The 123,938-nt window shown below is 42.8% G+C and overlaps 1 protein-coding gene across 2 annotated transcripts; it reads left to right on the forward strand.

Moving 5' to 3' along the window:
• The first annotated feature begins 3,885 nt into the window (after positions 1 to 3,885).
• LOC135518061 (erbin-like) lies at positions 3,886 to 119,802 on the forward strand. Of its 2 annotated transcripts, XM_064942908.1 has the most exons (27): positions 3,886 to 4,476; positions 23,770 to 23,845; positions 58,698 to 58,895; positions 64,617 to 64,734; positions 72,279 to 72,357; positions 73,542 to 73,631; positions 75,498 to 75,554; positions 79,840 to 79,903; positions 80,501 to 80,575; positions 82,047 to 82,191; positions 88,351 to 88,423; positions 92,327 to 92,456; positions 92,670 to 92,785; positions 96,163 to 96,232; positions 98,081 to 98,180; positions 99,383 to 99,504; positions 100,447 to 100,620; positions 101,018 to 101,191; positions 101,299 to 101,413; positions 101,596 to 101,779; positions 102,110 to 103,634; positions 105,312 to 105,464; positions 107,369 to 107,425; positions 113,340 to 113,525; positions 115,468 to 115,560; positions 115,851 to 115,925; positions 116,338 to 119,802. In XM_064942908.1, exons 3-27 carry the CDS (start codon positions 58,707 to 58,709, stop codon positions 116,443 to 116,445), a joined length of 4,272 nt encoding a protein of 1,423 aa, XP_064798980.1. In that variant the 5' UTR covers positions 3,886 to 4,476; positions 23,770 to 23,845; positions 58,698 to 58,706; the 3' UTR covers positions 116,446 to 119,802. The 2 variants fall into 2 exon arrangements, with proteins under 2 accessions (XP_064798980.1, XP_064798981.1); XM_064942909.1 differs by lacking the exon at positions 105,312 to 105,464.
• Positions 119,803 to 123,938: the final 4,136 nt, after the last annotated feature.

The raw sequence follows: 123,938 nt of genomic DNA on the forward strand, positions 1-123,938 counted from the left end.
AAAACTCCTTGGTTATCATCACAGCCGTGTATATCCCCCCGCAAGCGGATACCAAGGCGGCCGTCAAGGAACTACAGACAGACAGAAACTTAAACAGAAAGTGCACATGCTTAGGTCTATCCAACGCTGGTCTGACCAATCGGATTCCACACTTCAAGATTGTTTCGATCACGTGGGCTGGATATGTTCCGGGTAGGCTCAGATAATAACATTTATGGTAACACTTACTCGGTGAGTGAGTTTATAAGGAAGTGTATAGGAGATGTTGTACCCACTGTGACTATTAAAACCTTCCCTAATCAGAATCCATGGATTGATGGCAGCATTCACGCAAAGCTGAAAGCACATTCCACCGCATTCAATCATGGCAAGGCGACTGGAAATATGACCGAATACAAACAGAGTAGTTATTCCCTCATAAGGCAATCAAACAAGCAAAGTGTCAGTATAGAGACGAAGTAGAGTCGCAGTTCACCGGCTCAAACACAAGACGTATGTGACAGGGTCGACAGACAATCACAGATTACAAAAAGGAAAACCAGCCCCGTCGTGGACATCGACGTCTTGCTTCCAGACAAATTAAACAACTTCTTAGCACGTTTTGAGGATAAAACAGTGCCATCGACGCGGCCCGCTACCAAAGACTGTGGGCTCTCCTTCTCCGTGGCCAACGTGAGTAAAATATTTAAACGTGTTAACCCTCGCAAGGCTGCCGGCCCAGACGGCATCCCTAGCTGCGTCCTCAGAGCATGCGCTGACCAGCTGGCTGGTGTGTTTACAGATATATTCAATCAATCCCTTTCCCAGTCTGCTGTCCCCACATGCTTCAAGAAGGCCACCATTGTTACTGTTCCCAAGAAAGCTAACTAAATGACTATCGCTCTGTAGCACTCACTTCTGTCATCATGAAGTGCTTTGAGAGACTAGTCAAGGATCATATGACCACCTCCCTAACTGTCACCCTAGACCCACTTCAATTTGCTTACCGCTCCAATAGGTCCACACACTGCACACTGCCTTATCCCATCTGGACAAGAGGAATACCTATGTAAGAATGCTGGTCATTTACAACAGCTCAGCATTCAACACCATAGTACCCTCCAAACTCATCATTACGCTTGAGACCCTGGGTCTCGACCCTGCCCTGTGCAACTTCCTGACGGGCCGCCCCCAGGTGGTGACGGTAGGACACATCTCCACTTCGCTGATCCTCAACACTGGGGCCGCACTAGGGTGCTTTCTCAGCCCCCTCCTGTACTCCTTGTTCAGCCACGACTGCATGGCTATGCACGTCGTCAACTCAATCATCAAGTTTGCAGGTGACACAACAGTGGTAGGCTTGATTACCAACAACTACGAGACAGCCTACAGGGAGGAGGTGAGGGCCCTCAGTGTGGGGTCACGAAAATAACCTCTCACTCAATGTCAGCATAACAAAAGAGATGATTGTGGACTTCAGGAAACAGCAAAGGGAGCACTCCCCTATCCACATCGACAGGACAGCAGTGGAGAAGGTGGAAAGTTTTAAGTTCCTCGGTGTTCATATCACCGACAAACTGAAATGGTCCACGCACACAGACAGTGTGGTGAAGAAGGCGCAACATTGCCTCTTCAACCTCAGAAGGCTGAAAAAATTTGGCTTGTCACTGACAACCCTCACTAACTTTTACAGGTGCACAATTGAGAGCATCCTGTCGGGCTGTATCATCGCCTGGTAAGGCAACTGCACCGCCCACAACCGAAAGGCTCTCCAGAGGGTGGTGTGGTCTGCACAATGCATCAACGGGGGCAAACTACCTGCCCTCCAGGACACCTACAATACCCAATGTCACATGAAGGCAAAAAAGATCATCAAGGACAATAACCACCCGAGCCACTACCTGTTCACCCCGCTTCCATCCAGAAGGTGAAGTCAGTACAGGTGCTTTAGAGCTGGGACAGAGAGATTGAAAAACAGCTTCTATCTCAAGGCCATCAGATTGTTAAACAGCCACCACTAGCACAGAGAGGCGGCTACCTACCTACAGACTTGATATCATTGGCCATTTTAATAAATGGAACACCAGTCACTTTAATAATGCCACTTTAAGAAGGTCTACATATCTCGCATTACACATCTCATACGTATATAGTGTATACTGTATCCTTCACTATTTATTTTTTACTACCTATTGCATCTTAGCCACTCTGTCACTGCTCATCCATATATTTTATAGTTATATATTCTTATCCCATTCCTATACTAGATTGTGTGTATTAGGTTTTGTTGTTGAATGTGTTAGGTATTAGGCTTTGTTGTGGAATTGTTAGATATTACCTGTTAGATACTGCTGCACATTTCGCTACACTCGCAATAACATTTGATTTGATTTTGTAGTAAGGTGGGAGGAGTGTTCCCTCACATGAGAGGGCTTGTTTTTGTGTGAGAAATTCTGTCCTACCTTAATATTTGATGACTATATAGTCTCATATATTGGCAAAGCTGGGAACAGAAAAGGCAACTGCAAAAGTATGATCATTTTTAATTAGTCAATGTGAAAAGGTACAGTATCTCAAAAAGATGACAATACTTGGACATACCTCAATTGTGATTTGTGTGTCCACAAGAGGGAGACAAAACATCATACATCATCACATTACACTGACTGTATATTTGGGCCAGTTTCCAGGGTCCAGACCCAGATGAAGCCTATTCCTCAACTAAAAAGCACTTCAATTGAGATTCTCAATTGGGCATGCTTTTCAGTCCAGAGGTAAATGTAATCTCGGTCTTGGAAATTGGTTTCTACTAGGTTTCCAATAGGCTAGGGTAGGCTAGACTGGAACATCGTGACAGAATCCTCTCTCGTAATGTAATTTGCCCAGGAGGTGATGTAGAAATCATACTATTTCAAATGCTGTTAATATTCTTTAAAATTCAGTATATGCTATTGCACTTGTAGCTACATTGATGGTCTTCAGTCGCTCTGTTGTATTTGGGAGTAATTTATTTAACCAAATGTTTTGGATGATCCCAGTCCTTCTAGGCACTAGGTCTAGTAGACAACATTTGGTGTATAGACGTGTCAGCCTTCATCTTCACAGGCGGGACACCTTTACAAGAGGAGATTATAATTTATTCACAAGGCCCTGTTCCAATATGGCTGTGTTCAGACAGGCAGCCCGATTCTGATGTTTTTTTCACTAATTGGTCTATTAATGAAATTGGTCAAAATGCCAATTAGTGGGAAAAAAATATCAGAAAGCAGCCCAAGATCTTTTTCCATTTCCTTACATCATTCCCTCCTTCCTCTCTTGAAGCTATCACTGATGTGACCCTATAAACGATTGATGAAAGCTAGGCAGTGTATCATTACTTCAATCTATTGAAATGGTATCAGTGATTACGTCAAGGAAGGGAGGAAAATCAAGATCATGCGTCAAATTATTCTTGTGACATTCCATCATCACCATAACTTTATTCTGGGATAATCTCATTTGAAATCTTATCGTGTCCTCTCAGCTCCTCCTTCTCATAACCCATTGGATGAGAAAGACAGAGGTCCCGCCCCTCTAATCTTCTCCTCCAATGGGTTTTGAGAAGGAGGCTTGGCGAGAGGATGCCCAATAGAGATTATTCCACTGTGAGTGAATGTATCCTATTTCACGTCACTGGAGCTAAAACAAGTCTTGTTCACACAATACCAAATGTACATTATTTTCTGTTGTTAAAATAACCTTCCAAATAATTGTGAGTATCAATATAGCAGAAAATAATCAACTAAAATATGTCCTACCTCTCCACAAACCGTATTGGTGAACATAATTTACACACGGCAAACACAATTTTCATTGGTTATATTAACATGCCTATCAGGTAAGTGCACTCAGATGCAAGGTTGTCGCCGTACTGGGCCAACGATACAGCCGCATACACTGGTGTTGGCTCCGTAGACTGTGGCCAACTCTGTGTTCTTGCTACAGAGGAGATGTATGAATACATTTTTGAATGACAAAAATAACAAGAGATTAGGACTGAAAACATTTGGGTGCGGCGTTCTTCTGAAGAAAGGATTCTGCTTTGGCGGATGTTTTTTTTTTGCCTTCTGTATTTCCTTGGCTGTTGTCGACATTTTGGATTCCTTTTTAGTTTTAATGTTCGTTTTTAAAAATTCACCCAAATACAATTATTATTTTTGATAACTATTTCCCCCGTTTTATTTTAGTAATCGCATTTTGTGTATGTATTGTCTGACTGGACACTTTTTCAGCGAGACGCAAACTCTGAACAGTAAACAACTTTTGAGGGGATTGGTCTCGCGAAAGAATGCGTCTGACTGATTAGCTAGCCAGCTAGCTAGCTAGGTGTAATCTAAGTGGATGCTTGGAAGAAACAAACCTTGTCGGCCAGCGAATTTATACAGTTTAAAACGTTGGTGGATTTAACAATTTTCGGACTATATATCAAATGAGAAACTAAATCGACACCATTGTATGGTAAGTGAAGTCTAACGACACTCGTTATCACTGTAGCTATAAAGGTAGCAGTTGGCTAGTGTGTGTGTGGTCACGAACAAACGCGTTAGCTAGTTACCCAGTCGCGTCGCTAGCCGGGGGGGGCATGCACTCTTTACAGGTGGATTTCCTTACGAATGGGGTTGGCTAACTAATAATTACTAATCCAGTTTCGTTGGTTATTGTGGTGAAGAAAACTAGATAGTTTGGCAATATCACACTTGTAAAACCAATCTGGCAATTTACGTGACTCGTTTATCTGTTTTGTTTTCTCACACTGGAATGTCATTAACGTTCATGTAGCTACTGTTTACTTTCCGTTAACGTTAAGCTATCTGCCATTGGGTACTTTAATAGCTAGCCAGAAGGCTACCAACCTACAGCCCAATTAATTATCTGACATTGTTTCGAGGCACGAGTCCTGTTGATTGACAATCAGTATAATGCGGAAATATGTTGTTGTTCATCGCTTCCTGTGTCGCACACCTTCAGTTCGTATTCGAGGACCGATGTCCTACTGTACTCGGCATTTTCATTTAATTAACTTTTATCTTTGTTACTAAGATTAGCTATCTCGTATCCAAACTAGCTAACTTCAATCAGTTGGCTTTGATCCTGTGTTATTGACCCGAGACAATGAGGCTAATCTCGCGACGGATGTATCTGAAGGTGATAAGAACGTATCTAATGACATTCTCACTATAGCTACCGAGCTAGAAGGATTATAACCCTGCAATGACTGGGATCTTAGTGGGAGGTGAAAATTATATCATTATTTGTTAACCTTTTGTATTTACCCTGGAAAAATAGACTATCACTAGCTTTACCTGTGAGCAATCCGATGCTTAGGTCTATGGAGTAAAGGCTGTATTTTTTTATTTCTTAAAATAAATACAAAATTACTGGTTTGTTACTTTTGTGGCTGGTGAGCCTAGAGAATTAGCAGGTGAGGAATCTAACAGGATAGGTTCGAGGCACTTGGTAGGCTCATCTTCACTGTGGATTATCAATTTCACAACTGCACCTCCAGGTTATTAGAACTATCCAAAGGGGAACCTGTTGACATGACAACCTGAGCTGTTCATTATTGTGTGACAACTGGGGAAAATGCCATCCCATAAAGATCTTGCCTGTGAGGTTGCCATCCTCTTACAGGTAGTCTCTTTACCACACCTGCTGTCTCGACCTCTGAATGCTCCGCTACAAAGAGCCAACTGACATTTACTCCTGAGGTGCTGACCTATTGCACCCTCTATAACCACTGTAATTATTATTTCACCTTGCTGGTCATCTTTGAACATCTTGAAGAACAATCTGGCCTTAATTGCTATGTACTCTTATCTCCACCAGGCACAGCCAGAATAGGACTGGCCACCCCTCAGAGCCTGATTCCACTCTAGGTTTCTTCCTGCCTTTCTCGGGAGTTTTACCTAGGCACCGTGCGTCTACATCTGCATTGCTTGCTCTTTGGGGTTTTAGGCTGGGTATCTGTGTAAGCACTTTGTGACATCTGCTGATGTAAAAAGGCTTTATAAATACATTTGATTGACATACAGCAGCAGATGAGCGATCCTTCCGAGTGCTTTTTGATTGATCTTGTTGGTTGGATTGATTCCTTTTAACCATGCCTTGCTATAAAGGAAGTAGGCTGTTTGCAGTTTGGTTAGTATAATATGATAGCCAAAGACACATGAAACCAAAACAACAATCTGGGACGATTCTGTGATTTTTTCTTTTCTTTTTTTTTTTCCCCCATGGCTAAAAGGAAAACACAAAGCAGATATTAAATTTAAATGTAAGAAAAACAATACATGTTCACATAAAATAAATGTATTAAAATTGGTAACATTTAACAACAAATCATAACATAACCCCAACCACCACCATTGGGCACTCTGTTCACAACGCTGACATCAGAAAATCGCTCACCCACATGATGCCATGCACATGGTCAGCGGTTGGCCGGTAGGACATACTGACAAATTCTCGGAATAAAATTGTTGGAGGCGGCTTATGGTAGAGAAATGAGCAATCAATTCTCTGGTGGACATTCCTGCCAATTGCACACTCCCTCAACTTGAGACTTCTGTGTCCTTGTGTTGTGCACATTTGAGGGACCTTTTGTCCCCAGCACAAGGTGCACCTGAGTAATGATCATGCTGTTTAATCAGCTTCTTGACGGCACACCTGTCAGGTGGATGGATTATTTAGGCAAAGGAGAAATGCTCACGAACAGAGATTTTAGACAAATTTGTGTGCAAAATTTGAAAGAAGCTTTTTGTGCATATGGAACATTTCTGGGGTATTTTATTTCAGCTCATGAAACATGGGACCAACACTTTACATGTTTATATTTTTGTTCAGTGTAACAAGTAATTTATATAAAATTGATATTGTGGGAGTGGGAGTTCAATTGGGATTGTGTACAATCCTAGATCTATGATCAGGGGCAACTTTTCAGGGGAAGGTAGTTCAGAGGCCATGAAACACAACTGGGCTGGAGAGCATCCAAGTGAGAGAAGTCAGCACAGCATCAGGTGTTCCTCACCTCTTCTCACCCTTAATTTGAATAAGCATAGAAAAATAAAGAATAGAATGAGAGACAGAGTGCACCAGGGCTGTTACTCTGTGGGTAAAAAGACTGGAGAGATCTGAAAATAGCTGTGCAGCAACACTGCCCATTCAACCTGACATCTTGAGAGAATCTGCAGAGAAGAATGGGAGAAACTCCCCAAATACAGGTGTGCCAAGCTTGTAGCGTCATACCCAAGAAGACTTGAGACTGTAATCGCTGCCAAAGGTGCTTCAACAAAGTACTGAGTAAAGGGTCTGAATGCTTATGTAAATGTGATATTTCTTTTTTTTTTGTATTTTATACATTTGCAAAAATGTCAACCTGTTTTTGCTTTGTCATTATGGGTTATTGTGTGTAGATTGATAAGGGGGGGAAATAATCAATTTCAGAATACGGCTGTAACGTAACAAAATATGGAAAAAGTCAAGGGGTCTGAATACTTTCCGAATGCACTGTTTATCTAATGTGCCGGGGCGGCAGGGTAGCCTAGTGGTTAGAGCGTTGGACTAGTAACCGGAAGGTTGTGAGTTCAAACCCCCGAGCTGACAAGGTACAAATCTGTCGTTCTGCCTCTGAACAGGCAGTTAACCCACTGTTCCCAGGCCGTCATTGAAAATAAGAATTTGTTCTTAACTGACTTGCCTGGTTAAATAAAGGTAAAAAAAAAAATGTAGTTTATGAAATTAATTGAGACATTGAACAAATACAAATTAGGCTGCTACATACACCTACTTCAAAGCCTACACAATAACACTGATTATTTTACCAGACTCAGATTGTCCTTTTTTTTCTGTGCCACCAAAGTTTAGCATACTACTGGTATTGTGAACAGGTAGGCTAGTTTTGGCAGACTCGCACATTTCCAATTTTTGAGGAAGATGATATTGTATGCTCGATCGCAAATAACTAGTGATGGCCTGTATTTCTCTAACAACCCATGCATGTCAAGCAAGCAATAGGCTCGTGGCAAAACAACTTAGAAGAACATCAAAGGACATTTCCAAAATAGGACTATCGATGGAGCAAGGCCTGGGTGATATATCAACATCATGGACAGGCTAGCTGGAGACAGACTGAAGGGGTGTGTTCTTAACAATTAAAATGTTATACTTTGTTAGCTAGCAAATCAATCTGTGTTGGCTAAACTTGAAATATAATGAACAAAAATATAAACGGAACATGTAACGTGTTGGTCCCATGTTTCATGAGCTGAAGTATAATTTTGTGTACAAATTTGTTTACATCCCTGTTAATGAGCATTTCTCCTTTGCCAAGATAATCCATCGACCTGACAGATGTGGCATATCAAGAAGCTGATTAAACATCATGATCATTACATAGGTGCACCTTGTGCTGGGGACAAAAGACCACTAAAAAAATGGCAGTTTTATCAAACAACACAATACCACAGAAGTCTCAAGTTGAAAGAGTGTGCGGTGTCTAGTAGGGCATGCTGACTGCAGGAATGTCCACCAAAGCTGTTGCCAGAGAATTGATTGTTCACTTCGCTACCATAATTCGCCTCCAACGTCGTTTCATAGAATTTGGCAACCAGTCTCGCAACTGCAGACCATGTGTAACCACGCCCCAGAACCTCCAAATACGGCTGCTTCACCTGCGGGATCGTCTGAGGGAGGGTGGGTAATTAATTGTCTATTGACTGATTTCCTTATATGAACTGTAACTTGAAATTGAAATAGTTGCATATTGTGTTTTATATTTTTGTTCAGAGATTTGTTTGAGACCTGTGTTTATTTTCTATAATGCCTACTACAATAAGGTATTCATCATTAGTGAATTGTACAACAAAGCTTATTTAGAGAGAACATTTAAAAAACGAGGATGTATATTGTGAATAAGTTTGAGATGATTTTCAGGCCATATCGCCCAGCCCTACTAGACACTAAATACAAGACTAAGTTATGTCACTGACAATGTTGTAAGCACACCCTGTGTATTTGCCTGTGTAGTCTCCAGCTTCAGAGATTTTTGCAGTTCGTTCCAGTCATTGGCAGCAGAGAACTGGAAGGAAAGGCGACCAAAGGAGGAATTGGCTTTTGCGCATGCTACGAGTGGGTGCTGCTATGGTGACCAGTGAGCTGAGATAAGGCAGGGCTTTACCTAGCAGAGACTTGTAGATAACCTGTAGCCAGTGGGTTTGGCGACGAGTATGAAGCGAGGGCCAACCTACGAGAGTGTACAGGTCGCAGTGGTGGGTAGTATATGGGGCTTTGACAAAACGGATGGCACTGTGATAGACTGCATCCAATTTGTTGAGTAGAGTGTTGGAGGCTATTTTATAGATGACATCGCCGAAATCGAGAATCGGTAGGATGTTCAGTTTTACGAGGGTATGTTTGGCAGCATGAGTGAAGGAGGTTTTGTTGCGAAATAGGAAGCTGATTCTAGATTTAATTTTGTATTGGAGATGCTTAATGTGAGTCTGGAAGGAGAGTTTACAGTCTAACTAGACACCTAGGTAATTGTAGTTGTCCACGTATTCTAAGTGATCGATTGAATAGCTTGCATTTAGTTTTAATTACATTTTTAAGAGAAGTTGGAGGCCACGGAAGGAGAGTTGTATGGCATTGAAGCTCGTCTGGAGGTTAGTTAACACAGTGTCCAAAGAGGGGCCAGAAGTATACAGAATGGTGTCGTCTGCATAGAGGTGGATCATTGAATCACCAGTAGCAAGAGTGACATCATTAATGTATACAGAGAAGTGAGTCGGCCCGAGAATTTAACCATGTGGCACCCCCATAGAGAGTGCCAGATGTTCGGACAACAGGCCCTTCGATTTGACACACTAAACTCCTATCAGCGAAGTAGTTGCTAAACTCGGCGAGGCAATCATTTGAGAAGCCAAGGCTGTTGAGTCTGCCAATAAGAACGTGGTGATTTGATAGAATCAAAAGCCTTGGCCAGGTCGATAAATACGTTAATAGTTAATAGTTAGTAGTTAATAGTAGTAGTAGTAGTAGTTATTCATGGCATTTTCCATGGAGCCCTCTTCTGCTTCACAATGGTCTGATCCGTCCCCCCGGAAAGGAAATATTTAGATGGATCCTTCAGATCCATTCCACCAGGGCAATGCTTCAGGACTAAGTGCGTGTGAAAGTACTATGGAATGTTTCCATTAAGATGTAGAGAGCCCGGTCTCTCGAGTGCTACTGTATATTCACTGCCTGACTGTATAGCCATGCTTATATCACATGTTCTTGGTACAGACTGAGCATCAGATATACTGTAGATCATTTTATGTTGGTGAGTAAGAAGAAAGCACCTCATGAAACCTAGGCCGTACCCATGGGTAAGTTATTGGTTTTGTATTGTGTATTACGTGCCACTTGGAAACAACAATAATTTAGAACAATATAATCTTGAAAAGAAAAGGACATTTATTCAATATGATGCCTCAGGCTGTGTAGCCTAATCTATCCTGTTTAAGACTCAGTAGGTGACTTGGGTACTGTCATGGGGAATCGATGTGTAGTGGAGCATGACTCCAGTGCCCTTAGATTGACCTTTATTGATTACCTACATTTGTGGAAATTGGGATGGGAATTTTAAAGAGCTCTATATTGGGTGCTTTATATATATTTAGCTGCTGCCAGTGACGGCAGTTTTGGAACTGTTTGATTTTCATCTGCACCCTGAGAATAAGCTCAAGCATGCTCTCTCTTATTCCCTGTCTCTTTAATCTAATTCACTTCAGAAATTACACTGAAACCCCTTTCATCATCGATGGGGAGTGGGGGCTGGCCTTTTGGACTGCTAATGTATCTGAGCCCTTCCCCTTGTGGCACAGCAAAGTGACTGTTCCCCCAGTGGCTTCTCTCTAGAAGATGGGGCCTATATCAGTCCATTTGGCTTTGACAGTGTTGTGTTCACCGTCAGCCCTTTGACTGATTCCCTATCCATCTGCCCTTCGCTCAATACATCAAAAAACAGTCAATTGACATTAATCCAACTGGATTAATGGCCCCAGAGAATGCTTTTTATCTCTATTTTCACAGGGTTGTGTGGTATTGTCACAAACTACTACATAGCTATAGGGAGACACCATGACAGTTTATTTTTGCTCCTTGTCCCTCTGAGCTGTGTGGGGGGGGATTTTGCCCCTGCAAAACCTAGTCTCAACGATTAGTAAAAACAGGTGTTATAGGCTAATGCTCGGCTCGAAGTGGACCAAAGCCTGCATACACCTAACAGCCTGCATAAACTCACAAGACAAGGCGTTGAGTAAACCCCATAGGTCTACTGCTACTGTCCCACAGTCAAGAGAAAGTCAGTTGGACAGTTTCTGTTGATGTCTGGTTTGCTGATGTGAATGGCAACCTCATACCTCCATCTCCCGAACTCACTCAGGAGGATGTCCTAAAACCAGGGCATTAATGCTTTTTTCTTGTTGCTGCGGGAGGGTGGCCCTGTTAAGGGTAGAGGTCGACCGCTTAATCGGAATGGCCGATTAATTAGGGCCGTTTTCATAACAATCGGAAATTTTTGGGCGCCGATCTGCCGATTAAAAAAAAAAAAAAAATACTTTTTTTATATATTTGTTTATATACCTTTATTTAACTAGGCACGGCAGTTAAAGAACATTTTCAATGACGGCATAGGAACGGTGGGTTAACTGCCTTGTTCAGAGGCAGAAGACAGATTTTCACCTTGTCAGCTCGGAGGATCCAATCTTGCAACCTTACAGTTAACTTGTCCAACGCAATAACGACCTTCTCTCTCTCTTTGCACTCCACAAGGAGACTGTTATGCCTGTTATGCGAATGCAGTAAGCCAAGGTAGGTTGCTAGCTAGCATTAAACTTATCTTATAAAAAACAATCAATCATAATCACTAGTTAACTACACATGGTTGATGATATTACTAGATATTATCTAGCGTGTCCTGCGTTGCATATAATCTGACTGAGTATACAAGTATCTAAGTATGTGACTGAGCGGTGGTAGGCAGAAGCAGGCGCGTAAACATTCATTCAAACAGCACTTTCGTGCGTTTTGACAGCAGCTCTTTGTTGTGCGTCAAGCATTGCGCTGTTTATGACTTCAAGCTTATCAACTCCTGAGATGAGGCTCGTGTAACCGAAGTGAAATGGATAGCTAGTTAGTGCACGCTAATTGTCATTGTGTTGCTGGTTCGAGCCCAGAGAGAAGCAAGGAGAGGGACGGAAGCTATACTGTTACTCTGGCAATACTAAAGTGCCTATAAGAACATCCAATAGTCAAAGGTTAATGAAATACAAATGGTATAGAGGGAAATAGTCCTATAATTCCTATAATAACTACAACCTAAAACTTCTTACCTTGGAATATTGAAGACCCATGTTAAAAGGAACCACCAGCTTTCATATGTTCCTAATGTTCTGAGAAAGGAACTGAAACGTTAGCTTTCTTACATAGCACATATTGCACTTTTACTTTCTTCTCCAACACTTTGTTTTTGCAATATTTAAACCAAATTGAACATGTTTCATTATTTACTTGAGGCTAAATGGATTTTATTTATGTATTATATTAAGTTAAAATAAGTGTTCATTCAGTATTGTTGTAATTGTCATTATTACAAATACATTTTTAAAAATCGGCCCGATTAATCGGTATCGGCTTTTTTGGTCCTCCAATAATCGGTATCGGCGTCGAAAAATCATAATCGGTCGACCTCTAGTTAAGGGGATATAGGAGGAAAGGGCAATCAACATTTAAGATGGTTTTCATTGTGAGTTTGTGAGTGTGTTGCCAAGACAACGGGAATGGGAACGGTTGTTGGATTAGTGAGGCAAGGGCCTTGTTCGCTGGAGGACTCGGACCCAAAAGAATCCTGAGTCGGACTAGGACGGCTCCATCACATACACTGACCCTAATGTTGCTGTTTGACAAAATGGCAGTAAGCATGATTATACAGTAAACATCAGTATATTCATTGATAGCAGACACAAAATGGGTCTCTTTTGTAGAACATTTACGACAGCAATGGAGAAGACCATTTGATGTGTTTTGTATACAGAGATGAGCCCGAGGCATTGAGAGAGCTCTGTTTATGTCGGTGTGAAGATGATGATGTGTGTTAGGAGGGATGGCAGCCTTGGTAGTTGTAGACAAAACTGGTTGTTGAAGGAGGCAACACAAAATCTCCCTACGTTTTCTGTATTCTGGCGAAATAAACCATGATCTCACAAGATTACACTGTCAGAACTAGGGCTATGGCGGTCATGACATCTTGTCAGCTGGTGATTGTCAAGTAAATATCTGCATCTCCTGGCTTCCACGCATAGCCTACAAGTCACTAATGCAGACCTTTGGAACATCTACATTTAAAAAAGTTTAAGTCCATTTAATATAGCCTACACCATAACAAAATAAATCCATTATTTATTTTAGACAGGTCTAAAGAAACATGATATTAATGAAATGTAGTCTATTTCAGAAGAACAGAATAGCATACTCTGAGTGCCCTTATGTTAGGCCCTGATCTGGCTATGCCATATGGCTTTGGTCGGCAAAATGAACTAGTGTAGGCAAGATTTACTTACAATTCCATGGCATTATTTTGTATTATTTTATAGTATGAAGAATACAATTGAACATAGTTGAATAAAATAGAAAGGATGTTTTCTCCAAACAATTTCTGAGGGAGGGCGCACATGCAGCTAGTCTGTGTTGAGCATTTAACAAAGAAACAGGTCCTCCTATCTTAATTTAGAGTTATTTATGCAACTTTAGTTGTGAGGCAAATGTTGGGCTATATATTTTGATTTTTAGTCCATTTTAAGGCTGCATGATGTGACTAACGATGATTTGAAAAAAGTTGCATGAAAGACATGAGCTCTGCTGGGTTTCTTGCACAGGCTGTACACACTTCATCAGTCTTTCATTCACAATTTGACAAGCACTAGATAATGCCTCAAATTTCCCGGCGGCATCCCCCTAATGTGGCCGTAATGCCCCATTTAAAAAAAACATCAATGCCTTTTGCGGCCAGTGGCAGTTGTGCACTTGGGCTGAATATAATAATTATAATTCTCTTCTCCTGGCTGCGTGTTCCAAAGCACCTTTCACTCACATGGCTCTCTCAGATATCTCAAATCTTATTAGCCAATGCCCGTTAGCTCCGAAGAAGGCTTCAAGTGAAGACAGACACATCGGGACACAACTGCGAATTCCGAGGGCATATTGAAGATGTTAGAAGAACTATCCACATTTACTTTTTGTCAGCCAACAACATGAGAAGGCCTAATGAACCGCAAAAGGACTAGCTTATGTCAATCTACTATCTCCCATAGCACAACAGTTGACCTATTCTATTGGCTAACTTGTTATTTTGTGTGAGAAAGACATATTCCAAACATAGTCTGGGAAAGTCCTGGGATGCGATAGATCCAAAATTAATACGAACACTCGCATATTTTTTTTTTTAAAGCAATGAGGCTGATGCAACAGATCAGAACTTTGGTCCAAAATGCAATCAATTAGCGGTAAAACAGCATTCACAAAAGTGACCATAAATGTGATTATGCATGTAATGCTTAATTATAAAGGTGTATGTTTATGGTGAAAATTATATTCCTCAAACATGAAACATGTTTTGGGGCGGCAGGGTAGCCTAGTAGTTAGTGTTGGACTGGTAACCGGAAGGTTGCAAGTTCAACCCCCCGAGTTGACACGGTACAAATCTGTCGTTCTGCCCCTGAACAGGCAGTTAACCCACTGTTCCTAGGCCGTCATTGAACATATGAAATTGTTCTTAACTGACTTGCCTAGTTAAATAAAGGTAAAATTAAAGTTTAAGTTGTAATACAAAGTTTCACAATATTTAGGCCTATGGGCTAGGCTACATGAGGTGCGGGACTATGATTGGAAAAAGTCAACAACAACAAAAAAGGCATGCACTGTTTCTTGCCTTACTGCACACAAGCTTGGCATCATTCACAAGTGATAATATACAATTCACAAGTGATAGGCTAATATTGTCACCAATCAGACTTCTTGATTTAATTTTGTCTTTACGTATACTAAATAATATATGTATTTTTTATTTTTATTTAACATTTATTTAACCAGGAAGGGCTCATTGAGATTTGAAATCTCCTTTTCAAGAGCTTCCTGGCCAAGATAGGCCTCACCAAGCCATTACACAATTACAGACAGACAACATGAAAAACTACAGGTGATCTAGTAAAAATAACATAGAATTCACAAGAGTATAACAAAATCATAAAACTGCAAATTAAAAACATTGACAGGTTCCACATGAAACATGACATAATACATGGTACAGAACAATATTATTTAAGGACTGAACTACATAAATGGGGGGGTACTTGAAGACTCAGGCGACCATAGGCTTACTGGTAAAATGCACATGAGGGGGTATTTCAGGGGTACTCCAGGCAGAGCCAACTTCAGTTGGTGGTACACTCCCAGAAGGTTGAACCACTGAAACTGCGCTCTGTGCGAAGCTTCGCGTTCTGACCAACGAAGGATAGGCCTATTCCTTATCTGGCACATCTGCGTGGCACCTTCAAATCTTTGTAAAATGGCTTAGCAATATTTGGCCGTATTAGTTGAGTGACAACCAATCTAATTTGCTAGGTTATTTTTATAAAATGCGCTATTGAATTATTTTATTTTTTTCGGAATAAAAGTAGCCTAAGCTACCACCAGAGACACAACTCTCATCTGGCTATACATGCTGAATGGGGTTGACATTAGAATAATTTGCATAATTTTGTGGAATTAAATTGGCCCGTGTGTATTTTCCTTAGCTGTTTTGTATTTTATTTATTACACGTGCACAGCATACAGAGCCTATTTTGAGGGGAGTATCACCTCCTTGCTAGAGCTCAGCTCATTGCTGCTGTAGTGAAATGTGCTTTTATAAGTCCAACAATTCTAAATGCAATTCGAGATGGCCACAATTAAAAAGCTACTATTTTTTTAAAGTAGCTACACATTTTGAAAAGTAGGTGATAGCCCATTTAATATCAGCCAAAAACCCATTCTTGGTACGTAATTCGCAAGATTTTGTTGACTTTCTAATATAGCTCTAACATTTGTCAGTTTGCATAACATTTGATATGACAGTCTGACAAATGTAACTCACATCTGTGCACTCTGCCTCCCCATTCTGCCTCTGACCCACTTTAGAGAACATCTGTCTCTCACTCCATTTCTCTCCCCCTCCCTCTCTCTACTACAGCATGACTGTTACACATTCACAAAGCCAAATTCTTCTTATTTTCAATTAAGTGGCCACAATGAGCGAGACAATCCGGAGCATATTTATGCATAAGCACGCCACACATTATCACATGTAGCCTAAACATGTGTAAGGGTTGACACAGAAGGAGGCCTACACTCTATAGCTCCCTTAATTCACTGTTTATTGTTAGGCCTATCTGAGTGCCAGAAACAAAAGTTTGCTTTGCTTTGTCCAGGGCAGGTTACTGTGCGTAAACAGCAGTTAGTACAGTAATAATGTGTGTACATAGGCCTAAATGTGCCTGTGTTCTAGTATTTGGAGTATTGGTTTGATGCAGATAATACATTTTTGTATTGGCTAATGCTCTGTGTCTGGTGTCTACTAGATGCAGATCAGACACTGGGTTGCTTTGCTCTTATTCACTTCACAGCACACCAGAGGGAGAGTACTACAGATGCCCTTTACCTGTGTGTGTGTGTGTGCGTGCGTGCGTGCGTGTTTGCATATACACAGTGTGTACTTTATAGGCCTACTGAATATGATGGCCGAGGGTTTCCATGGCCGAGCAGCCGCACGCACACAAGCCTCAGATCACCATGCGTAATGCCAACCGTCGACTGGAGTGATGTAAAGCTCACCACCATTGGACTCTGAAGCAGTGGAAAGGCGTTATCTGGAGTCATTAATCACGCTTCGCCATCTGGCAGTCTGACAGATGAATCTAGGGTTTGGTGGATGCCAGGAGAAGACTACCTGCCCGAATGCATAGTGCCAACTGTAATGTTTTGGTGGAGGAGGAATAATGGTCTGGGGCTGTTTTTCATGGTTCGGGCTAGGCCCCTTAGTTCCAGTGAAGGGAAATCTTAACGCTTCAGCATACAATGACATTCTAGACAATTCTGTGCTTCCAACATTGTGGCAACAGTTTGGGGAAGGCCTTTTCCTGTTCCAGCATGACAATGCTTCCGTGCACAAAGCGAGGTCCATACAGAAATGGTTTGTCGAGATCAGTGTGGAAGAACTTGACTGGCCTGCACAGAGCCCTGACCTCAACCCCATCGAACACCTTTGGGATGAATTGGAACGCCTACTGCGAACAAGGACTAATCGGCCAACATCAGTGCCCAATCTCACTAATGCTCTTGTGGCTGAATGGAAGCAAGTCCCCGCAGCAATGTTCCAACATCTAGTGGAAATCTTTCCCAGAAGAGTGGAGGCTGTTATAGCAGCAAAGGGGGGGACCAACTCCATATTAATGCCCATGATTTTGAAATGAGATGTTCGACGAGCAGGTGTCCACATACTTTTGGTCATGTAGTGTATGTGTGAATGCGTGGAGCCATTAATAAATCCATGATACTTAAAGATTGTATTATGAAATAATACATTTTCCATAACCAACTATATTGTATTTTCAGCTGTTTTGAATCTGGTGTACAAAAAATAATGTAAAGATGTAAAAAAACTGAACTTGATAACGGGAAGCATAGAACCTTTGCACATAGAACAGATCCACCGCTTCTTAGACTTGCTTTCGATAAGAATGACAAATCTAAAACACATTTCTATGTGAATTTGTTCGGGTCACCCAAAAAGTTAGCGATCTCAGCTTTAAGAGAGAACTTAATGCCCTCCGTAGGGAGTGGAGCAGAAAGTGGCAATGATGCAGCCCTGTAGTGTGCTCAGCTGACTGTGACACACACAGACAGTGTTGGTCTGCACTGTAGCTCCATTGTGCTGTATGGGCTCAGGGAGAGTCAAGGCAAGGGGGGGGTGAGCCCAGCGCTGATTGGGTTTGTCTCCGATCAGCTGGCAAGGCCACAGGCCGCAATGACATGTGTAGGCAGACAATACTGGTCTGATGTACTCTGGGTTTAGAGGAATGATGATGAACCTATTGAGGCCTTGTGTGGATACACTATGTAGTCTATAGCTACAGTAGATTAGGCCTCACAGGCTACACTCTAGGCTGTGTATGCTAATGTTCCTTTTTTTCTGTGGCTTTCCAAGAGGTGTAGGCTATGTGCCTATAGACCATTTTCCAGTACATAACACACTGACGTCATGGACAAATGTGCACGACTCTTGGCAGCAGTAAGAAAGCCATCTCCATCTGCGTCCATTCAACATAGCCTAGATTTAAGTTTTTATTACTTCTAAACAAAAACCTTTTTTGGCTATCATACACTTACAATTATGTTTTGATTCTTGCTAGAACAGTCGCTAAGATTATTTTTGTTTGTGATCTTTGCAAAATAACTATTTTGGATGCAGCCGTTGTTAGCTAGAATGCTAACGCTCATTGATATAGGATTTAGCAAAAGCTAGCTATTTTAAGTGTTTCTTAAGTATAATGCATTTGATTTGCAATGATGACGCGAACATTATATTAAGCAGGACATTCATACAAGCCTTAAAATCCAATTATAATCCAAAAGTAGTGAAATGCATTCATAAGCAACATGTATGGGGCGGCAGGGTAGCCTAGTGGTTAGAGCGTTGGACTAGTAACCGAGCTGACAAGGTACAAATCTGTTGTTCTGCCACTGAACAGGCAGTTAACCCACTGTTCCTAGGCCGTCATTGAAAATAAGAATTTGTTCTTAACTGACTTGCCTAGTAAAATAAAGGTAAAAAAAAAAATGTAAATAGAGGCTTTTTTTTGCTGCCGTTCTATAAGGTAGTGTAGGATAGGCCAATAGCATACACTAGCCTCATTCTTGACAAAACAGACACCTAATCTAGCAATGTTTTTCAGACCGCAAACAACAAGATAGATGCATCCTAAACAAGCCAAATTGTTCCTCCATAAAATAATAACTAAATTGATAGTATTAATTTGTCCACAACAACAGTGGAGGATTATTTTAGATTAGATTTATTTGTGTTGTGACAAGTTAAAATGATGCAGCAGTCCTGTCAGTTGCATACAAAACAGAGATGCATGCATATTTCCCACTCCCTGTCTTAGTCATAATAATACAGCTATTGTTATTTGACATCTCACAAATGTTTCATTAACCAATAGTCTATTCATGCATGTCCTTACAAAAATACTGGGCAAATTGAATTACCATTAAACTCACATGAATTTGCAAATAGTCTGGGTAGCCATTTGATTAGGTGTTCAGGAGTCTTATGGCTTGGGGGTAGAAGCTGTTTAGAAGCCTCTTAGACCTAGACTTAGCGCTCTGGTGCCGCTTGCTGTGCGGTAGCAGAGAGAACAGTCTATGACAAGGGTGGCTGGAGTCTTTGACAATTTTTAGGGCCTTCCTCTGACACTGCCTTGTATAAAGGTCCTGGATGGCAGGAAGCTTGGCCCCAGTGATGTACTGGGCAGTTCGCACTACCCTCTGTAGTGCCTTGCGGTCGGGAGGCCGAGCTGTTTCCATACCAGGCAGTGATGCAACCAGTCAGGATGCTCTCAATGGTGCAGCTGTAGAATCTTTTGAGGATCTGAGTATGCATTAGAGGTCGACCGATTATGATTTTTCAACGCCGATACCGATTTATTGGAGGACCAAAAAAAAAGCCGATGCCGATTTAAATAAAAATAAACATTATTTTAATTTTTTTTATTTTAATTTTTTGTAATAATGAAAATTACAACAATACGGAATGAACACTTATTTTAACTTAATATAATACATCAATAAAATTAATTTAGCCTCAAATAGATAATGAAACATGTTCAATTTGGTGTAAATAATGCAAAAACAAAGTGTTGGAGAAGAAAGTAAAAGTGCAATATGTGCCATGTAAGAAAGCTAACGTTTAAGTTCCTTGCTCAGAACATGAGAACATATGAAGGCTGGTGGTTCCTTTTAACATGAGTCTTCAATATTCCCAGGTAAGAAGTTTTAGGTTGTAGTTATTATAGGAATTATAGGACTATTTCCCTCTATACCATTTGTATTTCATTAACCTTTGACTATTGGATGTTCTTATAGGCACTTTAGTATTGCCAGTGTAACAGTGTAGCTTCCGTCCCTCTCCTCGCTCCTCCCTGGGCTCGAACCAGGAACACAACAACAACAGCCACCCTCAAAGCAGCATTACCCATGCAGGGCAAGGGGAACAACCCCTGCAAGGCTCAGAGCGAGTGACGTTTGAAACACTATTAGCGCGCGCTAACTAGCTAGCCATTTCACTTCGGTTACACCAGCCTCATCTCGGGAGTTGATATGCTTGAATTCATAAACAACGCGATGCTTGACGCTTAACGAAGAGCATACTGGCAAAATGCACGAAAGTGCTGTTTGAATGAATGTTTACGCGCCTGCTTCTGCCTACCACCGCTCAGTCAGATACTTGTATGATCAGTCAGATTATATGCAACGCAGGACATATCTAGTAATATCATCAACCATGTGTAGTTAACTAGTGATTATGATTGATTGATTGTTTTTTATAAGATAAGTTTAATGCTAGCTAACAACTTACCTTGGCTTACTGCATTCGCGTAACAGGCGAGGCAGGTCGTTATTGCGTTGGACGAGTTAACTGTAAGGTTGCAAGATTGGATCCCCCGAGATGACAAGGTGAAAATCTGTCGTTCTGCTCCTGAACGAGGCAGTTAACCCACCGTTCCTAGGCTGTCATTGAAAATAAGAATGTGTTCTTAACTGACTTGCCTAGATAAATAAAGATTAAATAAAGGTAAAAAAAAACAAAAAACAGCAAAATCGGTTTCCAAAAAGAATTGTTATGAAAACTTGAAATCGGCCCCAATTAATCGGCCATTCCAATTAATCGGTCGACCTCTAGTACCCATGCCAAATCTTTTCAGTCTCCCGAGGGGGAATAGGTTTTGTCGTGCCCTTTTCATGACTGTGTTGGTGTGCTTGGACCATGTTAGTTTGTTGGTGATGTGGACACCAAGGAACTTGAAGCTCTCAACCTGCTCCACTGCAGACCTGTCAATGAGAAGGGTGGCGTGCTCAGTCATCTTTTTCCTGTAGTCCACAATCATCTCTTTTGTCTTGATCACATTGAGGGGTTGTTGTCCTGGCACCACACGCACAGGTCTCTGACCTCCCTATAGGCTGTCTCATCGTTGTCGGTGATCAGGCCTACCACTGTTGTGTCATCAGCCAACTTCGTGAACAGGGAGTACAGGAGGGGGCTGAGGATCAGCGTGGCGGATGTATTGTTACCTACCCTTACCACCTGGGAGCGGCCCGTCAGGAAGTCCAGGGTCCAGTTGCAGAGGGAGGTGTTTAGTCCCAGGGTCCTTAGCTTATTGATGAGCTTTGAGGACACTATGGTGTTGAACGCTGAGCTGTAGTCAATGAGTAGCATTCTCACATAGGTGTTCCTTTTGTTCAGGTGGGAAAGGGTAGTGTGGAGTGCAATAGAGATGGCATCATCTGTGGATCTGTTGGGACGGTATGCAAATTGGAGTGGGTTTAAGGTTTCTGGGATAATGGTGTTGATGTTAGCCATGACCAGCCTTTCAAAGCACTTCATGACTAAAGACGTGACTGCTACAGGTCGGCGTGATCACACAGTCTTCCAGAACAGCTGGTGCTCTCTTGCATGTTTCAGTGTTATTTGCCTCGATGCGAGCATAGAAGTAGTTTAGCTCATCTGGTAGGCTCATGTCACTGGGCAGCTCTCGGCTGTGCTTTCCTTTGTAGTCTAATGGTTTGCAAGCCCTAACACATCCGACGAGCATCAGAGCTGGTGTAGTACGATTTGATCTTAGTCCTGTATTGACTCGTTGCCTGTTTGATGGTTTTTCGGAGGGCATAGCGGGATTTCGTATAAGCTTCAGGGTTAGAGTTCCACTCCTCGAAAGCGTAAGCTCTAGCCTATAGCTCAGTGCGGATGTTGCCTATAAGCCATGGCTTCCGGTTGGGGTATATACGTACGGTCACTGTGGGGATGACGTCATTGATGCACTTATTGATGAAGCCAATGACTGATGTGGTGTACTCCAATGCCATCGGAGGAATCCCAGAACATATGTCAGTCTATGCTAGCAAAACAGTCCTGTAGCTTAGCATCTGCTTTATCTGACCACTTTTTTATTGATCAAGTCACTGGTGCTTCTTGCTTTAATTTTTGCTTGTAAGCATTTCCGTTAGGGAACGTATACTCTGTGAAGTGCTCGTGTGCAATTACTCAATTTGACTTTGCACTCCTAAACAACACATATTTTTTTTACTTTGGCAATGGGTAAAGTCTACAAAGCGTAGTCCACTCTGTTCGTAACAGATGGTAGTTTTGGGAACTGTAAACTGTATTGAGATGAAATGTGAAAATTAGCAGAATGTCGGTCAAAATCCATCTCGTTCCATCTTCACCCACTGCCGGCCACTGGGCTTCCTCTCACTACCATATATTTGGTAGTAATATCTGTCTCATTGCTCTGTCTGTGGTTTAATTGTTTGAAACCTGAACGTTTTACTTTACTTCAAATAGTGAGGCATGTCTTACCTTGCTTCAAAGTAGCCTTGCAAAATCCATCCGTAGGAACAAGGCAATTATTTTATAAAGACTTCCTCATGCCATTAACCAGAATTTCTCTCCTGTTCTATTGGATTTCATATCAACTTTCTTTCATTGTCCAGAAGCCAAAGCAGAATCCTATATTAGTAACCCATCATAGTTGTTGCTATTAGATTCACCCTTTTTTAAAGTTTCTAACAGAGATTTCAATTACTGTAACAACTGCTCGCAATAGGTTTAGAACGGTATTTTCCGAGAACTTCATTTTGGCAAATGTTTGAAGATTACGTTTTATTATTCATTGCAAGAGTTGCAAATTCAATAATAGGCAGTAGTCTTTTGAACAGTAAAACAATAGGCTAGCTATTGTTGCATGTTTCCATTAAGCTCTTTTGGGCCTAAGCTTGTCGCCTACCTTAGAACCTTGGGAAGACTCCTATTGCCAGAGCAGAAACATAAGCATCTCGTCATTACATACAGATCGCTGATAGTATTTTCTGTTGGTCTTTTAATTTTACTGTTTGAAAAAAATGTTAATGAGGGTCAGTTAGTCGGCAGCAAAATTGACCGAAATTTGCATCCCTAATTGATTCAAAAGTCAATGTAGCCTAATAAGCTATTTGTAAACACTGCATTGTTTGTATTTTTCAAATGTCATTGTTTCCCAAGATATGGGTTCTGCATATTTTAAGTTTTTTTTTTTTCAAATTGGAGTGTCACAAAAGTCGATATGTAAAACGACACAATGAAATGTAGGCCTATGCACTGCCTCAGATAAACTGTTTATTTTATGAGCATAGCCTCAGAGTGGGGTTTGGTGGAATTCTGGACTCCTAGCTCCAGAGTATCACTGAATGCAATGAACAAAAACAGCTCTTTCTCCATGTTGGTTTAAGTAGATAAAGATCATTTGGCTTGGATAATCCTGTCTAATAAGGGTAATGGGCCATTTAGGCTTAACCCTAAGATTATGAGAAGATTTAGCATAAGTGTTTCTGTACTTAACCAACGTATCTGCTTATTCCCTTCTCCAGATAAGCACCTGTGCTGCTGTTGGGTCTCTCACCTGCCACCACTTGGGATCCAGTAGCCCGGGTCATAAATGACAAGGTAAGGTAATGAATGGCCTGCTGGGAATGACTTTGAACCTTGCTCTGTGTAATGGCCTGCTTGGCTTGACTTTGAACCTAGCTCTGGCTAACATCATGACTGATCAAGGCTGGTTGATGAAATGTGGTGTTTTTTAATGATAAAGAAGGGTTTTTCAGACAACCTCCATTTGACCCCAAAAGTGGCTGAATAGACTACCCCTCACATATCTTTTCTGTATCATGGCAATCTTTGGATCCTCCATAGCCTTCATTGCCTTGCTCTGTTACTGGTCTGACTTTAGCTTTCTCAAGCATATATAATTTGCAATAAGGCCTGGAAAGGGTTGTTAACATGCTTGTTTCTGTGTTCGCTCGTCTACATGATCAAGAGGTCTGACTCGAGACTGCTCGCACGCCTGTTAAATCGGTAATTTAAGACACTTTGGCCGGTCAATGTGTCCTATCTTTTGGCCTCCAGGAGAACAGGGTGGGATGCTGCTCCTGTTGATGCTTTTCAGGTTTGGGCTCATGTTTTGCATAAGCACACCAGGAGCTCTCCTCTGAGCCTTTTGTGTAAAACACTGCGGTAAATCCTGTATTGAAATGTGCCATGGTGGTGGTACATTTCCATACAGGATTTACCACAGTGTTTTACCCAGAAGACACGTTTCGGTTTCCATCTATGCATGCCAGTACCCGTGTCTAACTTGGCCAAGGCTCCGGCGGATCTGCTCTCACTTGGGGCCAAGGGCAGGCCACTGGTACTCTTCATCTATCATTTACATAACAATGGCTAACTGTGAACACCGTTTCACAAAGCAACTGTTTTGATTATGCAGAGGTTGTTGATTTATAGACTTCAAATTGACCGCAAGAATCCTAATCTGATAAAATATGTATTTATTTTATTTCCCCTTTTTCTTCCTAATTTCGTGGTATCCAATTGGTCGTTACAGTCTTGTCCCATCGCTGCAAGTCCCGTACGGATTCGGGAGAGGCGAAGGTCGAGAGCCGTGCGTCCTCCGAAACACAACCCAGCCCAGCCGCTCTGCTTCTTGACACAATGCCCGCTTAACCCTGAAGCCAGCCGTACCAATGTGTCGGAGGAAACACTGTACAACTGGCAATTGGTTCAGCATGCATTGCGCCTGGCCCGCCACAGGAGTCACTAGAGCGCAATGGGACAAGAGCATCCCTGCCAGGCCAAATCCTCCCCTAACCAGGACGACGCTGGGCCAATTGTGCGCCGCCCCATGGGTTTCCCAATCATGGCCGGCTGCCGGCTTTTTTAAATTTATTGTTTAAGTTTTGAGTTATTTCAGAAAACCTAAGTGTTGCAAGATATATTTTAAGTAATGGCACATTTCCATCGGGATTTACCCCAGTGTTTTACCCGAAAGGCTCATCTAAGCGGGCCAGCATTTTGCCTGCTTATTTGTGATTGTGTGCTTGCAAAGTGATCTGCAGATTGCACATTGCAATAGAAAGATTGCATCGGTAACAAAGGTATAACACCTTTTGTCAATAACTTGCACGGTAGAAAACTTGTCAATCACTGGTCATTCATTACTGTCCTAAACAGCTTTTCAGTTATTTAATAATAGGCCTAATTGATTTTTCTGAGGTCTGGACATTCCAAACTCAGCAAAAAAAGAAACGTCCTCTCACTGTCAACTGCGTTTATTTTCAGCAAACTTAACTTGTGTAAATATTTGTATGAACATAACAAGATTCAACAACTGAGACATAAACTGAACAAGTTCAGGGGTGGCAGGGTAGCCTAGTGGTTAGAGCAAATCCCCGAGCTGACAAGGTCACTGTTCCTAGGCCGTCATTGAAAATAAGAATTTGTTCTTAGCTGACTTGCCTAGTAAAATAGGTAAAAAGGTAAAAAAAAAAAAATGTTCCACAGACATGTGACTAACAGAAATGGAATAATGTGTCCCTGAACAAAGGGGGGTTCAAAATAAAAGTAACAGTCAGTATCTGGTGTGGCCACCAGCTGCATTAAGTACTGCAGTGCATCTCCTCCTCATGGACTGCACCAGATTTGCCAGTTCTTGCTGTGAGATGTTACCCCACTTCCACCAATGCACCTGTAAGTTCCCGGACATTTCTGGGGGGAATGGCCCTAGCCCTCACCCTCCGATCCAACAAATCCCAGACGTGAGATCTGGGCTCTTAGCTGGCCCTGGCAGAACTGTCTTGGAGGAAATCACGCACAGAACGAGCAGTATGGCTGGTGGCATTGTCATGCTGGAGGGTCATGTCAGGATGAGCCTGCAGAAAGGGATGAGGGAGGAGGATGTCTTCCCTGTAACGCACAGCATTGAGATTGCCTGCAAAGACAACAAGCTCAGTCCGATGATGCTGTGACACACCACCCCAGACCATGACGGACCCTCCACCTCCAAATCGATCCCGCTCCAGAGAACAGGCCTCGGTGTAACGTTCATTCCTTCAACGATAAACGCAAATCCGACCATCACCCCTGGTGAGACAAAACTGCGACTCGTCGGTGAAGAGTACTTTTTGCCAGTCCTGTCTGGTCCAGTGACGGTGGGTTTGTGCCCATAGGCGACATTGTTGCCGGTGATGTCTGGTGAGGACCTGCCTTACAACAGGCCTACAAGCCCTCAGTCCAACCTCTCTCAGCCTACTGCGGACAGCACTGATGGAGGGATTGTGCTTTCCTGGTGTAACTTGGGCAGTTGTTGTTGCCGCCATCCTTTACCTGTCCTGCAGGTGTGATGTTCAGATGTACCGATCCTGTGCAGGTGGTGTTACACGTGGTCTTCCACTGCGAGGATGGTCAGCTGTCCGTTCTGTCTCCCTGTAGCGCTCTCTTAGGCGTCTCACAGTACGTACATTGCAATTTATTGCCCTGGCCACATCTGCAGTCCTCATGCCTCCTTGCAGCATGTCTAAGGCACGTTCACGTAGATGAGCAGGGCATCTTTCTTTTGGTGTTTTTCAGTAGAAAGGCCTCTTTAATGCCCTAAGCTGTCATAACTGTGACCTTAATTGCCTACCGTCTGTAAGCTGTTAGTGTCTTAACGACCGTTCCACAGGTGCATGTTCATTAATTGTTTATGGTTAATTGAACAAGCATGGGAAACAGTGTTTAAACCCTTTACAATGAAGATCTGTGAAGTTATTTGAATTTTTACAAATTATCTTTGAAAGACGGTCCTGAAAAGGGGACGTTTTCTTTTTTTGCTGAGTTTATTATTGTGACCCATTCAGAGTGAAACTGAGGGCTCTCTTTTGGACCAAAACAGGATTATGTGCCATGCAATATTTCCCTGCCTTTCTCTCCCTGCCACCCACAGAAATTGTTAAAGGGTAGGTAGCATAAACGTACCCACACGTAACATCTGCATTTGCATTAGAATACTCATCAAAAGTCCCAATGCAAAGTTACACCTCATTTTTCGATTTTTCTAGTTATTACATAAAACTGATCAGAATGCCGAAGTCATGTCGAAAAAAACATTTGTGGGGTGTGACGTAATATGAAGGACCCGGCAAGCTAGCCTATTTCCTATAATGTAAACGGCAACAGAAATAACTTCAAATGTAAAACTTCAAATTAAACTAAAACGATTGCACACACGACTAATGTATATTTTAAACAACTTACAAGCAAATACTGAATTTATTGTTACAAATCAGCTTGCAAGGTTGCTAGCCAACTAGTCTGCTAAAGTTAGCCCTACTAGCCTGCTAACGTTAGCACTGCGTGAGTCCGCCATTTGCTAACAAGACCTAGCTTACAGCTACATTAAAGTAAACCAATGTTTTGGAAATACATAACGCCATCTAACCAGTTATCAAGTGTTACCGGGGTATATGCAGTTAATTTGCCGGCTAGCCAACCAGCTAAAGTTAGTTATTTTAGCCTGCTAGACTAGCCAGCTAACTAAATGTTGGGATGTCCTCACTTGCTCGATCGACTACCACTACCAAATGCCCAGGAGAAAAAGAGTTTATATGGTTTCTTCTTTGTGGATGTACATAGTAGCTCACCAGCACCGACACTTTGTTTGAAATGTAAATGTAATTACATGCTAACATTGCTAGTAGCTAACGTTAGCCAGCTGGAACTAGCTTCGTAGCACCGGTTCTCCATATGACGTTGAGAAATAGTGGATTGTGGGTAGTTCCGAAGATATCCGGAAATAAGTTAATAAATATGTAAAAACGCTAAAACATAACTATGTTTAGATATAGGTAAGTCTTTGACCACACTGTGTTGTTACTTTGGTGAGTAAAGACTCATGATTCCCTTTAAAAGTCTTTTCCAGGCAGATGGTAATGTAGGCTACACTACAGTACTGTTACTGTTCTATCTGTGACAGCAGCTGAAATAAGAATTTTTGCCCACGCCAGAGATTCTCCCCCATGTAGGCCTGCTCCAGAGTGCCCAATTGGACTGGTGTTGCTGACCAATCAGCCCTTTTCCGAAAGTCCCACCTGGCCTAATGAATGAGGCTGTACGGGAGATCAAACACTCTGTAAAAAGAGTAAACACAGGCCTAGGGGCCTATATGAGGACGGAAGACACATTAAAGCCAGGTCACTGTGAAGCATTTCATGAGAAGAATGTAAATTAATAACATTTGATTGATTGATTGGTAGAAGAGTTCTGTTTCTCCTCTACAATGTTGTTTCTACATTTTAGGCGCTCTCACTCCCTTATTAATCAACAAATACCTTGCGCTGCACGTCAAATGCAGCCGGCTTCTCCAGATATGAATCCTCTTCAGCCACTGTTTAATTTCAAACTCATTGTTGGCTAAGTGCCGGGCTGCTGAGAGACAGTGATAGTGGGAGAGAAAGGAGGAAAGAGCAGATGAGAAAGAACAATGAGGAAAAGCACAGGAGGGAGGAAGAGCCGGGTTAAAGAGCACCAGAAATAGACGAAGAGACAAATGGAGAGAAAGAAACAAAGCTGTGATTGAGGTCCAGGTTGAATGCATGAGGTTTCTGCTGATGAATGCCTTTGCATTAGAAGCTACAAATCCCAGCGGGCCCTTTAGAACAGCAGCAGCTCCTCCATGACCTTTTTTTATTCCATAAAAGTTTTTTTTTTACCCATTTTTCTCCTCAATTTCGTGGTATCCAATTGGTAGTTAAAGTCTTGTCTAATTGCTGCAACTCCCGTATGGAATCGGGAGAAGCGAAGGTTGATAGCCGTGAGTCCTCCGAAACACAATTCACACTGCTTCTTGACACAATTCCTCACTTAACCCAGAAGCCAGCCACACCATTGTGTCGGAGGAAACACCGTACGCCTGGTGCCCGGCCCGCCACAGGAGTTGCTAGTGCGCAATGGGACAAGGATGTCCCTGCCGGTCAAACCCTCCCCTAACCTGGACAACGCTGGACCAATTGTGATCCGCCCCATGCGTCTTCCTGCAATGCAGTGCCTTAGACTACTGCGCCACTCGGGAGGCCCCTACAACAGAGATCTCTGATAGTGCTCAGTCCACCCTTCCTCACTACACTCCCGTCCAGTGTATTTTCCATTGCAGGAGGTTGCCTGGCCTGGCCTCAACACTGTTGAATATTAACCAGACGTGGTGTTGTGGCTGATCTAAGGACATGTTGAACTCTCAGGATACCACTTGATAGACCAGTCGTGACACACTGGTGTGCCCCGAGGAACTCTCTGGTGTGCCGCGAAATGCATATGGAATGTTGACTTGTAACGCTCAGATAATACATTAAATAGCAAATGGTTACATCTGTATCGTTGTCCGTTGCGCTCAGGCTCTGAGATTTGTATCATTTGAGCGGCGTGCATCACAAGCAGAGTAATTTGTATCAATTTACTTTGCCTGGCTTGTGAGAATTGTTAGCACAGGCAAGCCTTTTTTTTAAGTGCATAGATTACATGTATTCTCTTCCCCTGCCCCTGCCCCTGTTCCGACAGGTGCATGATAATTGTCTATTCTAAATCAAAGCGAATTTCAAATACAGTACCAGTCAAAAGTTTGGACACACCTACTCATTCAAGGGTTTTTCCACATGTTCTACATTGTAGAATAACAGTGAAGACATCACAACTATGAAATAACACGTGGTAACCAAAAAAGTGTTAAAAATATATTTGAGATTCTTCAAAGTAGCCACACTTTGCCTTGATGACAGCTTTGCACACTCTTGGCATTCTCTCAACCAGCTTCACCTGGAATGCTTTTCCAACAATCTTGAAAGAGTTACCACATATGCTGAGCGCTTGTTGGCTGCTTTCCCTTCACTCTGCGGTCCAACTCATCCCAAACCATCTCAATTGGGTTGAGGTCAGGTGATTGTGGAGGCCAGGTCATCTGATGTAGCACTCCATTACTCTCCTTCTTGGTCAAATAGCCCGTACACAGCCTGGAGGTGTGTTGGGTCTTGTCCTGTTGAAAAACAAATGATAGTCCCACTAAGCGCAAACCAGACGGGATGGATTATTGTTGAAAAAAGCTGGGGTAACCATGGTGGTTAAGTGTACCTTGAATTCTAAACAAATCACAGACACCAGCAAAGCATCATCACACCTCTTCCCCGATGCTTCACAGTAGGAACTACACATGCAGAGATAATCCGTTCACCTACTCTGCATCTCACAAAGACACGGTGGTTGGAACCAAAAATCTCACATTTGCACTCATCAGACCAAAGGACAGATTTCCACCACTCTAATGTCCATTGCTTGTGTTTCTTGGCCCAAGCAAGTGTCTTCTTCTTATTGGTGTCCTTTAGTAGTGGTTTCTTTGCAGCAATTTGACTATGAAGGCCTGATTCACGCAGTCTCCTCTGAACAGTTGATGTTGAGATGTGTCTGTTACTTGCCCTCTGTGAAGCATTTATTTGGGCTGCAATTTTTGAGACTGGTAATTCTAATGAACTTATCTTCTGCAGCAAAGGTAACTCTGGGTCTTCCTTTCCTCTGGCGGTCCTCATGAGAGCCAGTTTCATCATAGTGCTTGAAGGTTTTTGCGACTGCACTGAAAGAAACTTGAAAAGTTCTTGAAATGCTCCAGATTAACTGACCTTCTTCAATTCTTAAAGTATTGAGGGACTGTTGTTTCTCTGCTTATTGGAGTTGTTCTTGTCATAATATGGACTTGGTCTTTTACCAAGTAGGGCTTTCTTCTGTATGCCACCTTTACCTTGTTACAACACAACTGATTGGCCCAAACGCATTAAAAAGGATAGAAATTCCACAAATGAACTTTTAACAAGGCACACCAGTTAATTGAAATGCATTCCAGATGACTACCCCATGAAGCTGGTTGAGAGAATGCCAAGAGTGTGCAAAGCTGTCATCAAGGTAAAGGGTGAAATCTGCCGTGACAGGTGACTACTTTGAAGAATCTCAAATCTCAAATATATTTTAGAGGTCGACCGATTTATGATTTTTCAACGCCGATATCGATTATTGGAGGACCAAAAATAGCCGATTCCGATAAATCGGCCAAATTTGATATATATATATTTGTAATAATGACAATTACAACGATACTGAATTAACACTTTTATTTTAACTGAATGTAATTACATCAAAAATCTATTTAGTCTCAAATAAATAAATAATGAAACATGCTCAAATATCAAATTCCCAGTTTAAATAATGCAAAAACACAGTGTTGGAGAAGAAAGGAAAAGTGCAATGTAAAAATTATAACGTTTAAGTTCCTTGCTCAGAACATATGAAAGCTGATGGTTCAATATTCCCAGTTCTTCAATATTCCCAGTTAAGAAGGTTTAGGTTGTAGTTTTAATAGGAATTATGACGCGTCGACTATTTCTCTCTATACCATTTGTATTTCATATACTTTTGACTATTAGATGTTCTAATAGGCACTTGAGTATTGCCAGCCTAATCCCAGGAGATGATAGGCTTGAAGTCATAAACAGCGCTGTGAAATAAGCATTGCTTAGAGCTGCTGGCAAACACAGTAAAGTTTCAATGAATGCTTACGAGCCTGCTACCACCGCTCATTCAGACTGCTCTATCAAATATCAAATCATAGACTTAATTATAATATAATAAACACAGAAATATGAGCCTTTGGTCATTAATATGGTCCAATCCGGAAACTATCATTTCGAATACAAAATGTTTATTCTTTCAGTGCATTACGGAACCGTTCCGTATTTTATGGAACGGGTGGCAACCCTAAGTCTAAATATTGCTTTTACATTGCACAACCTTCAATGTTATGTCCTAATTATTTACAATTCTGGAAAATTACTTCGCAACGAGCCAGGCTTTTCATAGCCGATCATTCAGAGTATCTCTACCACTCCTGCTGTCTCTAGAGAGTTGAAAACAGCAGGTCTGGGACAGGTAGCACATCCGCTGAACAGGTCAGGGTTCCATAGCGGCAGGCAGAACAGTTGAAACTGGAGCAGCAGCACGGCCAGGTGGACTGGGGACAGCAAGGAGTCATCAGGCCAGGTAGTCCTGATGCATGGTCCTATTGCTCAGGTCCTCTGAGAGAAAGAAAGAGCAAATTAGAGAGAGCATACTTAAACTCACACAGGACACCGGATAAGACAGGAGAAATACTCCAGATATAACAGACTGACCCTAGCCCCCCGACATATAAACTGCTGCAGCATAAATACTGGAGGTTGAGACAGGAGGGGTCGGGAGACACTGTGGCCCCATCCGACGATACCCCCGGACAGGGCCAAACAGGCAGGATATAATCCCACCCACTTTGCCAAAGCACAGCCCCCACACCACTAGAGGGATATCTTCAACCACCAATTTACCATCCTGAGACAAGGCTGAGTATAGCCCACAAAGATCTCCGCCACCGCACAACCCACGGGGGGGGGGGGTGCCGACCCAGACAGGAAGATCACGTCAGTGACTCAACCCACTCAAGTGGCGCACCCTCCAAGGGACGGCATGGAAGAGCACCAGTAAGCCAGTGACTCAGCCCCTGTAATAGGTTTAGAGGCTGAGAATCCCAGTGGAGAGAGGGGAATAGGGCTGGCACAATTACTGTATAATCGTGTAACCGCCGATTATGGATGAAGACCGCCATGGAAATGAAATAACCGTCTTGACCGTAAAAATAAAAAAAGCCTGGCATTTGTGAGGTTAAGTCCATTTGACTGACCAATAGCCGTCATCCAAAATTTCATGACCATCACAGACCTAGTGGTTAGGCTGTACATTTCCTTACTTAAGCTGTGTTCGAATACCCATACTAACATACTGTATACTACATACTCAATGAGTATATACTATATACTATTAGTTCATTTTCGTATACTGTAAATTACCCGTATCTTTTCAGTTGAGCTTATGAGAAGTTGATGGATCTTCTACTGGAAGTTGATGCTGTTGCTATTGCAACCTCTTGCTAGCTTGTTAGCATAACAAATGACTAGTTAAACATTTTAAGATTTTAGGTGTGTTCGTGAATTCAATCTGGAGTGCCAGAGTGTTCTCTGGGCATTTGTAAATCCAGAGCATTGTCAGATTGTCCGTTCGTAAATTTAGAGCACTTCGCCCCTAGGAGCGTTCAGAGCGCACACTGCTGGACACTGGCCGAGGAGTAGGGTTAATCTGAGCATTCAACGGCAGTCAAGCACCAAAGATAACTGGCTAGTGTAGGCTAGCTACTTCCAAACACAAATGAGAGAACACCTCACTCTGACCATTTTACTCTCTCCAGCAGAGCTGGTTAGGCTGTTTTCCTGTAATCCATAGCGTTTGTAACTGTGCTACTGGCAATAATTTAATGAAGCTTTTTTTTGCCGACGTTTACTAACGCAAGCCGTACTTAACGGGTGTTGAGCATTCGTAAATTCACGAGTTATTCTGCGCGAGAGAAATCAGATTAGATAGCCATTGAATCGCACTACTATACCACTAAGCTAAGAATTATGTAAATAATCAAGTCAATAAATGTTGGGATGTTAATTAGAAAGCAGAGAGTTAATAAACTGCCTGGCAAGTTCGATGTATTAGAAGCCAACTAACGTTAGGTAACTAGCTAACATACCGGTACATACTGCTGTAATGCTATGCGGTTTGTAAGGATAGCGTAGCTAACAAATTGTCAGCCAACATAACATGTAACGTAACTTATTTAATAAGGTATTACGTTTTTCAACATTTTCTTAACAGTTGTCATAATTAGTTAAAGCAATGAATTTGTATCCGTTCTCGTCGTACTTTCTTCAAATCTGAAAATGTATGAAGCCACGCCCATTTTAGAGGAATTGCATTATGGGCCCTAAAAGCACAGAAATAGTGTACACTGCATGTATACTTCGTATTTTGGTGAATTTAGTATGTCGTCCGGGAACTTTTGGCATACTAACTATATCCATACAATGACAAATAAGCATACTATATACTCAATTCACATCACAAATAGTACGGTTAGTGCAGTTAGTATGAGTATTCGAACACAGCTTTAGTCTTTTTTTTCCAGAGCCTACGTGGATATTGTCTTGGCCTTCTCTGTCTCTGTTCATACTACTCTGAATAGTGGTGAAGTGTCACATCCATTAGCCACTCTGGACTGCTGCTAATGCATCCAATATTAACCTGCTTTTATGTACGCTTGGTAATCATAATGTTGCTTAACCTCAGAGGCTGTTTTTATCACTAGTGTTATGTAGACAGACTGTAGGCCCATTGACAAACAAGTCAATGAATCGTGCTTAGCGTGATGTTTATCTTTTGTCACACAGGGCCAACCAGGAAATTATCACACCAGTCACTGAACATAGTGAGAGAGTTGTAATTAAACTCTTGTGGGCAGAGAGGAGGAGCAAGAACAAGAAGAAAATAAAGGAAGTGTGACTGCAAGAAATAAAGAAAAAAAGAGTGAGGTAGAACGAATGTGCTCCCCAGTGTTATGGCTGTGGTCAGGACCAAAGAGGGATTCAAGCTTTCCTCCTCGAACTAATCACCTGCCTCTTCATGGCCTCTGGCTTTACTGAGCTGCCTACTCTCATCTCTGCTGCTCAGCTTCCTTCTATCCTCTCAACATATTGACTGGTGCTTCTCTCCAAATCGAGACTCCAGCTTAAGCAATGTTCTCAATCTTTACTTCTTGCATACGGTAGAGGTTCCAACCACAAAACTAGGGTCAGTTTTACACAATATACAATCCTTACCGTAGCCATTTAGGCAGATTAATATAAATATCTGACATACCAGTGGTTGCTGGTTATGGGCTCTCTTATTCTTTTGCATATTATATAGTCACAGTAGACTTCTGACACCATGTTCTCTGTCTTCACTTCCTGTTAGTGGTAGTAGCAGAAGTTTTTTTTCCCACAGAAGTGTTGACAGATCAACCTCAGGCCTCAGCACTTGTCATTGTACTGTACATGACGGTTGTGGAACACATAGGGCCATTTATAAGTCCTAAGCTGCCAACTAGGGGTGTTGCGTTTAAATGAAACAAATACCTAATGCAACAATCCTGTAACCTTAGTAGGAGATATGCATCATTCAAATTATTTTTCACTGATATAAAGCGGTCGGCCCGTCATCCTCGTTAACAGTTAAAAAATAACAGAGCGTGAGACAGGGAAGCGACAGCAGCGAAGTCCTATATGGCAATAGTTTGAGAAGTTAAATGAGAAGGTTGTGAAATACAAACTTTGTGAGGTGGAATTGAGCTACAGCCCAGACAATACACATACATCTCGCTGAAGATGTAGTATGTAGAGCGTTTGCACATTGTCAAGATGCCGCTGAGACGTCGGCATTAGATCGCATTTGCCCTTCAGCCGCTGTTTGGACAATGCATGTCAAAGCTACTAAATTATGCTGGCAATAATAAAAACAATATGCTTTACATTTTCCATACCAGGCGGTGATGCAACCAGTCAGTTGCTCTCAATGGTGCATCTGTAGCACTTTTTGAGGATCTGGGGACCCATGCCAAATCTATTCAGTCTCCTGTGGGGGAAAAGGTATTGTCGTGCCCTGTTCACGACTGTCTTGGTGTGTTTGGACCATGATAGTTTGTTGGTGATGTGGACACCAAGGAACTTGAAACTCTCGATTCGCTCCGCTACAACCCTGTCGATGTTAATGGGGACCTGTTTGGCCCTCCTTTTTCTGTAGTCATTGTCTTGTTTACATTGAGAGAGAGGTTGTTGTTCTTTCACCACACAGTCAGGTCTCTGACCTCCTCCCTATAGGCTGTCTCATCATTGTCGGTGATCAGGCCTACCACTGTTGTGTCGTCAGCAATCTTAATGATGGTGTTGGAGTTGTGCTTAGCAACGCAGTCATGGGTGAACAGGTAGTACAGGAGGGGACTAAGCACGCACCCCTGAGGGTCCCCAGTGTTGAGGATCAGCGTGGCAGATGTGTTGTTGCCTACCCTTACCACCTGGGGGCGGCCTGTCAGGAAGTCCAGGATCCAGTTGCTGAGGGAGGTGTTTAGACCCAGGGTCCTTAGCTTAGTGATGAGCTTTGTGGGTACTATGGTGTTGAACGCTGAGCTGTAGTCAATGAACAGCATTCTCACATAGGTGTTCTTTTTGTCCATGTGGGAAAGGGCAGTGTGGAGTGCGATTTGAGATCTGTGGATATGTTGGGCCATTATGCGAATTGGAGTGGGTCTAGGATTTCCGGGATGATGGTGTTGATGTGAGCCATGACCAGCCTTTCAAAGCACTTCATGACTTCTGATGTGTGTGCTATGTGGCGTTAAGGCAGGTTACCTTCGCTTTCTTTGGCACAGGGACTATGGTGATCTGCTTGAATCATGTAGGTATTACAGACTCGGTCAGGGAGAGGTTGAAAATGTCAGTGAAGACACTTGCCAGTTGGTCCGCGCATGCTTTCAGTACACGTCCTGGTAATCCGTATGGCCCCGCGGCTTTGTGAATGTTGACCTGTTCAAAGGTCTTGCTCACATCGGCTACGGATAGCTTGATCACACAGTATGTAGTTTGGAGAACGTTTCCACGTTGGCCAGATGACGCCGAGACATCGGAATAGAATGTTGATGCCTGGCAGACGTATAAACAATGTAGAACTGTATAATTTCCAATGTAGACATTCTAAATACATCTGCAAGACGTCTTGCCAATGTGCTAACGCTCTCTATACTACATCTTCCTGATGTATCATGTATATGTTGTGCCTTCGATGGGCAGTGCATTCGGAAAGTATTCAGACCCCTTACCTTTTTCCACATTTTGTTACTTTACAGCCTTATTCTAAAATTAATTGTTTTCCTCATCAATCTACACACAATACCCCATAACGACAAAGCCAAAACAGGTTTATAGATTATTTGAAAATTTATTAAATCAAAACAACTGAATTACCTTATTTACGTAAGTATTCAGATCCTTTGCTATGATACTCAAAATAAAGCTCAAGTACATCCTGTTTCCATTGATCATCCTTGACATTTTGCTACAACTTGATTGGAGTTCACCTGTGGTAAATTGAATGGACATGAGGCAAACAGTTGTCTATGTAAGGTCCCACGGTTGATTGTGCATGTCAGAGCAAAAATCAAATCATGAGATCGAAGGAATTGTCCATAGAGCTCCGAGACAGGATTGTGTCAAGGCACAGATCTGGGGAAGGGTACCAAAACATTTCTGCAGCATTGATGATCCCCAAGAACACAATGGCTTCCATCATTTTTAAATGGAAGAAGTTTGGAACCGCCAAGACTCTTCCTAGAGCTGGCCGCCTGGCCAAACTGAGCAATTGGGGGAGATGCTCACTCTGACAGAGCTCCAGAGTGCCTCTGTGGAGATGGAAGAAATCAGGCCTTTGTGGTAGAGTGGCCAGACGAAAGCCACTCCTCAGTAAAAGGCACATGATAGCCTGCTTGGAGTTTGCCAAAAGGCACCTAACGGACTCCCAAACCATGAGAAACAAGATTCTCTGGTCTGATGAAATCAAGATTGAACTCTTTGGCCTGAAATCCAAGCGTCACGTCTGGAAGAAACCTGGCACAATCTCTTCGGTGAAGCATGGTGGTTGCAGCATCATGCTGTGGGGCTGTTTATCAGCGGCAAGAACTGGGAGACTAGTCAGGATCGAGGAAAATATGAACGGTGTAAAGTACAGAGATATCCTTGAATAAAAACCTGCTACAGAGCCCTCAGGACCTCAGACTGGGGTGAAGGTTCACCTCCCAACAGGACAACTACCCTAAGCACACAGCCACGACAACGCAGGAGTGGCTTCGGGACAAGTCTCTGAATGTTCTTGACTGGACCAGCTAAAGCCCGGACTTGAACCCGATCGATCATCTTTGGAGAGACCTGAAAATAGCTGTGCAGCAACGCTCCCCATCCAACCTGACAGAGCTTGAGAAGATCAGCGGAAAATATTGGGAGAAACTCCCCAAAAACAGGTGTGCCAAGCTTGTAGTGTCATTACCCAAAAGATTTGAGGCTGAAATCGCTGCCAAAGGTGCTTCAACAAAGTACTGAGTAAAGGGTCTGAATACATATGTAAGTGTGATATTTCTGTTTTTATTTGTAATAAATTGTTTCTTGTAACATCACCCTATCCCTGTAACATCACACAGATTTCCTTGCTCTCACACAAGTTCACAGAGGTATCTGAGCCCTGTTCTGTCTACCCCAAAAGCAATAGGCGAGTATTATTCAATTGACCAAACAATATGGTTGTTTTAGCCAAAGCAATTTACACATGTATTCAGTTTAGTATGACCCATGTGAGAATCCAACTGTTGCAAAACACCATGCTCTAATCAACTAGGACTAGGCCAATGGAACCATTAGACATGGCCGAGAATTCATTCCTCAAATGCAGAGAGATTGACTCTAGTTAGAACAGGGATTCCCTTCTTGAAAAGGGAAATTAGGCCTTTTGTGTGTGTAATACCGCATTGTCAGTCTTCTGCATTGTAAATTACAGTCATTTTCCCTGAGTACAGTGTTATCCCTGCTCTAATGGCCCCTTTCAATCCAGTGACATAGCCAGGGCTAACACATGATTACAGACACAGGCCATAGGCTGCAGTTACACTGAGAAAATGACAGAACTTAACCGGCCTCAGTGGTTCACACAGCAACGTTTATCATAGGTTTGGTTTAGGCTACTTGATGTACCATATGTCTTCACCCAAATGATAAATGACTGATAAAATTTATGTTTAGCATTATTGAGCAGTGGTGGGCTGTCAGAGCCAGCAAGGCCTTCTCTGCTGGCCTAAACATCATCAGAATATATATATTTTTAAATATATTTTCCCACAAATATGTATTAAATTATTCCCCAGAGTAAGAGTTACACTCTTCATTTCATAGTGTTCCTCTTGGTTGCACTGCTTCCAGCCCCAGGTTGAGATTTGGAGGGCTGGTCTTTATGTTAGATATTTTATCCAATCATATTCAGCCATCATGTGTTGCCAGGGGTCTAAAATCTGCCCTCAGGCCTTCAGAATCAACAGTGCGGGCGCTTGTAGTTTAAAGTGAATGGAAATTAAAATTTAGTGTCAACCAATCAGCTTTAGAGTTGGCTATTGTACGCCTGCTGGCTGGTTCCAGTGTTACACAGGAGCCAGCTAGCAGGCGTAGTGCCTGCACGTCTTTTGATTGGATTACCAATATTGAGAGGCAGGTCCTATATGGGCAGGTCTCAGAACTAGGAAACTGAAATTGATCAACGAATGAATTTGCATACTACTAAGCTGTTTTTTCAACCCACAATGGCGGAAGGAGAAGATATCGATTTGGTCGAGGATATAATTATAACGGCATTCTCAAGACAAACTTTTCAAGAAAAGTTAGACATTGTCAGGAGAGGTAGACGCCGACGCTACAAAGCCGACACTACAAAGACGGGCTCCGAGAAGCACTGCAAACTGTACTGCTGGGAATGCCTATTATTTGCAAGTGATCGATTTGGTGTTTGGAGCCACACTGGCTTTGCAAACCCGAGTTGTCTAACCAATGCAGCAACAAGACACCAAAGTAAGGCTGGGTACTTACAAACAATGGTGCTTTTGAAAACTTTTGGGGACACCCGAGTGGATCTACAGCTCAACGAACAAGCGCGCAGGGCAACGAAGCTGCACAATGAAAAGGTATTGTACTCTTCCCCTGCAATTCTCTGAATAAAAATTTCAATTTCAAGGTGACGCAACGCCTGGTTATACTGCGTTTCTGTCTAAATGTATAGTGTCTAGAGCCATGGCATCATAATGATGGTAATAAGAGGTAGATTAATTCGGGTGGGACAGTGTAGGACTTCACTGAAGGCCCAGGCCCCAGAAACACGGCACGCTACTGTTATTGAGCGATGCTTTACTAGTACTAACTACAGTCTTGAATGATGCTGGCTGAGACCCACATCTCAATCAGTGGTGAAACAAACAGATGCTGAATCCAAGAGAAGTCACAATGCAACTTGGGGCGGCAGGGTAGCCTAGTGGTTAGAGCGTTGGACTAGTAACCGAAAGGTTGCAAGTTCGAATCCCCGAGCTGACAAGGTACAAATCTGTCATTCTGCCCCTGAACAGGCAGTTAACCAACTGTTCCTAGGCCGTCATTGAAAATAAGAATTTGTTCTTAACTGACTTGCCTAGTAAAATAAAGGTAAAAAAAAAAAAAAACCTGACACCCATACAAACCGTGTCATGCAAATGTAACCCTGGGATAATATTAATAATACAGACAGTATTACTGCTGCTTTTCAAATACAGCACATTCCCACAGGCAGGCTGAAGTTGGAATGAGAAAGAAAGGCCTAATGGCTTTGATAATGAATGCATTTCAGTGAATACAGAGGGATCAATTAAGTATATCTCACTGTCTGCGCAGCTTTGATGGCTGTAAACAATGAACCTTTTATCACTTTGAATGTTATTTGTTGTTAATCTTTTCAGCATAATGTGAGTGGCTCCATCGTGGTGTGTTGACGGTCTACTGTCAAAGCCTTGTTTAAATCAAAGTCATTTTATTGATCACATACACATATTTAGCAGATGTTATTGCAGGTGTAGCGAAATGATTGTGTTCCTAGCTCCAACAGTGCAGCAATATCTAACAATTCACAACAATACACACAAATCTAAAAGTAAAATAGTGGAATTAAGAAATATATAAATATTAGGACGAGCAATGTCAGTAGCATTGACTAAAATACAGTAGAATAGAATACAGTATATACATATGAAATGAGTAAAGCAGTATGTAAACATTATTGAAGTGTCTACTGTTCCATTATTAAAGTGACCAGTGATTCCATGTCTATGTATATAGGGCAGCAGCCTCTAAATTGCAGGGTTGATTAACCGGGTGGTAGCCGGCTAGTGATGGCTATTTAACAGTCTGATGGCCTTGAGACAGAAGCTGTTTTTTAGTCTCTGTCCCAGCTTTGATGCACCTGTACTGACCTTGCCTTCTGGATGATAGCGGGGTGAACAGGCAGTGGCTCGGGAGGTTGATGTCCTTGATGATCTTTTTGGCCTTCCTGTGACATCAGGTGCTGTAGGTGTCCTGGGAGGCAGGCAGTGTGCCCCCGGTGATGTGTTGTGCAGACCGCACCACCCCCTGGAGAGCACTTTGGTTGCGTGCGATGCAGTTGCCGTACTCGGCGGTGATACAGCCCGACAGGATGCTCTCAATTGTGCATCTGTAAAAGTTTGTGAGTGTCAAGCCAAAGCCAAACTTGCGCCACCTTCACCAGACTGTCTGTGTGGGTGGTCCATTTCAGATCATCAGTGATGTGTTCGCCAAGGAATTTTCCACCTTCTCCACTGCGGTCTGTCAATGTGGATAGGGGCGTGCTCCCTCTGCTTTTTCCTGAAGTCCACGATCAGTTCCTTTGTTTTGTTTAAGTTAAGGGAGAGGTTCTTTTCCTGGAACCCCTCCGCCAGGGCCCTCACCTCCTTCCTGTAGGCTGTCTCGTCATTGTTGGTAATCAGGCCTACTGTGGTCGGGTCATCTGCAAACTTGATGATTGAGTTGGAGGTGTGTGTGGCCACACAGTCATGGGAGTATAAAAGGGAGCTGAGCACGCACCCTTGTATGGCCCGTCAGGAAGTCCAGGATCCAGTTGCACAGGGCGGCGTTCAGACCCAGGGCCCCGAGCTTAATGATGAGCTTGGAGGGTACTATGGTGTTGAAGGCTGAGCTATAGTCAATGAACAGTATTCTTACATAGGTATTCCACTTGTCCAGGTGAGATAGGGCAGTGTGTAGTGCATTGGCAATTCCATTGTCTGTGAATCTAGTGGGGCGTTAAGCAAATTGAAGTGCGTCTCGGGTGATCCTTAACTAGCTTCTCAAAGCACTTCATGATGACAGATTTGAGTGCGATGGGGCAATAGTCATTTAGTTCAATTACCTTTGCTTTCTTGGGTGGGAGGAGAGTTGTGTGTTTGGTCGGTACCGTATTCTGGTGTGACACATACTGAGCGGTTCATTCAATTTGTCATGAAATATTAATAGTGTTGCTCCAACTGATGCAAGGTTGTTTTGGAGACTGTAGTGCTTTATGTTGTTGACGATCAGTCAGAATGACGACTTTGTCGTTGCTTCATACACCGTTAGAAAAGTAGCCTGTGATTTCGAACTAGGCACTGGGGGAAATATAAGCTGTTTTCTGGTCTCATACTCAGCAGGATTGTGAGAAGTCGTGTGTGTGTGTGTGTGTGTGTGTGTGTGTGTGTGTGTGTGTGTGTGTGTGTGTGTGTGTGTGTGTGTGTGTGTGTGTGTGTGTGTGTGTGTGTGTGTGTGTGTGTGTGTGTGTGTGTGTGTGTGTGTGTGTGTGTGTGTGTGTGTGTGTGTGTGTGTGTGTGTGTGTGTGTGTGTGTGTGTGTGTTTGTGTGTGTGTGTGTGTGTGTGTGTGTGTGTGTGTGTGTGTGTGTGTGTGTGTGTGTGTGTGTGTGTACGTGCCTGTAAACGTTAGCCTGACCTGAATGTGTCTGACCTAGTTAAGGAGACTGGGGGAACTGCATCTCTCTCTCGCTCCCCTTGTCTCTCGCTCCTCCTCTCTCTCACTCCCAAACACATATACACACACACACTTCTGAACTGCATCTTGCTTTCAGTCACTTCTAAGGAAACATCACAGAGGAAGCATTGCCGGGAGAGAAAGATTTTTTTTTAGAGCTGCTTTCACAGTTAGATCCATCCCAGGGTAGTAGAGTCTCTCCTCAGCCTCAGCTCTAAAAACATGGAGCTACAGTGCAGGGTTTTATGAGGTTTTGATTGGTAGGGAATTTACTCCTTTGTCTGGTTTGCATACCTTCCAATCAATTCTCTCCAGCTTGCTTGTTCAGTCACAGAGCTACACTCACACTCACTCACTCACTCACTCACTCACTCACTCACTCACTCACTCACTCACTCACTCACTCACTCACTCACTCACTCACTCACCCTCAGGTAATCAGTATGAGCGCCAGGCAAGGTGGGCCTCTCTCTCCCACGCTGCTGGTCACTCAGATCGCATTCACATCATACTGCTACCCAGATGATTAGGTTGTCACTGCCTGGTTGTATTCCACACTGTGCTCTTGAGCACTCACACTCATATCCCAGAGACTATGTGCACTCATGCACTGACTGCAGTCTGCCCTCCTCCCTGTGTCTTTGTAATTCAAAACAAGCCAGCCAGCCAAGCCAGCCTGCGAGGCCTGAGACTGTCATATCATGTGTAGCAGAGATCAGGCCAGCTGTAACATCTGAGATGGGAGGATGTCGGGAAGTTAGGTCCTCTCTTGACCCTTGCTTGTTTGCACACTTCAGGATCATTGGTGTCTGCTTGCTCCGTGACTCTTAATCTACCTGCATGGGACTCCAGGTATCCATAGGCTAGTGTTGGATGTCTGCACATAAAATACTGTAACTGTCTATAGGCTATATATTTTTCATACAAAATGAGCCATAGCCAGGATATTTTTTGGCATTCAAGCCATTGCCAGTGTGTTGTGGTTGTCCATTCTGTCTCATGTTGACATACTGTCTGCCTTTATGGCTGCTGGTGAAAGTGTTTCTCGTTCACAGATCGCAAACTGACGCAATGATTCATCATTTACCCCCAAAATGGACTCCAGTACTAGTTTCCCGAAAGCCCCTTTTGTTGTGATGACATTGCTGTTGAAAGCAAGTTATTGTTTATAGGTCTCTGTTTGTGCAGCAGGGGCGAGGTGAGCCCATAGGCGGCTGTTTCTGTATATACGCCTGCTCGCTGCTTGGCGTCAAACTAAATCGCATATTTAATTAAGGACTTCCCGGCAGAAGGAGGGCTTTTAAACCGGCTGCTATTTATGGACAGCACAGCACCACGCTGTTCTGCTCTCTTTCTCTGCCCAGGCATGGGTCTCAATGACCAAGGGAAGAAGGTGAGAGAGAGAAAAGTGTGTGTGGGGGGGTGGGCCTAGCTAAATAAGGCAGCTCTCAATTGATATGGCAGCACAGCACTGCGGGAGCAAAGGGGTCAAATACCTTGTGCTGAATGCTGGTGTAGCCCTGTTAATGAGCATATGCTGCTCTGACTGCAGAGGTTGCCTCTACACACAGCGTATAGAATAGGAAGCAGATGGAATCATTCATGCATTCATGCTCCTTTCACTTGCCGTAATAAGGCTTTATACATTTATTCCAACCTGGATCATTTTCTGCTATTAGTAATTGGTACAGTCAATTCAGAACATACAGTATGCAATGTCTTCAGATTGTCATGATGGATATTGTATGTGTATGACATTGCAGATATTTGGAGCAAGTAGGTTAAGTCAACATTTTTTATTTTAATGCTGTATCGAACTGCAATGCATTTAAATGGAGTTTGCACTTAGACCTAAATGTTGGACTTGACTGTACACACTAGGAATGGGCGTGAGTTCTTCAGTACTCGGTACAATGTTTATATTTGATTTACCTATAATCTAATACAAGTACTCAGAATTTACAAATGTAAATAGTTAATCTTGTCAGATACCAGAATTTTGACTTCGATACAACGTTTAGTATCACAGTACTCTATTCCATCCCGATACTCAAAACCAAAACGATACCACAACAAACAAAAAAATAGCATATTAGCCAAAGTCACAGAACGGCACTTGATCCAGACAGATAAACTCAGCTTCTGCTCTTTTCAATCGTTGGGCATCTTTTCACTTCAATATTATTATATTATATTTTATTTACTTTAACATTTTTTCAGAGATAACCATGTATGCATTAATGAATCAATTATACAATTGTACAGTCAATTTGACTTTGTTTTTACCAATCTAACTACATAACAACATAATGGTAATCATTTAAATAAATGGTAAATCTCTATTGATAAACTGATGTAGCCTAGACCTAACCACAATACAGGTGAATTCATATTCAATAGGAGTGTGTGCATGTTTCCCATCCTTTTGGGACTTATTTTATTGTACTCATCAACATTTGCATAGAAGTAGCTATTTTTATAAAAATGTGCACTGTCGCTTTAACGGGTAATGCCTTAATTCAGGGAGGGATGTGAGAGAGACCGAATAGGTGAATGAATGAAGGTTTTGGTGGCAATCAGCTTTGAAATCAGCATATTTTGCATTGTGGTTTAAATATTATCACAAACAAAGTACCAGGGTAGTGAATTTATGTTAGCTTTAGCTGTCAGCTAACAAGGAAAGTTAGCCTACACATCTGGAAGCTACCAGTATCTTCTTGCATTGTAAAGTTTTCTAGCCTGTATGCCATATCGCATTATTCAAGCGTGTTTACTTCTGTGTAGCATGAGTGGGGAGTAAGATGATGTCAGACTCCCAGTGCAGGATAGCAGTGAGTAAGTGAAGCATGCAGGGTGCAGCCCAGACTCCCAGTGCAGGATAGCAGTGAGTAAGTGGAGCAGGCAGGGTGCAGCTCAGACTCCCAGTGCAGGATAGCAGTGAGTAAGTGGAGCAGGCAGGGTGCAGCCCAGACTCCCAGTGCAGGATAGCAGTGAGTAAGTGGAGCAGGCAGGGTGCAGCCCAGACTCCCAGTGCAGGATAGCAGTGAGTAAGTGGAGCAGGCAGGGTGCAGCCCAGACTCACAGTGCAGGATATCAGTAAGTGGAGCAGGCAGGGTACAGCCCAGACTCCCAGTGCAGGATAGCAGTAAGTGGAGCAGGCAGGGTGCAGCCCAGACTCCCAGTGCAGGATAGCAGTAAGTGGAGCAGGCAGGGTGCAGCCCAGACTCCCAGTGCAGGATAGCAGTAAGTGGAGCAGGCAGGGTGCAGCCCAGACTCCCAGTGCAGGATAGCAGTAAGTGGAGCAGGCAGGGTGCAGCCCAGACTCCCAGTGCAGGATAGCAGTAAGTGGAGCAGGCAGGGTGCAGCCCAGACTCCCAGTGCAGGATAGCAGTAAGTGGAGCAGGCAGGGTGCAGCCCAGACTCCCAGTGCAGGATAGCAGTAAGTGAAGCAGGCAGGGTGCAGCCCAGACTCCCAGTGCAGGATAGCAGTAAGTGGAGCAGGCAGGGTCCAGTGCAGGATAGCAGTAAGTGGAGCAGGCAGGGTGCAGCCCAGACTCCCAGTGCAGGATAGCAGTAAGTGGAGCAGGCAAGGTGCGCTATAATAAGGGGTCGGCTGCGCTGATAGGCAGGCTTGATCCGTGAGACACATTTGACAGAAGTATCAAATTCTAGTACCAAACTGTTTTAAGGTTCTAGTATCAAAAATGTACCAAATTTTGGTATACCGTGCAACGCTACTAGTTAGCAGGTTTAATTTATAAGCACTGACAAAATGTCATACTGTAAGATGTGTTTTATTGTTTGGAGTATGTCAAGTGCAGTGAAAATGTTAAGTTTTGTTTTCAGTTGTGTAGAATTACATTCATTTCCCTAGTACCTGTTTTCTTTGAAAACTGACATTTATGTTACTGGTATTATGGGAACATATTGAGAACCAAAGTGAAATCTATAGTTGAGGACCCCTGCTGCATGCTTATTGTTGCCCTGCGGAACTCACTCTCGTCACTGTCTGGCAATCTCAGATAGAAAGTGGTTACAGTGTCACACACGAAGGTGGCTCTGCTCAACCTTTAGGCTAGATGTTGTGCAGTCGTCATGATGAATAATCTGTATGTTTGTCTGCCAACTAGGATAAACATTTGCACTCTCAGAAAAAGAAAGACAGAACATTTGTGGCCGCCTCATGATTTTGTATTTTCTTGTTTGTCAAGTGCATGATTTTTTTTTAACTGTAGGCTAATGCTCTTTCAAAAGCTGCATTTCTTATTGCATTGCTTTAACAGATGAAGCACTCGGTGTGTGTTGAGCAGAGGGAGTAGGCTATCTGTGCAATAGACACCCCATTGGCATTTAGATCTGTGGATAAGATTTGATGTGCTCCCTCTTCTCATCTTATCTTTCTGTCTGTGGCTTTGGCCTTTGGAGATAATTTAGTGTGACTGGCCAGTGCTCTGGTGGTTAGCTTACCTTGAGACAAACATTGTGCTACTGTAGAGTTGGGACGATAAACCGGAAATTATCAACACCGACCACTTATCATGAACATTTTGCTGATTTTGTTCATCACAATAAATATCTTATAGGGCCCTACTAGAGAAATTAAATGTTTGCCAATAGGGGTGATTGCTAATGGGAAAATTGATAGCTAGAACATTCAAAGTAGGGCTGACCCCAATTAGTCTACTAGTCAATTGTTTGGTCAATACGCTGTTGGTATAAATGGATTACATTTACATAAGTATTCAGATCATTTACTCAGTGCTTTGTTGATGCACCTTTGGCAACGATTACAGCCTTGAGTCTTCGTGGGTATGACGCTACAAGCTTGACACACCTATATTTGGGGAGTTTCTCCCATTCTTCTCTGCAGATCCTCTCAAGCTTCGTCAGGTTGAATGGTAAACGTTGCTGCACAGATATTTTCAGCTCTCTCCCGAGATGTTTGATCGGGTTCAAGTTCGGGCTCTGGCTGGGCCAGTCAAGGACATTCAGAGACTTGTCCCTATGCCACTCCTGCTTTCTCTTGGCTGTGTGCTTTGGGTCGTTGTCCTTTACAAAGGTGAACCTTTGCCCCAGTCAGGTTCTGAGCGCTCCGGAGCAGGTTTTCATCAAGGATCTCTCTGTACTGTGCTCTGTTCATCTGCTGCTGAAAAACATCCCCACAGCATGATGCTGCCACCATGCTTCACCGTAGAGATGGAGCCAGGTTTCCTCCAGATGTGACACTTGGCATTCCTTCCAGAGAGTTCAATCTTGGTTTCATGAGAGCAGAGAATCTTGATTCTCATGGTTAGAGTCTTTTAGGTGCCTTTTGGCAAACTCTAAGCGGGTTGTCATGTGCCTTTTACTGAGGAGTGGCTTCCGTCCGAACACTCTACCATAAAGGCCTGATTGATGGTTGTCCTCCTGGAAGGTTCTCCCATCTCCACATAGGAACTCTGGAGCTCTGTCAGTGATCATCGGGTTCTTGCTTATTGCACATTTACAAAACACAGACTAGACAGCTAGTATAACACTTCGATCACATCGACAGCGTCATTGCATTTTGGTACACCAGAATTACATTCATTTCCAATCAAACACTGTGTTTGCATTGCAGAGGCAGTTGCAGTTGCAGTGCGTTCAGTGTGGTGCGTACGTTAGATTTATCGAATGTATGCTTCAAACTGTGTGCGTAGACGGCTTGACAGAAATGGCAGCAGAAAGTGAATGTTGGACTACAGATCAAGATGATGCTGCATCTCCTCATTATATACAGATTTCTGCTGTAAATGGGAAGGTGCACACAGAGGAGCGAAGGAGACGAGACCACAAATACAACATGAGAACAAGCAGACAAAAGCGCTCATAAAAACAACAAATAACAAAACCTTGATTCTTGCAATAAGGCATTTGAAATATCGCGCAAAAACATGAATTCAAATTAATTCAATATCACCTAGTCATACCCTGATTGCGTGTCTTGTAGGGTATGTATAGGTTTTGAGCTGTGTGGTAACTGGCAACTCTGTACTTTCAATACTTTTTACAAAGACCAGCAGTGATTCAGTCAATCTCTCCTCCAATCTGAACCAGGAGAGTCTCTCTGAACCAGGAGAGTCAATATTATTGACATTGGCCTTCTGTGTACATTTCAGGGCCAGACATCTTAGTCTGTTCTGGTCCAGCTGCAGCTTTTCTAGTTCCTTTTCTGCTGCACCTGACCATACAACTGGCCAATAGTCAAGATGCAACAAAACCAGAGCTTGCAGGACTTGTTTGGTTGCATGTTATGTTATAAAAGCAGAGCTTCTCCCCATCTTTACAACAATAGACTCAATATCCTTTGACCTACACAGTTTACTATATAATATCACACCAATAAGTTAAGTCTTTAGTGGAAAAGATGAGCACCACAAATCTGGAAATGATTTGGTGCTCATATTTTCCATTCATTAGATTGTTTGCATACAACTGAGTTGGATCTACAAAACAGATGGTCTGGGATGGGGACATTTGTTGACAGAAGACCATTTTTGAATTCTGATATCATTAGACAAACTTTACATTTTTAAGTGCCTTTTAAATTTTCTACATGTTGACTCAGTGTTTCCCCTATAATTGTTTTTAGCAGTGGTCATGGAAGGAAGGTTGTTCTTCTGATTTTTTTTCTCTCCAGTTTTTCGCTCTCAATCACACTTTTCTAGCTAAATTGGACATGCTAACAATGCTTAAACCATGTAGGAAACCATAAAAAAACGATAGTTACCCTTTAATTCAAGTGTGCCTGCACCTAACACTGTTTGGTTAGCTGTGTATCTGTTGCGCATATAGTGTGATGGAATGACATTGTACGTGCATCAAACAGTTTTTATCATTACTGGAGCTGAACTTCTAATTACCATAACAGATGGCATGGTAATGAGAATTGGTCATTACAGTAATGACAAACTCTTTTAGATTACAATGGCATGATCCATTATTACTCGGCAAACAAAAAATACACAATAAATTGGTGCTCTTTCTTAATGTAATATTCTATAAAAAGTTGAATCTGTCTTTGCTCCAATATCAAGTATTACACAGTTATAGTAATGATAATCTAAAATGGGTAAATGTGGTGTATGAGGAAAATTATCACATTTAAACATAATAAAAGAGAAAAGACTAGCTTACCTTGTAGCCATGTTTGATCTTCTTTGTTCTTAGTAATACATTATGGGTCGAAAAAGATTTATAAAAAACACTACTTTGTCCAGGAACTTAAAGACATTCTACGGTAATGAAAAATATGTTTTGTGTCTAAAATATTACTAATTTGTAATGTGAACTGATTTGTAGGTTAACTGCCTCGTTCAGGGGCAGAACAACATATTTTCACCTTGTCAGCTCGGGGGATCCAATCTTGCAACCTTACAGTTAACTTGTCCAATTCAATAACGACCTGCCTTTCTCTCGTTGCACTCCACAAGGAGACTGCCTGTTACGTGAATGCAGTAAGCCAAGGTAAGTTGCTAGCTAGCATTAAGCTTATCTTATAACAAACAATCAATCATAATCACTAGTTAACTACACATGGTTGATGATATTACTAGATATTATCTAGCGTGTCCTGCGTTGCATATAATCTGACTGAGCATACAAGTATCTAAGTATCTGACTGAGCGGTGGTAGGCAGAAGCAGGTGCGTAAACATGAATTCAAACAGCACTTTCGTGCGTTTTGCCAGCAGCTCTTCGTTGTGCGTCAAGCATTGCGCTGTTTATGACTTCAAACCTATCAACTCCCAAGATGAGGCTGGTGTAACCAAAGTGAAATGGCTAGCTAGTTAGCGCGCGCTAATAGTGTTTCAAACGTCACTCGCTCTGAGCCTTGCAGGGGTTGTTTCCCTTGCTCTGCGTGGGTAACGCTGTTTCGAGGGTGGCTGTTGTCATTGTGTTCCTGGGAATATTGAAGACTCATGTTAAAAGGAACCACCAGCTTTCATATGGTCTCATGTTCTGAGCAAGGAACTGAAACGTTAGCTTTCTTACATAGCACATATCGCACTTTTACTTTCTTCTCCAACACTTTGTTTTGCATTATTTAAACCAACATTGAACATGTTTCAATATTTACTTGAGGCTAAATTGCTTTTATTGATATATTATATTAAGTTAAAATAAGTGTTCATTCAGTATTGTTGTCATTGTCATTATTACAAATACATTTTTTAAAAATCGTCCGATTAATCGATATCGGCTTTTTTGGTCCTCCAATAATCGGTATCTGTATCGGTATTGAAAAATCATAATCGGTCGACCTCTAGTGAAGACCTCTATCTTACTGTCTGCAAACAGCTAGTTTGTCTTTTCTTAGCAAGTTGTGGAAAAAATACAATTATATTCTAGTATCCTATCCAGCCTGGTGTGGGCAGGTTAGTGTATGTGGAAGGTAGAGGTAGAGGAAGATGTTGTAAAGCAAATGCACTTTGTCAACCAGATCAGATTACTTAGCCTCATTTTACCAACAATTCAAAGGAAAACAATCATGGATTGGTTTTCCCCCGGTCACGTAAGACCGCAGAGAATCGAGGACACTGGTGAGAACCAAAACCTGAAGGGGCTGGAAACTGGAAGAGCCGGTTCCGCTAGGCCCATGCCCTGCCACAAATACTTACAACAGTGTCATCTTTCCACGTTTCCATTTAAATTCATTTCCATTTTCTCTACTCTGGAACCTTTCTAGTGGATTCCCACGTCTTCAAGTGCCTCGGTGGAGACTTGAGTGAAGTTGTGTTCTTAGCCAGAGTGGTAAGCTGAAGAAGAGCTGGAGGTGCATGTTTACTGTGTACTGTGTGTGTTTATTATTCATATGTACAGGATACATATGGTATACACTGTCCCAAAAAATTATGCAATGTCAACACTGCATGAATCCTGCTTGTTGACTAACAGCCTGTCAAGTCTTTTTTCTAGGCTGCGGATGCCCACCAATACGGATTTGATTCCAGTGCTCAAAGTGCTGTACGTTGCAATGGAGGGAACTTGCCTCAGCCATCATAATGCAATATTAACCTGAAGCCTTTCAATCCGGCTTGTACCCCCAAAGCTCAAACTAGCCTAGATTATATCCATGTGTGTACATTGGTGTGTGTGGGCCTCCAACTGAGTATCCTCCCTTGAATTATTTAGGAGCTGACTGCACCTCTCCCACTGTGCCCACTGTCGGTGAATTCCGGTGCAAAGGTAACACACATCAGGGTACAGTGAAAAACACACACCTCCATCATTAGTAGCATAGAGGTAACACACCTGAAAACACGCACTTGTTTTCCATAGCTCTTCACACAAGGGCCACCTCAACCTTCTCACCCCATGACATTGCGTGACTGTTTTGACACATGCCTTCTTCAAGTTAATCAAAAACCCTTTGTCTAGATGACGAGATCACAACCTGAACAAGTAGGCTAGATCTAATGTCACCTAACATTAGCCTCATTTTGATTTCATTCAGCTTTGCTTTACTATAGCTGCTAGTCTGTTTCTACTTTAGCCATCTTCTAAAGAATTGTTTGGCATGACAGACGTTTCAATGAAAATGTACTATAGTGTCTGTGAACAAGTGTCAAGAAGACTGCATTGTCTGCAGTCAAACCATTAATCCACAGGGCAGCCAGGCCTTCTAGCCAATGGCACACTGCTGTTCCTTCACACGGAAGAAGTAGCCTTTTCTCTCCTCTCTTCTTCTGTGCCAGATGGAGATGACTCCATTATTGTCCAGCAGCCCTCCTCCTTCTGCAGCTTTTCTCTACTCCCTTTTTTTCCTCCCTTTGTTCCTTTTTCTCTCCCTTTTCTTTGGGCCTAATTCTCTGGGTGCCGAGTTTCGTACATTGACCCAGCAGGCAGGCAGCATTACTGCAGCAGCCTACAGTATCAGGATAAAAAAGCTCCTTTCATAAGACTGTAAGATTTATAGGCTAATCACATTCCAGCATATTAATCAGATGAGTACTACTGCCTGCTATAAATAATACTATACTGTCACATAAGACCTCACATTTCCGCTCCACACACACACACACACACACACACACACACACACACACACACACACACACACACACACACACACACACACACACACACACACACACACACACACATATACTACTTGAGATGACTCAAATAAGGGTCTGGGGAGAGGGGACAGACGGAGCACTAGATCAATTCAAATTGCATTTGTCACATGCTTCGTAAACAGAAGATGTGGACTAACAGTGAAATGTTTACTTAGGGGCCCTTCCCAACAATGCAGAGGGAAAGAATATAGAAAAGTAAAACATGTAATAATAAATATACAGTGAGTTGCATTAACTTTGCTACTGAGTCAATGTGCAGGGGTACGAGGTAATTGAGGTAGATATGTACATATAACTAGGAATAAAGTGACAGATAATAAACAGTAGCAGCAGCATATGGGATGAGTAAAAGGGTCAATGCAGATAGTCCAGGTAGCTATTTTGTTAACGATTGAACTATTTAATTTTGCTTTATGTTTTGATCATCTTCCCTGTCCCTGCTGAGCAGGCCCAAACTATGATGCTGCCACCACCATGTTTGACAGTGGGTATAGGGTGTCTTGAGCTGTGTTGCTTTTACGCCAAACACAACGTTTTGTTTTATGGCTTGGGGGTAGATGCTGTACAGGGTCCTCTTGGTTCCAGACTTGCTGCATCGGTATCGCTTGCCCTGTGGCAGCAGAGATTGTCTATGAATTTGGTGGCTGGAGTCTTTGACAATTTTTAGGGCCTTGCTCTGATACCGCCTGGTATAGAGGTCCTGGATGGCAAGGAGTTCGGCTCCAGTGATGTACTGGGCCGTACGCACTACCCTTTGTGGTGCCTTGCGGCTGGATGCCAAGCAGTTGCTATAACAAGCGGTGATGCAGCCAGTCAAGATAACTTTTTGAGGATCTGTGGGCCCATGCCAAATGTTTTCAGCCTCCTGGGGGGGAAGAGGTGTTGTCGTGCTTAGCGTGGATGTTGCCTGTAATCCATGGCTTTTGGTTAGGATATGTACGTGCAATCACTGTGGGGACAACGCCGTCGATGCACTTATTAATGAAGCTGGTGACTTCACAATGCCATGGGAGGAATCCCGGAACATATTTCCAGTCTGTGCTACAGTGCCTTGCGAAAGTATTCGGCCCCCTTGAACTTTGCGACCTTTTGCCACATTTCAGGCTTCAAACATAAAGATATAAAACTGTATTTTTTTGTGAAGAATCAACAACAAGTGGGACACAATCATGAAGTGGAACGACGTTTATTGGACATTTCAAACTTTTTTAACAATTAAAAAACTGAAAAATTGGGCGTGCAAAATTATTCAGCCCCTTTACTTTCAGTGCAGCAAACTCTCTCCAGAAGTTCAGTGAGGATCTCTGAATGATCCAATGTTGACCTAAATGACTAATGATGATAAATACAATCCACCTGTGTGTAATCAAATCTCCGTATAAATGCCCCTGCACTGTGATAGACTCAGAGGTCCGTTAAAAGCGCAGAGAGCATCATGAAGAACAAGGAACACACCAGGCAGGTTGCCCACCCAGGCAAGGCATTAATCAGAGAGGCAACAAAGAGACCAAATATAACCCTGAAGGATCTGCAAAGCTCCAAAGCAGAGATTGGAGTATCTGTCCATAGGACCACTTTAAGCCATACACTGCACAGAGCTGGGCTTTACAGAAGAGTGGCCAGAAAAATGCCATTGTATGAATAAAATAATAAGCAAACACGTTTGGTGTTCGCCAAAGGCATGTGGGAGGCTCCCCAAACATATGGAAGAATGTACTCTGGTCAGATGAGACTAAAATTGAGCTTTTTGGCCATCAAGGAAAACACAATGTCTGGCGCATACCCAACACCTCTCATCACCCCTAGAACACCATCCACACAGTGAAGCATGGTGGTGGCAGAATCATGCCACAGGGATTATTTTCATCGGCAAGGACTGGGAAATTGGTCAGAATTGAAGGAATGATGGATGGCAATAAATACAGGGAAATTCTTGAGGGAAACCTGTTTCAATCTTCCAGAGATTTGAGACTGGGACGGAGGTTCACCTTCCAGCAGGACAATGACCCTAAGCATACTGCTAAAGCAACACTCGAGTGGTTTAAGGGGAAGCATTTAAATGTATTGGAATGGCCTAGTTAAATCCCAGACCTCAATCCAATTGAGAATCTGTGGTATGACTTAAAGACTGCTGTACACCAGCGTAATCCATCCAATGTGAAGGAGCTGGAGCAGTTTTGCCTTGAAGAATGGTCAAAAATCCCAGTAGCTAGATGTGCCAAGCTTATGGAGACATACCCCAAGAGACTTGCAGCTGTAATAGCTGCAAAACGTGGCTTTACAAAGTATTGACTTTGGGGAGGTGAATAGTTATGCACACAAGTTCTTACTTCTTGTTTGTTTTACAATGACACATATTTTGCATCTTCAAAGTGGTATGCATGTTGTGTAAATCAAATGATACAACCCCCCCCCCCCCAAAAAAAAAATCTATTTTAATTCCAGGCTGTAAGGCAACAAAATAGGAAAAATACCAAGTGGGTGAATACTTCCGCAAACCACTGTATATCGTCAAATTACGTGTAAGTGTATAGATTATTTCCTCCCATCACTAACACACACACTTCCCCTCATATTCCTGATTACTCAGGTGAGTGTGCATGTGTGTGCACACTACAGCTGTTAATGGCTGAAAGGTTAATAGTAAATAATCCTCAGTCTGCCAATAATTGGGTCCTGACATGCCAGTTTATCTGGAAAAACCTCTTGGTAAATGATGATACGGGTAGTTTTCAGTAACAGTAGGTCAGAGAGAGGGAGAGAAGCGAGAGTGAGTTGCAAGAGCGGGTAGAAGGAAGAATGGTGATGAGTCTCTGGGTACATGGGTTCCTCGGAAACCCCGGAAATATTTGTTATCTGAATGGGTTGAAATATTTGTTATCTGAATGGGGTTTTTTTCTTCCCCTTTTCTCCCCAATTTCATGGTATCCAATTGTTGTAGTAGCTACAATCTTGTCTCATCGCTACAACTCCCGTATGGGCTCGGGAGAGACGAAGGTTGAAAGTCATGCATCCTCCTATACACAACCCAACCAGCCGCACTGCTTCTTAACACAGCGCACATCAACCTGGAAGCCAGCCGCACCAATGTGCCGTAGGAAACACTGTGTACCTGGCAACCTTGGTTAGCGAGCACTGCGCCCGTCCCGCCACAGGAGTCGCTGGTGCGCGATGAGACAAGGACATCCCTACCGACCAAGCCCTCCCTAACCCGGACGACGCTAGGCCAATTGTGCGTCGCCCCACGGACCTCCCGGTCGCGGCCGGTTACGACAGAGCCTGGGCGCAAACCCAGAGTCTCTGATGGCACAGCTGGCGCTGCAGTACAGAGCCCTTAACCACTGCGCCACCCGGGAGGCCCATTGTTATCTGAGTGTTATGCAAGGCTGCGACCTCTTTACTCCAAGCCACTAACTTCACTCTGTTTAGCCCTCCGTGTTGACAGACATCAGTGGCCCAGCCAAGTGTGCGTGTGTGTGTTATGACGGATAAGAAGAGGCCCTCTTGAGACAGATCTACTTTCACTCACTTAGGCCTTCTTGTTCCATCTTATTATAGGCTACTCTATTATTTTCTATCTTAAACTTGCATACTGGCATCCTATTTGCACTCGGTCAGTCAGTCACTCACTGGCTACGATTCTCTACCTTTCTCTCCTTTTTTTATTTCTCTCTCACTTTTCATTTGATTTCTCTCTCTCTTTTCTGTTCACTTTTCTCCCTGAATTATGTGGCCATTAGTGTGATTGTAGATAATCCAGTGAGGAGCGGTGGCAGTGGAAGCCTTATACAGTTTCTAACCCAGGAGATCATGGTGGGGAGCTGACAGACCCATGTCTCTACAGCTTAGAGATGGCCATGCACTAGCCCTACATCACCACTCACACACGCAGACTCTGGGAATCAGACAGTCTGTGCTACGATGTGGTTCACAGCTGAAGATGAGGGGGAGGAGGAGAAAGTCATATTCTCTAAACACTCCAGTGAACAAGGCCTCCATTTACCAGAGCACATTCCATAGTGCAATACTGTACAGCCATAAAGCCCTCAGCCATAGCCAACTCTGTCCAAAGACTTATCAGACCCATAATATCTACTGTGAATCATGTGGCCCCTTTAAAATAAGCAAGTGAAGAGCGTGCCTTGAAAAAAAAAAGCCATTCTTTCCAATCCTCACATTCGTTTCCTCTGGTTTTCTGTCCCTCAAGGTTGAGCTATCGAATATCCCTAGTACAATACACAATATCAGCCCTTTCATACCTGGGCTGACTTTGTTGTTCCATGACAATAGACAATAGTCAAGGAACTGGATTCTCTGGAGGATGACTCGCATCACAATGCTGTTGGTGTTCATCCTTTGCTACAACACAATTAGGCCTCGAGCCATCTGCACTATTGAGCTGCTGAATGGGCTTCTTGCTATGCCTGCTTAAAAGTGGTGTTTCATTGGATGCGTTCCAAGGGGAACTGCTCTCTCCTTTTTATAACAAGAGGCTCTCACAATAGCAGAGATTGCAGTAATACAGCCATTAGTGGAGGAAGGAATAGCTGAGATTTAGATTTAATATTCTGGCCTCAAAGAGCTGATGCTCTGTCGACTTTCACCTTCTAGATGTTTCTCAACCTCAGGTCCTCGGACCAGCACTGGTCCCTGAGAAGATGCTGAGTGGTCTCTCAGATGGTTAGCTGACACCAGTTTAGTGCGTTCTCAAGTGTTAGTTTTGATAGGACAATAGGCCGAAGCAGACTTTCATGGAGGAAGGACTCTAGCCCTCCACTCCCTGCTATTAAAAAGCTTGAGAAACACTGAACACATGTTTGTTGTTTATCAATGCTTTGTCAGACAGCTTTTTGAGATGCTACAGGGATCAGTACTGGGCCTCTGACTTTTTCATAGGTTTTTGTCTTAGATAGGCGTATCTTAAAGTCCTCATCCATTGAGTGGAGATACATTGTCACTGCACTGATTAGCAACAGTGTACGTGCCAGCTAATTGTCACCGTTTATACCTCAGTTAAAATAATGGGGAGTCGGGAGGCAAATCCATGAGGTATGCTTTGTTTGTCCAAATAGGACTCTTGTCTCTGGGCCGATGAGTGCCACTGCCCTACTGTGCTGTGCTGTGGTTTTGTAGCTGTATAGGAAGTAATGTGATACTGTTGTAGAGCTTGCTTTCATTATCCAGTGATACTTTGGACCCACATGTAAAATCTAAAGAGATTTTAAAGAGGCCCATTTATCTGTAATGAGTTTCCACACTAATCAATCCTGTGAGGGCATTGTGTTGATGAAAGCTGGCCCTTTGTTCTGGCACTACCAATGCAACACAATTGTAGCCTAAATGAGCATGCATTGCAGATCCTGCTTACGTGTCAATATGGACACTGAGAACAAACGATTATGTAACTGCTAACAATGTAATTTATGCCAGCAATCCAGGGGTCTGTGGTAAACAAGCTATCATAATGTATACTACCTTAGATCCTCTTTGTAACTGGTGGTAAAACCTCTTGGACTGTTATTGAAGTGAGCAGAACCATACAACAAACTTAAGATTTAAAAAAATAAAAATAAAGTTGACCTATCTACTCTCTCTAACCAACGACCTACCCACAAACCAACCTGATTCTGTGCTGCTGACCATCTCCCTCCCTTTTAGAAAACACCCAGTCTGACTCCCCTTCCTATTTGATTACTTAACTTTGACACTTATCTCTCGCACTTAGGAGGATACCTGTAGTAGCTTTAGCCCCAGGAAGCAGCAGTAGTTTACTGGCCTGTCTTGACACTGACTCTCCTCTCCTCCCCCTCTCTCGCTCTGCAGTGCCTGAGGATGTCGAGCAAGCGGAACCTGTTTGTGCGGCTGGTGCCATGCCGCTGCCTGCGGGGGGAGGAGGAGACGGTGACGTCACTGGACTACTCCCACTGCAGCCTGGAGGCAGTGCCTAAGGAGATCTTCAGCTTCGAGAAGACCCTGGAGGAGCTCTATCTGGACGCCAACCAGATTGAGGAGCTGCCCAAAGTAAGAAGCAGAGACATGCGCACACACACACAGATGGACACACAGACCTACACGTTCATAATGGTAGCCTAGTGGTTAGAGCGTTGGACTAGTATCCGGAAGGTTGCAAGTTCAAACAACTGTGAGCAGCAGTTGCATCCAAGGGATGACTGTAGTGTTTACTAGGGATGCACGGTATATCGGTGAACATATTGGAATCGGCTGATACCGATGTTGGCATTTTTTAGCTAATATCGGCCGATTCCAATGTCTAGTTTAACGCCGATGTTAAAAACCGATGTCAAAGCTACCGTGCATACCTATATAACGTAGGTACATGACGTAATGACGGCACATAAAATGTTGCACTACTCGTGCAACACAGCATTCCTAACCTAGCCCACAATGTCTGCTGTGTGGATCGAACAGTCAACAAGTCAAGCAGTCATTTGAAAGAGTAAGAAAATTTCAGCGAGACAACTCAAAGGCGAAATCCATTAAAGCCAAGATAATGGAATTCATTGCCCTTGACAATCAACCGTTCTCTGTTGTGGGTGATGTTGGCTTTCACCGACTGGTTGAGCACCGATACACACTACCAAGTGCGCTATTTTTCAGACCGAAGTTACACAGTATTAGTGGCGATGCTAATAGCTTCACGACATACATACATATGGAACGCCGTTTGGGTCTTTGCGTGTCAAAAAAGATACAGTAGCACTGTCAAAGCTGTACAAAAAAGTCTGCAAACACTGGCCACGAACGATGTGTTTACAGTACCGCGTTGGTAATAAAGCATTATTTGTTTGACCGCAACTTCTGGGGTTGCTAGCATTAGCTTGGTACCTAGCTAGCACCAATACAACTAGCCTGAAAACAATGACAAGTAGGAACTGCAGTTATTTTCATTATTCTTGTTTGATGATTTAGGAATCCTCGTGAGTAAGTATTAGCCAGGTTGCCACTTGTTATTTGCATATTGAAATTGAACTTCAGTTCATGAAAATAAATAGCTAGACAGCTACTTAACCCTGTTGCACAAAGCTAACGTTATAAGTAGTCAGCTACCTTCATTTGGCTAGTGACACTCGACCGGACCGGGTTATGTGTTGTGAAGCTAGCCACAATAAGGATTAGGCACAATCGTGGAATTTGCAGTTTGCCTTCAAAATAAAAGTATGTCATTGACAGTGATGCAAATTAATACAAATAGTAGAATTATGCCACACTTTTATTTTGAAGGCTAACCGCAAAGTCCACTATTGTGGCAAATCCTTAGTGTAGCTTGCTTCACATAGATGGGTCCGACAACCATTAATCAGCCGTATACAGCGCCTTGCGAAAGTATTCGGCCCCCTTGAACTTTGCGACCTTTTGCCACATTTCAGGCTTCAAACATAAAGATATAAAACTGTATTTTTTTGTGAAGAATCAACAACAAGTGGGACACAATCATGAAGTGGAACGACATTTATTGGATATTTCAAACTTTTTTAACAAATCAAAAACTGAAAAATTGTGTGTGCAAAATTATTGATGGCAGCATTCGCGTGAAACTGAAAGCGCGAACCACTGCTTTTAATCAGGGCAAGGTGACTCGTAACATGACCGAATACAAACAGTGCAGCTATTCCCTCCGCAAGGCTATCAAACAAGCTAAGCGTCAGTATAGAGACAAAGTAGAATCTCAATTCAACGGCTCAGACACAAGAGGTATGTGGCAGGGTCTACAGTCAATCACGGACTACAAAAAGGAAACCAGCCCAGTCACGGACCAGGATGTCTTGCTCCCAGGCAGACTAAATAACTTTTTTGCCCGCTTTGAGGACAATACAGTGCCACTGACACGGCCTGCAACGAAAATATGCAGACTCTCCTTCACTGCAGCCGAGGTGAGTAAAACATTTAAACGTGTTAACCCTCGCAAGGCTGCAGGCCCAGACGGCATCCCCAGCCGCGCCCTCAGAGCATGCGCAGACCAGCTGGTGTGTTTACGGACATATTCAATCAATCCCTATACCAGTCAATCCCTATACCCACATGCTTCAAGAGGGCCAACATTGTTCCTGTTCCCAAGACAGCTAAGGTAACTGAGCAAAACGACTACCGCCCCGTAGCACGCACTTCCGTCATCATGAAGTGCTTTGAGAGACCTAGTCAAGGACCATATCACCTCCACCCTACCTGACACCCTAGACCCACTCCAATTTTCTTACCGCCCAAATAGGTCCACAGACGATGCAATCTCAACCACACTGCACACTGCCCTATCCCATCTGGACAAGAGGAATATATATATGTGAGAATGCTGTTCATCGACTACAGCTCGGCATTTAACCTCTTGAAACTCTGGGGGCGCAATTTCATTTTTGGATGAAAAATATTTTGTCACAAAAAGATGCTCGACTATGCATATAATTGATAGCGTTGGAAAGAAAACACTCTGAATTTTCCAGAACTGCAAAGATATTGTCTGTGGGTGCCCTAGAACGGGAGCTACAGGCAAAACCAAGATGAAACGGCAACCAGGAAATCAGCAGGATTTTTGACGCTCCGTTTTCCATTGTCTCCTTATATGGCTGTGAATGCGAGAGGAATGAGCCTGCCCTTTCTGTCGTTTCCCCAAGGTGTCTGCAGCATTGTGACGTATTTGTAGGCATATCATTGGAAGATTGACCATAAGAGACTACATTTTCCAGGTGTCCGCCCGGTGTCCTCCGTCGAAATTGGTGCGTCATTTTCAGCTGCTGGTATTTTTCCATGCGATTCTGAGGGGAAAGCAGGCTTCCACGAACTGCATATCAATGAAGAGATATGTGAAAAAACACCTTGAGGATTGATTCTAAACAACGTTTGCCATGTTTCGTTCGATATTATGAAGTTAATTTGGAAAAAGTTTGACGTTTTGGTGACTGAATTTTCGGTTCGTTTCGGTAGCCAAATGTGATGTACAAAACGGAGTGATTTCTCCTACACAAAGATTCAGGAAAAACTGAACATTTGCTATGTAACTGAGAGTCTCCTCATTGAAAACATCCGAAGCTCTTCAAAGATAAATGATTTTATTTATTTGGTTATCTGGTTTTTGTGAAAATGTTGCGTGCTAAATGCAACTCAAAATGCTAAGCTAGCTTGCAATACTCTTACACAAATGATTGATTTGCTATGGTTCAAAAGCATATTTTGAAAATCTGAGATGACAGTGTTGTTAAGAAAAGGCTAAGCTTGAGAGCAGGCGCATTATTTTCATTTTATTTGCGATTTTCAGAAATCGTTAACGTTGCGTTATGCTAATGAGCATGAGGGTTTATTCACGATCCCGGATCCGGGATGGGGAGTATCAAGAGGTTCACCATAGTACCCTCCAAGCTCGTCATCAAGCTCGAGACCCTGGGTCTCGACCTCGCCCTGTGCAACTGGGTACTGGACTTCCTGACGGGCCGCCCCCAGGTGGTGAGGGTAGGCAACAACATCTCCACCCCGCTGATCCTAAACACTGGGGCCCCACAAGGGTGCGTTCTGAGCCCTCTCCTGTACTCCCTGTTCACCCACGACTGAGTGGCCACGCACGCCTCCAACTCAATCATCAAGTTTGCGGACGACACAACAGTGGTAGGCTTGATTACCAACAACGACGAGACGACCTACAGGGAGGAGGTGAGGGCCCTCGGAGTGTGGTGTCAGGAAAATAACCTCACACTCAACGTCAATAAAACTAAGGAGATGATTGTGGACTTCAGGAAACAGCAGAGGGAACACCCCCCCTATCCACATCGATGGAACAGTAGTGGAGAGGGTAGTAGGTTTTAAGTTCCTCGGCATACACATCACAGACAAACTGAATTGGTCCACCCACACAGACAGCATCGTGAAGAAGGCGCAGCAGCACCTCTTCAACCTCAGGAGGCTGAAGAAATTTGGCTTGTCACCAAAAGCACTCACAACCTTCTACAGATGCACAATCGAGAGCATCCTGGCGGGCTGTATCACCGCCTGGTACGGAAACTGCTCCGCCCACAACCGTAAGGCTCTCCAGAGGGTAGTGAGGTCTGCACAACGCATCACCGGGGGCAAACTACTGCCCTCCAGGACACCTACACCACCCGATGTTACAGGAAGGCCATAAAGATCATCAAGGACAACAACCACCCGAGCCACTGCCTGTTCACCCCGCTATCATCCAGAAGGCGAGGTCAGTACAGGTGCATCAAAGCTGGGACCGAGAGACTGAAAAAAGCTTCTACCTCAAGGCCATCAGACTGTTAAACAGCAACCACTAACATTGAGTGGCTGCTGCCATTACACTGACTCAACTCCAGCCACTTTAATAATGGGAATTGATGGGAAATGATGTAAAATATATCACTAGCCACTTTAAACAATGCTGCCTAATATAATGTTTACATACCCTACATTATTCATCTCATATGTATACGTATATACTGTACTCTATATCATCTACTGTATCCTTATGTAATACATGTTTCACTAGCCACTTTAACTATGCCACTTTGTTTACATACTCATCTCATATGTATGTACTGTACTCGATACCATCTACTGTATCTTGCCTATGCTGCTCTGTACCATCACTTATTCATATATCTTTATGTACATATTCTTTATCCCCTTACACTTGTGTATAAGACAGTAGTTTAGGAATTGTTAGTTAGATTACTTGTTGGTTATTACTGCATTGTCGGAACTAGAATCACAAGCATTTCGCTACACTCGCATTAACATCTGCTAACCATGTCTATGTGACAAATAAATTTGATTTGATTTAATCAAATAAGAACTGTCTTATAAATTAGGGTTATTTTAGATGATGATACCTAGCTATATAGTTAGCTATCTAACTATAGCTACTGAAACAGATTATGATGTGTTATTTGACACGTCAAATAGTGTTATTTGTCGTTTTTTGACACGCAAAGACCCAGAAATCCTGGTTGAGAATGAAACGACTGAACTAATGAACAACGAAACAGTACAGCAAGTCAGTGAAAGAAATAGGTTTTGATTGTGTTTTACTGGTAATGGGGACATACATAAATGCCAACCAAACGTTTTGGTCAGTGTAGTGTGTGTAACCTTTATTTAACTAGGCAAGTCAGTTTAGAACAAATTCTTATTTACAATGACGGCCCGGACGACGCGGGACCAATTGTGCGCCGCACTATGGGACTCCCAATCACAGCTGGATGCGATACAGCCTGGAATCGAACCAGGGCTGTAGTGACGCCTCTTGCACTGAGATGCAGTGCCTTAAGCCGCTATGTCTATGTGTGTGTGTTAGCTATTTAACTGTACTAGAATGCTTAAAAGGCCGCAAAAATTTTTTATATCGGTTATCTGTATTGTTTTTTTTGCAAGGAAAATATTGGATATCGGTATCAGCAAAAAAGGTAATATCGGTGCGTCACTAGTGTTTACGGAAAGTGAGAGTATCGTGCCAATTGAACAGAGCCAATCCACAATGCAGCCCTGTGCTTTCCCCCACACTTAGTCAGTCTATTATTCTCTTAGTGTTTGTGACTGAGTCAGCATTTGCTGTGAATGAACTGTAGCTCCTGCCTGAGTCATACTGTGAAATCAACTTGTCTTTTTCTCTTTCTCTTTATCATTCTCTTTCTCTCTCTCTCTCAATTTCTCTCTCTCTCTCTCTCTCTCTCTCTCTCTCTCTCTCTCTCTCTCTCTCAATTTCTCTCTCAATTTCCCTCTGTCTCCCTCCCATCATAGCAACTGTTCAACTGCCAGATGCTCCACCGGCTGAGCATGCCAGACAACGACCTCACGGTGCTGCCCGCGGCCATCGCCAACCTCATCAATCTCAAGGAGCTGGACGTCAGCAAGAACAGTAAGCAAAATGACTACAATGACCACTCTCAATACAAGAGTATGACCAGAATGACCACTCTCTCAATACAAGAGTATGACCAGAATGACCACTCTCTCAATACAAGAGTATGACCAGAATGACCACTCTCTCAATACAAGAGTATGACCAGAATGACCACTCTCTCAATACAAGAGTATGACCAGAATGACCACTCTCTCAATACAAGAGTATGACCAGAATGACCACTCTCTCAATACAAGAGTATGACCAGAATGGTTTTGTTGTGCACTTTTAAGAGTTGCAGTCTACCCCTTTTCCCTTTAGAAGGTAGTATTTATGTTCAGAATAACTACTGTCTCATCTTCACCATTTACTTTAGGGCTCTCCAAAGTGGAGTTTGACTGAAGAGCCATCTTACTTAAAGAAAAAAATGTTAAAGTTGACATTGGCTTGTCAGGGCAAACATAGAATCAAATAAAATTTTATTGGTCACATACACATGGTTAGCAGATGTTATTGCGAGTGTACGAAATGCTTATGCATCTAGATCCGACAGTGCAGCAGTATCTAACAGGTCATTTCTAACAATTCTACAGCAAAGCCTAATTCCTAACACATTCAACAACAAAACCTAATACACACAGTCTAGTAAAAGAATGGGATGAGAATATATAAGTATAAAATATATGGATGAGTGGTGACAGAGCAGCTAAGATGCAATAGAGAGTAAAGAATAGATAGTGAAGGATACACTATATACATATGAGATGTGTAATGCGAGATATGTAAACCTTCTTAAAGTGGCATTATTAAAGTGACTGGTGTTCCATTTATTAAAATGGCCAATGATATCAATTCTGTAGGTAGGTAGCCGCCTCTCTGTGCTAGTGGTGGCTGTTTAACAATCTGATGGCCTTGAGATAGAAGCTGTTTTTCAATCTCTCTGTCCCAGCTCTAAAGCACCTGTACTGACCTCGCCTTCTGGATGGAGGGGGGTGAACATGTCGTGGCTCGGGTTATTGTCCTTGATGATGTTGTAGGTGTCCTGGAGGGCAAGTAGTTTGTCCCTGGTGATGCGTTGTGCAGAACGCACCACCGTCTGGAGAACCTTCTGGTTGTGGGTGGTGCAGTTGCCGTACCAGGCGGTGATACAGCACAACAGGATGCTCTCAATTGTGCACCTGTAGACGTTAATGTTTCGGCCTTCTGAGGTTGAAGAGGTGCTGTTGCGCCTTCTTCACCACACTGTCTGTGTGCGTGGACCATTTCAGTTTGTCGGTGATATGCACACCGAGGAACTTAAAACTTTCCACCTTTTCCACTGCTGTCCTGTCGATGTGGATAGGGGGGTGCTCCCTTTGCTGTTTCCTGAAGTCCACGATCATCTCTTTTGTTTTACTGACATTGAGGTAAAGGTTATTTTCTTGACACCACACTCCGAGTGCCCTCACCTCCTCCCTGTAGGCTGTCTCGTCGTTGTTGTTGGTACTCAAGCCTACCACTGTAGTGTTGTCTGCAAGCTGTCAGATTGTCAGAGATTAATGGTTCAGTAATAGTTCAAGACTGTTCCACCGTCTCTGGCCTAGTCTCACGTGCCAGACAAAGAGAGCATACAATTCATGCCAGAATGAAGTGGAAAAGCCCTGCACTTGGATTCTCAAAGTTTGTTTTAAGTCTTTTCAAGTACCTATCTGCAGTGGGATGTTCCGTCTATTTAACTAATTGCACCTTACTCTCCATCTTGTTGTCAATGGAAATTACTGAAACATTAAAAATGTCTTTAGTTTAAATTATTTAAAAAGTATCCCTGCATCGGTTACACAAACTCTCCAATCTCACGTTGAGATGATTTAAAACAAAGAAAATCTAGTGCCAATACCACACAAAAGTACTGTTTCACCATACCTTGATTTAAACACAATAGTAGATCACACAGCTGACAAACCCTTATGTAATAAACTAAAGAAGTCAAGACAGGACAAGTCAGACTTCAAAATAAATACTGTATGCTAGAATACCTAGGCCTTGCACTACCATAAAACAACTATGGCCAAATCTCAGATGACACCATAGACCATGTATAGTATAATGTAGGGATTTGCACAGTAATTAAAATACCCAAACGAATGTTAGCATTCAGATATTTGCGTGAGTATTCATTTTTGAAAGAAAATACATTTTAAGCCTATTTTAACATTTTAAAATTGAAAAGGTTAGTAAATTAAAATATCCATGTTGCATTGTTACATAGAAGTATATACTATGACATTTCAAATTATTAACTTAATAAAATGTAACAAAATGTGGAAAAGGTCAAGGGGTCTGAATACTTTCTGAATGCACTGTATAAGCTGGAAGTAGAAGCCTAAGTGTTGTTGTCCATTAGTTTACTCCAGTTAGGGGAGGGGTGGTAGCGTTAAAGGAAAATATATATATTTTTTAAATATATATATTTTAAATAATATATTTTTATAAAATAAATATATATGGGGTATTGGAAATGATGCAGACAATTACACTGATAGAATCCACAATCTATTTGCAATATTAAAGCTGATCCACCCCCGGAAATAAATCTAATTGGGCACCAGCCTCCCTCGTGCAGCAGTGCTCAGTTTAAACACCTACGGAGAAATAAAAATACATGTATTTTGAATATCTCGATATCCAAAAAATTAATGATATTATTCGAATAGTGAGATCATTTCAAACCCCGGTCCCAAATATAATGTGCTACATTTGAATACTAGTTGACTACATAGGGAGTAGTGAAGGGTTCCCCAACTGGAGGCCCACGAGTTACTTTATTTTACCCCCCCAAGTTTTTATATTAGGCATAAAAAACTAAAAACACCAGAAAATCAGCTCCAGGTGATTTTAATTTTGGAAATCTGTTCCAAAGTATTCCCATGAATAATAGAGAGATATGTGATCGGTATGTGAAATTACTATATTTTAGTCAAATATGTAATCTGTTTGGGCTTCTTGCGGTTAATTTGCAGTCTACAAATGATTTGGAATTATGTTCTGCTCTCCTGGCCATCCACTCAAGAATAAATCAGCCAGTGGTTGAATCTAGTTGATGATCCCTAGAAGGACGGTGTCATTTGAGACTAAGCCAGTCCTAGCTAACTGTGAATGAAGCTCCCCAGAGCGGTCTCTCACCCCCAGTCTAATGGAAGAGCTGCTCTCTGCTAGTTGTCAGTGTGAGAGAAAGCACATGTATGTGTGTGTGGACAGCTACTACATTGATCAAATGGGATTCTCACCAAATAAGGGTTTACAGACATTCTCTAAGCTAGATTCTAAAACTGCAGAGTAGCATGGCCAGGCATTTACTATTGAGTGAAGTTTTGTTTTTTTACATTTTGTTCACTTCATCTTGCTAATGTAAATGGGGAAATAAATATCAGATATCTGAAAACCACTAGAACGTTACCACTGCTGTATGAGTAAAATGTAATGTCATATAGGCCTGGCAAACAATTCCAAAATAATCAGACACCTGTTCATTTGGGCGCTGTTGAATTAGATTTTTAAAGAATTGTGCAAAAGTCAGGTCCCTTCAGATTGCTGTGCTTGTAGACGTTGACTCGTACTACCTTTATTACAATTATTACATCCTCTTTGATGGAGACCAAGATGACTTGTTCCCTGGGAAGGATCAGAGTCCAGGCTCAGTACAGCTGAGTGGCACGCACACACACACACTCACTCAAACACAATTTTCTGTTCTACCGCTCCAGGGCACTGAGTGACACAGACAGCCAAAGAAGTAGCAAAGAAAGAAATGAATACATCTGATTCTGAACTTTAGTCGAGGCGAAACCATATCGTTTGTTGTTCTCCACTTGGTTTGTCGTGTCCATCCACATCAGTAATGTCCGTACCAGGCTAATCGAACCAAGAGTTTGGAAGGTCTGGGGAGTTTTTAGTGACTTAAGTCTGCGTCTGTTTACTTTTATAGAAGCTTACCCTCCTTCACCCGGTACTCAGGGCTAAGTGTTGTGAACACAAAACAAAGTAAGTGGAAATTAATCTTGAGACTTGCTCACAACCCCTCCCCTGTGGTTGAGGAGCTGTTTTGGTGAGAACTCCCAGACACTCTTTCAACTTCTGTCTGCTAATGGGTCACCTCTTAGAGCACTCAGCTCTGAGGTTGTTTACAGAGGAAAGGTACAGCCCAGGAGCTCTAAAGCACATTAATCAACACACAAAGAATAATGACCAAGCGAAAACAGGTTTTAGACATTTTTGCACAAAAAAAATTATAATACATACAGTTGAAGTCGTAAGTTTCCAAACACTTACGTTGGAGTCATTAAAACTCGTTTTTCAACCACTCCACAAATTTCTTGTTAACAAACTATAGTTTTGGCAAGTCGGTTAGTACATCTACTTTGTGCCTGACACAAGTCATTTTTCCAATAATTGTTTACATCAAGTTTTCACCAAGTTGCCTGTGCCTTTAAACAGCTTGGAAAATTCCAGAAAATAATGACATGGCTTTAGAAGCTTCTGATAGGCTAATTCACATCATTTGAGTCAATTGTGAAGTACCTGTGGATGTATTTCAAGGCCTACCTTCAAACTCAGTGCCTCTTTGCTTGACATTATTTGAAAATCAAAAGAAAACAGCCAAGACCTCAGAAAAAATATTGTAGACCTCCACAAGTCTGGTTCATCCTTGGGAGCAATTTCCAAATGCCTAAAGGTACCACGTTCATCTGTACAAACAATAGTACGCAAGTATAAACACAATGGGACCACGCAGCTGTCATACCGCTCAGGAAGGAGACGTGTTCTGTCTCCTAGAGATGAACGTACTTTGGTGCGAAGAGTGCAAATCAATCCCAGAACAACAGCAAAGGACCTTGTGAAGATGCTGGAGGAAATAGGTACAAAAGTATCTATATCCACAGTAAAACGAGTCCCATATCGACATAACCTGAAAGGCAGCTCAGCAAGGAAGAAGCCACTGCTCCAAAACCGCCACAAAAAAGCCAGACTACGGTTTGCAACTGCACATGGAGACAAAGATCGTACTTTTTTGAAAAATGTCCTCTGGTCTGATGAAACAATAATATAACTGTTTGGCCGTAATAACCATCGTTATGTTTGGAGGAAAAAGGGGGAGGCTTGCAAGCCGAAGAACATCATCCCAACCGTGAAGCACGGGGGTGGCAGCATCATGTTGTGGGGGTGCTTTGCTGCAGGAGGGACTGGTGCACTTCACAAAATAGATGGCATCATGAGGTAGGAAATTGATGTGGATATATTGAAGCCACATCTCAAGACATCAGTCAGGAAGTTAAAGCTTGGTTGCAAATGGGTCTTCCAAGCGGACAATGACCCCAAGCATACTTCCAAAGTTGTGGCAAAATGGCTTAAGGACAACAAAGTTAAGGTATTGGAGTGGCCATCACAATGCCCTGACCTCAATCCTATAGAAGGTTTGTGGGCAGAACTGAAAAAGCATGTGTGAGCAAGGAGGCCTACAAACCTGACTCAGTTACACCAGCTCTGTCAGAATGAATGGGCCAAAATTCACCCAACGTATTGTGGGAAGCTTGTGGAAGGCTACCCAAAACGTTTGACCCAAGTTAAACAATTTAAAGGCAATGCTACCAAATACTAATTGAGTGTATGTAAACTTCTGACCCACTGGGAATGTGATGAAAGAAATAAAAGCTGAAATAAATAATTTTCTCCAATATTATTCTGACATTTCACATTCTTAAAATAAAGTGGTGATCCTAGCTGACCTAAGTCAGAGCAAAAACCAAGCCATGAGGTCGAAGGAATTGTCCGTAGAGCTCCGAGACTCAATTGTGTCAAGGCACAGATCTGGGGAAAGAAACCAAAACATTTCTGCTGCATTAAAGGTCCTCAAGAACACAGTGGACTCCATTCTTAAATGGAAGAAGTTTGGAACCACCAAGACTCTTCCTAGAGCTGGCTGCCTGGCCAAACTGAGCAATCGGGAGAGAAGGGCCTTGGTCAGGGAGGTGACCAAGAATCCAATGGTCACTCTGACAGAGCTCCAGAGTTCCTCTGTGGAAATGGGAGAACCTACTAGAAGGACAACCATCTCTGCAGCACTCCACCAATCAGGCCTTTATGGTAGAGCGCCCAGGCGGATGCCACTCCTTAGTAACAGGCACATGACAGCCTGCTTGGAGTTTGCTAAAAGGCACTTGAAGGACTCTCAGACCATGAGATACAAGATTCTCTGGTCTGATGAAACCAAGATTGAACTCTTTGGCCTGAATGCCAAGCGTCACGTCTGGAGGAAACCTGGCACCATTCATGACCTGGCCAGAACCATCCCTACAGTGAAGCATGGTGGTGGCAGCATCGTGCTGTGGGGATGTTTTTCAGAGGCAGGGACAGGGAGACTAGGCAGTATCAAGGGAAAGATGAACGGAGCAACGTACAGAGAGATCCTTAATGAAAACCTACTCCAGAGTGCTCTAGAAATCAGACTGGGGTGAAGGTTCACCTTCCAACAGGAGTGGTTTCGGGACAAGTCTCTGAATGTCCTTGAGTGGCCTAGCCAGAGCCCTGACTTGATCCCGATCAAACATCTCTGGAGAGAGCTGAAAATAGCTGTGCAGTGATGCTCCTGATCCAACCTGACAGAGCTTGAGAGGATCTGCAGAGAAGAATGGGAGAAACTTCCAAATACAGGTGTGCCAAGCTTGTAGCGTCATACCCAAGAATACTCGAGGCTGTAATCGCTGCCAAAGGTGTTTCAACAAAGTATTGAGTAAAGGGTCTGAATATTTATCTAAATTTGATTTTTTACCTTTTTTTATTTATAATACATTTTCAAATATGTCTAAAATCTGTTTTTGCTTTGTCATTATGGGGGATGGTGTGTAGATTGATGAGGGGAAAAAAAACAATTTCATCCATTTAAGAATAAGGCTGTAATGTAACGAAACGTTTAAAAGGTGTATACTTTCCGAATGCACTGTATATGTTCACAGAGCTCTCCTGCTATAGAAAAGCTCTCGGACATGCTCTCATTATCCCCTTTATATATTATTTGTCATTGTCATTTTCTTGTCACATCATCCTTTTGTTTTCTTACTTTTTGATCCTCTGTCCACCACTTATTGAATCCTCCTGCTTTACAAAGATTGGGGACAATCTTTGAAATTGGAGGCCTAAATGGTCAATTATGGTGTACAGAACTGTATGTTCTTTGTGTTAACGCATTACATGTAGGTTCTCATCAGTATATAATTAAACAAGATCTATATGTTAGCCTACTACCTTTTGATAAACATTAGGCCTAATTACGTACCTTCGTGTATATGCTACTGTAGAAGCCATAGATTATCCAGTTTAATAAGAAAGCTGGGGTTGAATGTGGGACATGGAAAAGTTTAAGTAAATTATACAATTTAGAGTTGATATTGCTCTTTGATCTAGGAGATATGAAGATGTTTCATCTTGCTTTGTGGCATATCCCCCAGGAATGGTAACACATGTTTAAATAATTAAACGGCTTATATGTTGACATGCTGTAATTGTACATCTGGTTTATGTTCTAGGTATCCAGGAGTTTCCAGAAAATATCAAGAACTGCAAAGTCCTGGCTATTGTTGAAGCAAGTGTGAATCCCATCTCCAAGTAAGTTTAGTACAAGTTATTTGAAGTCACACCTGTATATTTACCTACACATGCATAGGGTACGACTCTGCCTTGGTATGTTAAACCCCTAAGGCTAGACCATTCACTAAATGGTGATTATATTGTTCTCACGGATCTATGCGGCAATCTTACCTAAATGTTTTCTCTCTAATCGCTCTTGCCAAATAGGATTTTAATTTGAGCTGTTGATACCACTGACAATGAGTAAAGATCATATTCAAACCAAGATGAATCGAACAAGGATAATGCTTGGGAACTATAAACAGTTGGCAGACATTCACTTTCTTTTCATTACTAAGATCAGATTAACGCTATTGTTCCCAAAGGGAAAATTGTCTTGGACATGCAGTACTTTTTGCTTGGCTCCTGTGCCATATTTAGCCTAGAATTGATACCATAATTCCTCTCTTTTTACGATGCTAAACTTAAAGGCCCAGTGTGGTCAAAAACATGATTTGCCTGTGTTTTATATATATTTCCACACTGAGGTTGGCATAATACTGTGAAATTTTGAAAATTATGATAATGCCCTTTTAGTGTAAGAACTGTTTGCAAAGACAACTTTAAATTTCAGCCTGTTTTGGTGGGATGCCATTTTGGCCTGCCTGGCGACATGAATTCATTTATAGACCAATAAGAAAGAGAGTTCCAAACCTCTCTGCCATTAACAGCTAGCTTTCGGTTTTCTCTCTCCTAAGAAGCTATTTTTGTGTCTTTTTGACCATTTTTATTTAAAATAATCACAGTAAGGTACTTAATGTTCCTCATAAATGATTTGATATTGATATAAAAATGGCTGCATTGGGCATTTAACACCCTCAGCGGGCAAGGTAATAAACCGATGCAACTGGTTTTCATGGGAAATGGAAAGAGCCTGTGACGTTACTTCCGCTTTTGGACGTTAACAAGGCGACACCCCATCTTAACTCCTCCATATTTATGGATTGGTTCGAAAGTGCAGAAGAGAACCTTCCCCTGACCAGTTTAATTTTTTCTCTTCAGGACCAGAAAGAATCGCCGCTCAGGCGTTTATTTTACGCCTGCTCTGTTAATTAGACCTTTAATTACACCTATTGCTTCAGTATAGATTTTTTGTCTGTCTCCTTGATGATGTTAGTGATGAGGCTAGTAATCTGACCATGTTGCTGCTGTCTCCCCTGCAGGCTCCCAGAGGGTTTCACCCAGCTCCTCAGCCTGACACAGCTCTACCTGAACGACGCCTTCCTCGAGTTCCTACCAGCCAGCTTTGGCAGGTAAGATGTCAGACAATCTATCAAACACAATTCATATATATGAAATATGAATACAAATAAATATTTGTATACAGATATTTTGCACAACCACTATTACCCAGGCCTAAACCCTCATAGAGCAAACCTCAAAACAAATACTCTGTATTTGTTGGCCTATTTGTACATGCAAGGAAGCAGGCAGGTATTGAAAATGTGGGCATGGTGTATAATGATATCTCCTCGGGTCAGTAAGAATAGCACGATGAGGTATTGTAGGTAATTTCCTCGAGACAGGAAGTCTTACAGTGATGTTGGAATGTCAGGCATGAATCTCATCTTCCTTATCTCATCTTCAGAGTAGGGGAGCTTAACCTCCCATGGAAATGCTTTAAACTGGGAAAAGTCTGAAGTCGGGAGAGTGTGTGTTCGTGTGTGCGTGACATTGCAGTGTGACATTATAAGTCAGAGGAACCAGTGTGTGAATACAATGTGAAGTGAACGTTTGAGATAAAATCAACTGCTACAACCATCTTTTCCACCAATTGCTTCAACTCCCACCATGGCCTAAATGAACACCCACCAAATGCAGGTAGATTTTGGCATTGGCTGGTAAGAATGTATATCTAATTCAGAAGCCATGTTGGCAGGTGGTCACACTCAGGGCTCTATAGTGCCAGCATGTATTAAAATAGTCAAAAGTCAAGTATAGACACACCTGCGAGTTGTGCTTTATAGCTAAATAAATGCTGCAGTAGCTGTTTTCAAAGTATTTCTGCCATTTAGTTTCATCTTGTAATGCACAAAGAAATATGAATCATAACGTCATCCCACCTTGCGCAGCAGCACAGCCTGGCTGGGGCACAGTGCGCACTGTGAGTGAATGCTGAAAGATTTGTTTTTAGAAGCCATGTGCACAGGCATAAAATTGTCTAATTACTAATGTAGGACTTTATCCTGGTGTTTCTCTATATATTTGGATTGTTTTGTTCACAAGTTAGGTTGTTTTTAAATGCTTGAGTTTGCTTCCACTACTGCCGAAGAGCAAGACCTCATTGGCCTCTACTAGTCAGATTCTCACAGCCACACATGAAGACTTGAGTGGCCCAGTTACCATGGTAACCTTAAAGGGGAACATTTTTGTCCCATCTGTGATATTTTGGCTTGACTCAGGTCACAAAATATTAAATTGAGCAATATACCACATTACTTCTAACTAGTATTGCATCCCTTGTTTTGGAAACATTACTAAGCATGCCATTCCGTTTTGTTTTGTGTTTTTTGCTGTAATTAATGCAGAAAAAATATTTGGTCTGACTTTAGGCCCTGACTCCCACTCCTGACTCCCACACACTCCATTACATCTTCCCTGTCTCTATAGACTCACTTTTTATCATATGATGGTTCTCTCTCGTGGTAAAGGTCACAACTTTATTTAAACCATAGTATGTATGTCACTGAAAATAAGAATTTGTTCTTAACTGACTTGCCTAGTTAAAAAAAGGTTAAAAAAATATATATATATTTTTTAAATACGGTTGAGTGCGTATACATAAATCGTCTGGCAGGAAACCATGCTACTGACCCTATGTAGCTTTTTCAATTTCCCCACGTTATGGCTGAATCACGAATGGGTTTCAAACTAGTTGTGTGGAATCTAGAAAACCATATCTGTAGGACTCTCATCATTGGCCAGACCCCAGTGATCCAGCCCCAGGAAAACCTTTTGTTTTGTGTCAAAACCATCCAGTAAAACGACACTATCCCTGAAGGCTGAGTATCAACATTGAGTGTTATGTCATTGACTTATATTCTCTGTCTCTCTGTCTCTCTCTCTCTCTTTATCTCATTCTCTCCTCCCCTTCCTCTCTCTCTCTCCCCCTCCCTCAGGTTGACTAAACTGCAAATCCTAGAGCTGAGAGAGAACCAGTTAAAGATGTTGCCAAAGTAAGTTGTCCCTGTTTCTGTTTCACGTGTTGTTTTCCCCACATCAAAGCCCTTACAGACCTCACAGCTCTGAGTCCCCAGACAAACAAGAGGTGGCTCTTTGTGAGCGACCTTGTCTCTCTCTCTTCCCTAGGCACTCTTGCTTTCTCGGTTTGTTTCTCTCTCACCGTGTTTCTCTGTGGCATTGAATTCCACCGTGTTATATAAAAGTGCTACCTCTGTTGCGATCTGTGACAGGTTTTATAATCCAGAGTACTCAGACTGTAGCTCATGTTCCGTTTCGCCTTTTGAAAGCCTCCACTACCTACCTCTGTGTGTATGTGTGTTCACTGCCCAAAGAATCCATTGATTATGAAGGGGATCCTGAGTTCTGCAGGTGGTTTTGGAGTCTCATCTCTTTCTGTCATGCTCTTTCTTGTTGTCTTTCTCTTTCCCCTTCGCTTTTCCCCTCTGCTCTCTTTGTCTCATTTCCACTCTCTCTTTCTTTACCCTCTCTCTCTTCTCTTGATCCTTCTGTGTCTAATTGACACCCACCTATCTTGGTCCATTTCTCCTGTTGTCCCCTAGCTGGCTGGTACTCTATGCTCTGTGTGTCTATGAGACAGCAGCCAGGCCTGTTAGGGTCCGGGGCTCTGACAAACAGGATGGATGCCAGAGAGATGCAAGCATCCCAGGGATGTAAATAAACACAAACACACACAAATTGCAAGTGCAAACACACACAACTGCCCGTATGCACCCCCCCCCACTCATAACAACACTCATCCTACCCCAGACATCCTACCCCAGACACTCATCCTACCCCAGACACTTTTTGACAACACCACCGTTGCGCGTTCCTCACCAATTACTCTGGCACTCTGTACAGACCCCAGTACCGAGCACTCTGTACTGACTCCAGTGTCTCTGAAAGCAGCTTTGAAACGGAGTCTGGCACTCCTCCTAGCCTGCCAATCACAGGGCAGGAATGTCCCGATGCTGGCGGACGCTCAGCGTGCTATCACCGTCCGAAAATACTGCCGTGTTTTTATATCCAACCCAACATTTATTACGACGGTCGCCGTGAAACCGCCTCGTTGTACAGTTTGGTTGTTCAGACGGAAAGGTATACATGGTATGGATTAAAGGGTGATGTTTTGAGGAGCAGCGAAGGCGAAACAGCCTCCACAGGGGGAAGAGCATTACTGTTAACCCCCAGTACCGAGCAGTGTTTGGTTTGACTGGGAGTCTTGAGGACTCGGGCTGCGTCCCAAATTGCAACCAATTGTCTATATAGTGAAGCACTTTTGACCGGAACCCTATGGGCCGTGGTCAGAAGTAGTGCCATATAAGGGGAAAAGTGTGCCATTTGGAAATTAACCTACAGGTTCATCCCCACTGAGAAATGACTTAGCTGATCTGTTCCCAAATATAACCAAGCCCTTTGCCATTCTTTTCTTCTATTTATCTATCTTTTATTTCCCCTAGTAGTAGCTGTCATATTAAATAATTAGCCGAACACACTTCATCTGATATTATAGGTTGTGTTTAGACTTTGTTGTTTGTCTAAGTAACACTTATATGTATTATCATGTTTTGTTTTATATAATGGTCATTCATGTTGTAATCATCATATAGCATCCAGCTCTCCTATATCTGTGGGTCTACACAGCATGTCAGCGAAGTGTGGGATAGATGTTGAAATTATCTTTGATATAATGGCTGACCTCATGGTTGTTATATCACCCATCAGTATTATATCACCATCAGTATTATATCACCAATGGTATTGTGTACCAAAGCCCTGTATGAGTACTTCACAGGAGTGTGCACTTGTACAAGGACACTCAGATTAATGCCACAGAGAGGGACAGGGACTAATGCATTGTATTATGCTCCTGGAGTCCCCTGGTTCTTCCTCTCGTGGTCTCACATCTCCCCATGTGCACTTTAGTGTGTGTGTGTGTATATGTGTGTGTGCGCGCGAGAGAGCATTAATGGGTAGAGGAAAGGTCATCTCTGAGTCATCGCTGTAGGCATCTGGGCCATCAGAGGAGAGGGGAATCTAGTTGTTTACCCTTGTGGTGATGGTTTGAGTGTACATATCCTTAGACCATTGACAGAATATCCCTTTTTATCCTGACATCTCATTGTCAACTACAATTGACAACTGTGTGGCCAAGCACAACTCCAACACCATCATTAAGTTTGCTTACGACACAACAATGGTAGGCCTGATCACCGATAACGATGAGACAGCATATAGGGAGGAGGTCAGCGATCTGGCAGTGTGGTGCCAGGACAACAACCTCTCCCTCAATGTGAGCAAGACAAAGAGATGATCGTGGACTACAGGAAAAGGGGTACCGAACCGACCCCCGTTGACATCGACGGGGCTAAAGTGGAGCGGGTCGAGAGTTTGAAGTTCTTTGGTGTCCACATCACCAACAAACTATCATGGTCCAAACACACCAAGACAGTTGTGAAGAGGGCACGACAGCACCTGTTCCCCCTCAGGAGACTGAAAAGCATTGTCATGGTTCCCCAGATCCTCAAAACATTCTACAGCTGCACCATCAAGAGCATCCTGACCGGTTGCATCACTGCCTGGTATGGCAACTGCTAGGCATCTGACCGTAAGGTGCTACAGAGGGTAGTGCGTACATCCCAATACATCACTGGGGCCAAGCTTCCTGCCATCCAAGACCTATATACTAGGCGGTGTCAGAGGAAGCCCAAACAAATTGGCAAAGACTCAAGTTACAGACTGTTCTCTCTGCTACGGCATGACGAGTGGTACCAGTGCGCCAAGTCTAGGTCCAAAGGCTCCTTAACAGCTTCTAACCCCAAATTATAAGACTGCTGAAATATTAATCAAATGGTCACCTGGCCTATTTATGTTGACACCCTCCCCCTGCTTTGTTTTTACACTGCTGCTGCTCGCTGTTTATTATCTATGCGTTGTCACTTTACCCCTACCTACATGTACAGATTACCTCGACTAACCTGTACCCCCGCACATTTACTCGGTACTGGTGTTCCCCCTGTATATAACCTCGTTATTGTTGTGTAATTTTATCGTGTTACTTTTTATTTTATTTTTTACTTTAGTTTATTTAGAAAATATAAATGCTTATGATTTCCCCCAGACCCGAAGAGAAATCTGAAAATCTATTGCTGACAATTTGTTAGAAATCAATGAAACTCGAAGCAAGCCTGGATAGGGAGGAAAGTTTTAGACCAACATCACGTCCATCCTTATATCCTTTTTCTTATTGAATATCCAAAACATACAATATACTTGCAGTGAAGCCACTCAACAACTACAACACCCCAGTCATCCAACAGACTCCCATTCAGAGCGGCACACAGAAGCATCCAGGGTCAATGCCCTGCTCAAGGGCACGTCGACAGATCTCCCACAAGGCCAAAAAAAACAGGGGCGTTCCCCAAAGCTGTCCCTCAACCGTCCGAGACCCCACCCACAGTCACCCCCCCCCAAGAAAAAATAAAGTAAAATGTATTCCATTCTCCACCCCCAATAACCCCCCAATGCACCAACAACCAAGAAAATGAACTCACGAGACAAAAGAAAACAGAAAACAATGAAGAAGAAAAAAGGACATCAAGGACAACTAAAACCATAACAGCAAGGCCAACTTTATATGTTTGAGTGCATGTCTGACACTATTTACATGTGTGTATATGTGTGTATTTGAATGAGAGTGTGTGTATATGCATGTGTACAAACACCTGCACGACATCAGCCTCAGGCAAACCAGCACTAGCTGTAAAAACACTGCCCCTCAGTGTCATTCAAACGTGTTGTTATTTTTTAGACTTTATCTTTGAACTTCATTCCATCTCTCGCCCAGCAACTCCACTCCCACTTGTCTCCAATTCCACATCCCAACCCTGAACAAACGTCTTTGCCATGTTGTTAAATTCTTCATGCCCCCCTGGTGTAACATAACTGTCTGAGTATCTGTGTGAAATGTTATGCTGCTTTTTGCTGTGACGAAATCAGCCTTAAATGTGTGAGAGTGAAGCCTGGGCTGGAGACTGCTATAACAGGCCATGGGTGATATACCACATGAAGCAGTCTTTTAAGAAACAAGACTACAGGGATACTGTTTGTGCACACACAAACACACACACACACACACACACACACACACACACACACACACACACACACACATGAATGAATGAGCACACAAATGCTGCTGTTGTGGTTGACTCCTTGTATTCCCAGCTCTTTGCTCAACATCAATCTCTTTCTCTCTCGTTCCCTTTCCCTCTGCAGAAGCATGCACAAGCTCACCCAGCTGGAGAGATTGGACTTGGGGAGTAACGAGTTCACTGAAGTGGTGAGTGTCTGTCTGTCTTTCTGTCCTCCCAAGGCTGAACCTCAGTACTCTGAAGTCAGTGTCTTCATCTCCATCTCCCCATCTTCGTTCACTGATCTGAAGATAGAAGGTGACAGCAATATGAAGACAGGCCCTACGGGGTAACCCGTCTGCTTCTCTCAGATCTGTGTGGAGGAGGGAAATGAGTCAAGAAGAGGTCACTTCAGACAAATTATTTGCATCCCTTTAAAGTGTCTGAGAGACTGTATGGCTAATTGTAGGGCTAATATGCACAATTATTCCTGTATGGTTGTAAATTAATTGATCTAACATTTCACCCTCTCCCTCTCTATGCGTGTGTCTCTCTCACTCGCTGTCTCTCTCTTGCTGTCTCTCTGTCACGTTCTCTCTCCATCTCGCTGTCTCACTCTGTGTCGCTCTGTGTCGTTCTCTCTCACTCTCTGTCTCACTCTCTGTGTCGTTCTCTGTCTCACTCTCTGTGTCGCTCTCTGTCTCGCTCTCTGTGTCGCTCTCCGTCTCGCTCTCTGTGTTGTTCTCTGTCTCACTCTCTGTGTCGCTCTCTGTCTCGCTCTCCCTCTCTCTCTCTATTTTTCCCAGCCTGAGGTATTGGAGCAGCTCACTGGAATCAAAGAGTTGTGGATGGATGGAAACAGACTGACATTCCTACCAGGGGTAAAATGATGAACTGCCGTTCAACTCCCCTTAGGCTTAGTCTTCCTGTTCAGTGGCTGTCATAGTGTCTGTCCTGTCTTCTCCTACCTACAGTATGGTGATGAGTCATTCCCCCAGAGCTGTCATTATAAATAAAAATTTGTTCATAATTAACCTGCCTGGTAAAATTAAGGTAAAATAAACTGTTTTGATCAACATTGCTTTGTTCAAGCTAACATATTATATTATTATAGATGTGAACGATGACGATAATGCAATGGCAATGTTATGGCAATGTTATGAAGTTGTAATAATGCCTCTGTTGTACTTTGGGTAGTTTTGCTGAATGCCCATCGTAATAAGATTCATGTCACGAATGACGAAGCCACAGACCAATTAATCTGTTGATTCAACGTCATTCAGTGATAATTCAAACAATTGTGTTTTGTTATTGTTCGTTGTCAGCACACCTTCTGTTGCGTAAGGTCTCTCGCTCTCTGTCTCTCTTTTCCCCTCTGTCCCTCTCTTTCTTTCTCATGGATATGCCAAGGTTGTTTGGTAAATAGGTCATAATTAAAGCATTAGCGCGCTGCTAGCATTTTGACAGCACCACCACCAACCCCGCAATTATAGGCTATTCCTCTGTTAAGATTACTGAGTTCTACCTGGCCTCAATGCAGAACATTGAACATCACTGCGCTAGTGTTTAGGGGGGGGGTTGCAGGCTTTCGGGTTTCTGTGTTCAGATTGGTCCGACCAGGGGTATTCCTGTGTTCAGACTGGTCCGGCCAGGGGTATTCCTGTGTTCAGATTGGTCCGGCCAGGGGTATTCCTGTGTTCAGATTGATCCGGCCAGGGGTATTCCTGTGTTCAGATTGGTCAGGCCAGCGGTATTCCTGTGTTCAGATTGGTCAGGCCAGGGGTATTCCTGTGTTCAGATTGGTCAGGCCAGGGGTATTCCTGTGTTCAGATTGGTCCGGCCAGGGGTATTCCTGTGTTCAGATTGGTCAGGCCAGGGGTATTCCTGTGTTCAGATTGATCCGGCCAGGGGTATTCCTGTGTTCAGATTGGTCAGGCCAGGGGTATTCCTGTGTTCAGATTGGTCAGGCCAGGGGTATTCCTGTGTTCAGATTGGTCCGGCCAGGGGTATTCCTGTGTTCAGATTGGTCAGGCCAGGGGTATTCCTGTGGCTGTTTTAACCCCTCGATGTAATTCCAAGTCGAATTAGCCCCGTCAGCCTCAAACCACCCTGTTTCTCATTTCAGTAGAGATCAATGGCCTATATATAGCCTAGTGCTAATCCCACCTCATTTGTACTTTCAAGGGGACCTTCGAGAGATTTGTCAAAAACAGTAAACAATATCTAGAAAGGAAAAATACACGAAAGACATTACTATCTCAATGGAACGTAATTAATAAAGGATTCTGTGTGTGTGTTTGCGCGTGTCTGTGCCCCTGTGTGTTTGTATTCATACCCGTGTGTGATCTCCAGATGCTAGGCACTCTGAAGCAGCTGTCCTACCTTGACGTCTCCAAGAACAACCTGGAGATGGTGGACGAGCAGATTTGTGGCTGTGAGAGCCTGCAGGACCTACTGCTTTCTAACAATGCACTCACGCAGCTGCCCGGATCCATAGGTGAGCAGCTACGTGCACACACGCGCACACACACACACACACACACACACACACACACACACACACACACACACACACACACACACACACACACACACACATACACATACACACACACACAGACTGGCACAAATACTGACACTCACACAGACACACACACACACACACACACACACACACACACACACACACACACACACAGAGACTGACACAAATATGCATGCACAAACATACACACACTAAGTGCCCATCTCTTTACCCCATAATAAAGTCTGTTTGACGTATGCCCAGTGACCAGACATAGGACCACTGCATCTGTCGTGCCAGCTATTGTGTGTCTAATGAACAGCTTGGTTGTTATTCTGAAGTGAAGAGAAATATTGTCTGTAATAGAATCTCCTTCTGGAATGAATGGCTCAAATATACTGTGTATTCAGAAAGTATGCAGAGCCCATGACTTTTTCAAAATGTTGTTACGCTACAGTTTTATTTTAAAATTGAATAAATACTTTTTTTCTCATTAATCTACACACAAAATCCTATAATGGTTTTTAGACATTTTTGCAAATTAATTACAAATAAATATCACATTTACATAAGTATTCAGACCCTTTACTCAGTACATTGTTGGCAGCGATTACAGCCTGGAGTCTTCTTGGGTATGACGCTACAAGCTTGGCACACCGGTATTTGGGGAGTTTCTCCCATTCTTCTCAGCAGATCCTCTCAAGCTCTGTCAGGTTGGATGGGGAGCATCTCTGCACAGCTATTTTCAGGTCTCTACAGAGATGTGCAATTGGGTTCAAGTCCTGGCTCTGGATTGGCCACTCAAGGACAGTCAATGACTTGTCCTGAAGCCCCTCCTGCGTTGTCTCGGCTGTGTGCTAAGGGTCTGTTGGAAGACGAAACTTCGCCTCAGTCTGAGGTCCTGAGCACTGGAGCAGGTTTTCGTCAGGGATCTCTCTGTACTTTGTTCCGTTCATCTTTCCCTCGATCCTGACTAGTCTCCCAGTGCCTGACGCTAAAAAACATCCCCACAGCATGATACTGCCACCACCATGCTTCAACGTAGGGATGGTGCCAGGTTTCCTCCAGGCACGACGCTTGACATTCAGGCCAAAGAGTTCAATCTTGGTTTCAATGAAGGAGGCCACTGTGTTCAGCTTCAACGCTGCATAATTTTGTCTGATGTGGAATAGAGTTCCATGGCTCTATGTCGTACTATGCGCCTCCCATAGTCTGTTCTGGACTTGGGGACTGTGAAGAGACCTCTGGTGGCATGTCATGTGGGGTTTGAATGGGTGTCTGAGCTGTGTGCTAGTAGTTTAAACTTACAAAAACAAGTATTGATGAAGTCAATCTCTCCTCCACTTCTAAAAAAACCCAGGAGCTTATTGTGTTACATTGTGTTGTTCTATTCTGTGAGTGGCGAGGCAGCCATTAGGCTACCAGCAAGCGACGCATTGCGACGCACCAAGCGGCGCCGACAGAGATGGCCGCCTCGCTTCGCGTTCCTAGGAAACTATGCAGTTTTTTGTTTTTTTACGTGTTATTTCTTACATTAGTACCTCAGGTCATCTTAGGTTTCATTACATACAGCCGAGAAGAACTACTGTATATAAGATCAGCGTCAACTCACCATCAGTACGACCAAGAATATGTTTTTCGCGATGCGGATCCTGTGTTCTGCCTTACAAACAGGACAACGGAATGGATCGCATGAGGCGACCCCAAAAAACGACTCCGAAAAAGAGGGAAACGTAGCGGTCTTCTGGTCAGACTACGGAGACGGGCACATTGTGCCCCACTTTCTAGCATTCTTCTTGCCAATGTCCAGTCTCTTGACAACAAGGTTGATGAAATCCGAGCAAGGGTAGCATTCCAGAGGGACATCAGAGACTGTAACGTTCTGTGCTTCACGGAAACATGGCTCACTGGAGAGACGCTATCCGATGCGGTGCAGCCAACGGGTTTCTCCACGCATCGCGCCGACAGAAACAAACACCTTTCTGGTAAGAAGAGGGGTGGGGGTGTATGCCTTATGGCTAACGAGGCATGGTGCGATGAAAGAAACATACAGGAACTCAAATCCTTCTGTTCACCTGATTTAGAATTCCTCACAATCAAATGTAGACCGCATTACCTACCAAGAGAATTCTCTTCGATTATAATCACAGCCGTATATATCCCCCCCAAGCAGACACATCGATGGCTCTGAACGAACTTTATTTAACTCTTTGCAAACTGGAAACCATTTATCCGGAGGCTGCATTCATCGTTGCTGGGGATTTTAACAAGGCTAATCTGAAAACAAAACTCCCTAAATTTTATCAGCATATCGATTGCGCAACCAGGGGGAAAAACCTTGGATCACTGTTACTCTAACTTCCGCGACGCATATAAGGCCCTGCCCCGCCCCCTTTCGGAAAAGCTGACCACAACTCCATTTTGCTGATACCTGCCTACAGACAAAAGCTAAAAAAAGAAGCTCCCACGCTGAGGTCTGTCCAACGCTGGTCCGACCAAGCTGACTCCACACTCCAAGACTGCTTCCATCACGTGGACTGGGACATGTTTCGTATTGCGTCAAATAACAACATTGACGAATACGCTGATTCGGTGTGCGAGTTCATTAGAACGTGCGTTGAAGATGTCGTTCCCATAGCAACGATTAAAACATTCCCTAACCAGAAACCTTGGATTGATGGCAGCATTCGTGTGAAACTGAAAGCGCGAACCACTGCTTTCAATCAGGGCAAGGTGTCTGGTAACATGACTGAATACAATCAATGCAGCTATTCCCTCCGTAAGGCTATCAAACAAGCTAAGTGTCAGTACAGAGACAAAGTAGAATCCCAATTCAACGGCTCAGACACAAGAGGCATGTGGCAGGGTCTACAGTCAATCACGGACTACAGGAAGAACTCCAGCCCAGTCACGGACCAGGATGTCTTGCTCCCAGGCAGACTAAATAACTTTTTTGCCCGCTTTGAGGACAATACAGTGCCACTGACACTGCCTGCAACGGAAAAATGCGGTCTCTCCTTCACTGCAGCCGAGGTGAGTAAAACATTTAAACGTGTTAACCCTCGCAAGGCTGCAGGCCCAGACGGCATCCCCAGCCGCGCCCTCAGAGCATGCGCAGACCAGCTGGCTGGTGTGTTTACGGACATATTCAATCAATCCCTATACCAGTCTGCTGTTCCCACATGCTTCAAGAGGGCCACCATCGTTCCTGTTCCCAAGAAAGCTAAGGTAACTGAGCTAAACGACTACCGCCCGTAGCACTCACTTCCGTCATCATGAAGTGCTTTGAGAGACTAGTCAAGGACCATATCACCTCCACCCTACCTGACTCCCTAGACCCACTCCAATTTGCTTACCGCTCAAATAGGTCCACAGACGATGCAATCTCAACCACACTGCACACTGCCCTAACCCATCTGGACAAGAGGAATACCTATGTGAGAATGCTGTTCATCGACTACAGCTCGGCATTCAACACCATAGTACCCTCCAAGCTCATCATCAAGCTCGAGACCCTGGGTCTCGACCCCGCCCTGTGCAACTGGGTACTGGACTTCCTGACGGGCCGCCCCCAGGTGGTGAGGGTAGGTAACAACATCTCCTCCCCGCTGATCCTCAACACTGGGGCCCCACAAGGGTGCGTTCTGAGCCCTCTCCTGTACTCCCTGTTCACCCACGACTGCGTGGCCACGCACGCCTCCAACTCAATCATCAAGTTTGCGGACGACACAACAGTGGTAGGCTTGATTACCAACAACGACGAGACGGCCTACAGGGAGGAGGTGAGGGCCCTCGGAGTGTGGTGTCAGGAAAATAACCTCACACTCAACGTCAACAAAACTAAGGAGATGATTGTGGACTTCAGGAAACCGCAGAGGGAACACCCCCCTATCCACATCGATGGAACAGTAGTGGAGAGAGTAGCAAGTTTTAAGTTCCTCGGCATACACATCACAGACAAACTGAATTGGTCCACTCACATAGACAGCATCGTGAAGAATGCGCAGCAGCGCCTCTTCAACCTCAGGAGGCTGAAGAAATTCGGCTTGTCACAAAAAGCACTCACAAACTTCTACAGAGGCACAATCGAGAGCATCCTGGCGGGCTTTATCACCGCCTGGTACAGCAACTGCTCCGCCCTCAACCGTAAGGCTCTCCAGAGGGTAGTGAGGTCTGCACAACGCATCATCGGGGGCAAACTACCTGCCCTCCAGGACACCTACACCACCCGATGTTACAGGAAGGCCATAAAGATCATCAAGGACATCTACCACCCGAGCCACTGCCTGTTCACCCCGCTATCATCCAGAAGGCGAGGTCAGTACAGGTGCATCAAAGCTGGGACCGAGAGACTGAAAAACAGCTTCTATCTCAAGGCCATCAGACTGTTAAACAGCCACCACTAACATTGAGGGGCTGCTGCCTACACACTGACACTGACTCAACTCCAGCCACTTTAATAATGGGAATTGATGGGAAATGTTGTAAATATATCACTAGCCACTTTAAACAATGCTACCTTATATAATGTTACTTACCCTACATTATTCATCTCATATGCATACCTATATACTGTACTCTATATCATCGACTGCATCCTTATGTAATACATGTATCACTAGCCACTTTAACTATGCCACTTTGTTTACATACTCATCTCACATGTATATACTGTACTCGATACCATCTACTGTATCTTGCCTATGCTGCTCTGTACCATTACTCATTCATATATCCTTATGTACATATTCTTTATCCCCTTACACTGTGTATAAGACAGTTGATTAGGAATTGTTAGTTAGATTACTTGTTGGTTATTACTGCATTGTCGGAACTAGAAGCACAAGCATTTCGCTACACTCGCATTAACATCTGCTAACCATGTGTATGTGACAAATAAAATTTGATTTGATTTGATTTTGATTTGAGTGTGTGGAGTCGGGAACTGTCCCTTATTTGTGTGGTGCTAAAACGTTCTAATTTGTACGCACGTAGAGATTATGTTTCTCTCCACGTGAGAAATACGACTTGTTGTCAAGTTTACTTTATCTGGATAGCCGAGCTCACACGAAAGTGGCTAATGTAGGACTAACCGGAGAAATAAAAAGAAAGTTTATGATAAGCGAATAGGCTACAACACCTTCGTGGAATCAGGTGCTGCACAAGTGAAATCCCCAGTTTGGAAAGACAACAACACAGTAGATGGATACACAGGCTGCACAAAGTGCAAGCAGGTAGGCCTATTTGTTTTCGATAAATCAGTTCATTATTACATGAATTTAGGCTTTTGTTCATTAGACCATACGCAGGCCATATAAAGTGTAAACCAGTGCGGCTGGTAAGTTTGATTCTACTAAATAAATGTAGCCTATTTTTGCAGCCTATATTCCCCTCATACTTAACTTTGGACCTCGAAACCAGTTCCACTGCATTCTTTTCATTGTTCCGCTCTAATCAGGGACTGATTTAGACCTGGGAAACCAGGTGCGTGCAGTTAATTGTCAGGTAGAACAGAAAACCAGCAGGCTCTGGACCTCGTAGGTTAAGAGTTGAGTACCCCTGTATTCGATTCTGGTAATTCCCACCCTATAACTCTCGTAACTTGAGTGCGCTTTGAATATAATTCAAAGTGCCCTGCATTATAAATATTTTCTGATGTTCCATATTTTATTTGCGTGGCGCAATGATTTTGTCATGGCGCAGCGGCACAGCTAAATTACTGCAGTGTAAGCATTGCCTCTTGGTATGATATGTTGGTGTCACTCTGAAAAAAAGAGATACAAGGCATGCTCTGCTTTCCCATCAAATAAGATAAAGCATTGCATACAGTTGGAGTCAGTCTGCAATTTATTCGCCCCCAGTCTATGGTCATAAACTAGTTACATAAACCAGATGGTGGTATGAATTCATCTGTTGCGTAACTGTAAAGGATACTCCTCTTTAGGTGATGCAGCTGAGAATCAGAATCAGTATCTGTGTGCTGTAGCCTAATGCACTATTTATCTTTCTCTCTCTGTCTTCCTACCTCTCTCTTATTCTCTCCGTCTCTCTCTAACACCCCTCTTACTGACTTCTCTCTCTCTTTCATGCTCCCCTCTTTCCCCCTCTTTCTCCCTGTTCCTTCCCCCTCAGGCTCCTTGAAGAAACTAACCGCCCTAAAAGTGGACGAGAACCAGCTCATGTATCTGCCAGACTCCGTCGGAGGGTGAGTACAATTAAAGCCATAGGTTTTAAACAACTAAACCCACCCTGATTGGTTTACATTGATCATCTTGATCATCCAGACATACCACAGAATGCTGCAGTACAGTACACCAATGTAGAGCTAGGTTTGATTAATTGACCTGTTTCTACAAATGCGCCAGATATGAGACGATTGAGCCCCAATTATATAGGTGAGTGATCTAAGCCTGGCTCCTCCATTGTGAATGGAGACAATGGTAGTCCTGACCTGAGGAACCTCCGAATACCGTATTGACAGATTAATGCCCCTGTTTAATTCTGCTTGGCCAACACTCATTGATTTATGACAGGTGAGGAGGCCAGCAATTGGTGATTGACTGCTGCTGCCAGAGGTGTGATCAATTGCCAAACAGTTTTGCCACTAAAACAAGTGTTTATTGGAAAAATGTGGGTAGGTCCCACCCCCCATTCCGTTTTGTTCCTTTGAAGAAATGTTTTGCAACAGAATTAGTGTAGTGATTATGCCCCTGGTAACACAGTCATTACAGGCGGGGGTTAGCACTTGATCTCTGAACTCTCACTATAGATGTGATCATTCATATGGAGCAGCAAATTGATTTTAATCCAACAACATATTTTGTGGGGTAGCCAACGAGCATTTCAAGATTGACTGTTTTAAAATGGCCACTTGGTTTTTGCTTTATCTATGTTTTAAGTTTGACAGAGTTATAATTTAATAATCTTTCCTTTCTGGTCCATTATCTATTGTAAAGTGGCTGTTCCACTGGATGTCAGAAGGTGAATTCACCAATTTGTAAGTCGCTCTGGATAAGAGCTTCTGCTAAATGACTTAAATGTAAATGTAATGTATAGTTGTTTTTGTTTTTTGTTTCCAAACGTTGCCAATTACCCTGTTTGTTAATTTATATTTCCTGGTCCCAGATTAGAAAAAGCTACTGGGCAGGATTATAAATGTGATTTCAAGGGGAACTGTGGTTTCATCCCAAACCAGGATTGTAAGCATACAGATTAAATGTATTTAATCATCTTGCATTTCATTACATTTGTTTTACATTTTGACCAATATTGTCGTCGGTTACCTACGCTCTTGTTTGTCCCTTGTCTTGACTTCTGAGAAGCGGACTCAGATTCCTCTCTTTACTCAGTTGCTATAGATCTGTCACGATCGTTATAAGGAGTGGACCAATGGGAAGCATGGTAGGCGTACATTTTCCTTTATTAAATGAACACCGAACAAAAACAACAAAATACCAAACGAAACATGAAGCTAAATAATATTGCTAACATGCAACTATCCATTGTCAAGATTCCACAAAGCACAATGGGGAAATGACTGCCTAAATATGATCCCCAATCAGAGACAATGATAAACAGCTGTATCTGATTGGGAACCATACCAGGCCAACATAAATCACTAATCACCTAGATGACCCACGCTAGTCACTATCACACCCCAACCAACACAGAAAATAAACAGCTCTCTATGGTCAGGGCATGACAAGAGCGGAGATTGGCAACAGTCGACCGGCGGTCCAGAACCGTCCAGCAAGTGTTTTTTTAGTAAAAAATAATAATTAGGACTGTAAAATCAACTGAACATGTATTTAATTTAGGAAATAGTTTCCCAAATCCAAGTATTCCCACAAATAAAAAAAGATACACTACATGATCAAAAGTATGTGGACACCTGCTCGTCGAACATCTCATTCCAAAATTCTGAACATTAATATGGAGTTGGTTCCCCCTTTGCTGCTATAACAGCCTCCATTCTTCTGGGAAGGCTTTCCACTAGATGTTGGAACATTACTGCGGGGACTTGCTTCCATTCAGCCACAAGAGCATTAGTTAGTTCGGGCACTGATGTTGGGCGATTAGGCCTGGCTCACAGTTGGCGTTCCAATTTATCCCAAAGTTGTTCGATGGGGTTGAAGTCAGAGCTCTATGCAGGCCAGTCAAGTTCTTCCACATTGATCTCGACAAACCATTAAATGTAAAGACCTTGCTTTGTCCACGGGGGCATTGTCATGCTGAAAGAGGAAAGGTCCTTTCCCAAACTGTTGCCACAAAGTTGGAAGCACAGAATTTTCTAGAATGTCATTGTATAGTGTTGTGTTAAGGTTTCCCTTCACTGGATCTAAGGGGCATTAGCCCGAACCATAAAAAACAGCCCCAGACCATTATTCCTCCTCCACCAAACTTTACTATTGGTGTTATGCATTCAGGCAGGTAGCATTCTCCTCGCATCCACCAAACCCAGTTTCGTCCGTCAGACTGCCAGATGGTGAAGCGTGATTCATCACTCCAGAGAACACGTTTCCACATTTCCACTGCTCCAGAGCCCAATGTCAATGAGCTTTACATCCCTCCAGCCAACTCTTGGCATTGCACATGGTGATCTTAAGCTTGTGTGTGGCTGGTCTACCATGGAAACCCATTTTATTAAGCTCCCAACGAACAGTTCCTGTGCTGACGTTGCTTCCAGAGACAATTTTGAAGTCAGTAGTGAGTTTTGCAACCGAGGACAAAAGGCATTCCTGTTCTGTGAGCTTGTGTGGCCTACCACTTAATGGCTGAGCTGTTGTTGCTCCTAGATGTTTTCACTTCACAATAACAGCACTTACAGTTGTCCGGGGCAGCTCTAGCAGTGCAGAAATTTGACGAACAGACTCATCCCATGACGGTGCCACGTTGAAAGTCACTAAGCTCTTCAGTAAGGCCAATGTTTGTCTATGGAGATTGCATAGCTGTGTGCTCAATTTTACACCTGTCAGCAACTGGTGTGGCTGAAACAGCCAAATCTACTAATTTGAAGTGGTGTCCACATATGTTTGTATATATCGTGTATATTTTTATCTGTTTTATGCTAGAAACAATCTGTTTTCGCTTTAGTAATGGTGCAACCATGACAGTAACAAATCTGCACTCGCTTTTATATTTAGGGCACTTAAAAACAACGGTATGAAGCCTATTCACTACAACAATTATTATCTGGGTGATTATTTTTCTAGGAGCACGGTGCCTCCAAAGTATAATGTAAGGGTGCACAGAAAAATATGTAGTAGCATATGTGACCAAAATGGTCGCGCTTTAGAGCCCTGTCTGCAGTTGATAAAAACTTTTCTAACTGACCTTGGCCAATCATTTCAGTTAATTTTGGGATTTTTTATGACGCGAATATAGGCCTGGGCCCGAATTCACAAAGCATCTCAGAGTAGGAGTGCCGATCTAGAATCAAATTCCCTTGTCCATATAATTGTATTCATTATGATCTAAAAGGCTAAACTAATGCTAGATCAGCACTCCTTCTCTGAGATGCCAATAAGGCCCTGATCTTGTCTGTTGTTGCTCCATCTAAGAGGATATTGGGTATCATTGTACCTGTCCTTATTTTAACACCAGACCTCCCATTGGATTCCAGGAGGGAAAACTCTGGCTCAACTCCATCTTAAATTCAGGTCCACGTGAATAATTTATGCACAGTATGTATTTTTAAATGAATGCTGGAATAGCAACCCCAGATATATTCAGAGAATGCTGGCTTGCATATTCCTGAGCCAAACTCCAAACAGAATAATGAGAACCAGATCTGGAAGAGTCTCGGATGTAGAGTAACCTCTATTCTCCAGCGAGTATCTTTCACTCTTTTTTCCCTTCTTTTTTTTCTTCATTAAGGGTATGCCGTATTGTGCCTCCTAGACGATATTGGAACCTGACAGTTAGTCAGAAGAGTCCTCGGAATGTTGGCTAGTTCGAGCACTCTCTTCCCTCACTGTGGTATAAAACCCTCTCGCCCCTTGCGAAAAAACGCCTCTGGAATCAATGAGACATAAACTCTGTTTAGTTGTCCTAAATGAAAAGCCCTCCTCCTCTTTCCCCCTTGTTTCTTCCTCTTCTTTCTCTATAGTCTGGCAGCCCTGGATGAGCTTGACTGTAGTTTTAACGAGATCGAGGCTCTACCCTCCTCCATTGGACAGTGTGTCAGCATACGCACTTTTGCCGCTGACCACAACTTCCTCACACAGCTGCCCCCAGAGGTGAGCATGGGGGTCAAACACTGTGTGTGTGTCAGTGGGTGTTGGTGTTATTGTGTGCACGCTGTGCTAATGTTTGCTTATTTATAAAACATGAATGCGTGTGTGTGCATGCGTGGGTGCGCATACGGCAATTTATTGTGTCCAGCCTCAGCTGTATGCTGATATCTCCTGGTCTCGCTCGCTCTCTCTCTCTCTCCTCCCCACATCACCCAGATGGGCAGCTGGAAGAGTGCCACTGTGCTGTTCCTGCACTCCAACAAGCTGGAGTCTCTACCTGAGGAGATGGGAGACATGACCAAGCTCAAGGTCATCAATCTCAGCGACAACAAGTGAGTCTAGCCTCCGCCTTTCTCTCCCCCAAGTCTCATCCCCGTGGCAGTCCAGTCAGATTGTTGATGCAAGCTGAAGAGCAGCCAGACAGGCAGGAGACCAGATTTGATGATGCCTCTTTAATTTACAAAGGTTGGCTAATCTTATGATTAGTTTGGGGCAACTCATCCGTCTCACTCCCCTGTACTCCTATTTTTCCCCTGTCTCTCCCCCTTTTACTTCTGTTTTGCCCCCTGTCTCACCCCCGTCACCCCCATCTCCACCCTGCTACACCCCTTATCCCAGATGATACAGGGAGACATGAATCAACATAACACAGGGGTAACAAATGTGTAGAGGCATTGTTGAAAATATTGGCATATACTGTAGATTGCAAGTTAATCAGTAGTACTATCAGCGTAAGGTAACAGATTTGTCAGAGTTGAATGAGGAGTCACATACACTGCAGGAGAGGCTATGCTCGTCCTCTCTTTCTCTTGCTCTCTCTCTCTCCAAACTTGACAGCATCACATAGTGTCACATATATTAATTTAGCAGATACCCCCAAGTCCTAAAATGAACCCCAGACACCTGCCAAATGCAGGTAGATTTTGGCAAGATGGTAAGATGTCTATTTTACCAGCCACGTTGGTGGGTGGTCAGGGCTCCACAGTGCGAACATTTAACTCATATGTGTGAATAAAAATAGTCAATTATGATCACATTTATAGTAAAATAAATGCTGCAGTAGAGGCTTTCAAAGTATTTCTGCCATTTTGTTTCATAGCTGGTTAATTTAATCTCACAGTCAAAAATTTAATCTCAAATCAAAGAACTACAAATCCTATATAGTCTATTCTGACTCGCGCTGCAACACTGCCTGTCTAGGGGCTGTGTACACATGAATAGCTGAGTGAAAGATAATTTTTAGAAGCGCTGCGCAGTCATGAAAGTTTGTCTAATTTACTTGAAATGAAAGTCTACTTAAGTGAAACTTTGTCCTTGTGTTTCTTGGCTATTCACATTGTTTTGTTCACAAGCTAGGTTGTTTTTCAATGTTTGAGTTTCAACTGCTAGGAAAGAGGACACAGCGCTTCTACTACAAGCTGACTAGGCCGGGCATGCTCTTGCGCCATTGCGTACATGTTGATGATTTTGTCCATCCACACCAGACGTGCAGGTTGAAATATAATATAACTCTGAACCACCTATATTAATTTGGGGACAGGTATAAATGCATGAAACATTCATGGCACGAGCATTATGTGCGCGAGCGTTGCACAATAAATGTACACGGTCATGTTATTCAATAATTTTATCCAAACTGATCTTGCGCATTAATGAGCATCTGTGTAGCCAGGCACTAAAATAGAACCTGGTTCTATTTTTACGCTTGATGCACTGCAAGTCCCGCCTCTCTCATCTCTTCATTGGTTCCATAGGAACATATACTGAGCTGAACTGAGGTCCACACTCCAAAGGCTAGACTCACTTGGTTGCCAACCGCCATATAAAGTCCAAAGAAGAAGTAAACTGATGGAGGAGAGATTACTAGAAACTAACTAGGTTTACCCTTTTTTCTCTGTGGATTAATTGTCAGACTAGAGGACCTTGTGCATTTCAGGACAAATTAGCTAGCAACAGCAAGCTAGCTAAATGGCCATGAATGTTTAATGCGTTTCGACCTGTCCCCAAATTAATATAGTTGGTTCAGTTTGTTTTGATATTTCAACCTGCGTGACCTGATCGCCTCTGGTGTGGGTGGACAAAATCAACATGCACACGATGGTGTACCTGCATAGCCGGCCTAGATCAACATGCACACGATGGTGTACCTGCATAGCCGGCCTAGTCAGCATGTCAGTCTCACAGGCACAAAGGTGTTTCAAGTTGTGTTTCCACGGTAACCCCCCCACTTTTGAGAAGACTCACTTCACAGAAAATGAAATTAATCAATATACTATAGCACATTATTTCTTACTAGTAATACAGTTATTGTTTTAGGAACATTAGCATGCTCAGCTGTAATATTAGTAAAATAAAACTATTTTTGTCTGATAAAAACTCTGAGTGGCTGGTGGACCAAAAAGTAAATTTTATATCCTGGATGCCGCTGCCAAATTATTACTGCCAATCCAAAAAATAAGTCTAAAACCTGATATAAAGTATATCGAAAAGATAATGGAGTAATATATTTTCATAATTTAGAACTAAGAACCACCAAAAATAAAAACTAGACAGTAAGGAAGAATAAAACATAAAGAACAAGATCACAGCATAAACCATGGCAAGATGTGTAGAATTGCAGGAAATTAGCTTTAAAATGCAGCAGAAAGAATTCCTGGGGGAAACACTGCTTACCCAATCTTTAATCGACACAACTATTTTTCTTGCATATCGCCGTAAACATCAGTCAATTCAACATGATTCATTATTTCTAGTGTTCTCAGAGCGTTTCATTAGAGCGCTCCAGTAGTCTACAGACTAGTTTAATACAGTAGTTAAAATGTCAGCAGTCTCCCAGCTGCTCCTTTTGTTGTGCAAAGCCATGCTACCGTTGCCACATGTGCCTTGTAAAACATGTCCATCCAGCTTATTGGAACCAGCGCTGGCACCAGAGCAATCTCCCTCTGCTGCGCCCGCCACCAAAGTGGATTATATAAGGCACTAAAAACACACACACACACGGGCTGTGTGTGTCAACAATAGAGGAAAATGGCAGAATCAGAATGCATTCCCCCACCTTGCGCACGAACACACATGAACACACTTACACACACATCGTGAAAGTTAATCATTGGTGCATAATGATACAGGAATTAAAGCCTAAGTTTGGACCAGGAAGATTAAGTCGATTGATTTAAGACACTCACAAAACCCCAATTCCTTCCTGATGGAGGTTATTTCCAGGGGTTTTCCAGGCAGTGACCTAGAAAGAGACACAGTGGCTATGGCCTTTCCACTCGCTAATAGAAGCACTAAATAGATTTTACCATGACTCGGCAGTAACCCTGCAGCCTGCTGGAATTAAGTTCCCATCCTCCAGTTTTTATAGAGAGGAAGAGACCCGTTTATTACCCTGGGACCACTCGTTTTGCACTCTCCACTTTGGCGTCGGAGACACAACACGATGTTTCCTACCTGTTCAAAATGTACTGTAGGCCTATCTGATTCTCTGTGCGCTTTAGAAAGTTGTCCTATAGATGTTAGACATGGTACTCGATTTGGGCCATTCTTAATATCGGACGGTAAGTGTGGTTAAAGTCATTATGGATACAGAAACATGGTCATGTGCATTCCTTTTATTTGTCAGTTGAGATCTGTCCCATATCTTTCTGAGGTCGGTAATGTTTCATTACTTTTACTATAACGCCTTTCTCTGTGTTTCTCTGTCCAGATTGAGGAACCTTCCCTACAGCTTCACCAAGCTTAACCAGATGACTGCTATGTGGCTGTCTGAGAACCAGGTGTGTACACAGCCTCTTGGTTTTCACTATGGGGCTTTCAGGGCATTATTCTGTTTTTCATACAGGCTATTTCTTTACTGGTAGGAAAATCTCTTTAGTGATTGTGGTTACATGCACACAATAATGTGATTATTGTGGCTAGTCAGATTAATATAATAGTTGATTAAAACGTTTACATGCTTTGCAAGAAGAACGATTTCCCTAATAATTCTGTTTACAAGGACACATCTGAAATCAGGTTACCTGATGGCACTTTAAAAATGCAGAAAATCACCAAGCAAAACAAACGTTCTACCACAGTGAACATTTTATTTTTGGGAAGGATATTTGATTCTTAGTTCAAACATATAAAGTTTGTATGTGAAAAACAACTTCTAGTTGTTCTGAACACACTTTACTCACTCTAAAGAGTGAGGCTCGTTCGGCTGCTGCTAGCACATGCACAGATCAAATACACAGCTGGAACGCCGATTAACGTGTTGACATGTCCTAATTTGAAACATTGTTCAGAAAACCAGGTGTTTTAATCGGCGAATGCTTACTTCGATTTAGACCTTAACGCCGATTAAGATAAGCAGAATAAGGTGTTTACATGACTATTGCATAATCTGTCTACTGCCATAATCAGTTTAATATCTAATTATTAGTCTGCATGTAAACTTACTCATTGTTTGTATGGAGCGTCGAGGTGCTTATTGTTTTATGACCCTCTTATTTCAAAATCCTCCCTCGAGTGTCATCAGAATGGTATGAGTGGGAGGGAGAGCTGTAATTGAGTATCTGACACACACACACGCGCACACACATACACACGAGTGGCCACTGAGCTGCTCTCAAACGTGTGGACGGCAGTGCACTTCCTTGTCTCTCCGCTCCTCAAATGGTGTAATGAAATATTTGGCACATTTGGCACCCCTACAGTAACTGTTTCTCGGGGGTTCGAGAGCGGCCAAGTGTAGTTGTGCAACCAGCAGCTCCCGACAGCCAGCCTCAGACTAATCCCATTGGACACAGTGCAACCTGTCAAAACACAGCTTAAACCCAATAAAACACTTCCACGGTATCTAATTCCACACACCATATTGCATGGAGTTGCCTTTCTCCAAAGCCCCAAGCTAACAGCCATTGACCACTCACTGTGCTGAGAGGATTTGATCAGAGACCGGAGAGAGAGAGAGGCTCTCCTTAAAACAAAGAGACAAGTTTTGATTGAATATAGGTTGGATGGACACGTTAGTCCAGCAGTCCACTTTTTCAGAAGAGTTGATGTTTTAGTTGCAGCCCTGGGCCCGTATTCACAAAGCGTTGGAGTAGTAAGGGTGCTGATCTAGCATCGTTTGTGCCTTTCTAATCATAATCAGTAAGAAAGGAGAGACCTGATCCTAGATCAGCACAGCTTGTGATTACAGGCCCAGTTCTTCCCCAGTGGGTTTTAATTGGGAGGTTGTGGTAATGATGTGAACGGGGGTTTGCTCCTGCCAGCTGGGCTTCTTATTGATTGTTATCTACTGTGGTTTAATTGCCCAACACAGTCAGAAACACACACACACACTACAGAGTTTAATAATCAACCCGGATGTCTCTGGTTGAAGTCAGCCAGGCTGAGGAAGGCCTAATTTTCCCTCCTCCAGGGAAATAGAGCTCTGATCATCTCCTAATGCTACTGTCCAAAGCCCTTAGTGTACCTGGAAACCAAATTAAATGGATGGTTTCCACCAGTGAATATGTAGACCTATTCATGAAAGGTTCCTATGACTGTTTCATGACAGTTTTCAAAAGCCATCGGGATATTCAACATGTATTATTATACCACTGTCTTATGTTCTCTCTCTCTCCCCTCCCCCACAGTCGAAGCCTCTCATCCCTCTGCAGAAGGAGGAGGATCCAGAGACCCACAAGACGGTTCTCACCAACTACATGTTCCCCCAGCAGACCAGGACAGAGGACTGTGAGTACTAGACAATCTGGAGTTTTAAACTAATACAAAGACCTACTATCTATGGGCTAGGTTCTGTTCTAACACCTTTACAATACATCTCTCCTTGTGGTGATCACTGATCTATATGGTATGTGTTTAGATACACAAATGTCATGTTTCCCCTCCTATTTCATTAGTCTATCTATGGCAGATCAGGGATTAGTAAAATAACTGGGCCACCATCGAGGTCGGTCACATCCTACTAAATTCCAGGCTGACTGTGTTGTTTCAGTGCCAAACTTCCAGTGTAATCGCTACCACAATAATCATATTTCATTATCTGCTTTTCATTCTTTATCTTCCTCCAGTCATAAATTTGATCATGTGATTCCGGCAACCAGGAAGTTATTGTCTTGGATGTTTGTTGTGTAGGCCACCTTATCTCCTTTATCTGAGGAGGTGGAGAAGTTTCGGGGGGGGGGTAGAAACACAATCCGTTACCCTACCTTCTCTACAAATGTTACCTTGGGCACTAGGTTTACTATTACATCGGTTAGCATGGCTGCTCGCTCTTCTTCTCACTCTGACCTCCTGTTGGGAGAGGATACTGCAGCTTACAGGTGCTAGGCCTTGAGGGGAAATTGTGAATCTTTTATCAATTTACTGCTATTGTGTTCCAATTTGTTTTTGGGGCACCCGCCAGATCTAGTCAGCCCCTTAATTGGAATGTCGGTGCTTTGAACATTTTGGGCCTGAAACAAGCTCTCATTGTTGGCCGGGAACAGAGGCAAATCTCCAAAATTGAAACTAAATGGATTCAGGAGGGGGTGAGATTAAAAAGTCTTAACCTGTTTCTGAGCAACACAACTTTTGTACTGGTCTGAAGTGGAAACTTGGCTTCAAACACAGCCCAGGCTTAGAGAGAACCTGGTCCGGAAATCATGACTGAGCTGAGTTGTCAAAAACAAACAGAATTCTCACCTGTATTTTTAATACTCTATTAACTTAACTCACACAACCATGTTTGGATATCAAGTGGTATTGATAGCACAAACATACATTTACAGAACTGAGAATGTGTTAATTAGTGGTATATAACTGTGGTAAGGTTTCATCACATTTTATTCAATTATTTTATTTTATCTCCAGATGTATGCGTAACAAATGTAATTGGAATACTGCATAAAGGTTTGTGCAGCTAGAAAGAGGATGTGTGGTGTGTGTCTCCTCAGGCATCCCTAACTCTGACAGTGAGAGCTTCAACCCCTCTTTGTGGGAGGAGCAGAGGAAGCAGCGGGCCCAGGTGGCCTTCGAGTGTGACGAGGACAAGGATGAGAGGGAGACGCCTCCGCGGGTCAGTACTCAGCCCGCACATACACACACTTGCAGACAGCGAGAGGCACCCGCTTACGTACATAAATGCACACACGCTGATACACACACACTTGTGTACACAGTATGCACACACCTCTCTTTCCTCACTGTGTTGTAGATTGTAGCTAGTGTGGTTGACAACGTGTCAGAGGGAGATATTATGCAAATGTGAGCTAATGAAAGTATATGAAAAACGATGTCCAGTTTGCGTGCGAGGAAAATGAGGGTCAAATAACCTTGCTCTGTACTCACAATGCTTACACACATTACACAGTCCTCATTACTAAGTTGTCAAGGTTATTGAAACACTATGGCAAGGGATACAAATGGGCTTTCTGGTGTAAAAGCAAGTTTTTTTTGTTGATGTCTCCTGTTAGAATGTAAAATCTAGGTCTGTTGAGTCACCTTATGTATCAGAAGGCTTCAAGCTACAGCCACATTACCTATCACAGATTGGCCTTCCCCTCTTCCCTTGTATTAAAGAGAGATGTCTGCATGTTACTGCCAGTACCGGAGTCTCTAAGGAATGTCCAGTTGTCCAATGTCTATTGTCTCACACTGAAATGGAAGCTGCTTGCATTTCATAGTGAGGAGGTTCTGAATAATTTCTTTCAAACCAATTGTGGTGTTTCACACAGTCTCACACAGTCTCCAACGTGTGCCACTGACACAATATGGCTGGCTGGCTGCAGTGCCTCTCCAGCAGACTGGGAGGACGGGCCTGCTGGGAAGAGGCACACCGCCTCTCAAGCTGTCATTTTGACTGAGGAGCAGCAGTGTCACCTCCATTGGCAGCCGAGCTCAACTGCTCCCCCTCCCTCACCCAAGTCCCTCACCCAAGTCCCTCTCCCCACCCCCTGAGGAACCCTCCTGGTTCACTCTTTTTTAGTTTTTTTCCTCTCACGTGTGCATGTCTCTTTAGGAGGGCAACCTGAAGCGCTACCCGACACCGTACCCAGACGAGCTGAAGAACATGGTGAAGACGGCCCAGTCTATCGCTCACAGGCTGAAGGAGGATGAGTCGGGCGACGAGTCGGGGAAGGATGCCAAACCTAATGAGCGGATCCATGTGGGAGTGCAGGACGTGGGAGTCAAGGTTGAGCCTATTGTCTGTAAACACTGGCAGATGTGCAAACTACACACACACACACACACACACACACACACACACACACACAGGCAACAAACAACTTGGATACAGTGTGTTGTATTGGAAAATAACCTAAGATGAAATTAAGACTGCTCCACGTGGTATATGGTTTCACAAGTATTTGCATATAAACATATTCTATTGGAAATACAAGGAATCCCAATGAGCCTATTGTACATTAATTCACTGTTACACTATTACAGTTCTGTCCAATATTTACTTGCCACCTAATTACAAGTTAGATGGGTAACAAATGACATAACAACAACAACCTAATAATAACTCTGTAACAGAAACAAGTCTGCTTTAAAATAACCTTCTGTTGGTTTGGGGTTTTGACCAGGTGATCGAGGCTCCCCGCGCCAATGGCAAGCCAGTAGAGATGGAGCCCAAAGCACCTGGCTGTGTCCAGGACTCCACAGTACCCCTGGAGACCTCTGAATCCTACACCTCCCAGAAGACCTCACTCCGGACCTCGGACTATACCAAAACCATGAACCACGAGGACACCCTGGAGGTACGCTACTCTGAACGGTGCTACACATCACACCTCACTGGCCATACACATTATGACTCTTGCACATTTATTTTGTGGTCGTTTGTGTCAAGTCTTTTTCTCTGCAGGATTCTGAGGAGCTTTCATCTGAGGAGGAGATGAAGATGGCGGAGATGAGACCTCCTCTCATTGAGATCTCCATCAACCAGCCCAAAGTGGTGGCACTTAGTAAAGACAAAAAAGGTACCACGGCAGACACATGGCTCCTTTAAGGATTAACAACTGCTAGAAGTAGTACACGGTTAGATGGTTCTACAACTATGTAACTACTGACAAGTTGATTACATCATGCGCCCTCAGTGTACACAGCTTGGTAACTATAAATGTGTACACACTGACCGAGTTCTCCTGTCTTGGTTGGACAGATGACGGCAAAGACGCTGACTCGTTGTTGGACGAGACAGTGGCCAACAGCAATCAGAACAACAGCAACTGTTCGTCCCCGTCACGCATGTCGGACTCGGTGTCTCTGACCACGGACAGCAGTCAGGACAACTCCCTGTGCACCCCCGAGAGAGAGGCCAAGATGCCCTTCCTACCCAAGAGCAGGTGGGTGAAGTCTAGTTTTTCTCAGAGTCTCTTAAGAATGGATTTACTTGCTATTAGGGATGTGATTTCTTTTATAATAGAAGCTCTAAACATCCTAATCTAAAGATCACTAGGGAGCATAGAACAGTGAAGATTTTTTCTCATTTGAAATGTTTGCTCAATTAAGGAAATAACTTTGGATGTGTTCATACTAGATCTAACTAAGAGGGTTGGATTTCCTAGTCATTGCGAATGTAGGCCGGGGTTCCTCCGCAGCTGCCATGCTTATACTCTGAATGCCTGAACACTCGACAACAACAACAAACCATTATGTTATGCTTTCTGTTCCAGGCAAGAGGATGAGAACATGAATCAGCAGAAGGTAAGCATCCCTCTCCTCCAGAACGGCAACGGCCCAGACACTACCCTGCAGGCCCTCCTGAAGAACCAGCAGTCCTACGAGTCCAAGCCAGAGAAGATTGTGGGGGACTACGACCTGTCCATGGAGGAGAGGCTGGCCTTCATCAAGAAGGGCATCAACAACGGCATGGGCGACGGCTACACCAAGTGGGACCAGATCAACATGAACGTGGCTAAGCTGCCGCTGCAGCCGGACAACATGGGGGTCCAACTGGATGACTGTCAGAATGGCACAAGCACCAAGGAGGCCTTTCACCACTTGCCTCCGCCGTATAACAACGAAAACTCTACGGCGCCCATTACAGACCACTTGGAGAACGGCAACCAGATGGGCGACCACTTTAACGGCCGCTCCAGCGAGGGATTGGCCGTGTCGCCCATGAGGTTAGACTCTGCCACGTCGGTGGTGCGGACTGCTTCGGCGGGTGTGACGGCCAGCAGTGACATGTCGCTGTCTCGCAGCACAGAGGAGCTGTCCCCGGTGGCCAAGGCTCAGAGCATCACCAACATCGAGACAGGGGAGATGAAGCTGTACTCCTTGGACACTGAGGGGGGCTCCTACGAGGGTGGAGTAGTGGGTAGGATGGCCGGAGCCTTACCGGGGGCCCAGGGTCAAAGCATCGTCCGCAGCAAGTCAGCCTCCCTGCTCAATGACCAGCCCTTCCAGGTCTACCCCGGCTCCTCAGCCTCTTCCTCCGACCTGCTCTCCAGCTCCTCAAAGCCTCCTGTCAGCACCGGCCGCTACCCCGTCCCCTCAGGCATGGCCATCGGCCCGCCGCCTCAGTACAACGTCCAGTACACCAGCAGCGCCTTGCCCAAAGAAGGCCTGTGGACCCATAGGACCCCCGTCCCCCCCGACCAGGGCTACCTCCCTCCACCCCAGCACTCTCTGGCCAACACCAACTACTCCAACCGCAACCAGGCCCCTCCATATCCCCACCAGGCCCAGCAGAGAGGCCCGCCCATGGGGCCCAAGCAGCCTGGTGACATGTGGGCTAAGGAGAGACACCTGCCCCCCGGTGGTCAGCCACGGAGCAGCACCCTGCAGAGGCAGAGCAGCAGTTCCTCCACGGCCTCTATGGGGGACCCCCGGCGCATGCAGGTTCCCGAGGGAGACTACATGACGTACAGGGACATCCACACCCTGGGCCGGGGGCCGCTGGCCTTAGCCCAGACCATGCAGAGGCCTCTGTCGGCCCGCACCTACAGCATCGATGGGCCCTGTGCCCCCAGGCCTCACACTGCCAGGCCACAGCCCCATGAGCTGCCCGAGAGGACCATGTCGGTCAGCGACTTCAACTACCAGCATGTCAGCCCCAGTAAAAGGCCCAACGCCAGGGTGAAGTCTGAGCACTCGCTGTTGGACGGGCCAGGAGGACCGGGAGCAGGAGCAAGGGTACCAGTGGATTGGAGAGACCAGGTGATGCGCCACATCGAGGCCAAGAAGATGGAAAAGGTAGAGTATTTGGCAAATATTTAATGAATGATCTATTTGATTGTACTTTTAATTCGGTATGATTGAAAATAATCTTAATGGCATATCCCACGATAGAGATCACATCTGTTTGAGTGGGAACATGAGTAAGAATATCACGTGGTTATGGTGTTAACAGCCTAGGTTGTTATTTGGCCATTTTTTTTCTTTGATCATGTGTTAGCTGAGATGACCTCGCACCGTCCATTCAGAAACCTCATGAACCACATTATAGTGGTGTTTCTGTTTCATTACTTCATGACCTGTCCAGTTCCTTCAGACTATTGACCTCAGCCCTGGCTCCAGGGTGACCATAGCGCGACGCCAGCTGACTTGAGTCTGGGGGGGTGTTCCTTAGTGTCTCTCCTTTGGGCCGTAGATGGCACAGGTTGGTGGAAGCTACAGTCTACACTCTCAATGGCCACTTCATCATCACAGCTACTGTGGGCACCTTTAGAACGCCTTAAAAGTGGCTGCAATGATGTTATCTAAGAAGCATGGTATAATCAGTAGCTGGGTTTCCATCCAATTGGTGCCAACTTTTCATGCTAACTTTCTAGAGTCTGTATAAAGAAAATATGCATTTTTCCCTCCAGTAGTGTGTTTCCACCAAACAGACTTATTGCGGATAACAATCAGTACATGATGACCTAGTGCACACAAAATTTACTTTTTCGCAAAAATGTTAATGTATTGAATACATGTTTCCATCGAATTTTCAACTCTTTTGAAAGTTTTGTCACAACAACTATTATATTATTGTTTCATGCGCTCTCGCCAACAGCTCGCAGGTAAGGCTGTGCAGGTATGCTTCTCTACATGATGAGATTATTATGGATAATTGTTAGAATATTTGTATTTGTCAAACGGCAGTCAAGCATCGATCACCATATCAAGCAGAATAAGACCCTTGATATTTATTGGAAAGGAGTATTGAGATCACCGTGCACTTTCACCACCCTGTGAAGTTCATCATCTTATTTTGTCTGTCGCCTAATAAGCTGCATGGTTACCTGAGTCGTAGTAGGAGGACCACACACCAATATAGAAAATAGTCAAAATAAAGAAGCTCTTGAATGAGTAGGTGTGTCCAAACTTTTGACTGGTACTGTATATACTGTATAAATGCATTACGAGTGACTACCTCATGAAGCTGGTTGAGAGAATGCCAAGAGTGTGCAAAGCTGTTATCAAGGCAAAGGGTGGCTACTTTGAAGAATCTCAAATATAAAATATATTTTGATTTGTTTAACACTTTTTTGGTTACTACATCATTCCATATTTATTATTTCATAGATTTGTTGTCTTCACTATTATTCTACAATGTAGAAAATATTAAAAAATAAAGAAAAACCCTTGAATGAGTAGGTGTGTCCAAACTTTCGACTGTATATAAATGATTGTTTCCCTAAGCATGTCTATGTTGTATCATACTGTATCAGTATGTTTGGAGTAACAAGCAAACAAGCTGCTACTAACGCAATGTACAAATGTTGAAGCATTTGGAATATTAGCATTAACAATATTATTTACATTATTTTATTAATCATTACTACTTGGTGAAATGCATGTCCACTAAAAAGTGTGTGTCTGTGTGTGTTGGCTGTATGTGTGTGTGTGTTGCCTGTATGTATAATGTGTGTATAATGTGGTGCTCAGTACACCCTGTCTCTGTCCTATAATTCCAATTATGCCCCGCTGAGCTGCTCTCACTACGGTAGCTCTAGGGACGTGCACCACACAGGCAGCCAAGGCTCTCTGGTCTTTAGTGCTGTCGCAGACGGACGGCCCTACGGAGACCAGGGCATCTGTGTGAGTACTGGACTGTACTGGGGCTGGACTACAGCTCAGCCTCCTAGCTGCTAGCCTCCTACTACCCAGGCAGATCTGATTGCCGTCTCCTACCACTTTTCAGCTTTGGCCTCGTTCCAATACTTTTAAAACGACTTCCACGTCTTTCAATTCCAAAAAACAATGCCCTCTTCAGTTAAGATTGAGAATTTTTGTGATATACCATCCTTGAGGTTGTCACTAATCTGTGCGTGATGGGATGACTCTGTTTGCGTCCATAATTCCAACCCTCAGAACTGGGATGACCTTACAGAAGGATTCAAGGAAGGATGCATTTTAGAGCTATTGGGACAGGGCCTTTGTACTGTATAGCTCCTTATTGTGACGGAACCTATCTTGTTTGAAAGGGGCATCTTTTATCCGTGCACATTAAGGCCACTCTACCATAAACTGTAGGCAAACTCACAATTTCAATCTCTATCAGGGATTCAAGTAGAGGAAACTCCTAGCTGTGTAGAAAGGCATCCTGCAAATAACAATTGAGACCTGGCATATCTAGCACAATGCTTCTGTTGTATAAGTTGAACATTTTTGTAGTCTCAATTTATCCAAACAGTAGTAGAGTTGAAGCGGGCTGAAGCACCATTGTATTTTACATATGAGTTTGTCTCTACTTTAACCTATTTTCTGTCAGACAGTAGCTGTGTGTCGTTATAGGCCATATGATAGGATACAGTTGACAGTGAGATATGAACAGGGATTCCACTGGCTTGGTGTAGTGGAATCTAATTTATCCAGTTAAATCACAATCAGAGTCTGAAGCCTTTGATAAGCTGTATAGGCTACAAGTCCCTCATCTCTGCCCTGAAATAACATCACGTTGCATATTTCTGAGTCGGATGTGTATAATAATAGTAGCATGTTGCATGGTACAAAATGCCCCTTTTAAAACCTGGCTTCCCTCCCAATCTATGATTCACTTATCCCAGTGCTTTATCCTACCCCCCCCCCCACACACACACACACACGCACACGCACACACACACACACCTTCCAGCACTCCAATCTAAATGTAGCGCGCCTCCCTCACTAGTCAAAGACCGATTATCCTTCCAAAAAACTGATTCTCCCCTTTAACGACACCTTGACTCATCATCAATCATCATCTCGCTTAATGCCTCCTCTTTTGATCACTTCAGAATTGCCTCTTAACCCTTTCACTTCTTTGTGTGGAGATGAGCACTGTGTTTGTCCAATGTAAGTATGGGGTATGTAGTTGAAAGAGGAAGTAGTTGTGGTGTTAGATTGAGTCTTAGTGTGGAAAATGGCTGCAAACTCTTTCATTTGCACCTGGTGTTATTATGGTGTCTGTGTACGTGTGGTCTTATAACATGATGAACCATTCTTTCCTTTCCTATGTATTATTTATATAGGACACTGCTTTTGGCCATGTAGTCCCCAAAGTAGGGAAACATCATCCCCATTGTTAAGAATGTTATCTTTAGATATGATTTTCATAGGTGTTGGAATTATTTAAGAGAAATTTCAGAATTAATGGTTAACACAACATGTAAAAAAAAAAATCTTAACCGAACATGTAACTAACATTATTAGCCTCGATCAGATCATGGTCAACTAATTCACCTAAGACATGAAGAATTACATTCCATTTATATTTGATTAATTTAGCAGATGCTCTTATCCAGAGTGACATACAGTTAGTGCATCTTAAGATAGCTAGGTGGGACAACCACATATCACAGGCAAAGAAAGCACGTTTTTCCTCAATAAAAATGCACTTTCTATGCTGTGATATGTGGTTGAGTGTTATTTTTTTAAATGTGCATAGAGGTGTGTTTGTCATCAACAGACAGTGGTCAACACATGGTCTTTGTTACTAATCACTGTCATTGTTCCCTCTACAGGATGATGTGTTAGGTCCTCAAGGACAACAGGGCTACACCATGGACACCCTCCGAAAAGTAAGTGCACACTAGAGCCATATGTAGAGTATAGGACACCCATAAACCAATCTCAAATTGGTGTTTCTTTTCCTACTGTATGATATTAGGAATGAAGACCAGGGGATAGTTATAGGCCTACACGGTATTGAGGAGTTTGTTAACAGAACGGTATTTGACAATGTATTCTTCAAGTGAAATCATTTTTCAAATCCATCATACAGCCCCTCCATAAAGTGCCTGCCTGTCTGTCCCATTTCAGCACATGCATTCCCGACCACTGTAAGTAGAGCGTGGGCTTGCCCAGTCCAAGCAGCCTGATTAGAGAGCTGGCTGGCTGAGGGTTGAGGGTATTGACCCAGCAGCAGCAGCAGGAGTAGCGTAACAGCACCATCCTCCTCCCCACCAGTGATTAATGAGTTCTAATTAACGAGATCTGCCTTGAAAGAGATTACTGTTCAGGCCTATCTATTCTCAAGGGAGATCTCTGCATCCACCAGGTCCCCCGGTGTCTCACAGAGAGGGTTGGAGGAGCGTTGCTTCAGTTATACTGGTATTAAGAACTAAGCTGGGTGGAATACTTTGTTGGAAGCTTAGAGTGCTCATAAGCCCACTCCACTGAGTGGGCGTCTTGACCTTCATCACTAGGCTATATAAACAGTATGGTACGGTGTCCATTGACGTTTCGAGGAATTGAGCTTTATAAAGCAAGTAATATGCAAGATATAGGCAGAAGAAACTATTAAAAATATGAGTATTCTACCATATGTACAGTGTTTCTATATGAAAACTTCTCAGTCGAGGACTGCATGTAAAGAAGCTCATTGGAAATATTTGATATTACCTGTGAAATAATTATTCCAACATAGGCACATTTCATCAACTGTTCGGAAATCCATGTTCCTCCCTAGAATCTCACCAGAAGGAACAGATTGATGTTTCAGCCATGGTACATTCTAGGAATAAATGGATTAAGGAGGGAGAACAGAATTCAACCTATTTCTACAAATAACACTATCCATAATTTAAACATTGATGGTGTTATTACAGATGACCAAAAATGTATCGCAAACTACTGTAGCAGTTTTTACAAGAAATTGTAAAGCGCTACGTACTCTCAGGAATCCACAGATGTTTTTTAACTCACTGAATAATGTTCACTCTACCAAACATCTAAAGAACAATAAATCACCAGGTATTGATTGAATTACGGCAGAATTTAGAAGTTATTTTCTGAACAAGTAGCTCCCTTTCTACTTGAAGTGTTTTTAGAGAGTATTAAAAACAATGTGCTCCCTCCTACAATGACTCAGGGGTGTGACACTGATACCTCAGCCTGAAAAGGAAGTCTTGGATGCAATCATTGATGAAACACAGTCTGGCTTCATGAGGAACAGACATATTTCTAACAATGTCAGACTAGTATTAGACGTACTTGACTACTCAGACCTAATAACTGAGGACAGCTTCATATTATTTGTAGGTTTTTATAAAGCATTTGAAACAGTGGAGCATCAGTTCCTCTTCCACCTTCTTGAGAAATTTGGTTTTGGGGATTTTTTCTGTAACGGTATTAAGACGCTTTTCTCTATATAAATGGTAACCTTTATCAAACTGACACATGGCACCTCACCTAGATTTGTGTTAAAGTGAGGAATTGGGCAAGGTTGTCCTATCTCACAGTATCTGTTTTTATTAATCACCAAACTTCTTACAAATTCTTTAAATAATAGTCCTGTACAAGTTATTTCCATAGCTGGTAAAGAAATTATAATAAGCCAGCTTGCTTACGATACTACACTTTTTCTGAAAGACGCTAGTCAGATTCCCATGTCAATCAATGTGATAGAATCATTTTCCAAAGCTTCTGGTCTATATCTTAACATGAATAAATGTGACCTCATAGCTGTCAAAGATTGTGTGACACCTTCATATTATGGTATTCCAGTAAAAGAAGAACTTACATATTTAGGCATAACCATTACAAAGGATCAGAAGTCTAGAGGCTTACTAAATTTTAACCCTCGTATTTATAAAAAAAAATAAAAAAATACAAATAAAAAACAGAATAAGCTAAATCAATGGCTACAGAGGGACTTATCTTGACGAGGAAGAGTCCTAATTACCAAGGCTGAAGGTATCTCTAGACTAACATTTTTAATTTTACCTTTATTTAACCAGGCAAGTCAGTTAAGAACAAATTCTTATTTTCAATGACGGCCTGGGAACAGTGGGTTAACTGCCTGTTCAGGGGCAGAACGACAGATTTTTACCTTGTCAGCTCAGGGGTTTGAACTCGCAACCTTCAGGTTACTAGTCCAACGCTCTAACCACTAGGCTACACTGCCGCCCCATATGGTGCTCTATCTTTTTATCTTGATGGTAAAATAAGCAAAGAGATAGACCAGATGCTTTTCAACTTTCTGTGGAGAAACCGTACATTCACATTACATTAGGAAAACTGTTGTGATGAACATTTATGAGTATGGTGGGCTGAACTTTACTACCTTAAATGATCATTTGAATTTCAATTGGATAAAACAATTCATAAGAGGACCCACTTCTATCTGGAACTTTATTCCTCATCATGTCTTCTCTACTTTTGCTGGCCTTAACTTCATGTTGGTTTGTAATTATAATATTGACGAAGTTCCAGTGAAAACTCTTTGCTTTTCATCGGTATTCTTGTTATGGTCCTTAATTTATTAGCGTAATTTTTCTCCACACAGATATTATATATGGAATAATCGGAACATATTATATAAAAATACTTTGTTTTAGAATATTGGTTCTGAGACAATATCCTGTTGGTAAGCCAACTTGTAAATGCAGAGGGTCTTTTACTTATTTTGAAGGAATTCTTATCACTTTACAAGGTCCCTGTAACACCTAAAGATTTTGCAATTGTTTTAGATGCCATTGCCTCGGGTGTTGCTTTATTATTCAGGAACGTGTCAAGACCTGACCCTCAGAACATACCTACAATTAACCATGTTGACACACCAGTAGGAAAGATTTGTTTTTCTTTTAGTCCATTCAACAGCAATAGAGCTATACGAGCCTTGTTACAACAGGACCTTATGTCATGCCTTATTGGAATGGTTTTATTGATAATATCTGTTAAAAAAATAAAATAATTAAATGGTACCTTTTATAATGACCACCCAGAAACAATGTTGCATCTTTTTTGGCATTGTATTCATATAAGGAATCTGTGGCGAGACATCAGTAGATTTCTAACACATTTATGAAGATTTTACATTATTGTGGAGAGATGTACTGCTTGGATTATTTACTTACGATCTAAAGAAGTTGAAACAATTTCATGTAATTCATTTCATTTTTCTTTTGGCCAAATTTCATTTTCACAAATGTACATTTACAAACAAAACACCACATTTTCTTACCTTCCAAAAAATAAATTGAACTGTATTTTAAGACCATTAAAGACCATAAATGTGTGTATATACCTTAATGTCCTTGTAATGTGATATTATACCCCCTAGCCCAAATGTCCTTTGTATATTCTTTATATATAAAAATAAAGACTGCTCATCTCTGTCTTGCTGCATTCCACATCTGGGCAGCAGAACATTCTAGGCATCCGAGCGGGTATGCTGACCCGTAAAAAGAGTCTGATAATGGGCGAGTTCGTTTTGCATCGCCCGGTGCCATAGTTATGTCAAATATGCTGCTATGTTGTGGCAAGAGTAAATAGCTGAATGTAAATCAGCAGCTAAGAAGAACATTAAATCACTATACTGCCTGTTTGTGTCATTCTTATGTTTGCAATACTGAAAACAAAGTTTATACGAACATGTAAATAGCTATAGCTTTACTCCCCTCCTGTAAAATGGAACATGAAATCGCACTTATGCTTACTGTCTGAGGCATGGAATACAATACAACAGTTTTGTGTACAACTTGAAGTTTGAAGGCTATACCATGACCAGACAAAGGTGATCAATTAGGGGGTAGCTGCAGCCGAGCAAAAATATCTTGCACTAATATACTTATTTTTAGTCTGGGCAAATTGGGATACAGAACTCCGTATGTATCCGTAGCCACTCCAGATACCCCTGCAGGTTGTTTGGTGATACTGCTACTGTCTCTTTTCAGTAACCGGCTTAGACAGAGCTGCAGAATGAGGTCAGTCTGCTGTCTGGGAGAAGTTTAAATGGTCTGTTTCAAGAGATGTCTTACAGAGAACTCCAGCCCGGCTCATAGAGAGCCATCTTATTACACAGACGTGAAGTCCTTATCAGACGTTAAGTTATTTTATGTCAATGTCTCCTTCTGAATGCACTGACTCAATGGTCTCTTTGTTTTAGTTCAATCTATTCTGTTCTTCTTAGACTTACTGTCGATCTGCCTGGATGTACATTTGGAGGAAATAATGTATGGGATCTTTTGTAGATAGACTCACGTGGATAGGACAAATATATTTGAACTAGGGTTATGGATAGGGAATTAATTAAATAATGTTGTTATTTAGACATGTTCTGGCCAAATGTGGGGAATATGTCGACATTTTGTGATTCTACCTTAAGGTTTGCCAGGATGAAATGGTCCTTCAGACCTGGCATTAAGAATTACTCTTGAATCACACCATAAAGAAAGCCTTTGCTTATATAGTGCACTTATTTTGACCAGAGCCCTAGCCTATCCTACCCTATTACATAGATTGTAGGGAATAGGGTGTAATTTCAGATCTTACTCTCATCGTGGAGAAAACCCAAACCACTGCCGGCCCAGCATCTCCACCCCTCTGTCCTCCCTCCATTAATGGAACCTGCCAATAACCGCAGCAGCACCACCATCTATTAAAACTTAATGAAATTATCTCTACGCTTCATCCTCCACACTAGTCGGAGCCAAATGATTTCCATGGCTTTGAGGGCGGTGGCGAGCCTGCTGCTGGACACACAGCCAGTGTCTCTAAGACAGAGCGCCTTGCTGGTGCTAAATCAGCAACTTCTGCTGAAATCACACTTTATTCTGTTACATCATGTTATTCTGTATGCCAGTCTGTCACGCCCTGACCATAGAGAGCCATTGTTTCTCTATGGTGAAGTAGATCAGGGCGTGACTGGGGAGTATTCTAGTTTATATTTTCTATGTGGTGTTCTAGGTTATTATTTCTATGTTGGTGATTTGTATGATTCCAAATTAGAGGCAGCTGGTAATCGTTGTCTCTATTTGGGGATCATTTTTTAGTAGCTGTTTTCCACTCCTGTGTTTGTGGGATATTGTTGCATGTTAGCACTCAATTGTTGTCATGTTTTGTTGTGTGGTTCACTTACTTAAAAAAAAAAAAGATGTGGAACCCAGATCACGCGGGTACTTTCACGCCCTGACCATAGAGAGCCATTGTTTCTCTATGGTGAAGTAGATCAGGGCGTGACTGGGAGATATTCTAGTTTATTATTTCTATGTGGGGTTCTAGGTTATTATTTCTATGTGGGGTTCTAGGTTACTATTTCTATGTTGGTGATTTGTATGATTCTTTATTCTTTGTTTTGTTGTGTGGTTCACTTACTTTAAAATAAAAAAAGAAATATGTGGAACCCAGATCACGCTGCATGTTGGTCCGAGTATGCTTCCAACGATCGTGACGCAGTCCTGCAGTTTATCTTGTCCTTTGGCCAAATTGGACCAGTGAGGGCTTTTCTCTTGCTGGATTATAGCCTAGTATTTGTTTTCTTTAGTTTTAGAGGGTTATGGTAACCAAGGTGGTGGGAAAATAGGGATTTTAGTACTACGAAACCTCATGCAGTGTATTCCCAAACCATGCTGAAGTTGAAAGCTTATTTATGGATGAGCCTTTTAGATATGCACTGACAATCAATTTTGTTGTTGGAATGTTAACTCTATAACAATGTCTGTCTCTTTGTTTCTGTGTGTTTGTGTGTATGTCTGTCTGTGTGTTGCCCAGGTGCCTTTAATGAATGGTCAGATGGGCGGTCCAGTGCGAGGCCAGATGACGTCGTGCCAGGCACCCATGGCCCGCCACCCCTCCAGAGAGCAGCTCATCGACTACCTGATGCTTAAGGTCTCCCATGGCCAGCAGCCCCAGGGACCCCCTCCGCCACGGGCCACTCAAGACACACTGCACCAGGAGGTAGGATGGTGGGATGGATGAGAGACGGAAGAGTTGCAGTAAAACAATGCTCCCCCGTCCCTAGCCATGGAGAGTTATAGGTTGTCAGCCCACAAGTAAAAACATCATTATCAAAACTTCCATTAACACCCCCCTAGAGTCTATTGACGCACCAGTCCGTAAATCTAAGTAACATAGTAAAAAAAATCCCCATCAAATGCTGTCAGTATAAGCTAGAGAGATCTGTTTTTGCATTGGCTGCATCTCAATCCACCACATCCGCCTATGGCGGCCTTCTGCAGCTGTGTTTGCCGGACTATTATGACCACTCTATGGAAAGATAAGACTCACGAACACGATGGTGGTCCATTTTGCTCTACCACCCCCACAAGTGTTACGATCTTGTCTGAAGGTAACCGGTACCAGTTAAAATTCAATGGAAGTATGGAGGTACAGTAAATTTGTGCCTACCCCAAAAAGGGGTTAAATATGACTGTCCTTTTTTTTGCCAGTTATGAATGTGTAATCCAATGCTTTTCCATGGGATTTAGTTTTTTAAATATATATACATATATTATACCTAAAAGGGGCCCTAAAATTCAGAATCAAATAGTGCTGTGCTTGAACTATACCATGTAGCGCTCGAGGAATAGGGTTGGTGACACTGACCACTAGGTTGAAGCATGTGTAACATGGTTTTGTTGTAACCTGAGCTACCTGGATAGAATGAATCCTCCACAGTCTTATCCAATATTTTTCTCTGTGACTGTGATGTGTGTGACTTAGGGTTGCAAAGGGTCAGTCAATTTCCTGGAAATTTTCCATGGGAAGTTAAGCCCTGGAATTTAGGGGATTTTGCTTAAATTCATCAAAAAACTTAGCTTATAACAGTGAACCTTTTTTGTGGGGTACATATATGGAAATTCTAGGTATTGTTTCATATTTTAGTTAAACAATTCAATGGAATTGAAACCTGCATGCACAGTGCATTCTTCCATCACATATGCAGTGCACTCTTCCATCACATGTACAGCTGATTCTCAAGATCTTGCACACTAATTAGATGCTATTGAGCCCACACTACTATACTGTCTGAGCCAAGGACTACATGATTTCTGGTACATTTTGATTGCAATAATCTACAGGAAAATGCCAAGGGCGCTATCTGATGTGTGGAGACATTTCACTGCAGCTAATGTAGAAGGAAAAGTTGTGTACATTTGCAAATACCATGCCAAATCATAGGTGAAGAAAGCAACAAAGATGCAGAATCATCTGGCCAAGTGCATAAAGTTCCCTCAACACTCACAACAAGAAACCTCTGACAAAAGTCCCTCTACTTGAAAAAGTTGTGGCCATCTGGGCAAATTTGAGGCTTTTTGAGTCTGACAACGAGCCATCCTCAACAAGGTTGGAAAGCGAGAGTGAATATGAGGCCTCAGAATCTGATGTTCAGGAGGTGGACATTGAGGAGGTCCAGGGAGAAGACATGGAAGCCTTAGAGGAAGACAACCAGTGCTTTAGTTTCTAGACTATCAATTTACAGATGTATGTTGAAAAGGATTTTTGGAGATGCGATGGATCATTGGGGATCATTCAATATTCCCTTTCTTTTGTTGTTCAGTGAAATCATCCAATGTGAAGAGTCAACTCATTTAATTAAAGTGAAATTCGTAACAAAAAAAAATTCTATTGGAAGGATTTAATCATTTACAAGTATGTCTACTCAATGATAAGGTTAAAGTTTTATGTTTGTCTCCATATAATATGGTAAATATATCAAATGCAAAAAAACATCTACGTTTAAATGGTATTAATATGAATTTGCATATATTTCCATCAATTCCCACGGAAAGTTTCCACCTCTGAATATGTGCAACCCTAGTGTGACTCATATTCAAATGTACAGTTTACAGTAAAGTCCCCTGGTCAGGTGAGTAATATGTCTGTGTGTCTATTTCAGATGCGTGTGAAAGTGGAGAAGAACCCTGAGCTAGGGTTCAGTATATCAGGAGGAGTGGGAGGACGGGGAAACCCCTTTCGACCGGACGACAATGTATTTACGCTCATCAGCCCTCTTTTTTTCCCCCCATAACAATGTAGTGTTGTCTATTTTTGCAGCCTAGTGCATGTGAAATTGATTGTAAACAGTTTCACAGGTTTAACATAGTATTTTTATTCAAATATGATCCATGTGTGTTATCAGTCAGAATATAATTGTTAGCTGTGCTAGCAATTTAGCTTGTTGATGCATTTTTACTGATTTTGGAACAGTATCAATCAATGAAATGGTGTAATGGGTGTTGTTAACCAAATGGGTGTGGTGCTCTCTCTCTTCTCTCTCAGGGCATCTTTGTGACGAGGGTCCAGCCTGAGGGACCTGTCTCAAAGATCCTCCAGCCTGGAGACAAGATCCTCCAGGTAAATCCAATACTATTACCTCTATATTCTATCTAGCATAAATCTGTACAGTATAGGCTCTTTGCTGAACAGATTTTTACCTACTATGAACCCACTACAAACATCAGTAGTGCAGAGTCTGTGATCTAGCTATAATGCCCTCTGTGACTCCAACTCTATGCACGGGTGTGCAACCCCAAAGGTGTCAAGGTTTCAATCTCCATCTGCACCTTTCTACTTTGTTTCTCCCACTTGTCTTCCCCTCTGTACTGAAATCAGTCTCAAGAAAGTGTTAAAATAGCAATAATAATAATAAACATTGAATAAAACATCAAAGCCAAAGTTGCTATCTTGGTGTTTAGCTAAATATCCACAAATCTCTAATTAAATCAATGAAATGCATTTATAAAGCTCTTACTCCTTTTCTACCCAGGCGAACGGATACAGCTTTGTGAACATTGACCACGGGAACGCCGTAGCCCTGCTGAAGACGTTTCCCACCACTGTGGATATGATCATCATCCGAGAGGTGACAGCGTAGAGCGAGACAGACAGGACTGTGACCTCCGATCCAGACGAAACCACACGAGAACTGAATGTCCACTTCCTTCTTATTTTTATACACAAGAGGAGCCTGCTTTATGGTGAAGAGAACCTTTAAGAGCTTTTGGGATAACGGGGGCCGAACCACTGCATCAAGTGGACTTGGGGGGGATAGCCCGGTTATTTTTTACTCAGAGGACGCACCAGAGAAGGCGTGTGCTCCAATGACACAGAGATTTTGTAAAGACTGCTTTCTGTAAAGACTTGTTTTTCAAAGAAAATAATTCATCCTCATCATTGCAGTTTCTAGTTGCTGTAGTTGAGCATTAACTGTAGTTGACCACTAGAGGACAGGGCTACCTCTCTTTATCGCTCTCTGCTTACATCCGATTTGCCTTTATTTTTAAGTCATGTTATTATTTTTAAGATGCTGAAACCACTTGTTTGTCTTAGCCGAGATGTGATATGGGGGACAATGTTATGTGCTTTCTTGTGGAGACAAATGTAGTACTGGATTGAGCTTTCGGGGAGTTTCTTTTATCAAATTTCCCCTCTGCCTCCTTACAATTGCGACAGTTTTTGGAACGAGTTCCAAACATAGTGGATATTTCAGAAGGACAATTTATTTGCCTCTGCCTCCATAGAAACTGTGAGCCACACTGCATACATCCAGTATCTGTACTGTCCTCATTTTAGTGTAGGAGCAGTTTCAGTAGCCTCCATGGCACCACTGGCTTGAAATATCCCTCACTCACCTCTCAACTCCTGAGCAAATCCTCCGTCACTGAATCAACCTCCCCAAGTGCCGACTACTTGGATGCTGTAAAACGCTCTTTGTATGTGAAATGGAATTGGGACTGGAATATGGAACAGATCATGAGAGAGGATGCCTTTGCTTGGCCTTAGTTAGCCTAGCCAGAATGTGATGTGAGAATGGGTCAGAAGGCAGAGTGGTAAAGGTAGGTAAGCTAAGCATGTGTGGAGACCATGGCCAGGGGTGTATTCATTATGCTGATTTTGTTGCAAAACATTTCTTAAACGGAAGCAAACTCAACGAAACAGGGAGGGACCTAGCTAAAAGTGTCCAATATAAACTGTTGTTTTAGTTCCAAAATGGAATTTGGACAAATGATTACACCCCATGTGTTGGAGGTGCTGCTGAGAGTGACACCCTATTCCCCATAGAGGACGCTACATACTAGTGGTGAACTGTATACAAAGGATGTAGGTTGTCATTTCAGATGCAGCCTGTGAGACTGAGCAGGCCTGGTCTCTGTGCCCCTTTCAGTCATGTTGGTAAGACTATAAAGGGCTTCTCCCTGAAGGCAGCCATTGGTGACTAGAAAACACTCTCACATGCTTTCAGTATGAAAAGGGGTTTCTGTCTAACATTTTTTTAAGTGGCGGAAAACAACTACATTTTGCCTTTGTATGTAAAATAACATTTTTAGACATCATGCATCATCTCTTTTTGTGTTGAGATAGTGTTTCATATATGGACTCTTTGCTCTACGCTGGATCAAATGAACTAGCGGGGAGCTGTCAAGTGCCATAGACCTTGAACTGTTAGAACAAGTGGAGGGAAGGAGTGACTACCCTGACCCTCAAGCAATATTCACGTACTTTGTTTCACAACAAACTAAACGCTCTCCTCTTGAGTACACGCCCTGTGACTTGTCATAATGGTTTAATAGCAATAGGATTGGTTTTCATTCAGAAAGACACCCAATTGCATTTTTAATAACCTGTAATAAAATATTGTTACACAGGATTTATATTGTGAATATTTTTTTTATAAAAACATATCTTTAGCAAAGAAACATTTTAGTCTGCATTGTATAATAGTGAATGGTCTTGTGGCACTCTGCCCTTACAAATGAGTTGCTAGTTTTCCCAAGATTGATTGCTCCGAAAACAGTTCAAACCAGCTTGTTATGTTGTGCAAACATGATTCACTTTTACACCAGTGTAAAATGAAGTCAATCAGAGCTGCAAAGGCAAAAAAACAAACAGTCAATTGTAATGTTTAATTGAATTGTCAAATTATAAAAATGCTTTTTAAAGCTACTCTGCTATGTCCACTCAGTGTGATCAAAATTTTATAGATGTATGTGTTGTTTGCATGAAATCACCCTATGAATTGTCTATTTTGTGAGTTAATCCATGAAAAAAGTTACGTATTTCCTACAGAAACTAAAATGATCCAATTCAAAGATATCTACAAGTTATGGCCCCAGTGAAATTTGTTTACAAATTGATTGTAATGCAAACACTGAATTGTGACTGAGCATATATAAAGTTATGCCAATGTAATTTATGTCATCCCAATACCTAACAAATTTGTAAATGTATAGTCCTGTATGGCTCAGTTGGTAGAGCATGGTGCTTGTATCGCAAGGGTTGTGGGTTTGATTCCTGGGACTACCCATATGTAAAATCAATGCATGCATGAATGTAAGTCGCTTTGGATAAAAGTGTCTGCTAAATTGCATATATTGAATATTACAAATTTAAAATGGTATGTAATCTACTGTACCTGACCTGTATGTATTCAATTACTTCATGCATACAGTTTAAGATTATGGTACTGTCAACTTGTGACTTGAATGGAAAACACTGTATCAATGATGTTTGCTCCCCTCTTTTCCATTTTGAATTCCAACTGAACATTGCGCCCAACTGAAACTGTCCTAGTTTTTTAATCAACTGCAGCCCCAGTGGCACGCTCATAATAACTGCAAATATTTTTGTCATTGGTCAATGTTCGCCTCAAGCGGTAACATTTAAGACATCTCCTGCATTTCCCCCTCTCAAGATTAGTTTAAGAAACATTGTAATATTTTTTTATGCTGTTTTGTTGTGGACACTGTTCTTTTACTTGTTGATCTGGGAATAAGAACAATCTAATGATTGTCAAGGTCATATTTGTTTTATATTCGTGGCAAAAGAAGGAAAATAACTGTCCAATAGACGGTAGACAATCTGGGACTAAAACCTCGGGGCTCACCTGTTTTCCATATCCAACAACAACTGGTCTCTTCACATTCACACCTTGTTTTTATTTATTTAGCACATTTTCCTGTGACTTTTTAGACATTACTAATCAACATGTAAATACTTTTAAAAAGTTAAATGAATTAATCATGGCATTAGTCACCCTGAGTTTGTAAAACTAGCAATAAGTTGCAATGCATACACAACCCTTTTAATGTATAGCTATTTCAAAAGTTTCTCTGGAAACAGCTACAGTAAGATGATTGATATGCATTTATTCAACATTCCTGATTTTGTATAAAATTATACTGTTTCTGAGGTAACCTGTGGAAAACAAGAAATAAACTAATGCTCTTTAAAATGTTTTCTTCATTGAATGACACTCAACATGATTTTCCAAAGGTTTTGAATAAATCAACACCCCATGCCAGAGGATGTGTGGATATTAACAGTAATATGTTGAACACAGGAAACTGCTGAGGGGGGACGGCTCATAATAATAGTGGGAATGGAATATTAAACACATGGAAAGGGTGTTTGATGTGTTAAAAACCATTCCATTCATTCCGTTCCAGCCATTACTATGAGCCTATCCTCCCTAAATAAGATGTCACCGGCCGTCTGTGATGTTGAAGATACAGTTGCAAGAAATGCATATTAATGCAGCTATGTATTAGGATTTGGAAAATAAAATGAACATAAGGAGAGCCCTTGAACTACATAACAGCTGTGATGCTCCCACACCACCAAATTTAATGGACTTGGCTTACAGTAATCTTTACCTGTGTTATGTTACACCTTGGCTATATTCTAAAAATGTCCACTGTAGACAAGTGTTCAGTTTCCATGTATTGGTTCACCAAGTCCGGTCTGTATAAGGGGGGATTGAGAAGCCCAGATTAGACTACATTAGTTCTGAAGAGGTGTCATTTCAAAATGTAGAGCTCTAGCTCTGTTGGTGTTACTGTTCTGTCTGTTTGGGGCATGGGCTCAGGGAGAGTATTTATTCGTATTGTATTTATTATGGATCCCCATTACAGCAGCTACTCTTCCTGAGGTCCGGCAAAATGAAGGCAGTTATACAATACATTCATAACATCTTTCACAACACACTAAGTGTGTGGCCTCAGGGCCCTACTCCACTACCACATATCTACAACACAAATCCATGTTATATGTGTTTATGCATGTGTTTGTGCTGCTTCACAGTCCCCACTGTTCCATAAGGTGTATTTTTATCTGTTTTTAAAATCTGATTCTCTTGCTTGCATCAGTTACCTGATGTGGAATAGAGTTCTATGTAGTCATGGCTTTATGTAGTACTGTGCGCCTCCCATAGTCTGTTCTGGACTTTGGGACTGTGAAGAGACCTGTCTTGTGAGGTATGTATGGGTGTCTGAGCTGTGTGTTTAAACAGACAGCTCAGTGCTTTCAGCATGTCAATGCCTCTCCCAAATATGTCATGTCAATGCCTCTCCAGCATGTCAATGCCTCTCCCAAATACAAGTAGGTGAGGTGTGTAAGTAAGGTGTGGAGAGAGAAGGGATTGAAATTGAGCTCAGGGGCCCAAGGACTAAAACTACAGAGACGACCCACGCACAGGCAACCAACCACACCACCACCGTCTTTGAGATCTGGGATGGGGTGAGAGCGCCGAGAAACATGGTGGTAGAATAGGGAGTTGAGCTGAGGAACATGGAGCAGGTTGAAGGGCTAAGGAGAGAGAAGTAAGGTAAATGTGTGAATATCACATAGTTTTAACATATTATTTTCACGTCATTATTTTTAACTAACTACAATACTCCCTCTGTGGCCTGGTTCCTCTCAAGGTTTCTTCCTATCTACAGAGTTTTGTCAACTTTGATCAATAAAATGATCAACAGATCTAATGTTTGATTTGTTCCTCGTGATTCTAGAACAAGCAGCAGAACGGGATGCAGTGCAGGCCAGAATGACAGCCGGTGACTGTTGATGCAGGCATTGAAGGGCAGCCATACTGTGTATCCTACACAGAACAAAAATATAAACGTAAGATGTAAAGTGTGGTTTCATGAGCTGAAATAAATTATCCCAGAAATGTTACATACGCACAAAAGTTCATTTATCTCAAGTTTTGTGCACAAATTTGGTTACATCCCTGTTAGTGAGCATTTCTCTTTTGCCAAGATAATCTATTCAGCTGACTGGTGTGGCATATCAAGAAGCTAATTAAACAGCATGATCTTTACACAGGTGCACCTTGTGCTTGGGACAATAAAAGGTCACTCTAAAATGTGTGGTTTAGTCACACAACATAATGCCACAGATGTTTCAAGTTTTGAGGGAGCGTGCAATCGGTATGCTGACTGCAGGAATGTCCACCAGAGCTGTTGCCAGATAATTTAATATTAATTTCACTCCCATAAGAGAATTTGGAAGTATGTCCAACTGGTCTCTCAACCACAGACCATGTGTATGGCAATGTCAACCTTGTGAACAGAGTGCCCCAACAGAGCGCCCCATGTTGGCAGTGGGGTTATGGTATTGGCAGGCATAAACTATGGACAACAAACACAATTGCATTTTATCGATTGCATTTTGAATGCACAATAATACTGTGACGAAATCCTGAGGCCCATTGTGAGGCCCATTTCTTTATGGTACATGTGACTAACATATGCATATTGCAATCACACTGCACACTGCCCTAACCCATCTGGACAAGAGGAATACCTATGTAAGAATGCTCTTCATTGACTACAGCTCAGCATTTAACATCATAGTACCCTCCAAACTTGTCATTAAGCTCGAGGCCCTGGGTCTCGACCCCGCCCTGTGCAACTGGGTCCAGGACTTTCTGACGGGCAGCCCCCAGGTGGTGAGGGTAGGAAACAACATCTCCACCCCGCTGATCCACAACACTGGGGCCCCACAAGGGTGCGTTCTCAGCCCTCTCCTGTACTCGCTGTTCAGCCATGACTGCATGGCCATGAACGCCTCCAACTCAATCATCAAGTTTGCAGACGACACTACAGTGGTAAGCTTGATTACCAACAACGACGAGGTGGCCTACAGGGAGGAGGTGAGGGCCTTCGGAGTGTGGTGTCAGGAAAATAACCTCACACTCAACGTCAACAAAACAAAGGAGATGATTGTGGACTTCCCTATCCACATTAATGTTTTGTTTCCATAAAGTCGCCCTGGCAGGAGAATTGTCAGCCATGGGGGCCAGAGTGACAGCCAGTGAGAATAGATGGAAAAGCTACAGAGAGAGAATGCGGGTAAGATACTTTTTATACTGTGACAAGATGCCTTTTGTTCCCCAACTAATTCTACCCACAAAAATTGATCCTTGTAAACAGAAAAATATTCTGACTAGTTGTGGATATGTCATTAGATGTTGTTAGCAATACCTCTGTAGACAGACATTCAGAGCCTTGTCATATATTATTTAACTAACCTATTATTGTCATCCAATAGTTATATTATCATTATCTGTTACCATGTATGTTAATCTCTGATTGTTTCTATTTCTTATTATACTGTAGTAGTGTGTAGGATCATTTCATTAATTTACCTCTTAAAATGTAGCATAAGTAACTCTTTAAACAATCCCTTGGGCTCTATAGCTCAACAGTATTGAAGGTATTGAATGGTGTGATGGTAACACTGGTTGGAATCTCAGGTCCACCGTGACAGACATGGACCACATAACAGTAACACAGTATATTATGTGCTTGATTCTACTGTACAGAGGTACAGTTTAGTTATTGAAAATAAACATGTTAATCTGTTGTGTTCACAGACCGACCAGGTCGTCGCAGTTGTAAATGAGAACTTGTTCACAACTGGCCTACCTGGTTAAATAAAGGTGAAATAAAAATAAAATAAAGACCAAAGGTGGCATTCTCTGCCAGTTTGAGAACTTAATCAACGTATGTAGGACCCCTAAGTGGTGCAACCACACTGAACTTCACCAAAGTCTCAACCAACATCATGGCGGTGGCCCGTTCCTGTAGGTTCATGCTCTACAACATCCGCAGAGTACGACCCTGCCTCACACAGGAAGCGGCGCAGGTCCTAATCCAGGCACTTGTCATCTCCCGTCTGGATTACTGCAACTCGCTGTTGGCTGGGCTCCCTGCCTGTGCCATTAAACCCCTACAACTCATCCAGAACGCCGCAGCCCGTCTGGTGGTCAACCTTCCCAAGTTCTCTCACGTCACCCCGCTCCTCCGCTCTCTCCACTGGCTTCCAGTTGAAGCTCGCATCCGCTACAAGACCATGGTGCTTGCCTACGGAGCTGTGAGGGGAACGGCACCGCAGTACCTCCAGGCTCTGATCAGGCCCTACACCCAAACAAGGGCACTGCGTTCATCCACCTCTGGCCTGCTCGCCTCCCTACCACTGAGGAAGTACAGTTCCCGCTCAGCCCAGTCAAAACTGTTCGCTGCTCTGGCCCCCCAATGGTGGAACAAACTCCCTCACGACGCCAGGACAGCGGAGTCAATCACCACC

The sequence above is a fragment of the Oncorhynchus masou genome, chromosome 28, assembly GCF_036934945.1.
Source record: "Oncorhynchus masou masou isolate Uvic2021 chromosome 28, UVic_Omas_1.1, whole genome shotgun sequence".
Taxonomy (NCBI): Eukaryota; Metazoa; Chordata; class Actinopteri; order Salmoniformes; family Salmonidae; genus Oncorhynchus; species Oncorhynchus masou.

Coding starts and splice junctions, on each gene's coding strand:
- LOC135518061 (XM_064942908.1), top strand. CDS start 58,707: ATGTCGAGCAAGCGGAACCTGTTTGTGCGGCTGGTGCCATGCCGCTGC. Junction 64,735..72,278: donor GCTGGACGTCAGCAAGAACA/GTAAGCAAAATG, acceptor TTTATGTTCTAG/GTATCCAGGAGTTTCCAGAA. Junction 79,904..80,500: donor GTAACGAGTTCACTGAAGTG/GTGAGTGTCTGT, acceptor TATTTTTCCCAG/CCTGAGGTATTGGAGCAGCT.